The 144179-nt window shown below is 41.8% G+C and overlaps 2 protein-coding genes, 1 non-coding gene and 1 pseudogene across 3 annotated transcripts; 1 reads left to right on the top strand and 3 right to left on the bottom strand.

Annotated features, from left to right (window-relative positions):
* Positions 1-35557: 35557 nt before the first annotated feature.
* MOGAT1 (monoacylglycerol O-acyltransferase 1) lies at positions 35558-64807 on the bottom strand. The gene is made up of 6 exons (XM_036320910.1): positions 64185-64807; positions 52091-52269; positions 50690-50894; positions 47104-47278; positions 46421-46620; positions 35558-36042 (listed from the first exon to the last, which is right to left on the bottom strand). Exons 1-6 carry the CDS (start codon positions 64276-64278, stop codon positions 35888-35890), a joined length of 1008 nt encoding a protein of 335 aa, XP_036176803.1. The 5' UTR covers positions 64279-64807; the 3' UTR covers positions 35558-35887.
* A 14563-nt stretch (positions 64808-79370) lies between these two features.
* FARSB (phenylalanyl-tRNA synthetase subunit beta) lies at positions 79371-143926 on the top strand. Its single transcript, XM_036319852.1, has 17 exons — positions 79371-79469; positions 85878-85933; positions 87364-87518; positions 88131-88200; positions 88789-88904; positions 91081-91231; positions 92191-92299; positions 93401-93471; positions 99072-99133; positions 100439-100490; positions 106342-106403; positions 106647-106854; positions 107334-107414; positions 108222-108314; positions 113863-113980; positions 128002-128157; positions 143644-143926. The coding sequence occupies exons 1-17, from the start codon at positions 79412-79414 to the stop codon at positions 143793-143795; spliced, it is 1770 nt and encodes a 589-aa protein (XP_036175745.1). The 5' UTR covers positions 79371-79411; the 3' UTR covers positions 143796-143926.
* On the bottom strand, positions 98385-98510 carry LOC118662350. Its single transcript, XR_004969729.1, has one exon. It is a non-coding gene; the product is annotated as a U6atac minor spliceosomal RNA (small nuclear RNA).
* Positions 123466-124025, bottom strand: LOC118661632 (annotated as a pseudogene).
* Positions 143927-144179: the final 253 nt, after the last annotated feature.

Raw genomic sequence — 144179 nt, 5'->3', positions numbered from 1 at the left:
TTCTATGTTTGTTTTTACCTTGTTCCCAAACTCTGGTTCCTGTTCCTCATCCCCAGGGTACATGCATACACACATGTGTACAGATACACGCGTACGCGGACATACACACACACACACGTGAGAAATATTGGTGCAAATCTAATTCTAGACAAATTCTTCTCAAACTCTGTGTGTGTGTGTAGCCTGAGAGTTTGCATTTGCAATGAGCTTTCACAATGCTGCTGATGCCCTAGCCAGTTTGGCTCAGTGGATAGTGTCAGCCTGTGGACTGAAGGGTCCTGGGTTCGATTCCAGTCAAGGGCATGTACCTCAGTTGCAGGCTTGATCCTTGGCCTCACTAGGGGTGGGTACAGAAGGCAACCAATCAATTTGTCTCTCTCACATCAATGTTCCTCTCTCTCTGTCTCTCCCCCTCCCTTCCACTCACTCTAAAAATCAATGGAAAATATCCTCAGGTGAGGATTAACAAAGAGTAAAAACAAAGTGCTGCTGCTGCTGCTCGAGGAACAACGCTTTTGAGTAATACTTGAGTAATACGGCGCAAAACCCCTTATATTGTGGTAAGTGCTAAAGTGCTAATTCGTTTTTCCCAGCTTTCCATTAGTGCATCTGAGAATTGACCATGACCTCTGTGTATCTACAGGATCACTTTATACCATTTTACAGAATTCATAAACATGGGGACTCACAAATCCATTGAATGCCATAACCCTGGAGCCTGCCCCTTGCGAGACTTTATATATGTAATATTATTCACCTGGAATGCCTGTTTTTTAATGGCCCCATTGTTAATCCTCTCAACTGCAAGTGCAATTATAATTTGATCTTTAGTGGCAGCATATATTTCCATTCGGTCATGGGATACTGTTTTATTCTAATCACACTCCATTACCTAATCAAAGTCCATTTTTGGATCATGGGTAAAATGCTGTCCCTTTAGATAGCCTAGGATTCTCTCTTAGAGCTGACATATACTTAAATTGGCCACCCAGATGAGCCTCGTTTCACAGAACAGCTGTGACTCAGACGAGTGGAACTGCAAAATCCATCTCTCAATATTAAATCATATTTTCTCCAGCTTACATAATTGGAAGTATATTTCCCGTGCAATGATAACCTTAGAAGACAATATCAGGAGAAAGTCACTGTTAAGCATCCATTCAACAATAATTGAGTTCACAGATACTTACTGACCCCCTACTATGGGGCGGGGACCATTGCAGGAGCCTGACAGACAAGCTGTGAGGGGACGGTGACATGAGAGGTGCTGCAGGTGCTGAGGGCAGGCCTCGCTAGGGAAGTGTTGCATGGACGCTGAGGTCCACACCAGGAGCTGGCCCTGCGGAGATCTGCAGGAGGGACACTTCCCAGGAATGCAGAGTGATATGACCTAAGAAGAGTGGACTGGGAATGAAGGAAGAGGAAGTTTCAAAGTCAAGATCCAGGAAAAAAAAAAAAAAAAAAAAAAAAGCCTTGTCTCACCTCAGCCATTTGCTAGCTCTTGCAAGTTGAGCAAATTTCACTGATCTTTTCTGGGTCTCAGTGTCTGCAAAGTTAGTTGTTCTCAAACTTGGCTGCATTTTGGAATGCCCTGGAAACTATCCAAACATTGATGACTTCGTTGGCCTGTAGTGAAGCCCTAGGCATGGGGGCTTTTAACAATCCCCAGGTGATGCTAATGTACACAGCTGTTGGAGAGCTCCCCTCCTCCCACCCCAACATCTGCCCAGCCTCCCTGGGCCGCTGTGTCTCCAGCTGCTGAGTGTGTAAAGTTGACCTGGGTCTTACCTATCCCCTTTTGTGTTGTTATTATTCTATGACACGGGTAGATGGTTTGCTTGTTTAGCCACAGGGCTGAAATCCCATCTTGGGCCAGCCTCCTTTTTCCCAGCTGGAGGAGGCAACGTGATATGATAGTCCCCGCAGGGTTTCTTTCTGTCTCTCAGCCTCTCCAAAGCAAAGGTACTTTTCCATCCCTTTCAACTGCAGCACAAAAAAGAGAGACTTATAGTCTCTGCGGGCATTTCCTTCATGGCAGGAGGCAAACAATGAAATAGCTCTCAGCTTGCTCACCAGGTAAACTGAAGGCAGATTTAGAAACCTCAAACCTGAACCATCGTTGGATAAAACAGAATGAGAATATGTTTGTTTTGTTCCTTGACAATTTCACTCCCCCATGCTCTTTTAAGTTCCTTAAAATATAATCCAAAAAGACAGCGTTTTCAACAGCCAGAGCTCACTAAAAGGCTTAACTCCGTTCATGACCCAGGCCACTAAATTCCAGCTCAAGCGGATGAACCAGGTTAAGTCCTTTGCCTTAGGGTTTCCGGTAACATCCACATCCGGGCCCCTGAGCTGTCAGCCCTCCTCACAAACCCGCTCTCAGCTCCAGGTGATAGCAACTTAATCTAAGGAGAAAGCAACAAAGGAAGAGATCTAAGTACAGCCCCTGCCCTTTAGACACAGAATGTGAGCCACATGGCTAATTTACAATTCTCTAGTGGCCCTACTAAACAAGTCGAAAGAAAGAGCTGGAATTCATTTTAATTAATATTTTATTTTACCCCATCTAGCCATAATATTATTTTAATATACGTTTGACATAAAAACCTTATCAACGAGAGGTTTTACCTCATGTTTCCCATAACAAGTCTTTGGAACCCTATGTGTATTTTACAGCACGTGCCAAGTTGAACTAGATACATTTCAAGTGCTCAGTGGGCAATGTGGAGAGTGACAGCGGTGCCTCAAGGATCCTGTCCCCCCTGCAGGGCTGGGGGTGGAGTGGAGTGAAGTCCAACAAACATTTCTTGAACCAAGTGTGAAGCAGTGTGAACCCTACCTAGGAAAACATGTTGCCAAAGTAATTCTTTTATTAAAGAGGTGAGCTTGAATGAAAAAAGGTTTTGTGGTCAAATAGAGCTAGGTTCAAATTCTGCCTAAGTCCTTTGCTTTTAGACAAGCTGTTTACTTTCTGAGCCTCACTTTCCTCAACTGTGAAAAGGGGCTGGGGGAATTTGTCCTCATTGGCGTCTTATGAGAACTAAATGGGGAAACACGGAAAGGCACCCAGCAAAGCACTGACCTCGGACTGGTCACTGAAGAAATGTGGACAGCCACCCCTCTGACGGTGCGACCCTTAGTGCCGGCCTACAGCAGGTAGCCGGTGTTTGCTGAGTTCACTATAAAATGATGGCATTAACAATAGCAGCAGCACTGCACCTGATTCTTGTTGATAGAAGTTCAAGGGCCTTAAACTATACATGTTGAAATAAATCCAAATGCTGTTGATTTATTTATGTGTTCTCCTCTCATTTCTCTGACCTTTACACAGGAACTACTATTTGGAGAAAGTTGCCACATCACTTCTTAACATGGCTCCATGATTTGGTGAAAACTTAATTGTTGCCCGGCTGGTATGATTCAGTGGTTGAGCATCAGCCCATGAACCGGGAGGTCATGGTTCAATTCCCGGTCAGAGCACATGCCCAGGTTGCAGGCTCGATCCTCGGTAGGGACTGTGCAGGAGGCAGCTGATCAATGTTTCTCTCTCATCGATGTTTCTGTCTATCCCTCTCCCTTCCTCTCTCTAAAAAAACCACTATATATGTTTTTAAAACTTTAATTGTTCTTCAATTAAACTTTAATTTTTCTTTGAGATGACTTCTCTTTGCTAAAACAGATGGCTGTGATTTTCTTCTCTTCCAGACTCCCACTGTCGGGTGAAAATTGACTTTCTCTGCTCTCTGCTTTGGGAAAGTCCTCTGTGAATTGCTAGCTCAGTGCAAAGTGCCGTGAGTTTATCCGCGGGCCTTCATAGGAAGAGTACACGCTGAGAATGGAAAGCCATGAAGAAAAAAAATCAAAGACAGGGTTGGCAGTGTGAAGAGTATCATGATATCACCGCTTTAAAATCCATAAGGTGTTATCCATTTTTTCAAGTTTAAAAAAGACATAAAATATGTAATTTTAAAACAGTTTGGCATTGATAGTGGGGGAGGCCATGCATGAATGGGGGCCGGGGGTATATGGGAATTCCCTCTACTTTCTGCTTAATTTTTTTGTAAACCTAAAACTGCTCCAAAACATAGTCTTCCTAAAAGAAAAAAGGAAAAAAAAGGCCCAGCTGGTGTGGCTCAGTTGGTTGGGCATCAACCCATGCACCCAGAGGTCACCGGTTGGATTCCCAGTCAGGGCAAACGCCCAGGTTTCAGGCTCGATTCCCAGGAGGGGGCATGAAGGAGGCAGCTGAACTCTGTTTCTCTCTCTTACCTCTCCCTTCCTCTCTCTCTAAAAAAATCAATGAAAACATATTAAAAGGGAAAAAACAATTGGCTTAGGTAAAAACAACAACAACAGCAAATTATAAACATGTAAAACCATGGCTACTACGTTAGTGTGTGCGATTTAGTTCTTTCTTGTTTTTAGCTATAACGAGACCTAGAAAAAAAAGGGACTTCTAAAAATATCCAACAAGGTAAGTGAATAGACAGAGGCAAAACTCAAATTAAGAATTGCAACTAGCAAGTCAGCTTGTGTAGCTATTGTTTTGCCAGGCTTAGGGCTAGCAGGGTCAAGAACCAGCACAGAGTATGTGTGTGTGTGTGTGTGTGTGTGTGTGTGTGTGTGTGTGTGTGAACAAACCAGCCTGGGTATAAGTTCCATTGCCTGAATTCTAATATTAATATAGTATTTAATAAGGCTGAAAAGATACCAGTGAGTTAAATTGTACTAGTGTCTTAGTTTGGGTTCCTGCAATCCAGACCCTAAGACAATGTAGGACAAGACATTTTAGGGAGAGGTGATCTTAGTGAGTACCAGTGAGGGAGCAGGAAAGGAGAAGGGGTGCAGGGAACGACCAATAAAATAAGTGGAATGTAAGTGAACATTTTCTCTAGAGCAGTGGTTTTTAAAAAGATTCCCAGGTGATTCTAATGTGCAGCCAAGGTTGAGAGCCACTGCTTTAGCCAGTTTGACCCTCACGCTGGAAAATGAGCCGAAGTATCCAAACTTGCTCACCACCACCTGGTGGCAACTCCTGGCATTGCAGGCAAAGAGCTTTAGCAAATAACATCTTAGGTAGGAATTTTTCTATCCTTTTAATAGCTCCAGTTTCCTAATGTGTAAAATGATAACACACGGGAAATTTTTAAAAATGTAATAAATGCAGCATTTTTAGTTCTATATTGATGAATATTAGTTTTGATGACAATGAAGAGATAGTGCTGAAATGAAATGAAATATTTTATGGATCCAGAGCAAATGCCATAGGAACATACATGATTCTGAGCACTAGAAAAAAAATGAAAAGGTTTCTCTTTTATTACGGTACTTCTCAGAACCTTTACACTAGGGCCATATACTCAGAATTTCTAAGGAGAGGATTTAGTTTGCAGCTTTCTGATGATTAACAGTGGATCAATCAACAGTTCCATAAACCAGTGCTTTTTATATCACTCTTTGGGAATACTGGCCTATATAATGCCTAAAATTAATTTGAAGCAAACATTTTTTTGCTTTTTTTCTTTTTTCTTTTTTTTATTAAATCTTTATTGTTCAGATTATTACATTTGTTCCTCTTTTTTTTCCCCCCATAACTCCCCTCCTCCCAGCTCCCGCCCCACCCTCCGCCCTCACTCCCCACCCACTGTCCTCTTCCATAGGTACACGATTTTTGTCCAGTCTCTTCCCGCATCTCCCACACCCCTTTCCCCCCCAAGAATAGTCAGTCCATTCCCTTTCTATGTCCCTGATTCTATTATGATCACCAGATTATTTATTCACTTGATTCTTAGATTCACTTGTTGATAGATGCATATTTGTTGTTCATAATTTGTATCTTTACCTTTTTTTTTTCTTCTTCCTCTTCTTAAAGGATACCTTTCAGCATTTCATATAATACTGGTTTGGTGGTGATGAACTCCTTTAGCTTTTCCTTATCTGTGAAGCTCTTTATCTGACCTTCCGTTCTGAATGATAGCTTTGCTGGATAAAGTAATCTTGGTTGTAGGTTCTTGGTATTCATCACTTTGAATATTTCTTGCCATTCCCTTCTGGCCTGCAAAGTTTCTGTTGAGAAATCAGCTGACAGTCGTATGGGTATTCCCTTGTAGGTAACTGGGTTTCTTTCTCTTGCTGCTTTTAAGATTCTCTCTTTGTCTTTTGCTCTTGGCATTTTAATTATGATGTGTCTTGGTGTGGTCCTCTTTGGGTTCCTTTTGTTTGGGGTTCTCTGCGCTTCCTGGACCTGTAGGTCTATTTCTTTCACCAGGTGGGGGAAGTTTTCTGTCATTATTTCTTTAAATAGGTTTTCAATATCTTGCTCTCTCTCATCCTCTGGCACCCCTATAATTCTGATGTTGGTGCGCTTGAAGCTGTCCCAGAGGCTCCTTACACTATCTTCATATTTTCGGATTCTTTTTTCATTTTGCTTTTCCAGTTGGGTGTTTTTTGCTTCTTCGCATTTCGAATCTTTGACTTGATTCTTGCGCTCCTCTGGTCTGCTGTTGGGTGTCTGTATAATATTCTTTATTTCAGTCAGTGTATGCTTAATTTCTAGTTGGTTCTTTATCACAACATCGAGGGTCTCATTAGATTTCTTGAGGATCTCACTACATTTATCGGCGGTCTCACCAGTCTTTTCGAGGGCCTTACTAAGTTTATCGGCAGCTTCTAGACAGTTCTTAAGAGACCTTAAAAGTGTGGTTCTGAACTCAATATCCTCCATTGACAGTTTTGTCCTGTTTCTTTGTCTCCGCATTTTTTATGCTTTCTTGGTGCACCCCCTAGTGGTCTTTGTCCGCAGTCTTGTTGCCTTTAAGCCTTGATTGATGTCGGCAATACCGGGGTGATTTGACCTCCAGGCTAACTGGCTATGAGAGTCGGCTGTGTCTGTAGTGGGAGGGCTTCTGTGCTGGATCTCTAGGGCGGTGCTAATCTAGCGTTTGCCTGAGGCTATTCGGCAAATGGTTCTGTGCAGGGCTTGGGCGGGGCGGGTCCCCGGGGATCTGAGTAATTCACTTCAGCACTGCGCCTCCTCTGAGTCTGGGTATGATATTCTCTTTCCTCCTAGTTGTAGAATTTCCACTCAGCCAGCCTTCCCGTGGTTCTGGGTGATGTCCGTTCTGTCCTTTAGTTATATCTCTGAAGTGGTTGTTTGAGGCAGCGATCTCCGGCGTTAACCTATGCCGCCATCTTGGTTTCTCCTGAAGCAAACATTTTTTAAAAAATATATTTTATTGATTCTTCACAGAGAGGAAGGGAGAGGGACAGAGAGCTAGAAACATCGATGAGAGAGAAACATCGATCAGCTGCGTCCTGCACGCCCCCCACTGGGGATGTGCCCACAACCAAGGTACATGCCCCCGATCAGAATCGAACCTGGGACTCTTGAGTCCTCAGGCCGACACTCTATCCACCGAGCCAAACCAGTTAGGGCACAAACATTTTGTTTTATGTAAAGACTAGAGGCCTAATGCAAGAAATTCGTGTAAGGGGCTCGGCCCTCACAGCCCCGGCTTCATCCAGAAGGTTGTCTGGAAGGTTGTACGGTTATCTGATCTAATTAGCATATTATGCTTTTATTATCACAGATTTAAAAAGCTTCAAAGTTCAATAAATGCATTTGATCTCATTTTTAAAATTTTTAAAGTAAATAAAAACATTTGCTTACTCAAATTTTACTATTGCTTTACAAGTTTTGTTTTTTTAATGATTTTTAGAAAACATACAGATAAGATAAATAGACTGAATCTAGTCAACTAACAGTTGACAAACTGGTTTGGTGTGACTTCTTCACTTGAGGTTAACTAGCACTGTTCATAGCCATGAGAGTGACTAATTAATCACATTGGCTGGAGAAAATGGAAGTCCTGTTTCAGGAAATATCCAGCCTGGCCTAATTTTGTTTTGGACTGGAAGCTGTGAAAATTCACTCGGTACAATGCATTAGTGTTGTGCTTGGGGAATTCAAGGACCTGGTAGAGTCCCTAGAGGTGCAAAGAGAGAAGGGCTGTGGAACTCAAGGAGCCCAAATTAGATACATTGAGTGGCCTGTAGCTAACAACACTAAGATGTTCTTAATGATCCAGAAAGAAAGTACCAGAATTGAAGATCAAACTAAACCCTGGGAGACCTATTATCATCCAGATAGCCACCTGACTAAATAATAGTTATTATTATTATTATTCCTGTTTAAAAAAGAAAACTTTCTACCCATCCTCATGTACATACAGATATATGTGGCCGTAAGCTGGCTTGAGCCTTACGCAGCCCCTTGTGGTTCTCATCCAGCACTCTGGTCCTGCTCTTGGGCAATGACCAACTGCAAAGAGGAGGTTACAGCTCACCTCCTGTACCATCAGACTTACTGTACTCAGTATATATTGGATGTAGAGTGGACTCTTGGGCAACACAGTGGTTAGGACTGTGGACCCTTGCATAGTCAAAAATCCATGTGTAACTAAACTACTAACAGCCTACTCGTGACCCAAAGCCTTCTGATAACATAATCAGTCAATCAATACATAGCATTTTGGCCCTGGCTGGGTTGCTCAGTTAGAGTGTCTTCCTGATATGCCAAAGTTATGGGTTCAATCTCTAGCAGGGCACACACAAGAATCAACCAATGAATGCATAGATGGGTGAAACAAAAAAATCCATGTTTCCCCTCTCTCTCTCTGTTTTTCTCTCCCTCTTCTTTCCCCTCTATCTAAATCAATCAATAAAAATTTAACAAATACATAGTACTTTGTATGTTATATGTATTACATACTGTATTCTTAGAATAAAGTAAGCAAGAGAAAAGATGTTATTTTAAACATAAGGAAGGGAAAATACATTTTGAATATTTATTGAAAAAAAAAACTATATATAAGTGGACCCACACAGTTCAAACCCATGTTGTTCAGGGTCAACTCTACTATCTTTTCGACACATGTCTAACCCTTTAAATGTCTTTTCAGAAAGACTTGCTGACTTTGCACCTGAGTGATGCCGCTCTTCCTGGTCAGGCAAACAAAAAATTCAGCTTTGTTTCAGATTGCTATGTGGCTATCGTTCGTTCTTTCTTTTACACCATACAATATTAAGATACCTGAAGTGAAACCAAAGACCAATTTTGTAAACATTTTAGGGACACTTGTACCAGCCTTGAAAATTCACATACTTTCAGGCCCAGGCCAGTAACAAACAAGAGAAGGGGTGGCAGCAATACAAGAGGATGCAGGGAACTGTGCAAACTGGTGAGTAGGCACCTCTTCTGAAGAGGAAGCTGATTCTCGGCTCCAGGAAGGGTGGCCATGGGCAGTGCCAGTCTACTATTGAACCACTTTCTGATTCTTTCAGGAAAGCGGTCACTCTGCATTTAAGTGTGAATAGTCTCAATGTTTGAAAGGGATAAATAAAATATAACTGCAGGCCAAGTAAAACCTTTAGGCTTAGAATATTAAAGATGTTGTGTTGGGCAGCAGTAATAATAAAAAGAGCCTGCAGGCTACAAAAAAATAGATATATGCAAGTATTAAAGTATAAGGCAAAGTGCTATATAGTTAAGGAAGGTTCAATGTTGACAAGGGGCACAAAGGAACTAGGAATCCTGCTAAGATTGAACTCTGTCTCATCCTACATTTGCAATATGTATCAGACTGTTTAGTAGAAACTTGAATGTGTGCAGGCCCTGGCTCAGGTCTACAATGTTAATACAGGTGTAAAGTGTTCCAGAAAAGTAAGCCGAGAGTCACTTCCTCTTTTCTATTACAAGAACATTCATCTTAGGAGTAGACTTGGTCTATCCCCTCAGCCCCCTCCACTGCCTTCCCAAGCAAAGTAGGCTTTACTAAAGACATAACACCATCATTTTCAACCAGTGGTGATTTTTCTCCCAAGGGGACATTTGACAATATCTGGAGATATCTTTGGTTGTCAGACCTGCAGGAAGGAGGCAGATGCTACTGGCATCTAGTGGGTTAGTGGCCAGCAATGCTGCCAAACATCCTACAATGCACAGGACAGCTCCATGGACAAAGAATTATCTGGCCTAACCCTGGCCCACCCTAACCTATTGATGTGCTGAGGGTGGAAAATCTTGGCTTAGACTTTACAATCACACACCCTACAGCAAAATTAGATATTTATTTCTGTCTGCTTTTTGATGTAGTATGTCTAAGAATTGTTTTCCCTCTCTTGTTTTCCTTCAGCCTATCAGGGTCTTCTCTCAATTATGCAAAGATTCTGCTTTCCTCTTGCTTCCACTCTCAAAGTGGCACCACACAGCCAGTTCATAGATCAGCTGAACCAATGGCCTCCTGTTAACAGGACTCAAGGCTCCATAGAAAGCAGTTTACTATTGTTAATTACTATTATAATAATAATAATTATTACTACTACTACTAGTTAATCATGTCCTTGGGATCCCATCCTTCCAGCCCAAGTTACTTATCAAAATATTTCTTTCCCATAAATAAAGTGCTTTCCCAAGAGAAATTCTGATGAATAAAATTTCTTTAACCTTTTATTGTTTCAACTGATTATTATAATCTTTGAATTTGTATTTAACAGGGAATCTAGCCCATCTTTGTGGGCCTTTGTTATACGTGGTTATAAAATTCTGATCTTACTCTTTTAAGGTATAGAAATTTTAACACATTAAATAATTACAACAACAACACATGCAACTACACATCAAATTAATGAATGTGCTAGTTTTCCTGATTCCCAACACAATGCAGGGTTTTGTGAAGCTGCTCTAGTTTTTCTCACTGCTCTTTGTCAGTGTTAGACTGAGGGGAAGATGTGTTGAAGATGTGAGAGGAAAAGAGGAACATTGTGTGTGTGTGTGTATGCACACAAGTGTATGTGCATGTGTGTGTTTTTGTGTATGTGTGTGAATAGTCTGGCTGAGGAAAAGAGATGAGACCTATTACCTCCATTGCTAACAAGACTAAAAACATTGGGAAGCCTACACCTGGACATATATCAAAACATTCACAAGTTAGAATTCATGTACAGAGTCCAGAGATTCCACTTTATCTAAGTTCGGAGAACTGGCTTGAAGGACTGCAATTCCCCTCTGACTGCTCCTGAGGGGAGGAACTAGGTGGGTGGGTGGCTAAAAGTAAAGATGTTTTCACTGCGTAGCTTTTAATCCATAATAATAAAATGTAATATGCTAATTAGCCCAGACAGCTGAACAGCCTTCTGGACGACCTTCCGGACAAGCTGGGGCTGCGAGGGCTGAAGCAGCTGCCGTGGCTGCGAGGGCTGAGCCCCTTGCATGAAATTTGTGCATTGGGTCTCTAGTATTTAAAAATTTTTAATGTTAAAAATATAATACCTGCTCAAAATAATAAAATGAACACGTAAGTTCAGTAAGGTGTGGTACGTGTGGTTATCTGTATATATAAAAGGCTAAGTAGCCGTTGGACCAAGTGACTGTCCAACCAGTAGCTATGATGCACAATGACCACCAGAGGGCAGATGCTCAATGCAGGAGCTGCAGAGCTGTGGTGAACTGCCCTTTCACAATCCAGGACCCCTCAGGGAATGTCAGAGAGCCAGTTTCAGCCCAATCCCTCCAGTCCAGGCCAAGGGGCCCCACCTGCCGGAGGGACCCTGCTCACTCCACAGATGCCCTTTGAGCCTCGGAGCTGCCCCAGGTGTGGCTGGCTGGAGAGGGACCGGGAGGTTGGCTCCAGGGCGTGTCTGGCCCATCTTGCCCAGTCTTGCCCTGCAGGCCAACTTCTAATTAATTCCCTTTCAATATGCAGAAATCCATACACCAGGTCACTAGTTAGTTCATATTTTGTATTATGATCCCATAAAGAATGTATAGCTAAAAAATAAATTTCTGGAAAGGTAAAAATGAAAAACAGAGACAAATGTTTTATCTTTTTAATTTTGAGATAATTTTAGATTTACAGAAAAGTTACCCAAGCCCTAACCGGTTTGGCTCAGTGTTGGCTCAGTGTCGGCCTGCGGACTGAAGGGTCCCAGGTTCGATTCCGGTCAAGGACATGTACCTTGGTTGTGGGCACATCCCCAGTGGGAGATGTGCAGGGGGCAGCTGATCGATGTTTCTCTCTCATCGATGTTTCTAACTCTCTAACCCTCTCCCTTCCTCTCTGTAAAAAATCAATAAAATATATTCTTTTTAAAAAAAGAAAAGTTACCCCAAAAGTATAGAATTTCCTCGGCTCCTTTGCCCAGCTTCAACTTACATAAACATGGAACATAAACATAATACATTACCAACGTAGGACATTAATACTGGTACAATATCAGTAACTAAGCTAACCAGAACTTAGTTATTCTTGATGCCCATTTAGAAATTTCTTTGCTGACTTAAAAAAAAAAAACAAAAACAAGTTCAGAAGTGAAAAATAGACCAGAAAGTTTCCAAAATGTCTCTTTTTTTCAAAGTAGCACCCAGAGAAATTTCTTTAATTGCCTATCAGTGGTCAGCAAACTGCAGCTCGTGAGCCACATGCGGCTCTTTGGCCCCTTGAGTGTGGCTCTTCCACAAAATACCGACTTCTGTGCATGGGCCACAAAGTTTCAATCACACTGTACGTGCGTGCCCACACGTGGTATTTTGTGGAAGAGCCACACTCAAGGGGCCAAAGAGCCGCATGTGGCTCACGAGCCGCAGTTTACCGACCACTGGCCTAGATGAAGCATAGTTGGAGTTGCCAATTGCCCCGTCTTTCTTGCCACCCCCCTCCTTGCTAAGTGAGTCCCAGTTTCTCTGATTCCTCGTCCACTTCTCCACATAGGCTCATCCATACATGTAGGCTCATCCACACACGTAGGCTCATCCACACACGTAGGCTCATCCATACACGTAGGCTCATCCACACACATAGGCTCATCCACACACGTAGGCTCATCCACACACATAGGCTCATCCACACACGTAGGCTCATCCATACACATAGGCTCATCCATACACATAGGCTCATCCATACACGTAGGCTCATCCATACACGTAGGCTCATCCACACACATAGGCTCATCCACACACGTAGGCTCATCCACACACGTAGGCTCATCCATACACGTAGGCTCATCCATACACGTAGGCTCATCCATACACGTAGGCTCATCCACACACATAGGCTCATCCATACATGTAGGCTCATCCACACACATAGGCTCATCCATACACGTAGGCTCATCCACACACGTAGGCTCATCCATACACATAGGCTCATCCACACACGTAGGCTCATCCACACACGTAGGCTCATCCATACACGTAGGCTCATCCACACACATAGGCTCATCCATACACGTAGGCTCATCCACACACATAGGCTCATCCATACATGTAGGCTCATCCACACACATAGGCTCATCCATACACGTAGGCTCATCCACACACGTAGGCTCATCCACACACGTAGGCTCATCCATACACGTAGGCTCATCCACACACGTAGGCTCATCCATACATGTAGGCTCATCCACACACGTAGGCTCATCCATACACGTAGGCTCATCCATACACGTAGGCTCATCCACACACGTAGGCTCATCCACACACGTAGGCTCATCCATACACGTAGGCTCATCCACACACGTAGGCTCATCCATACACATAGGCTCATCCATACACGTAGGCTCATCCATACACATAGGCTCATCCACACACGTAGGCTCATCCACACACGTAGGCTCATCCATACACGTAGGCTCATCCACACACGTAGGCTCATCCATACACGTAGGCTCATCCATACACGTAGGCTCATCCATACACGTAGGCTCATCCATACACGTAGGCTCATCCACACACGTAGGCTCATCCATACACGTAGGCTCATCCACACACGTAGGCTCATCCATACACGTAGGCTCATCCATACACGTAGGCTCATCCATACACGTAGGCTCATCCATACACGTAGGCTCATCCATACACGTAGGCTCATCCACACACGTAGGCTCATCCATACACGTAGGCTCATCCATACACGTAGGCTCATCCACACACGTAGGCTCATCCATACACGTAGGCTCATCCACACACGTAGGCTCATCCATACACGTAGGCTCATCCATACACGTAGGCTCATCCACACACGTAGGCTCATCCATACACGTAGGCTCATCCACACACGTAGGCTCATCCATACACGTAGGCTCATCCATACACGTAGGCTCATCCACACACGTAGGCTCATCCATACACGTAGGCTCATCCACACACGTAGGCTCATCCATACACGTAGGCTCATCCACACACATAGGCTCATCCATACACGTAGGCTCATCCACACACATAGGCTCATCCATACACGTAGGCTCATCCACACACATAGGCTCATCCATACATGTAGGCTCATCCACACACATAGGCTCATCCATACACGTAGGCTCATCCACACACGTAGGCTCATCCACACACGTAGGCTCATCCATACACGTAGGCTCATCCACACACGTAGGCTCATCCACACATGTAGGCTCATCCACACACGTAGGCTCATCCATACACGTAGGCTCATCCACACACGTAGGCTCATCCACACATGTAGGCTCATCCACACACGTAGGCTCATCCATACACGTAGGCTCATCCACACACGTAGGCTCATCCACACACGTAGGCTCATCCACACGTAGGCTCATCCATACACGTAGGCTCATCCACACACGTAGGCTCATCCATACACATAGGCTCATCCATACACGTAGGCTCATCCATACACATAGGCTCATCCACACACGTAGGCTCATCCATACACATAGGCTCATCCATACACGTAGGCTCATCCATACACGTAGGCTCATCCACACACGTAGGCTCATCCACACACGTAGGCTCATCCATACACGTAGGCTCATCCACACACGTAGGCTCATCCACACACGTAGGCTCATCCACACATGTAGGCTCATCCACACACGTAGGCTCATCCATACACGTAGGCTCATCCACACACGTAGGCTCATCCACACACGTAGGCTCATCCATACACGTAGGCTCATCCACACACGTAGGCTCATCCATACACATAGGCTCATCCATACACGTAGGCTCATCCATACACATAGGCTCATCCACACACGTAGGCTCATCCATACACATAGGCTCATCCATACACGTAGGCTCATCCACACACGTAGGCTCATCCACACACGTAGGCTCATCCACACACGTAGGCTCATCCATACACGTAGGCTCATCCATACACGTAGGCTCATCCACACACGTAGGCTCATCCATACACATAGGCTCATCCATACACGTAGGCTCATCCACACACGTAGGCTCATCCACACATGTAGGCTCATCCACACACGTAGGCTCATCCATACACGTAGGCTCATCCATACACGTAGGCTCATCCACACACGTAGGCTCATCCACACACGTAGGCTCATCCACACACGTAGGCTCATCCACACACATAGGCTCATCCACACACGTAGGCTCATCCACACACGTAGGCTCATCCATACACGTAGGCTCATCCATACACATAGGCTCATCCATACACATAGGCTCATCCATACACGTAGGCTCATCCATACACGTAGGCTCATCCACACACGTAGGCTCATCCATACACGTAGGCTCATCCATACACGTAGGCTCATCCATACACGTAGGCTCATCCACACACGTAGGCTCATCCATACACGTAGGCTCATCCATACACGTAGGCTCATCCATACACGTAGGCTCATCCATACACGTAGGCTCATCCACACACGTAGGCTCATCCACACACGTAGGCTCATCCATGGTGTAAATCTCAGTTTGTTTGCAGGAGACCCAGGCAGAGTGGTGATGTAGCTTTTATCTTCACCACTCTCCTCCCTTCCATTCTGTGACTTTCCTCAGGGAGCCTCAGGACCGCTGCCTCTGCACCCCAACACCTGCCCTGTTCCCAACCACACACCCTTCCAGGTGTATCTTGTCTGGCCTTAGTCTCTGACCCAAAAAAGTTCTGATAAAATGTGAGTGCTGGATTAATATGCTGCTCCAAGAGGAGTTTACCTGCAATATGGAAATTCTATAGGCAACGTGGCACACTGGATAATGTTGATGGGGGAGGAGAGGGGGATAAGGAAATCTGAGTGTCTGTAGAACTGTCACTAATGAGCTGGGTGACCTTGGCCAAGTCACTCTGTTGTGGCAGAATGCACGGGAGAACGACCAGCCAGCACTCTGAGGGAGGAAAGTGTAACCTTTATTTCACAGACCTGCTAGTCCAGGGGAATTCCGGATCCAAAGCCTGAACTGGACTTGTGGGGAGGCTCTGACCTATATATCTCCTCCTGTGGCGGCCCCCGAGGGTCTCCGCAGCTCCGCCCAAGTCAGTCTTGGCAGGGCCTTGTGGGCATGCTCCGAAGCTCTGCCCAAGTCAGCTGTGGTGGGGCCCTGGGGTTAGGCTCTGCAGCTCCGCCTGACCAAGTCAGTCAGAGTGGGGACTTAAGACTACAGTTTTAACCAGATACTGAACTAGGTTGCAAGCCCCTCCATTTTCCTTTTCAACTCAGCAACTCTAGGTCATGTTTTCCTATAAAACAGAAGAATGAGGTAGTTGCATATTTCTTAATATTCTTGGCAAGAAAGATCTCTTTGAACATCTGATGAAGTAAATCTACAGACCCACACTCCCAGAAAAATGCACATGGTGCCTAAATATTTTTGTGCATCTGAAAGGGACAATGATATGAAAATACAGGAGTCACAGTCTTTCCTCCTCATTTCACATTCTAAAGAAGATATTGTTCTACTTTCTCAGAGCCTTTGTTATACAGATCAGGGTAATGTGCAGAAAGGAGAATTGGAAGTAACAAGAGAGGCTAGATTGATTTACCAAGGGTCAGGATGCTAATGTAGAAGGTAAGTAAGAATAGATCTGGGGTAGATAAAATGTACTTCATCAAAATTAAAAACTTTTGTGTTTCCAAGGACATCATCAGGAAAGTGAAAACCCAGAGTGGGAGAAAACATTTGCAAATCATATGTCTGACAAGGGACTTGTACAGATGACGAATAGATGAAGAACTCATACAATTCAACAATAAAAAGACAAATAAGCTGCCCTGGCCGGTTTGGCTCAGTGGATAGAGCATCGGCCTGCGGACTGAAGGGTCCCAGGTTCGATTCCGGCCAAGGGCATGTACCTTGGTTGTGGGCACATCTCTAACAGGAGGTGTACAGGAGGCAGCTGATTGATGTTTCTCTCTCATCGATGTTTCTAACTCTCTATCCCTTTCCTTTCCTCTCTGTAAAAAATCAATAAAATATATTTTTTAAAAAAAGACAAATAAGCCAATTTAATAAAGAGCAAAAGACTCAACTAGACAAATTTCCAACAAAGGTATAGAAATGATCAATTAGCTCAGTATCATTAGTCTTGTTAGTCATTAAGGAAATGCAAATAAAAAATGCAAAGAGATACCACTTTATACCCATCAGGATGGCTATAATAAAAAAGTTGGATACTAGCAACTGTTGGCAAGGATATGGAGAAAATAGAAGCCTCATATATTGATGGTAAATCTGTAAAAATGTTTCAGTAGCTGTGGCAAACAATTTGGAAGTTTTTCATAAAGTTAGACATAGAGTTATCATATGACTAGCAGTTCTACTCTTGGGTATATACCTAAGAGAACTAGAAACACATGTTCACAGAAAAATTTGTACATGAATATTTATAGAAACATTATTCATAATAGCCAAAAACTGGAAACAACCCAAATTTCCATCAACTCATGAATAGATAAACAAAATGTGGTACATCCATATGATGGGATATTATTCAGCCATTAAAAGGAATGAAGTAGTGATACTTGCTACAATATAAATGAACCTTGAAGACCTTGTGCTAAGTGGAAGACGCCAGACACAAAAGGCTGCATATCATATGATTCTATTTGTGTAAAATGTCCAGAAGAGGCAAATCCATGGAGATAGACAGTACATTAGTGGCTGCCAGAAAGTGACAAAAGGGACAATGGGGAGTGGCTGCTAATGGGTACCAGTTGCTTTATGGGTTGATGAAAATGTTCTGCAGTTAGTAGTGATGGTTGCACAGCCTTGTTAATGTGCTAAAACCCACTGAATTGTACCCTTTAAACAGTGAACTTTATAGTATGAAAATTATACCTCAATTTTTAAAAACATATTTTTATTTATTTCAGAGAGGAAGGGAGAGGGAGAGAAAGATAGAAACATCAATGATGAGAGAGAAGCATTGATTGGCTGCCTCCTACACACCCCACACTGGAGATCAAGCCTGCAACCTCAGCATGTGCCCTGACCAGGAATCAAATTGTGACCTCCAGGTTTATAAGCCAACGCTCAACCACTGAGCCATGCTGGCTGGGCTATACCGCAATTTTTAAAAAACAAGAATAGGTCTTGGGGCAGACGAGGAGAGAAGAAATGAGGAAGACAAGTGAGTTGTTACAGAAAGAATGAGAAAAGAAGGTTCAAGACACTTGCCTTGTATAAGATATGGGAGAGATGGATGAGCAAAGATGATTTTTAGGAAGTTTAATGTATATTTAGGATATATTTACACATCATTTTGCTACATATTCTAGAATCTTCAGGAATTACATATTTTTAATGCATTTTGGAATTGGATTTGTGGATTTGGGGGATGGGATATTGAATTGAGATTGGTTCCAAAATAACCCACTTACTTTGGTTTACACCTGTATTCAGTAAGCAAATGTTTATTGAGCAACTACTGAGTGCCAGACCCTCTTCTGAGGAAACTGGGATGCAGGGATGACTAAGACAAGGTGTGGTGCTGCCCTCCTGGAGCTTTATAGTCTAGTGGGGCCTGTATGTGTACATGTGCAGAAATGGAGAGCAAAGACACAGACTTGATAAAAATTTCAAGTAGTGATGGTGCTTTTAATAAAGAGAAGGTAGAGAAAAGCAATAAAGAGTGACAGGATTCTGAGGGCCTCGTTTTAGATGTACATGAAACCCTCAAAGCCCATCGTTTTAGAGACCCCAGATTCTGAATGCCTGAATAAAACTATCTCTAAATATCCCTTTTATCTAAAGAAAAACAAAACAAAACAAAAAAACTCTAATTCATGGAGTAGGTATGAGAGATGTAAAAATAACAAGCACTCCAAATTAAATATAATGTCAATAACTTGGAACCTGCCACCTTGAAATTTGAACTAATATAAAGAGGGGGTTGGCTGAGATTTAATTTATTATCCATAAAGAAAGAGTTTGCAAAATAAACAATGTTGAAGTCAAACCACTTCACTAACTCCCTCAATTTGAAACTCACAGGCATTTCCTGAGGTGCACGGGGCCCAAGGCAGTGAGGTGGCACAGAGAGGCCCACACTGGGTGGATGCTGAGGCTGGAAGGAACGTTGGTGATGACCTACTAGTGACTTCAATCCCTTCATTGTACAGGGGAGGAAACTGATATTCAGAGGCTCAAGGGACTTGGCCACATTGCCACAGTTTGCTAGTCACAGAGCTGGGATTACAGCCCAGGTGCCCTAATTCCAGGTTCAGTCAGAAGCATTCATGAAAAATAATTGATATGTTAATAGAAGATTGTTTATTTACTAAATGAAGGGCCTAAAGTTCCCTCAGAAACAATATATTGTTTCTTCGTTCTGCCTCTACCAGTTAACAATAATGAAACAGCATTTTGTGTGTTGATTTATCAGGTTCTGTATGAAACAATACATTGCTTCTTCAGTGTTTATCAGTTAACAAGAATGATTGACTGATGGTTTTCATTCATTCGGCACTATACTATGCGCCATTAGGAATGGGAACATCATTCAGATATAGTCCTTGACCTCAAAAAGATAAAAATCCAGAAAAAGAAATAGACATGTTAAATAATTATGATGAAGGGTAGATCTTGGTAACACCATTAGATGATACCATGTGTCATGAAGTTCCAGAGGCGTGAAGTCAACCTGCTGGGAGGAAGGAAAGCAGGAAAATACAGGGTGCGGGAAAAGTAGATTTACAGTTGCAAGGATGTGAAATAATTTATTCTATTATTATTTACTAGAGGCACAGTGCACGGATTCATGCACCGGTGGGGTCCCTCAGTCTGGCCTGAGCCCTCTCACAATCCAGGAGTCCTTGGGCATCCTCAGCACTGCCACGGAGGCAGGAGAGGCTCCCGCCACCACCACTGCACTCACCAGCTGTTAGCCCAGCTTCTGGCTAAGCTGCACGCCCCCTGTGGGAGCACACTGACCACCAGGGGGCAGCTCCTGAGTTGAGCGTCTGCCCCAGGTGGTCAGTGTGCATCATAGCAACTGGCTGTTCCACCATTTGGTTGATTTGCATATTAGCCTTTTATTATATAGGATAGATTAATTATTGCATTATTTCCCATATGAACAACTGTAATCCTACTTTTGTTGCATCCTGTATATTCTGACTTTACAAAGCTTCAGAAAATAACTTCTACAGTTTATGGAAACTGTTTAAGTCTTCAGGCAACAAAAAACAAATAAATTACAAGGAAAAACCAGCAATTTCCTTAAAAGCACCCAAACAATTTAACCACAGGGCATTTATTTTAATCTTTTTTTTTTTTTTTTTAGTGGAAATACAACGTCCTGACCAGCAGTAGTTTCAGACAATCGGTGGCGTTTCAGACAATCAGTCCAGAAGTTAAGGAAACAAGCAGAAATGCCACCAATGCCTGGGTCAAGCCCAGTCTGCTCCCAAGCAAATTCTCCCCCATTTTCTCACCATATGCCCTGGCACAGGGGACTAGCACAATGCCATCTAGTGGAGTTCAAGAGGCCAAAGAAACAAATGGTGAAGGAAGTACATTCGGGCCTCAGTCCAGCAGAACAATGCGGCCACTGTCTTCTGTTCTGGTTTCTCGGGTCTTGTCACATCTTCACAGACCACAAATAAAGAGATTTGAGTTGGCCGAGCCACCCTCATTCTCTCGGCTTTTAGTTCTGTGGTTGCCAAACCATCCTTCCCTCACATCACCCCACTGGCTTTCTCCTCCCATCTCCCTCAGCACTGAAAGTTCACCATTGTCCGGCAGGCGCAGAGGGAAGTGGAAAATGAGAAGGGTGAGCTGGGAATAATGAGCATGCCTTCCCTCTCACAGTGGGGTGAGTCTAGAGCCCGAGTTCCAAATTCTGACTCTGCCACCAAATGGCTATGCCAATTGGGGCACTCTATTATCTTCCCTTTAAAAAACAACAACACTGAGACTACAGTTAAGAAGTGAACGTTATTGCCTGTATAATAATTGGTTTGGGAGCATGCCAAAGCTAAAGGACCTGGGAGGAGGACAGCTTCTTTCTGACCATTCCATACCTCTGTATGTCACTGTCTTTTACACTTGAAATCAGCCTTTCTCCACGTAGACCAACAAAATATCATGTCATGGAGATGAGCCCCGTACTGGGAGAATTTAGGCACAACCTAACAGGTTTATCCCTTTTCTGAGTTTTGCCTAGCTGGGGCTTGCTTCTCCAGGATTTTCAGTTACCAGGGTTTTCTTTTAGGCCTGTAAGCACACAGTAGTAAAGGCTCTCTGATTTTATAAGGTGTCCCAAAATTCACGCAAGAAGTAATTTTGATAGAAAACACAGGTTTATAATTAAAAATTGTAAATTTTTTATTGATTCATAAAGTATACAGTATAAGGTTATGTATGGAATAGAACATCGGGTAAATGGCCTCCACGGCTTTGCTGGCACATACACAAAGCCGTGGTCTTCATTGGTCTTCATTGTCCCTGCTCCTGGGCCATAACTGGTACTTGGTAATGCTTATCAAATTGAAGGGATTGAAATAAAGGGGCAACAGATATTAGAATCTGATTCAATAAACCAAGTAAAATTAGGCTTTTATTTTTTTGCTGTTGTTGTTGTTAATGCTCATGCAAAATTCAAATCTTGCGTGAATTTGGGACACCCTATACTTTCCAGCCTCCCTTGCAGCCATGTGACTAAGTTCAGGCCAATAGAATGAAAGTGGAAGTGATGTGTGTACTTCTGAGCGTTGGCCTTAACATACAACTCAGTGCTTCTCAGCCCTTTTGTTTTTCCCATGGGCTGGAATGTGAATGTAGCCACAGGCAGCTCCAACTATGCATCCTCCTAGGGCAGCAGCTCTCAACCTTCCTAATGCCGCAACCCTTTAATACAGTTCTTCATGTTGTGGTGACCCCCAACCATAAAATTATTTTCGTTGCTACTTCATAACTGTAATTTTGCTACTGTTATGAATCGTAATGTAAATATCTGATATGCAGGATGTATTTAGGTGACCCCTGTGAAAGGGTCTTTCGACCCCCTAAGGGGTCGCGACCCACAGGTTGAGAACCGCTGTCCTAGGGGATGGTGGAGCAACAAGATAGAAGGGACATGGGTCTTTGAAAGAACACATCCACCACCTTGGGCAGTTTACCTCCAGACTATCATGTGAGGGGAAAAAAAATTAACTTCTTATTTAAGCCTCTATAATTTGAGATCTTTCCTATGCTTAGCTTAATGCACTGTAATGCAACCCAGTTTAGTGGTTTCCAAAGTAAGTCTATGGATAAACTGCATATCAATTGAGTGAGGTGATTTAAAAATATACAGAATCCTGGATACCACTCTCAGACTCTGAATCAGTTAATCTGGGGTCAGGTGCAGAAATCTGTTTTTTGTTGTTGTTGTTGTTGTTTGTTTTTAACTACCTAGATTTTTCAGATGCATTGCCAAATTATAAACTACTGACCATGCTCAGAATAAAACATATTCTTTATATTCCCCTGGTTTTTCCATCCCTCATTTATTTTCTCATTCCTTGGTTAAAAGTCAAATGTTAATGTTATTTTGGTAAATAACTGTTTGTGTTTTTCCAGAACCCATTCACCCTGTTTCTCCTTTGTTTTCTGTCCATGTGGTTCAGACAAACCAGCCAACCCAACAATATCCCCAGCTCTGGGAGGGGACATTCAGCCACACAACCCAGGCCAGGCCAGTCAGCATATTCCAACCTCTAGACCACAGTGATGTGTTCAGCGGTGGACACATGATCCAAGTCAGTTCAGTGAGACCCAAGCCCAGGAAAAAGAGCAGATCTTTTATGTCGGGCAGGGGGTCCCTTCTCCGCATCCCGCACAGAGAGAGAGCGCAAACCGATTCTTTCAAGTAGAGGCGCTTTGGGATTGAGAAATGAAAAGACAGATACAGAGATAGAAGAAGCTGGGTCTGGGTGGGCTTCTGTTCTCTTCTGGCGGAGAGGCAGAGACCCAGCACCAAAGCAGTGTGTTTAGAGCCCGAATTCCCCAAAATATCAGGAGGTTTCACCAAAACTCAAGATAAGGGAGGTATTCCCGGTGCTTGACTGGATTTACATAATAAAAACCCATTCTCCACACCTAGGCTTTGAAGAGTTGAGCTGAAGGCATTCTCACCTTTTGGTCAGAAATGCCCCCAAGGTAAGGCTATGCCCACACCTTGGGTCTAGTCAACATGACTTAAAGGAGAGCCATGGTGCCTTCCCTGGCAGGGGGCCTCCCACAATCTTTTTCCTCTGGGAAGTTGGCCTGATAGGATGTGTGTCTGCAGCTGCTGGTGCCCATTTTACTACCATGAAGGGGGTTGAAGAGTGAAGTCAACACAGTGGGGAGAAGATCGGAGAGAAGGAGTAGGACTGAGTTCTGAGAATATCATGTGAGCATCTGGACCAATGCCTGAATCCCTAGACCCTTCATCCACATAACTCAATACTTTTCTCTTTTTAAGAAGGAGAGTGTACTATTACATATATATATATATATATATATTGATATATTACATATGCACATATAACACATAATGTATATATTATTATATTAGAACTGTTATAATACTATCTAATAAAGAGGGAATATGCTAATTAACCCTCATGCCATCACAAAGATGGCGGTGCCCACGGCCAATAAGGAGGGAATATGATAATTGACTGCCATGCCCTCAAAGATGGTGGCTCCTAGAGCCACAAGATGGCTGCACCCAGTCTCCTCAGCTGTATGCCTGCCTCCAGAATCCCCCAGTCCCCTCAGCCCCCAAGCCACCCAGGGCTGCCCGAGGCTCAGGTAACCAGGGCCAGCCAAGGCTTGCACTGCTGGCAGTGGCAGCAGCAGAGGTGTGATGGGGCATTGCCTTCCCCTGATCACTGGGTCGCCTCCTGCCCCTGAGGGCTCCTGGACTGTGAGAGGGGGCAGGCCGGGCTGAGGGACACCCCCTCCAGTGCATGAATTTTCATGCACCAGGCCTCTAGTTATATTATGTTTATGGTACATGTGTATGCATGCATGTTTAAAAGTTTTATATTTATATACAAATACACATACATACAATATAATTATAAAATTAACTGTAAAGTTTAAAAGAGAACAAATGAAAATTTTCTAAGGGAACAAACATATCACTGTGCTGTTTTAACTAGCCACTAGGGTAGTGTTAGCTAGGAATTTTCATGAAGCTAAAGCAAACAGTCCTTTGAGCGATTATGCAAATGTCTGTGGTACAAGTGTCAATAATTTTCTGGTTACAGTTCTGGACTTTATTCTAAAGTTTTTTCATGTAGAGTTGGACCCAGTTTTACAGTCATTATAGAGCAGCGGTTCTCAACCTGTGGATCGCGACCCCTTTGGGGGTCGAACGACCCTTTCACAGGGGTCGCCTAAATACACCCTGCATATCAGATATTTACATTACGATTCATAACATTAGGAAGGTTGAGAACCACTGTTATAGAGCAACTTAAAACAAAACATATAAAGTCTGGCCCAGAATATCAGCAATACAGATTTTCAGTTTAAGATATCTGGTAAACTTTGACTTGTTCATGACAAAGAACATGATTTGGAAGCTTACTCTTCTTGTTGATCTCAGGAAAATTAAAGTTGGCTTGATAGTCTGAGCTTGTCATCACATTCCAATATTCTGTGTTCCAGGTACAGAGCCTGTCTGTGGCAGCAGTGGTGGCCTCCCAACACATTCTCCCCCTCCTCTCACCTGTGAACAGCCCACGACATTTTTAAATGGTTGAAGAAAGATCAAAAGAAAAATAACACTTCATGAGTAGTACATGAAATTCAAAATTCAGTGTCCATAAATAAACACAGCCACATTCATTCATTTACACATTATCTCTGGCTGCCTTTGCACCACATGGCAGAGTTGAGTAGTTGTGACAGAGAACAAATGGCCTGCAAAGCCTACTATATTTACTGCCTAGGTCTTTACTAAAAAAGTTTGCTGACCTCTGCTAAAGAGAATGGAAAGTCAGCCCGGCTGGCTAGCTCAGTGATTGAGCTTCTACCTATGAACCAGGAGGTCACAGTTTGATTCCTGGGTTGAGGGCTCAATCCCAATAGGGGGCATGCAGGAGGCAGGCAATCAATGATTCTCTCTCATCACTGATGTTTCTATCTCTCTCTCCCTCTTCCTTCCTCTCTGAAATCAATAATTTATTTTATTTTATTTTTTTAAAGAGAGAATGGAAAGTCAATCACTTTCCCACCATATTTGCAGCTGGGGGATAACCATGTGGCCCAGTCCTGACCAATGAGATGTCAAGGAAAGTTTGCAAGAGGGATTCTGGGAAAAATAATGTGGTTCTTAACAAAGTAAAAGAAGAAAGTAGACTTCTTTCTTCTTTGTGCCTTAAATACAGATGTGACAATCAGAGCTCTGGGGACATTTTCTGTCACCGTGACGAAATAAGCATGTGGTCGCCAGCATTTCTATCTGATATATTGCTTCACTGGTCAAAGATCTAATGCTTTCTTGAATTTCTGGATTTAATTTGAAGAAGTCTATCGTTTTTCTAAAACGAGTCTGCATAATGGTCCCTGGGGAAAGAATAATTTGGACAGATGCTTCCCAAGGGAAACATTCTGTTTCTTTAGGAATTTGATTGTGGTCACGTAAGCCCAGACTCCAATTGAGGGGAGTTTAACTTCAGCCCAAGGTCAATCTGCCAAGGTACTTGGAGTGGGAAGGACATAAAAACATTTAAAAAAAAAAACAAAACATTTAAGAAGCAGGCTTCCAACATTAAATGTGCTCATTTAACTGTGGCAAAGAGGTAAGAGCTTCAGTGATGACTTTTTCCTACTATGCAGTGAATTTCTGTCTAGGAGAGATAAGTTTATACTCAGCTGAAATTTGGTTTTCTTATGTTCTATTTAAGTATATACTCAGCTGATTTTCTTATGTTCTATTCCCATTTTTATTACATTTTGTGACAATGTAGATCATGAAATCTCTAACACATCTATTTCACCTATGGTCCTTTTGGGAACAAAGTATAAATCAATAAGTGACCTTTAAGTATACATATTTTTCAACAGATAAGAACAAAATAAAATAAAAACTTTGAGTAAATGCTATAAAAAGAGGAGGGTATTTCTTTTCATTTCAGACATGTTAAGTATATCTTGGGTTTCAAAAGTCCTAGGGTCTAAGCAATCTTTTATTAAAAACATTTTTGTCCTAGCTGGTTTTGCTCAGCCTGTGGACTGAAGGGTCCTGGGTTTGATTGCGGTCAAGGTCACATGCCTGGGTTGTGGGCTCAATCACCAGTAAGGGGTGTGCAGGAGGCAGCGATCAATGACTTTCTCATCATTGATGTTTCTATCTCTCTCTCCCTCTCCCTTCCTCTCTGAAATCAATAAAAAAAATTTAAAAATTTTTTTAACTCCATTATCAGAGAAAATAATTTCTTTTTATAGAGAGAAAAACCGAAGCCCAGAAAAGATGGTCACAGTCACTGAATAGCACTCTCCACAGGACCCTGTCCCTCAGAATATTCACTGCCGTTAGTGCAAGGGCACTGGGACAAAGTAATGCATCACCAGGAACTCCTGACAGAATCTCACTGAAACGTGTGGAAACCTTACCTTCCAGAGCCATAAGCCTGTCTGTCATTCACATTGAACTCCCAGTACCTGGGAAATTGCATAGCATCAAGGGGTATGTAATTACATATATAAAACAGCGTGTGCATAACTGTGTCATTTCAGAGCATCATAAGGAAATTATTTCCCCAAAATTATTTTAAAAGCTGCTCTCTGGGACATTAAAAAAACAAACAAACAAAAAACCCCCTTGCCATTCTTCCCAGAGGTGGAGAGAGCGACTAGCTCTGCCTTCACACCCAGGGTGGCCACCCGGCCCAGTGTGCGTGGGACCGATGGGAATCCCAGGACGGAGCTTTCACTGCTAAAATCAGGCAAGTCCCAGGCAAACCATGACGGGCCACCACATCCTGACTGCTCTGCCTGGTTCCATTCCCTGCATGGCTCCTACCAGACCCACAGGCAAGGATGCCCCTCTCCACACAGCCAGAGCTCTGGGCTGCTGCTGCTCTTGGGACACCTGCCTCCCTGCCTCCGATGAGATACTTTTCTGATTATGGGCCCCCGGAGGGCAGCACACAGGTCCCACCCCTTGGTCCTTTTCGCCCAGTGCTTGATCACATTCATCCACTTGATGGGAAGGCATTCGGAAGCACTGGGCCCCGCGTGTCCTCCTCCACCCTGTATCCCGAATGCTTGCATTTATGGGCAGAAACACACCTTGCAGCCGGGCTGCCGCCCCTTCACAAAAACCTTAGAATCGCTGGGAAATGCAGGAAATTCCAATTGAGCTTAGTAACCACAAATAAAGCTGGAAACAATTCTTCAGTGGATTTTTGCCAAACAGCTCCAACGGAGAAATAACCCTGACGGAACTCGGTGAATTTGCAGGAAACACATTATATAACCCAGACAGAGGATCTAAAGCCGCTGCATGCCTGGTTCACAAACACCAGCAGCCAGAGCACAGAGAAATCACAGGCAGGATGGAAAAGGAATGTCTCCTTTGAAATAAGGGCCCTGGGGCAGTTTCTAAGCCTACAGAGATGTGGAAAGGGAAATAACTTCTGCAACCAAGCAGGCCGAAAGGATGTGGTAACAGCTTCAGAGCCATTCTAGAGTTCAAGAGCAACAGTTCCTTATGAATAGCGTTTTATCTGGCCACTGATGACCATTGGGGCACGCTGCTTTCAGAAGCTCTGTCATCTAAACATCTAAGCTCAGCAATTGTAGCCCTATCATCTGATGGTTTGGTTCACAGAACTCTCAACAGTAACAGTGGAAATGTATAGTTCTAAAGGTCATGTTTCCTGTGCTGATTTGAGCAAACACGACTTTACTATGCTGTTTCTGATTTGAACAAACACAGCTTTACTATTCTGTTTTTACTTGACTTTGGACCAGTTGCTATAATATCACCTGTCAACTTGGCAGAGTACCAGGGGATGGGGGCGCTTTCAGGGTCTCCCATTAGATTTTCAAATGTGTGTCTAGACAGAGATTGGTAACAGTAACCAGTGTTACCCACAGCAGCCTTTTCAGAAAGTGTGAACTTCTGCAGGACTCACTCCTTCAGATTATCAGATTACCAGAAAAAGGCCAACGAGGGGACGGACCTTCCTCCAGGGGGCGCCATCTCTGAGACAACCTCACACAGGCAGCATCGGGTGCGCTCCTGTCCTATCGCTGAAATGAAGGTCCTCGGGACAAGGACACACCATGGAATGGAATGTGAGAGGTCCTTTAACATGTACTGCTGTCCTCAGGGTTGCCTCGGCAAAGTTCTTATCCCCTCTGAGGCCCAGTTTCCTATGGGATAAAAATAGTACCAAACTCATAGGGCTAATTTAAGAGGTAAATGTCATAAAGTATTTAGCTCTGTGTCTGGCACATTGTAGGAGGCCAATAAATATTGAGTGTTGTTTTTATACGGTAACATTTTAATTAGCATACGTTGCAGTATTAACAAAATACGGGGGGAAATTAAAGTCAAGCAGCATTTTACACAATAATAAAACAGCATGTTCTTTACCCAATAAGATACCAGAAAAGAGTATTAAAAACACTTATTTTGACAAAGAATACCAGAAATACCAACATTCTCAAAAAAATCAAGGGCTAAACTTTATTGTACAAAGTGCTGGCACCGAAGGGAGGCAACTTCACTTTTGACACATTTTAAAAAGGAATTTAGGTCTTAGCAGCTTCCATTATTTTGGCAAGTATATGACTGACTCGATTTTATAAAACAGCTTTATTGAGGTATAATTCACAGACCACAAAATTCACCCATTTGAAGTGCCAAGTTTAGAGGTTTTCAGTGTATATATTTGCAGAGTTGTGTAACCATCACTGCAATCTCATTTCAGAGCATTTTCATCACCCACTGGCAGTGCTTCACCGAATTCGTAATCTACACCGTTTGGACCAGTTTTTTGAAGATTTTGGATTCTGAGAGGTTTCACTCTCCTCCGACCCCATGAGACCACGGCAGTTTCCGGCTTGTTTTCTTTTTACTGTCCCCTGTTCTGGCTCCACCCTACACACCTGCAGTCTTCGGTTACCCTGCCCATGCTTTGTATACTGTCCTTTATCCCATCAAAAGAATTAAAAGACTGACTCTTCAGTATGAGAATTTACAATGCTCACAATTTCAATGTCGTTTCCTTGACAACATTCACCCATAAGTCCAAGGTAATTAAGCCTTACCAAGGTGTGTAAAAGTTAAACCGTTCCATCCAGGTGAAACAGCACACCCACACATTTATAACTCGGGCACAAAACACATTTATTGGTCAAAACTTTACAAACCAAGAGCTTGTGAAAAGCACACAGCAACACATAAAAATATAGAAAATATAAAAATTCACCACCTTGTATAAAGATTTTAACAAGTAATAAACCATTACTTCATAGTTTTGAAAGATATAAAGGAAGAATCCTTGTAGATCAATTTCTCCTCTCTTTATTTGGAGAATTAAATTACTTTTTAAAAACACCAGGTCTAAAGGTCATTGTGATGCTGGACAAACTGCAGTAGCAATTTATGTTTTATATACACCAAGAGAGCGGGGCATTCATTTGGACTCACTCTTGCAGGAAAAAAATCATCGAGATAAATCTACGTCTCTAACTCGTTGTCATTACAATGACAGGAAGAAAGTCAGCAGAGACCACAGAGATAGAACCAGAAGGGACCTTGACCCCTCCCTCTTCACTTGATTTACCCAGGAAAGAACTGAGCCCCGCTCACCCAGTTAGTGGGGGACCAGACGCCAAACGACTATTTGAAATAGAAGCCTGGAGAGCAGGAAAGTGGGAGGTAGATTCTCTGGTTGTCTTGCCATGACTGCACCCCCACACTGGAGGGTTTAGAATCCAACCAGGAAGTCCTAGGCTCTAAGTTGGCCTAGAAGTAAAGTTGGGGAGAATTATGCAGCCCTGGGAATACAAGGGAGGGAAGTCAGATTTATCTTTGTTCTCCAGAGAGCCTAGGATCATTCTCAACCAGAATCTACGAGCTATAAAAATAAATACATACATAAATACATAAATAAACAAACAAACAAACGCCGCTGTGGCGACCCAGCCGGATGAGACTGGAACTAGGATGGACGCGGGGCTTGAGGCGGTCATGCGGTGACAGCCTCTCCGCCCACCTCTGTGCGAATGACGAGGTTGCTTGTCCTGTGCAGGGCCTGTCACCACCCCGAGCACAGGCACCTCGCCTTCCCCGGCTGCTTCAATGCGAAAGGGCTCTGGTGGCTGAGCCTGAGGGTGAACACTTGGCCGTAGCCCAGACACATCACCAAAATAGCTCTTGCAAAAGGGGAAAGTCAACACTGCGGTGGACTGGTCTCAAAAGAAGAAAAATGTTCTCAGTCCCGGGAAGGCAGTGCTTGCTTGGGAGCTGTTAAATCCCTTGCTTTAAGTGTATTTTTAATCACACTCTACTTTTTGGCAACATCTGTTTTATAGGGGGATCCCTGGGTTTATTGACCAACAACCATGGAATAGCGGCACCTCCAGCTCCATCTAGAGCAGGGCGATAGGAACATGGAGTCGGCTCCAATCCGCATTCAACTTCACTGGGTTCGACTGCTGCATCTAGACAGGCTGTAAAGTCCCTTCTGGCTCTAAAACTTGGTCTCTGTGACATGATCCATCGAAGTGCCAGATTAGGGGCCCGGCATCCTTTCAGAGACTGCTCGGAGTCCAGATCTACATCAGAGAAGGCAGACTGTGCTGTGGGGGTTAACCATGGATTGGGGTACACTTGTACCTCCTCATTTAAGATAGTAAGGCACTAAGCTGAAAGTGTCTGGGGAGGATTACTCTCAAAAATCAAAATATAGCCCTAGCTGGTGTGGCTCAGTGGATAGAGTGTCGGCCTGTGGACTGAAGGGTCCTGGGTTCGATTCCAGTCAAGGGCACATGCCTGGGTTGTGGGCTTGATCCCCAGTAAAGGGCATGCAGGAGGCAGCAGATCAATGATTCTCTCTCATCATTGATGTTTCTATCTCTCTCTCCCTCTTCCTTCCTCTCTGAAATCAATAAAAACAAACAAAAAAAACCAAACAAAACATAAGGTATTAGAGAAAACCTTTTGGTTTTTTTTTTTTTTTTTTTAAACCTTTTGGGTTAATACAAGGATCTACTTCCTAAAGAAACTAGAGCCATTAGCTGGTTATTTCGAAGTTGCCTTGTTGTTCTTCTTTAAAAAGATATACATATTAACTGATGTCACCCCAATAAATATAACTTAAAAATAAAATTTAACTTAAAAATAAAATGAAAATGAAAAGAGATACAGGTTTTACCTGGAGGACCTCTCCCAGCACCACCAATAGATATTTAATCACTTAGTATGAAAAATGCATGAGAACGATGACAACTAGCAATCCTGGGCCATTTGGGGGAAAACGCAACCAGCAAATCCCATCCACATTGTCTCTTGTCCGAGGAAGAGAAGACAAACCCCAACCTGTTTACATGTCTACCCCAGACTTTGGTAGCTGGCACCACTGAGGTAGTGTGGAAGAAACGTCACGCTCCAGAAGTGTGGACATCACGTCCCACTGCCACCCCTCGTGCTTCCCATGACAGAAATGTGCCTCCTACCAACAGAGGGGGGTTTACTTTCAAACCTCTGCGTGCGATAAAGGCCCACCCATCATCCCCGAAGTACGTACACTTCGACATTCTCACAGTCGTGGAGAAGGGTTTACATAAATCATACACAGTGTCCCTTACCCTGGCTCCTCTTGGGCCAGAGCAAACTGGCTGGCCTTCATCACACTGAGGCCACAGCCTTCCGTGGACTTAGCCGGACACAGACCCCTTCAATACTCCTGGCAGCCAGACAAAGGAAATGACAGCCTGCACCCAGTGTGCGAGGGAAACAGGAAGAAGAGCCGTCCAAATCAAACAGCATAAGTGCACATTTTCTCAAGGCAGCTCACCCAGTTTCTCTTCCAGTGTCCTAGGTTATTGCTGTTACTGTTAATTGTTTTGCTTTGCTGCTTAAATTTTAGGTGCAAGTGTGTAATAGACGAGAGTCTTGAAAATACTAGTAGAGATCTCCATCAAACCACACTAGTGGATACAATAGATGACCCACGTGTGTGTTGCAGCAAAGATTCATATAAAAAGTTCCCTTGCAATTGGTAGGGCTCTATGGAACTCACCACTGTGCTTTGCATTTATGAAGGGAACTCTGGCCTGGCAGGATTAAGACCTCTGGAGACCCTAAGAAAGGAAGAGATAAATTCCCTAATATGCACCTATTGCTATAGGATTCTAGGGATGCCGAAAGTGAAGTTGCTGATGTCTAGATATTTTAACTGGCAAAATTCTAGATAAAGGCATCAGAGCAGAACTGTTCTCACTCCTCAGTGCCTCTGTGTTAATGCACATGAGCTGCAACTGCTTCCCAGACAATCAGCTGATGTTGGGTGGTCAGTGTGGCCCTCTGCCTCCCAGTGTGAGATTAAAATTCACAACTTTGTGAAACTGCAAAAGACTATGAGCATTTAATAAACTTCTCCAAAGAGAGGATATTCATGTGTTTCGTAGTAACTTAAAGACCTTTTTTAAAAAATATATATTTTATTGATTTTTCACAGAGAGGAAAGGAGAGGGATAGAGAGTTAGAAACATCGATCAGCTGCCTCCTGTACATCTCCCACCGGGGACGTGTCCACAACCAAGGTACATGCCCTTGGCCGGAATCGAACCCAGGACCCCTCAGTCCGCAGGCCGACGCTCCATCCACTGAGCCAAACCGGTTAGGGCTTAAAGACCTTTTGATCGATGTTTCTCTCCCGACTTCTCCCTTCCATTCTCTCTAAAAAATCAATTTTAAAAATATTTTTTAAAAATATCTTGCCCTGCCGAAACCGGTTTGGCTCAGTGGATAGAGCGTCGGCTTGCGGACTGAAAGGTCCCAGGTTCGATTCCGGTCAAGGGCATGTACCCTGGTTGCGGGCACATCCCCAGTAGGAGATGTGCAGGAGGCAGCTGATCGATGTTTCTCTCTCATCGATGTTTCTAACTCTCTATCTCTCCCCCTTCCTCTCTGTAAAAAATCAATAAAATATATTTTTTAAAAAAAATTAAAAAAAAACAACATTTTGCCCTAGCTGGTTGGCTCAGTGGATAGAGCGTCAGAACTGTGGACTGAATAGTCCCAGGTTCGATTCCGGTCAAGGGCACATGACCAGGTTGTGGGCTCGATCCCCAGTAGGGGGCATGCAGGAGGCGGCCAATCAATGATACTCTCTCATCATTGATGTTTCTATCTCTCTCTCCTTCTCCCTTCCTCTCTGAAATCAATAAATATATTTAAATATATATATATATATATATATATATATATATATATATATCCTAAAGGCCTTTGGTTGTGGTTACTCAGGCCTCACAGCTACATTCTGAAAGACTGAACCCTGATCAGCCAGAGTGTCATTTTATGTAAATGAGGCTCCTTTTACATTTTTTTTTGGTTTTGAGTAATACCAAAAAGGATTTATAGTCGAATTTTCTGCATCTAGTAAAGCAAGTGTGTCTTAATTCCTGCTTTGACCAGAAAAAAAGAAAGAAGAAAGGAAGGAAGGAAGAAAGAAAGAAAGAAAGAAAGAAAGAAAGAAAGAAAGAAAGAAAGAAAGAAGAAAGAAAGAAAGAAAGAAAGAGCCCCAATTTCAAGGCCATGATCAGTGGACTCTAGGATTGCTCAGTGTGAAGACAACAGGACGTTGGCCACAAAACCTTATGAAGAACAACCGAGAAGGTTCGCTTTCTCATGTGTGAAATGCTTCCCTAGTCAAGGCATCACCCAGCGCACTTCCATTCTGCTGCTGCTGAACCCAGTCCGGGCTCTGGCCCAGGGACTGATGTTTTAAAACTTAGAGGCCGGAAGACATTTCACCCATGAGTTAGAACAACTTAGTAAAGTTACCCTCAAACACTTAGGGTGGAGGAAGTACAGACACAACATCTAGCAATGGAGATCTTTTGGAAACTTGACATTCTTCTTACTTCCTGAATAATTACTTCACACTTAGAGACTAATGATCAGAAACTTCCTTCTGGCTTGCTCCTTCCAAGCCAGCATGCAGTACTGGCCGACGCAGGACAATCAGACACAGCCAGTCATCGCCTTCTGAGAGTGGGTCTTGTCTTATTATAGGTTTCATCCTACAGTAGAGCTTTCAAAATTCCTCGCCCTATGGTAAAGTTTGTCTCTGTGCTCATCTACAAGTACATTATTTTGAGCTGACGAAGTGTCATGAGCTGGCACAGGGAGACATCAATGCACATGGGGACAGGATCCTGCTCTCACAGACCTGACATTGTAGTTCAGAGGAGACTCATATAACCCAAGTCAACTGAGAACTGGCCACATCTCACCAGAGAGGGTGTTTTCTTTCACAGCTCCTCTTATTCAAAGAGGCCATTTGGGAAGAAAATTAAAACCATTTCTATTACATGAAAACCTTCCGCAATTTCAGTGTCCTAAAACATACCGGAAAGTGTGTCTTCCTCCTTTTTCTATAGAAAATGGACATATTTCTTAGCAGATGACAAGGATGAACATTTCGAAGCATGAATAGAAATGAGGAGACACGCTCTCATACACGTGGGTTTCCGTATGGTAGACTCATCCTACTCTGAAAACTGCATAACAATTCTGCCCCATTGTATAAAAATGTGTTGGTTGACATGACCTAATGGATCAAATGGTCTAAGTCTTAAAAGTAACATTATTCACTAAAAAATGGTCTGTTCAAGCAACAAAAGTTAATGATCTCTCCTAGCTCCGTATGGCAAATTATTTTACACACCGTCCCCTAAATGTTCCAGCTGCATGGAGTAACAGCTAACACACTTAGTGAAAACACCACCTTAAATGACTGTAATATTGAGCCTAAGGGTCTAATTATTTTTTGAAGCTGTTCATTTTTTTAGCACGTGAATAATTCTAAACCAGTGGTTCTCAACCTGTGGGTCGCAACCCCTATGGGGGTCGAACGACCCTTTCACAGGGGTTACCTAAGACCATCGGAAAACACATATATAATTACATATTGTATTTGTGATTAATCACTATGCTTTAATTATGTTCAATTTGTAACAATGAAAATACATCCTGCATATCAGATATTTACATTACGATTCGTAACAGTAGCAAAAATTACAGTTATGAAGTAGCAACAAAAATAATTTTATGGTTGGGGGTCACCACAACATGAGGAACTGTATTAAAGGGTTGCGGCATTAGGAAGGTTGAGAACCACTGTTCTAAACAATTTCTGAACCTGTAAGATGATTTCATCTTCCTCAATGAGGAAGTTATTAATAGACTTATAGTCATCTCTAACCTTGTCCTATCATCACACACTGTATTTTTATTTAACACAGTTCTACATCAACATCTGTCACCATAAATAATACTTTCCAGGTGCAAATTTAATTCCACAGTCAAGGAAAGAAATTCACGTATTTAACATATTTATTCTCCCGTCCTCCTGCGGCCTTCTAAGAGGACAGTTATCTAAAAACGAGAGTGTGGTGCTCTGGGATGCCATACTTCCCTTTGTGCTCCTCAAATAACTTCCTGAGCTCCTCCATGTAGGTCTGATGCAGCTCCTCGACCTGCTCCCGGGTTGGGTTCAGAGTCTGATGAACAGGGATTGGATGGCCAACTGCAAAAACAGAGAATACATCAGATGTAAGAAACCAAAACCACTCCACCCCAGACCACTGCCTCAATGAACAGCCCTGGAGAGATCTTCCAATCAGGACCCATCAGCCCCACGAGCTCCAAGCCCTCTCTCATTTTACTGGCTGCCCACAGTGGTCACCCCATCCCATTCAACAACAATTAAAGAACTTCCCTTCCCGGCAGACACTGGATTGTTAGTCCCCTGGTGGTTCAGACTTTGAGTCAAGTGAGCCACTGTGCTGCCCGCAGCTGTGAGGGAAGAGGCCACAGCTGCGCGCATACGTCACCGGCATTCCTCCTCTGGTACAGCTGACAGCCAGACCACAGTCCCCTATTGTGAGTGACTGTGAAGTCTTGAATCCTGAGGCATCAACCCTCTCCTCTGACTCTGTTTAATGTCATCCTAAAAAATTCAAAGAACATATATCTTCGCAGCTAAATATCTGTACTAAAAAACATACATAATCATAAGGATTCCATTGTTTGTACTAGTGGAGGAAAAAAAACAACCAAAAGTCTCAATAGAAAAATTATTATATAAACCATAGAACATTCATCCAATGGAATCCAAGGCAGCAACTTTTTCAAATAAAATAATATTTTTATAACTATGCATGATGACAAATGTTAACGAGATTTATTGTGGAGATCATTTTGCAATATATATAAATATCAAGTCAGTACATTGTACACCTAAAGCTACTAGAATGTCAATTATACTTTAATTTAAAAAATAAAACAATAAATATGTATGTAAACATAGAGATGTCTAAAATGTAATAAGTGGGGGGAAAGCAAAAAATATATGATCCCATTTATGAAAAAAATTTATATTTCTAGGTGCATTATAAACGTTTTTTGTACTTAAAAAGTCTGGAAAGAGAGACTGATAACCCAAGGAAGGAGAGATGAAGGAACTTTCACTTTATCTGTACTGTGTAAATTTTCTACATTTGTGTTTTACCTATGTAATTAAAGACGAACTAATTAATTTTTCTAAAAACCTGGAAACTACTATATGTATTTTAAAAGCCATTTATATAATAAATAACTTTTATCTCACCTGTCTCAGGCTTTAGAAAATATGGATAGGTACACATGGCTTTTGCTCTCCTGGGTCCTTTCTGCTACTCACTGCGCCCTCTGCTGGTCTGATGCTGCTACTGATGCCAAGAGTTTATAAAATGTGCAGGATGTTCTATGACCAGCTTGGGCAGCAAACTGCTTATTCCCTTTGATTAGCTTGGGCTTTCGGTAAGAGAATAGAACTCAAAGAGAAGGGTATTTCCTTTGGCCTATCCTGAGTCACCCCATGACACATATACGCGTTAATATTCTCAAACTGCTAACCGTTAAACCAGATATAGCCTCAAGAAGTTCATGTACAGCTTTCTTTGATAGTTTTTATGTCAAATTTCTATAAAGCAGACATCAGTCCTTTGCAATTCAACACGGAGAACTAGAAATATAACCGCCACGCTGTGAGTTGTGGCTGGGAATATGCACTGAGGCTAATGTGATCTTGGGCGAAGTGGGAGCTGGCGAGGCATAGAAAGCACCTGGCTGGACCAGGCCTAGTGCTAGCTCACCAGCAAGCACACTGAGCGAACAGGCAACTTCCGCCTGGCCTTGATTTTCACATGCATGGATATGAGTACAGTTAGGAAAAACCTGAAGCTTCCTTTGAGCTCTGAACTTTATTGTTGTTTGGGGGGTGGGGTTGGGGGGGCAAGGAGAAACCTACATGTCAACCTCCTAGCGAATTCCTGATCTTATAGAAAAAGCTTCTGTTTTCTTAGTGAAATTATCCCACGGACAGAGGTCAAGTGCAACTAACTATTCAGGATGGGAGTGGGGGGACACAAAAAGAGACACAGCCGCCTAAGGAGATGAGGTGTATTGTTCCCAGCTTGCTGTAATTAGGACTTGGGGATTCTGAAGTTGAGTCTTATTTTCTGTGCGCTATCTCACAGTTAACTTCAGTTCTGTCCTTTTCTTATTAGTGGTTTTAGTATATTTCAGAGAGTTGTTCCAGCAAGCCCAAACATGACCACTGTATTAAATTTATCATCATAAGACCTTTCCCTTTAAAGCGTGAGACAGACATAGTCATACTCGCCTCCTCCTCTTTATATATAGAGAAACAGCTGCTGAAAGTTCCTCAACTACACACAGAAAGGAAATAACTTAAAGCCAGTATTCCTGCCCCTCATTACAAAACTGACCCAAAACTGGATCAGAATAAGAAATCTTTCTCAATTATTTTTTAGGGATAAAAACAGAGATAACAAACAAAAATATGCAAATCTGAGAAGGGTCCCCTGATCAGAATTCTCTCTCTCCTCAAAAAAGGAGAGGTTGCCGAAACGGGTTTGGCTTAGTGGATAGAGCATCGGCCTGCGGACTGAGGGGTTCTAGGTTCGATTCCGGTCAAGGGCATGTACCTGGGCTGTGGGCACATCCCCGGTGGGAGATGTGCAGGAGGCAGCTGATCGATGTTTCTCTCTCATCGATGTTTCTAATTCTCTATCTCTCTCCCTTCCTCTCTGTAAAAAATCAATAAAATATGTTTAAAAAAAAAAAAAAAGGAGAGGTTTACCACTAAGGAGGAGAAAAAGATGTTTTCAACATAAAGCTAAGTGAGTGGCAAACTGCTGCATACTTCTCTTTTTATGACACAATGGAAAAAACAGCTGATCAGACTGCTCTTGGAAAGAGAACTCGTTGCCCTGGAACAAAATCACCCAACATCTACTTGCGGCAGAGTCAGGAATCAGAGCACTTGTTTATGTTTCGGTGCTTTTTATAGCTGGCATGCTGGCCTGTTCCGTGTTCCAAGTCCACCCAACAATTCGAGGTCAGTTATGCATCTGTTGCTGCCACAGCAGCCTCGCTCTAACGTCTGTGGTGCTGTGTTGTATTTATAAAGATGAAGAACAAGCAGCTTCATGAGCCACTGTATATACGGCTGGAGAAAAATTAGGAAGTGGGCATTATTTTCTTCTCGCTGAGGCAAAGAGATTTTTCACAAAAAGAAATCTCTGTTCTGCCCTAGTCGGTTTGGCTCAGTGGATAGAGCGTTGGCCTGCAGACTGAAGGATCCCAGGTTCGATTCCGGCCACGGGCACATGCCCGGTGCGGGGCGTGCAGGAGGCAGCCGATCATTCTCTCTCATCATTGATGTTTCTATCTTTCTCTTCCTCTCCCTGCCTCACTGAAATAAAAAAAAGGAAATATATTAAAATAAAAAAATAAAAAGAAATCTCTGTTCTGCTTTTCTGTGACTATGAAAACACCATAGAGTTTCTCTCCCTAAGGGTCTCCCACAGGAATCCCTCTCTCTAGAAGCGACACAGCTGCACACCAGAGAAAGGACTGGTGGGAGCTGCGTGGCAGAGCAGGGTTGTGAAGAGTCCAAACGTGGGTGCCAGATGAAACCTGGGTTCATGTCCAACCTCTGGCTTATGGTGAGGCTCAAAAGATGCTCAATGTAAGTGTGTGTATGCCCATGTACACATACACACACCACACACTCATGAACATTTATTGAGCACCTTATACATCATACTAGGCACACTACTGTCCCCTTAACATGATCTCTTTTAATCTCTACAATTAATATTTCAATTAAAGGTTTCCCTTCCTTTCCTTCTAGTTCAGAGAATCCCTTAGTGTGCTTTCCCCCCATCAGATATAAAAATGACTTGAAACGTAAGAGACTACTGCTGTCCTCATGTTGTTTCAAACCTGTTTTATTTATTTTTTTTTTAATTAAATCTTTATTGTTCAGATTATTACATTTGTTGCTCTTTTTTTCCCCCCATAACTCCCCTCCTCCCAGTTCCCGCCCCACCCTCCGCCCTCACTCCCCACCCACTGTCCTCATCCATAGGTGCACGATTTTTGTCCAGTCTCTTCCCGCATCTCCCACACCCCTTTCCCCCCCAGGAATAGTCAGTCCATTCCCTTTCTATGTCCCTGATTCTATTATAATCAACAGTTCATTCTGTTCATCAGATTATTTATTCACTTGATTCTTAGATTCACTTGTTGATAGACGCATATTTGTTGTTCATAATTTGTATCTTTACCTTTTTCTTCCTCTTCCTCTTCTTAAAGGATACCTTTCAGCATTTCATATAATCCTGGTTTGGTGGTGATGAACTCCTTTAGCTTTTCCTTATCTGTGAAGCTCTTTATCTGACCTTCAATTCTGAATGATAGCTTTGCTGGATAAAGTAATCTTGGTTGTAGGTTCTTGGTATTCATCACTTTGAATATTTCTTGCCACTCCCTTCTGGCCTGCAAAGTTTCTGTTGAGAAATCAGCTGACAGTCGTATGGGTATTCCCTTGTAGGTAACTGAGTTTCTTCCTCTTGCTGTTTTTAAGATTCTCTCTTTATCTTTTGCTCTTGGCATTTTAATGATGATGTGTCTTGGTGTGGTCCTCTTTGGATTCCTTTTGTTTGGGGTTCTCCGCGCTTCTTGGACCTGTAAGTCCATTTCTTTCACCAGGTGGGGGAAGTTTTCTGTCATTATTTCTTCAAATAGGTTTTCAATATCTTGGTCTCTCTCATCTTCTGGCACCCCTATAATTCTGATGTTGGTACGCTTGAAGCTGTCCCAGAGGCTCCTTACACTATCCTCGCATTTTTGGATTCTTTTTTCATTTTGCTTTTCCGGTTGGGTGTTTTTTGCTTCCTCGCATTTCAAATCATTGACTTGATTCTTGCGCTCCTCTGGTCTGCTGTCGGGAGTCTGTATAATATTCGTTATTTCAGTCCGTGTATGCTTAATTTCTAGTTGGTTCCCCAATATAAGATCGAGGGTCTCATTAGATTTCTTGAGGATCTCACTACATTTATCGGCGGCTTCTAGACAGTTCTTAAGAGACCTTAAAAGTGTGGTTCTGAACTCTATATCTTCCATTGACAATTTTGTCCTGTTTCTTTGTCTCCGCATTTTGTTATGCTTCCTTGGTGCACCTCCTAGTGGTCTTTGTTTGCAGTCTTATAGTTAAATCTTGATTGTTGTAGCTAATTCCAGGGAGGGTTTGACCTCTAGGCCAAGTGGCTATGAGAATCAGCTGTGTCAGCAGTGAGAGAACTTCTGTCCTCTAGGGAGGTGCTAATCTAGCCTTTGCCTGAGGCTATCCGGCAAATGCCTGTGTGCAGGGCTTGGGCGGGGCGGGTAGAACAGGATCAACAGGGTGGGCCGGAGAGAGCAGTTATGGCGGCTCTCAGTCCTGTCCCCAGGGGCTCTGCCTCTCTGAGTCCCAGCACCCGCTGCAAAGCTCAGAGAGAAAGCTGCACTCGCTCTGACCGAAGCCAGACAGTCCCGCTTCTCCCGTTTGAGTCTGGGTCCCTAAAGACTCGCCCGGATCTGGAGCTCAGAGTCTGCGACTCCCTCCCGATTGAAAACGCCAACCGCGCCCTCCGCCGCCAGCCCGCTCCGCGCACTCCGCACCTCAGAATTTGACTTCAGCACTGCGCCTCCTCTGAGTGTCCGTATGCGTTTCTCTTTCCTCCTAGTTGTAGGACTTCCACTCAGCCAGCGTTCCTGTGGTTCTGGGTGATGTCCCTTCCGTTTTTTGGTTTCACTTTTGAAGTAGTTGTTCAAAGCAGCAAACTCCGGCGTTAACCTATGCCGCCATCTTGGTTCTCCTCAAACCTGTTTTATTTAAAGTACCTCCCTTCCCTATCTTTTTCCCCCACCTGTTTTTATTTTAAAATATTTCAATCCTAGAGAAAAATGCAAAATCACTTGCACTCTTCCTCTAGACTCACCAATTTTGAACTTTTTGCAAACACACGTATATGAATCTGATATATGTATAGATATGATTATTATTTTTATTTTTGTAGGACCATTTGAAAGTTGTAGACAATAAGTATTCAATCATGTTAATCAACCCTGTATATTTCAGCATGTAAGAACAAAAACACTGTCCCACATAACAACACCATTATCACACCCAAGGAATTAAACCTCTGCACAATATTATTTTGTACTTAATCCACATTTGAACTTGACCAACTGTCTCAATAATACCCTTTATCCCTGTTCCCCCCAATCCACAACAGCCAGTGTGTCTCTCTGAGTACTCACTCTCTTTTTTCTGTCTTCCACAACATTGATACTTTTTAAGAGTCCAGACCAGCTGTTTTGTACAATGCCCCACAATCCAGATTTGCCTCATCATATCCTCATTATTTGATTCCGATTAACATTAACAAGAAAATTGAAAAACATTTGCTAGCTCCCAACAATCTAGTCAGGAAGCTTCTGCTCTGCATCAACCCACACTCCCCTAGCACCTGAGGGTACAGGTGCCTCCCCACAGATTACATCACCTACTCCCCAGGAACCATTAGAGAAGACAGACCATTCTAATCATCTCCTCTTTGGAGGTGTAAACTCTGAGGCTCGGAGAAGATAAATGAAACATTCTAAGTCTCTCCGAGTCAGACCTCAAGCCCACACCACCTCCTCGCACATCTGGCTGATGCATAATAACCAGCTTCGCGACGTCAGTATTGATTGTGCGTGTGGCCGGGGCTGAGCGTTAGCCACAGCCATCATGGTGCGCCTGCAGATAAAAAGGGCCAATGGCTTAATGGCACGGTTGTTTCCAATGCTGCCGTAAGGATCAAATGAAACAGCATTTCTAGGACACGCACATCGGAAGACAGGCTGAGGACTTAGCAGGAAGTCCGTGGAAGTCTATCAAACAGGGTCCTTGGTCCCTTTCTGTGCTGCACACAAACATTGATGGGAGGCCTGTAAGGGTGTCCATAATGCAAATAACCTAACACTGGGACCTCATGGTAAATTATCACTAATTAATATAGAAAAAGAAGTGAAAAAAGAAAAATATACAAACAACAAATAGCTATAACTGCATATCTATCAATAATCACTTTAAATGTAAATGGATTATATGCTCTAATCAAAAGACAAAGGGTGGCTGAATGGAAAAGAAAGCAAGACCCATACATACACTGCCTACAAAAGATCTACTTCAGATTGAAACATACACATAGACTGAAAGTAAAGGGATGGAAATGAGAAAAAAAAGCTGGTGTAGCAATCCTATATAATAAAGCGGTAATATGCAAATTGACCCTCACTCCCTCACAAGATGGCTGCCTATGACCAGGCAGGCAGGGGGGTTAGTGAGGGATGACCAAACAACTGAACAAGCAGGCTGCGTGGGGCGACCAGGCAGGCATGGGTGTTAGTGAGGGATGACCAAATGAATGAACAAGCAGGCTGCATGGGGTGACCAGCTTGGCAGGGGGGTTAGTGAGGGACAACCAAATGACTGAACAAGCAGGCTGTGTGGGGCGACCAGGCCAGCAGGGGGGGGCGGCAATTGGGGGCGACCAGGCTGGCAGGGGGGGCAGTAAGAGGTGACCAGGCTGGTGGAGGGGGCAGTTGGGGGCGACCAGGCCAGCAGGGGAGGGCAGTTGGGGGCAACAAGGCAGGCAGGGGAGGCAGTTGGGGGTGATTAGCCTGGCAGGGGAGGCAGTGAGGGGGGGTCAGGCTGGCAGGATGGGGCAGTTAGGAGTGACCAGGCAGGCAGGCAGGCAGGTGAGCAATTAGGAGCCAGTGGTTCAGGATTGTGAAAGGAAATGTCCGACTGCCGGTTTAGGCCCGATCCCGGATCCGGGATCGGGCCTAAACCGGCAGTCAGACATCCCTCCAGGGGTTCCGGATTGGAAAGGGTGCAGGCTGGGCTGAGGGGACCTCCCTCTCCGTGCACGAATTTCGTACACCAGGCCTCTAGTACTTATCTAAGACAAAATAGACTTTAAGGCAAAGGCTATAACAAGAGACAAAGAAGGACATTTCATATATAATAGCAAAGAAGCAATGTAAGTGTCCATTTATAAATGACTGGATAAAAAAGATATGGTACATATTTACAATGGAACATTACTTGTCCAAAAGAAAGAAGGAAATCTTACCATTTGCAACAACATGGATGGCCCTAGAGTGTATTATGCTAAGTGAAATAAGTCAGACAGAGAAAGAGAAAGACAAATACCATCTGATTTCACTTATATGTGGAATCTAAAAAACAAAATAAACAAATAATCAAAACAGAAACAAACTCATAGATACAGAGAACAAACTGATTGTTGCCAGAGGGGAAAGGGTTTGGGGAACTGGGTGAAAAAGGCAAGGGGATTAAAGAGTACAAATTAGCAGTTACAAAATAACCAGGGGATGTAAAGTACAGATAGGAAATATAGTCAATAATATTGTAATAATTATGTATGGTGCCAGGTGCATACTAGACTTGACAATGACAAGTCTTGACAACGTCTTGACAACGAATTTGAATTTGGTCATTTCCATTTGACCACTGATCAATTAATTACTTGTCAGTAAAGGTGTAACCAGTCTATATCGAATGACAAACTACTTTACTTTAAAAAAAAATGTTTACGGAGGGAATACATGGTGATAGAAGGAGACTTGATTTGGGATAGTGAACACACAATATGATCTACAGATGACATATATTATAGAATTGTACACCTGAAACCTATATAATTTTATTAATCAATATCACCCCAATAAATTCAATAAAAAAAATTTAAAAAGAAGAATAAAATTTTTTAAATGTTGAAGCCAACCAGGTGATAACTATGATCATTTAACTTGAAAAAATATACTTGCTTTGAACATTCACAACTTCTTTCATGGTGCATGTGTTACACACTTAAACTTCCAGTTCCTAAAAGCATGTCTTGCCATTTTCCTTATATCCCCCCCCCTCCCCAAATACCAACTACAGTATTTTTCACATAAAATATAAAAATGACTAATTAACAATATGCCAAAAAAATGTAACCAGTTTATCCTGAAAAACACAATTGCAGACTTAAACTTATCTCAGTATTTCTATTACACTAACGGATCAACATCTTCTAACATTCCATTTGAGTTAAATATAGCATTTAAAAATGTCCTGTGACTGCATGTGAAATGCTAAGCTCTTGTAAGCTAACAGTAATAAAATCCTATTCTAATGAAACAGACATAAAAAGAAAACATCCGTATTTTAGTTAATGGGCTATCCATGGTGAGACTCTTACTTCAGTTTCCTATGAAGTATATAATTTTGGTTAATTCTGATATTAGCACCTGACTCAGCTTTCTCATTTCCAACTCTCCAGTTCCTTTTCAACCTAAAGAGCTAATTACTTTCCTCCTCCTTTATCAACATGGTCTGTTGCCCTAGCCTGTTTGGCTCAGGGGATAGAGCGTCGACCTGCGTGTGGACTAAAGGGTCCCAGGTTTGATTCTGGCCAAGGGCACAAGCCCAGGTTGCAGGCTCAATCCCCAGTGGGGAGTGTGCAGGAGGCAGCCAATCAATGATTCTCTCTCAACACTGATGTTTCTATCTCTCTCTCCCTCTTCCTTCCTCTCTGAAATTAATTAAAATATATTTTTTTAAAAAAACATGATCTGTCGTCCTCCTCCCCCACCTCCATTTCCCTAAACATGCAACTTTGAAAAAAAAATATTTTTTTTAACTTCAGAGAGGAAAGGAGAGAAAGAAAGAAAGAAAGAAAGAAAGAAAGAAAGAAAGAAAGAAAGAAAGAAAGAAGGGAGGGAGGGAGGGAGGGAGGGAGGGAGGGAGGGAGGGAGGGGAGGGAGGAAGGAAGAAAGAGATAGAAACATCAATGATGAGAGAGAATCATTGATCCGCTGCCCCTTTCACCCCCCACACTGGGGATCTAGCCTGCAACTGGGCATGTTCCCTGACCAGGAATTGAACCGTGACCTCCTAGTTCATAGGGCGACACTCAACCACTGAGCCATGCTGGTCGGACTAAACATGCAACTTTAAAAAATAAAATCAGTCTATATTAAGATACACATAAATATAGCTAAGTTGCATAAAGAGAATGCATTTGCTATAGAAACTGATGCCTATGTATACTAACATGATGAAAGCATCTTTTATACAGAAACTTGTATATATTAATAGGTTCGATATAACTTCATCAAAGAATTGCTGTTACACTCTGCTGCTATAGAGAAATAGATTCATCATAGAGGACTAGAAATTTTATTTCTAAAATTGGATTCTACCTGTAGTTCAAGAGCAGTGATCTTGGAAGTCATCAATTCCCACTCAAATGCAAAATACAGTCATTTTATAAATTACAGGCATACTGGATGTAAAGCTCAAATAACATCTATAGAATTGTTATTTTAAGGAGTTCTTACTCAAAGCTACTTCCCTTGGATTAGCGCCTCAATCCATAATAATAAACAATGCTCAAAGTAAGATAATGTTTTTACTTGTTTTAACAAGTGTTAGTCTTCAATGTACATACCAACAGTGTGAATAGGTTTCCGATAGGGCACTAGGCCAAAACTGTACTGAAAAACTCCTCTGGCATGGAACAGTGGCAAAGCAAACCCCATGATCTTCTGTAGTTTATCCTGCACAGTTCGAAGCAATGAGCCTTCAGGGTTGCTAACTTGTTTAAATAGTTCATTTTCACCAAAAGAAAACACAGGGACCAAATAGGCGCTGCAAATAAAAAACAAACAAAAAAGGAAAGAATAAGAAGTTTCAATGAAAGGATGTAAAGATGTGATAATGTCCAACTGACTTTGCAACAGATTTCTAACAATTATTTAATGTCCCCGAGTCAACTTATACTAACTTCATGTTCCTTACATTGAAACTAACTTATTGTTGAAATTCTTTGGGGGGCACTTCAGCAGTCTAGTGATTGTGGAAATTATTCTATAGAAAATCAGGAAGATTTTCATCTGTTGTTTTGGCCATGGTTCCTTTGTTCATTTGGCTGGACATCTTGTATGTTTTTTGTTGACTTTACTTTTAAAGACATTTTAGTTGGTGGCTGCCATGGCTTTGAGCTACCATTGTGGGAAGGTCAATTAGGGGGAGGACTGTCTAAGGGCTACAAAAATTACCTTACTTTCTCGTGCTCATTTAATAATGTCTTACCTTCCCTGACCCAGTCACCCGAAATGAAAAGCCACTTACCCGTGGGTCAAAGCAATTTTCACAAATCCTTTCCGCCGGCGGATGAACAGAGTGAATTTCCCGGGATGGGCATCTAAGGATTCCTCTGCACCCCCAAGGACAATGACTGAAATGTTTCCACCTCCCTCCTTGCTCAGCACATGGGACACACTTTTCTTGGAAACTGAGACTGGCCCTTGGTGAATAAAACAAAAGGTGTAACTAATTATCCTTTTTAAAAATTGAAAACATTTTAATCACAATATTCTATGGCTTCAGTGCGCATCTAGTGGCTTAGATTTGGAACACGCTGTCTACCTCAACAGCTCAGAGACACCTCCGATTCCATGTTTCCAAACCCAGGGAATTCAATTATTCATCAGAATTGTTCCTTGTCCAACGTTACCTATCAAGGTGAATGGAACCATCATCTATCTAGTCACTCAAGTCAGAAACCAAGTCCCATATGTAGTCCCCTCTTCTTGGCCACCATGTTGGCCATATTCATTCATTCAAAAGCATTTACCGAGCACCTGCTACAAGCAAGACACCCTGCTAGAGGCTGATTATATGATGACAATATTACCATATGCTGCCTTCATTAGGTATTGCTGAATCTATCAACTACTTTTCATATTAACCCCCTCTTCTATATTTCCACTGCCGCGATCACACATGTGTTGCTGAGCCCTCATCACCTCTCCCTGATCACTGCAACAGGCCCCTTCTACCATCACAGTCTCCAGGCTCACCTCGCTAATGTATCTACTGTCTGAATGATCTTTCTAACATGCACAATCCAGTCAGGTCCTGCTTTTGCTCAAAATCCCTCACAAGTTCCCGTGGCTTACCTACAAGACAAAATCTAAAGTCCTCCTCATGGTATATAAGCCGGTTGTGATCTGCCCTCCGCTACCTGCCCAGCCTTAATAGGAGCCTTGAGACACAGAGTGTGCTCTGGCTGACACCTGCTGGGTGCTTATTCACCAAAATGAGCCAAAAGGAAGCATTTGGAGGCAGGACTGACAAGGACTTAAGCCACAGAAATCCCATGAGTAAGAGCAAAACAAACATCTGACAGCAAAGGATCTCTAAAACCCTATTGGTTCTTCGCTACCCGAGGTCTGGCGCATGTGTCTGTCTTTCGCACCCAGAGCAGCAGCTACTGAGGCAGGCACAGAGTAGATGGGCAGCCTCGGACCCAGGCCTGTCCTGGGAAGCAGGTTCTGGGAGGGATTGACTCTCTAACTTTGCACCTCCACTGGCTACAAGTTTGGGTGTTTTTATTTTAGTTTTTTAAAAATTTTTTATTGAATTTATTGGTTAATAAAATTATATATGTTTTAAATGCACAATTCTCTAATACATCAGCTGTATATTGTACTGTGCGTTCACCAGCCAAAGTCAGGTCTCCTTCCCTCTGGATATCATCATACTGTTGTCTCTTTTTTCTTTTCTTCTTAATCCCTTCACCTTTTCACCCAGCACCTGACAGCTGTTAGTCTGTTCTCTGTATCTATGAGTGTGTTGCTGTTTTGTTTGCTCGCTTATTTTTGTCATTAGATTCCACACATAAGTGAAACCATATGGTACTTGTCTTTCTATGACTGGCTTATTTCACTTAGCATAATGCTCTCCAGGTCCATCCATGCTGTCCCCCAAAATAAGACTTCCTTCTTTTTTTACAGCCGAGTAGTATTCCATTGTGCAAATGTACCATTTATTTCGTTTTTGGAATATTGTAGGTTATAGCAAAGGAAAAGGTCTCTCCAGTAAATGGCAGTGGCTGTGGGGGCACCACATGGAGAAAGACCCTATGGTTAATTATTTGTATCTGACGTGCAACAGACAGGGTGCACCTGCATCTGTTGTGGCATGAATTTGCCACACCAGCTCTCAATTACTCTATTCAAACTCACATACGGCTATACTTGAATCAGCAACTATATACTGTAAATATCTTTCTGAGCTTTTTTGAAATTTTTAAAGTTTCCCTTTAATTTTTTTTATGAAACTCTAATTTGTTAGTTTATTTTGTTCATTATATTACACATGTGAGTAAAATTATATGGTACTTCTCTTTCCCTGACTGGCTTATTTCACTTAGCATAATGCTCTCCAGGTCCACCCATGCTATCCCAAATGGAAATTAACAAACAAAATAGAAACAGACCCATAGATAGAGAACAGACTGACAACTGTCAAAGGGGAGGAGACAGGGGTGAGAAGGGGTGTGGATCGGGTGAAAAAGGTGAAGGGATTACGGGGGGGGGGGTACCCCTCATAGACACAGACAATAGTATGGTGATTACCAGAGGGAAAGGGAATGGGGGGAGGTAGAAGGAAGTAAAGGGGGGATAAATGGTGATGGAAGGAGACTTGACTTGGGTGGTAAACACTTAATACAATATACAGAAGATGTATTATAGAATTGTACACCTGAAACATATAATTTTATTAACTAATGTCACCCTAATAAATTCAATAAAAAAGAAAAAAAACACCTCTAACCCAATGTCTGCCCAACTCTGAAAAGAAGGGATATTTTTCCTCTACAGTAGTTTGGGGGTTTTAGTGCACCCCCTAGAGGCCACAGGCAGTGGCAGCCTAGACTGGACAGAAAGCCCAGGGCCATACAGGAGAAGGTCCATAAACAGAACCTAAAAATCCAGTCATTGATCCTGGTTCCTCAGTGCTTAGTGACTCCGACCCAGTAATATGACAACGGAGACTTGATAGATTAATAGGAAGTAATGAAAACCTGGAAGACCATGGAAAATTCTATCTCTGAATATGCCACTTATTGATCCTGAAATTGGAATTTTTCAAAAAAGAGTCTATCCACTTCCCTTTATATCCAAGAAATGCAAAGACAATAATAACCTATACAATGATCATAAACAGAAAGCACTTTCTCAGTTACTATAGCTTATGGTTAGTTAATAATTTGGTCAAATTGGAAACCCAAACAAAATGAGCCTCTGAAGTTGAAGTGAGAGCTACTGACACAAGTGAGAGCTATTGTACACAGTTATATCGTATCTCGATAGCATTTCAGCTTAATTTATTCTCAGAATTGGTAGAATTACAGCTTCACTAATCAAAGAATCTTCCACTAGTTCAGAGAAGCAAAGTAGAATGAACTCTTATTTCTGACCCATTATATTTAACCTGGGAAGGAAAAGATAGCAGATTATGTTTAGTTTAATACTGCTATTACTTCAAGACACATCAGAGGACATTTTTCATCTCTAATATTCATAAAAGTATATCAGGCACCTTTCCAACCCTGCCATTTATCACTTATTTGATTCTCTCTACCACATCTGGGTACATACATTGACTCATCAATTTACTCTTTCATTAAATTCACATCTATTGAACATCCCTATATTCCAGGCAGTATGCTAGATCTGTGGGTGGACAGACAAAAGGATAGTCTGTGTTGTGCTGGCATTTACAGTGCAGTGGGGGAGGCAAGAAATATCCAAAAAGGGCCAGATTGGGATAAAGACTCTAAAACTGGGTTGGGGGTGGGGGTGGGACCCATTCTGTGTGGTCCTGTCTCCCTAGAACATTGCAGGAACAGCAATCTGCCTTTACTTACCACTGCTCATCAGGTATTCTCGGAAGAGAGGGCACCGGAACCAAATCGGAAGCACATGGAGATACGCAGTAAAGTCGGGGAACAGCTTCTTGAAGTCTGAATAATTGGTACAAAAATTTCCAAAGGCTCCAGCCACGAGCACTCCATGGGGGTGAAACCCAAATATGTAGTTGTGACTTGGATCCAAATCACTAGTTTTGATGAGCTACAACACATTTACATTGAGATTAAAAAAAAAAAAGTTCCCTGATTAGTCCAGGAAGAAACTAAATGACTAACAATTACGTCAAGAGGATATGAGCCCTGGCTGGTTGCTTGTGGTTAGAGCATCCACCTGTGGACTGAGGGTCCGGGTTTGATTCCCAATCAAGGGCAGGTACCTGGGTTGTGGTTTGATCCCTGACTCCAGTCTGGGCCCATGCAACCAATCGATGTGTCTATCTCACATCGATGTTTCTTTCTCTTTCTCACCCTCCACCCTCCCCTCCACTCTCCCTAAAAAAAATTAATAGAATAAAATATCCTTGGTTGAGGATTTAAAAAAAAAAAAGAAATGAAAAAAAATAAAAAATGTAAAAAGGAAATGGAGAATGACTTGTTTTCATTCCCTGGGTTAAAACTGCTCCCCATATTTTTAACTATTTCCTGAGCCCACAGCCCCTCAGACAGCCTAAGTTTTAACTTAGGTTACAGTCTGCTTAGTAATTTGGGCTGATTTGTAGGCTTTCTCCCTCTAAAAGAGGAAAAGCTTAAGCTTGGTTCTCTCTCACCACTGATGTTTCTCTCTCTCTCCCTCTCCCTTCCGCTCTGAAATCAATAAAAATATATTTTTTAAAAAAAGGAATATAAGTAATAAAAAATTTTCATTCTTCTTCAAGCTCAAAATCATCTCTTATATAAAAGGCCCATGGCCGTCACACCATGTAATAGCTCTACCTGGTTTGGCTTAGTGGATAGAGCATCAGCCTGTGGACTGAAGGGCCCTGGGTTCAATTCTGATCAAAGGCACATGCCAGGGTTGTGGGCTCGATCCCCAGAGGGGGGCGTGCAGGAGGCAGCCAATCAATGGTTCTCTCTCACCACTGATGTTTCTCTCTCTCTCCCTCTCCCTTCCTCTCTGAAATCAATAAAAATATATTTTTTTAAAAAAGGAATATAAGTAATAAAAAATTTTCATTCTTCTTCAAGCTCAAAATCATCTCTTATATAAAAGGCCCATGGCCATCACACCATAACGCCATCATGACCAAACGAGCAGCAGCTCTCACCGCGGTGGGGTGGGGCAGCGAGCTAGGAGCAGCGATGGGCAGGGCAGCCAGCTGAGGCAAGCGGAAGCGAGCTACTCGCACACGATTTCGTGCGCACTGGGCCTCTAGTACTATATAAAACAAGTCTACTCACATGAATTGGAAAGTAGTCCTTAAAGTACTTCCAAACGGCCCAGCTTCTGACCCAGTTGGATCTCCTGCCTCCTTGCTCTGGAGTACGCCAGTCAAAGTAAAGCCATGTCAAGTAAGGGATGTACAGGAACCAGTAGTTGTATAAGATCAGTAGCAAGAGGATTCCAATGCACACCTCCGCTGTAAGAAAGGGAAGCCCTCAGGAATCAGGATCCGTTATCATCTGCTCACTCTTGGCCAATCACTGGCCCATGGTGAGAGATATAATACATACAAAGGGTATTAAACTGGACCTCAGTTCAAGTGGGTAATAAAACAAGATGGCGATGACATTGTATTATTTGACATTTATTGGATGTTTACTATACACCAAGTATTCCATTGTGTATTTGGCCAAAATATTTTCATTTAATCCTCATATATCCATGGTATCAATGAAGCAGCCATAGTATTCTTTTTTTTTTTTTTTTTGGCCATAGTATTCTTAATGTTCTTTCCATAGAAGAGACGCTGGGGCTTAGAGAGGTTCAGTGAATTGCAAAAGCCACATAGAATATAAGTGGTTGATCTGCCTAAATTCAAAGTTTGCACTGACATGAGATAAGGGATTGGGGGGAGAGAAGAAAAGGAGGAAGGACCGTCACTGACAGGAGGGACGCAGAGGGATACAACAGGTGTTCACCTGGACCGAGCAGCCATTACTCATGTGCCCACACAGGGGCACGTTCTAGTGACAAACTTCATTTTCAGGAACTCTATTGCCAGAGATAGAAATAGCATAGGAGGGACTCTTTCTATCTTAGCTCCTCTATCTCTACTTGAAACATTTCACAATGACAGAGCAAAATCCAAATTGTTCATGCACCTAATGATGCAAACACTGACCAATCTGGGCTTGGGTAGCAGTAACAAGAATGTACGCCTTAAAGGAATATATTAGGCTAAGCTAGCGATTTCCTTCTTATGTCTATGCTACATGTTACACTGGAAAATGTTTATAAAAAGAGAAATATATCAACGAGAGGGGCGGGAGCATAAAGACATAAGGTTTGGTGCGTAGTGAGTGCTCAATAAATGCCAGCTGTTACTATTACTTTAAGGAGTGCCATTGCCTCCTTCTTGCTATTATGTGCTGCAGTTGCTACTCCAGTGCTGACTTCAGTGCCCCAAACTCCTTTCCACTCTCTATCAGCTTTGTTAAAAGGAACTTTGTCCCTTCACTTCCATTCAGGGCACATGCCTGGGTCGTGTGCTCAATCCCCAGTAGGGGTGGTGCAGGAGGCAGCCAATCCATGATGTTTCTCTCCCACTTTTTGATTTACTTCCATAGGGATAGTAAGTCAAATACTGGAGCACTAAGCAGGACATCTTTGTCGCCTGACACTTTAATACCTTACTATCTAAAGGCGTTGTTCTCATTTAAACTCCCACTCCACACATTGCATGCATTTTTTTGTATTTCATACCGTATCAAAAAAGACTTTTAAATCCCTTGATCCTAAATTGGATCGAAAGCAGAAAACCCTACAAAAACTAGGTGAAGGGATCACCTCTATTTTCTATTTTTATCTCATCAAGCAATCCAAGGTAATATGAGTCTTCTAAATTGGAGGTCAAAGAGACAAGGAAGATACAAAGTGTATTCCAATATATTACACAGCTCTCAAGGCTGATGTTGATACCTGCTAGAATTATCTAGATTCACAAACCAAGCTACATTGAAGGCCAGCATTTCAGCTGCCTTGACTTAGGTACATCCTGGATGAAAAACACAGGTCAGCCTCTATCTCTTACACTCCCATAGACTTGACTTTCTCCCCACTGTTGAGGAACCTGCCACCCGCTACTTTTTACTGAGGTAAAATTCATATAACATCATTCCAAAATCAAACCCTGTATCCATTAAGCAGTCACTCCTTATTTTCCTCTCCCCTGACCCCGAAGACTAACAACCTGCATTCTGTACCTATGGATTTACCGCTTCCAGACATTTTATATAAACTGTATGATCCAATACGTAACCTTTTGAAGACATCAAGTTTTTTTACTTTAGAGCAAGCATGTGAAACTCACAGCCGGCAGGAGACATGCAGCCACGAGTTTGACATTCTTGCTTAGAGGAAGAGAGGGAGGGAGGGAGGGAGGGAGGGAGGGAGGGAAAGAGAGAGAGAGAAAGAGAGGGAGATTGATGGGCCTTCTGCACACACCCCAGCTGGGGATGGAACCCACAACCTGATTATGCATCCTGACTGGGAATTGAATCCTCCACCTTTCGGTGCACAGGTTGACACTCCAAATAACTGCGCCACTCCAGCCAAGGCTAGACATCAAGTTTCTGAGGTTCATCCATGTTGTAGCATGTCCCAGTACTTTATTCCTTTTTAAGGCTGAAGAATATTCCCCTGCGGGAATCCCCCACCCTGAAGGGACTGTGGGCAGCCTGAAAACGGCCCTCAGCCCCTCACCCAGGCTGGCCACACCCCCATGGGGTGAGGGTCCCCGCTGAGGGGCTTAGCCAGCCTGCAAACAGCCATCACCCCCTCACCCAGGCTGGCCAGGCACCCCAGCGGGATCCCCACACTGATCCGGGACACCCTTCAGGGCAAACCAGCTGGCCCCCACCCATGCACCAAGCCTCTATCCTATATATTAAAAGGGTAATATGCAAATTGACCCTAACAGCAGAATGACTGGGAATGACTAGTCACTATGACACACACTGACCACCAGGGGGCAGATGCTCAATGCAGGAGCTGCCCCCTGGTGGTCAGTGCGCTCCCACGGGGGATCTCTGCTCAGCCACAAGGCTGATGGCTGCCAGTACAGCAGTGGTGGCAGGAGCCTCTCCCCCCTCCTCAGCAGCGCTAAGGATGTCTGACTGCAGCTTAGGCCTGTTCCCCTCTGGCAAGTGGACATCCCCTGAGGGCTCCCAGGCTGCCAGATGGATATCTGACTGCCAGCTTAGACCCAGGGAGCGGGCCTAAGCCAGCAGGCGGACATCCCCCAAGGGGTTCCAGACTGCGAGAGGGCATAGGCTGGGCTGAGGGACACCCCCCCTCCCCCAGTGCACAAATTTTTGTGCACCGGGTCTCTAGTATTAAATAAGATCACTGATATATTTTTTAAAATATATTTTTATTGATTTTAGAGGAAAAGGAGAGAGAACTAGAAGCATCAATGATGAGAATTATTGATCAGCTGCTTCTTGCACACCCAACACAGGGGATCAAGCCTGCAACCCGTGCATGTGCCCTGACTGGGAATTGAACCATGACTTCCTGGTTCATATAAGTTGACGCTCAACCACTGAGCCACGCCAGCCGGGCAGATAAATTTCTTGAAGATGATAATGGGATTGTAATTCCGTACAAAATCCTTCTTTTCAAGAGACATACTCTATGGTATTTCATAGGGATAAAGGACAATGATTTCTATAACTTAATTTCTTATTTTCAGATGGTTCAACAGCAGCAGTCACAACAAAGTGTGTGTGTGTGTGTGTGTACAGACAGAGAAAAAGCAAATGTGGCAAAACACTAAGAGCTGGTGAATCTAAGTACAAACAATCTTTACTGAACTATCTTTTTTAGTACTTCTGTAGGTTTGAAAATTTCTAAAATTAAAAGATGGGGGAAATTATGAATCACACCTATAAGCAATAGTAATGCATCGTAGATTAGGCAGTGCTGCCTGGCTGGGAACGAGTTAGAATCTACCATGTAGACCTCCATTTGCAGGAAAGTCTGGACTTCTAATCTCATACAAGTAGACATAGTGACTGATCCAGTGACCCACTTTCAGCTTCATAGTGGCTTTTAGCTATCCCTAGCTTTATAGAAAAGAAGTATTCTAGCAAAATCACATCCCGACTGAGGAATGAAGTTTCTCTCTCTCTCCTCCCTTCCTCTCTCTCTAAAATCAACAACAAAATAAAAACATTTATTTTAAAAAAAGCAATCCTGCTGAAACCGGTTTGGCTCAGTGGATAGAGCATCGGCCTGTGGACTGAAGGGTCCTGGGTTCGATTCCGGTCAAGGACATGTACCTGGGTTGTGGGCACATTCCCGATGGGAGATGTGCAGGAGGCAGCTGATCGATGTTTCTAACTCTCTATCTCTCTCCCTTCCTCTCTGTAAAAAATCAATAAAATATAAAAAAAATAAAAATAAAAATAAATAAATAAATAAATAAAGCAATCCCCTGCCCTGACCGGTTTGGCTCAGCGGAGAGAGCGTTGGACTGCAGACTGAAAGGTCCCAGGTTCGATTCCGGTCGAGGGCATGTACCTTGGTTGCGGGCACATCCCCAGTAGGGAGTGTGCAGGAGGCAGCTGATCGATGTTTCTCTCTCGTCAATGTTTCTAACTCTTTATCCCTCTCCCTTCCTCTCTGTAAAAAAATCAATAAAATATATATATATATATATATATATTTTTTTTTTAAAAAAAAAAGCAATCCCAATGAAAATCTCAGCAGGCTTTTTTGTGGAAATTGACAGGCTGACTCTAAAATGCATATGGATCCCTGGTCAGTGTGCTCAGTGGTTAGAACATCAGCCCTTGCACAGAAGGGTCTCAGGTTCAATTCCCATACTTGGGCACATATCTGGGCTGCAGGTTCAATCCCAGCTCCAGTTGGGGGACATGCAGGAGGCAACCAATCGATGTGTCTCTCTCACATCAATGTTTCTCTCTCTCCCTCCCTTCCCCTACCTACCTCTAAAAACCAATGGAAAAAAATATCTTTAGGTGAGGATTAACAAAGAAATTAAAAAATAAAATGCATATGGAAATGCAAAGGAACTACAATAGTCAAAACAACCCTGGAAAAGAAAAAGTCTGAGGGCTAATACTATTTGACTATTTGATTTCATGAATTATTATAAAGCCACAATAATCGAAACAGTATGGTCCTGGCATCAAGACAGACAAACAGATCACTGGAACAGAATTGAGTCCAGAAATAAACCACACATATATGGACAACTGACTTTTGACAAGGGCAGAATGGCAATGCAATAGAGAAAGAAAAAAAAAAGCTTCTTTTTTTTTTTTTTAAACAAATGGAGCTGGAAAAATTGGATTATATATATGCCAAGAAATGAATTGAAACCTTACACGATAGGCAAAAATTAACCCAAAATGTATCATTAACCTCTATGTAAAACCTAAAACTACAAAACTTGTAGAAGAAAGCATAAAAAACTGTTACCTTGGAGTAAGCAAAAATTTCTTAGCTATACTACCTAGACCCATATTTTTAACATCCAGATTTTAAAATATGGATAAATTGGACTTCATGCAAATTAAAATTTTGTATTTCAAAATATACCCTGTAGAGAATAAAAAGATAATCCACAGGTTGGAAGAAAAACCGATATAACAACACACAGAACTCTCAAAATTCATTAATAGGAAAATATGCAACTCAATTAAAGATAGATAAAAGATTTAAAAAGGTACTTCAACAAAGAAGACATACAAATGGCAAATAAGCACATGAAAACATGCTCATCATTAATCATTAGAGAAATGCAAACTAAAGTTACAATAAGACAACACTACACACTTATTAAAATTGCAAAAAATTATAAAGATTGACTATATCAACTGATGGCAAAGATGGAGTGACTGGAACTCTCACAGACTGCTGGTGGAAATGCACAAAAATACAACCACTTGAGAAGAAAGTTTTGCAATTTCTTTATAAAGAATTTTTTAAAATATGCTTTATTGCCAAAACCGGTTTGGCTCAGTGGATAGTCAGCTTGCGGACTGAAAGGTCCCAGGTTCGATTCCGGTCAAGGGCATGTTCCTGGGTTGCGGGCACATCCCCAGTGGGAGATGTGCAGGAGGCAGCTGATTGATGTTTCTCTCTCATCGATGTTTCTAACTCTCTATCTCTCTCCCTTCCTCTCTGTAAAAAAATCAATAAAATATATTTTAAAACAATATGCTTTATTGATTTTAGAGAAAGAGGAAGGGAGGGGAGAGAGAGAAATATCCATCAACTGCCTCCTGCACACCCACTACTGGGCATCAAGCTCGCAACCTGGACAAGTAACCTCTTGATGCATGGGATGATGCTCAGACAACTGAGTCACACCCGCCAGGGCTTGGCAAGTTTCTTTAAAAGTTAAACCTTTCAGGAGGCTGGGTGAAAAAAGGTGACAGGATTAGCAAAAAACAAACAAAAAAACATAGGCACAGACAACAGTATGGTGATTACCAGAAAGAGGGGTGGGGGAGGTAGAAAAGGGTAAAGGGGGAATAAATGGTGATGGAAAGCGACTTGACTTGGGGTGATGAACACACAATACAATATACAGGTGATGTGTTATAGAACTGTACATCTGAAACCTATAGAATTTTATTAACAAACGTCACCCCAATAAATTCCATTAAAAAAAAAAGTTAACTCTGAACCTAACATACCATGATCAGCCATTCCATATTTAGGTTTAGTGAAGTGTAAAGAAAGCCTGTGTTTATACAACGATTTGTATTATTCACAATGGCTATCACCCAAATATTCATCAACAGATGAATAGACAAATTGCAATACACTCAATCACTAGAATACCACTTCAAAACAAAAAGGCAATGAACTACTTATACACACAACAATAAAAATGATCTCACAATAATTACATTGGGTGAAAGAAGCCAATCAAAAAAGAATACATATGATCTGACTCCATTTTTAGATAAAACACTGGAAAATGCAAACTAATCTGTATGACAGAAAGCATATCAGTGGATGCTTGGAGAGATTACAAAAAGGATATGAGAAACCTTTAGAGATGATGGCTATATTCACTATCTTAACTGTGGTGATAGCTTCTTATATCACAACTTGTCAAATTGTACACTTTAAATATGTGCAGTTTACTGTACCTTTGTATCTCAGTAAGGGTGCTTAAATAAATACATAAATAAATAGACCAATTCAATAAAACATCATGGTCCCACCCATGTAGTCTTAGGCAAGATATTTAACCTATTGAGCTTCAGTTTTCCTCATCTAAAATAATAAACCTAATAATCTGTGACATGTGGGGGCCATAGGTAAAAGATGGTCAATAAATGTTGGCTCTCTTTCAGTTTGCTACTTTTCAGTCAGCAGGTTGGTAGCCCGCAAGTTAGTTAGTAATATTTTTATTTTTGGAATATTAAGATTGGATCACAGGTGATCCAGCAATCCCATTTCTGGGTATTTATCTGAAGGAAATGAAATCACTATCTTGAAAAGATATCTGTAACCCAATAGCCAAACATGGAAACAACCCAAATGTCCATTGACGGATGAACAGATAAAGAAAATGTGATACACACACACACACACACACACACACACACACTGGACTATTATTCAGCCATAAAAAAGGAAAGCCTGCCATTTGTGACAACATAAGTAGACCCTGAGGGTATTAGGCTAGTGGAATAAGCCCCATAGAGAAAGACAAATAGTGTATGATCTCTTTGATATGTGAAATCTAAAAAAAAAATCTTACTCAGAGATACAGAGAATGGATTGGTGCTTGCCAGAGGCAGGGATGGGTGGGATTGGCAGTAGGGATGAAGGAATCAAAAGGTACATACTACTAGTTATGAGATAAATAACTCCTGGAGATGTAACGTACAGCAAGATGACTATAGTTAACAATACTATAGTATTACATAGTTGAAAGTTGCTAAAAGTAAATCTTAAAAGTTCTCATCACAAGGAAAAAATTGTAACTATGTGTGGTGACTGATGTTAACTAAATTTATTGTGGTAATCATTTTTCAATATATACACATATTCAATCATTATATTGCATACCTAAAACTAATACAATATCATAAGATTGGATGACCCATACTTAACATTGATCTCAAGGAAACAATGTTTGGTTTCATGACTAAATGAAACATTTTACTATTTGTTAAGAAAACCCAATGGCGAATAACTTAGACTCACTTCCTGATAGTGGAAGAAAAGTGCATTCCAAGATTTTGATTTAGAGATCTTAATATATATAATTAATAAGATCCCTCTTTTCACCATTAGAAGTAGCTATTACATCAACTTCTTACTTTAAAACTGATAACTGCCCTGGTGGTATAGCTCAGTTGGTTGAACATCGTCCAAGCACCAAAAGGTCACCAGTTCAATTCTCAGTCAGGACACATGCCCAGATTGTGGGTTTGACCTCCCAGCTAGGGTCCATGTGGGAGGCAACGAATTGATGTTTCTCTCTTACATCAATGTTTTTTCTCACTCTCCCTTCCTCTCTCTCTAAAAATCAATAAAAACATAGTTTTAACAATTTGATAGTTAAGTAGAAAGAAATAAGCCAGCTTTTATCCTACTTTTCCTAGAAGAATTAAATTGTAGGGTAGTCAACTGACTCTAAAAGATGGAGGGAAAGTCTTGTATACATTCTAGTTAATATGTGAAGAATGAAAGAAAGAATAAGTAAGCTACCATTTTTTGCAGTCCAAATAAATAGGCAAGAATCATTAAATAGGGACTTAAATCAGTAGGTAAAGGGGGAACTTTTGTTTGCAACAAGCCAATTACCATCTCTCAGATCACATCTTACCTGATCACTCTTGACACTGATAATAGAACTAGGCTTTATGTGCATCCTAATATAATGCAACGCGAAGCACAAAGCATAACCTAGGAAGAGGTCATGTCAAAAAGGTTTCACCTAGCCCTAGCCGGTTTGGCTCACTGGCCTGCAGACTAAAGGGTCCAGGGTTCAATTCCGGTCAAGGGCACATGCCCAGGTTGCAGGCTCGATCTCCAGTAGCGGGTATGCAGGAAGCAGCCAATCGAACTCACATCTATGTTTCGCTCTCTCTCCTTCCCTCCCCTTCCGCTCTCTCTAAAAACCAATTTAAAAATCTTAAAAAAAAAAGGAACCTGTGAGCTTAATAGCTTCCCTTCTGGGTGACAAAGTGGAGGCAGTCATTCAACGCATATTCATTTCTTACCTCCCATGGGTGAGGCATGTACTAGGGGCTCCCTCACTGAGCTTGTGGACAAGGATGGCAAGACAGGCCTTTCTAAAGTAACCACAGACATTCATAAATACAAGCAATGACAAGCGTCATGAAAGAAAAGGACAGTGCACTATCAGAGATGTGATGATTGATCAGCAAGCAAGTCAAGCTCCAAGTTCAAGCCACTACAGTGGAAGCACAGGGGTTAAAGCAAGGACTTGGGGTAGAATACTTGGGTTTGCATCCAGCTCCTCCTACCTCTGACTAACTATGTGACCCTGAACAACTGATTTCACCTTTTAGTTCCCTCATCTGTACAAGTGCTATAAAACAAGTGTGGGGCCTGGCCAGTGTGGCTCAGTGTTTGAGCATTGACCTATGAACCAGGAGGTCACAGTTTGATTCCCAGTCAGGGAATATGCCTGAGTTGTGGGATGGATCCCCAGTGTGGGGCATACAGGAGACAGCCGATCAATGATTCTCTGTCATCACTGATGTTTCTCTCTCTCTCCCAATCTCTCCCTCTCTGAAATTAATAAATAAAAATACCCTATATAATAAAGAGGGGATATGCAAATTGACCGTCACTCTGCCACAAAGATGGCAGCACCCACAGCGGAGTGGGGTTTCAGTAACACAAGATGGCTGCACCCACAGCAGAGGCCGAATTCCCATAACGAGCCTTAATGAGCAATCAGCAGGGACCTCAGGCTGTGCCCCCCGCCTGGCAGGGCTTGACGGGGGACCTCAAGGTGCGTGCCCTGCCCCAGTGCTGGGCTGGGAGACCTCAGATTGCTCCCCCGCCCTGGTGCCAGGCTGGAGGGCCTCAGGCTGTGCCCCCCGCCCAGAGGGGCTTGACAGGGGACCTGAGGCTGTGCCCCTCACCTGGCGGGGCTTGACAGGGAACCTCAGGCCATGCTCCCTGCCCGGCGGGGCTTGACAGGGGATCTCAGGCCACGCCCCCCACTCGGTGGGGTTTGACGGGGGACCTCAAGGCGTGCCCCCTGCCCTGGCTCGGGCTGGGGAACCTCAGGCCGCGCCCCTGTCCCGGCACTGGGACAGGGGACCTGAGGCTGCGGCCCCCGCCCAGTGGGGCTTGACAAGTTTGGGACTGGCTGGGTCTGGATTTAGCCCAATGGCGGGGGGGGGGGGGGGGGGGGGGGCAGCCGGGTCTGGGTCTCATGCGATTTTGAGGCACAAGTGGGTGGGCGGGGACTTGACTCTGGGTCCCATGGTGCACCCCAGACTCTGACAGGAGAAAGATTTTCATATACATTTTACTAATTTTCTTTCATCTCTGACACTTCTATTATAGAGAAAGGGCAAAAAGCAATATTAAAATATTTCCTCTAATTAATCCCATTTTACTGTGCACAAATTTCATGCACCAGGCCAATAGTATTAAAATAAAAAACAAGTGCAGATATGAACAGTCCTTACATCATAGGGTTGCTGTGAAGATGACATGGTCAATACTATATGGTGCCAGAATAGGGCCTGACACACACTAAGCCCCCCAAGTGTGTCTGTTATTATCTCCATGGTCCTTTGGCCCAGAGCAAAAGGGAATGTAATGGTATCAACCCTCTCCATTTGGCCTGTGAGGACTTAATGAGTTAATGTTTTGAATATCTTTTTTTTTTTTTTTTCAGTAAACCCTAGCTGCACACTAAAGTCACTCAGAGAGTTTGTTAATATTTTATTTTTTAAAATTTTATATATATACACATATATGTACATACATATTGCATAATAGTTTTATAGTTGTGAGTACATGAGTTTATTTTTGCATTATTATTTATTTATTTATTTATTTATTTTTAATATATTTTATTGATTTTTTTTTACAGAGAGAAAGGGAGAGAGATAGAGAGTTAGAAACATCGATGAGAGAGAAACATCAATCAGCTGCCTCCTGCACACCCTCCACTGAGGATGTGAAAGCAACCAAGGTACATGCCCTTGACCGGAATCGAACCTGGGACCCTTGAGTCCGCAGGCCGACGCTCTGTCCACTGAGCCAAACCGGTTAGGGCGCATTATTATTTATTAATTATTGTGTTATTTATTTGTGTTATACCTGTAAGCCTACTTCTGCCCACTCCTGTATATGATGCATGGGCTCAGTTCTGAAACAAAAGCATTAGAAATTCTAGGGATAGAGCCTGGGTGTCCATATGTTTGAAGCTCCTCCGACTGGGAACCACTGATCTGGGTGATCACATTCTAATCTAAAGTGACTCAAAAGTGTAAACTTCTCTGGTGCAATGAGTTTACTAGTGCTGTTACTATTATTGCAGCCTCAACAGTGTGCAACCCATGATCTGATCTTACAGCGTATAAATGATGTCAACCTTGAGAGAGTTGAAGTTCCTACTAATTTCTTTCTCCTCTCATACCATCCCCCATTTCTCCAAAAGCAGAACAAATATGCAGACAAAAAGCGCCCGGGTAAGCCCCAACAGCCCCCCACCCCCGTCCCCTCAGCCCCACTCCTTGTCCTCTGTGACTGGCTCCAGTGCGTTTCCACGCGGGCTTAACTTGGGAACCGGTCAGAACACGCTCCTGGGTGGAATTATTGACAGACAGAGGCCACCCAACCCAACCCATTTGTGGAGCAGTCCTTTTTGCATCCGGAAGGTCTCAAACACGGAAAAGCCAGCACGACTATTTGTCATGAGGGTGGGGAGAGGAAGATATTAGGTGTGAAAGGCTTTTCCATTTATGAGAGGCTAAAGTGCAATGTTCTACAGCTCCACTGGGTCGTGGTTACACCTGAGTGTATACATTTGCCAACATTCGTTGGCCCGTACACTTATAACCTATGTCTTTTATTGTAGGTAAAGTACACCTCAGTTTAAAAAAAAAATAGCACAGGGAAAAATAAAGTTGGCAGTCATTCACTAAGAGGTTCACGTGGGGAGAGACAGCGAAGAGGAGTTCCAAGAAGCTCCAAACGCCCTCTTTGACCTGTTCGCTCTGGCTCACAGGGGAAGAAGGGCTGGAGGGTCTATGCCAGTCCTTAGACAAGGAGTGTCGTGGAGGGAGGAGACCGCGGTGTTCTGCCTGGATCTGGCCAGCCCGGAGCGTGCGGGGTTCTTACCGAGTAGCAGGAAGGACAGGACCCACTGAAACACCGCCGCCGTCTGCAGCCGCCGCTCCAGCGGGATATTGAGCGGCGCAAACTCCAGCTTCATGGCCCGGCCCCGGCGAGGACTGCGGCGCAGACTGCGGCCACCTGGAAGCTCGCTGCTCTGCAGCGCCTGCGGGAAGTGCGCGGTCTGAGCAGGGTCCCGCGCGGGATACCCGCGGGGCGGAGAGGAGGAGGCGGTGGCGGCGCCGGAGCCCGCGGGGGCTGGACTTTGTCTTGGGTGGGAGGGCGCGCAGGGGCCGAGGCTGGGGGCTGCCAATCAAGCGCGCCCGGGCCCCGGAGCAGCTGGCGCGCCCGGGGCGCATTGGCTGGCGCGCCCGGGCGCCGGCCACAGCGCTCCGCGTTGGGCACCCGGGACGCCGAGAAGGATCAGCTGGCTGCCCGCCACAGCCCGGCCGCGTGAGCTCCTGCAGCCTAGCAGAGGCCCTGGGGTCTCCACCGGGATCTGTTGATCGATCATCGAGCGCTCCGCTTCAGCATCCGCCTTTAAACCCACCCCTTCCTCTGAATCACCCACCAGCTGGAGGAAAACGCGGGACTTGGCTTCTTAGGGAGCAGGGTACTCATCTATTTATTGGTCTGTGCCCCCCACACCACCCCAAAACTGGAGAGGGGCGGGAACATGGCCTCCTCACTTTTGTGTCCTCAGTGTCCTGGAAATCTTTTACTCATTCACTCATTCAGCAGACACTTAGTGCTTACCGCATGCCAGGCACCATTCTGGACATGGGGGATACATCCAGTAAACCAGTCATTCATCGATTCTGCTCTCAGAGTACAAATTGGGGGGGGGGGGCGTGCAAAATAACCACACGTAGCTGCCAAGTGGAAGCCTGCTCTGAATGACTGGAAGAAGGTTCTAAGATAGATTGGAGAGTCAGGGAAGTCTCTGAAGAAGTGACCTTGACTTGAACTATAACTATGAATCTGGTCCAGGCAAAGGGAAGCACATGTCCTATGGCTGAAATCCGAAGAAGACCAATAGAGAACAGGAGGAGATTGGGGTGAAATGAGGCAAAAATGGGGTCCAAGGGTCAGATCCTTTACCCTAAGACTTGTCACTGAAAGGTTTCAATTATGATGTGTTAAACAGATGGATGGATTCCAAATAGTGCCCCATGCTTTTTCACCTACTATCGTTTTCTGTACAAATGGAAGCTGCCGTGCCTCCAAAACGGAAACCATCCCCACACTCCACGATATTTTGAACTTAATTTAAAAAATCAATTTGCAATGAATATTATAAAAATAAATATATTACTCATAATTCGGGTGTTCTTGATTATTTTCAGCTGAAAATTCTCACGAAAAATGATTTGAAAGTTGGTCAGGGCTGCCACTAAGGGAAAACTTTTTTTTTTTTTTTTTTTTTTTTTTATAGACGCGCGGCGTGTGGGGAAGGTCTGCCGCTTGCCTCTATAGACGCTTATAGCGGACAATGTTAATACTGTAGAGTTGAAAACCTCCAAGTGGCATGGGGCCGTCAAGGCATTTCTAGAAGGGACTGGGAACACAGCAAAGCACAGTCGTGTGTCTCTGAAGGAGGGAGATACATCTAAGAGATGCATCATTAGGGAATGTTGTCTTGTTTGAACATCATAAAGTGCTCTTATACAAACCTAAATGATAGGGCTACTACACATCTAGACTATATAATATAGCCTCTTGCTCTGAGACATCCCTATAATAAAAGACAGATTAACAGGAGAAAAACAAAAGATTAACAGCATGGATACCTTCTGTGGACAGAAAGAAAGGAGGGGTGTATGGTAAGTAACATCACAGGGTGATCTGATCGTAAGTTCCTAACTTAGGGGGTCTTGGTGGATAGTTATGACACAGGCATTTAATTTCCTCAGTGAAAGGTGTTAAGCCAGCCCTGTCCATTGTTCTTGTGCATCTAGGCTAACACGCCTTAAAAATACCAGAAGTAAGCCCTAGCTGGTTTGGCTCAGTGGACAGAGCGTCAGCCTTCGGATTGAAGGGTCCCTGGTTCGATTCTGGTTGGGTTGTGGCTCCTCCCAAGTAGGGGATGGATGTGTAGGAGGCAGCTGATCAATGATTCTCTCTCATCATTGATGTTTCTATCTCTATCTCTCTTCCTTCCTCTCTTGAAATCAATTAACATATATATATATATATGAAATACCAGAAGTAATACCTGTTGAAGGGGGGTGTTAACCCTGGAGAGAGCACATAATTTTATTAATTATTCTGTAATCTAATCACCACCTTGCTTTTTCTTATCTCCACATAATCTTCTTTACATTCCCTCCTTAATTTTAGTTGCATCAAATAAGTTGTGAAATTGTTATTTTGGGAACATTTGAGAGCATATGCCATCAGTTTGATTCAAACTCTTATATAAAAATTCTCTGCAGTTTTGGACATTTCTTATCTTGACACCTGCTTTGCATCAAGCATTACCCTTGGTGCTGATGACACGGAAGTGAATTAAGACATGATCTCTCAGTCTTTGAGCATTCACTTGCATTCATTCCTTGACTATTTGTGGAAAGGTTCTATATGTTGGCCTTGGTGGTGAGTAGAGATGGGCTACAATAGTGAATAACAAAGGTTTCTGTTTTCATGAAACAGAAAATAGCTATACAGCCAAATGTGTGATAGTGCCCTGACAGAAACATATAGGTTCCAGTGATTGAGAATGATTAGCACCTATATAAAGCAAATTGGAGGCAAGAAGAATGAAATTAGACTATTGTAGGGTAAGTATAGAGGGCGGGGACTTAGTCTACTGTGGTACAAAGGAGACTAGAGATGGATTTGGGAACTGCATGAGAGATATAAATGGTAGGCCTACTTGATAAATTGGATTCATAATCTGTTGGTAAATAATTAAAGCAAGATACCCAACTCCTACTCCTAATCACTTGGAGTTTACTGGACTAAATCATGCTTTTCTCACTTCCCCAGAGCCCTTAGCTGGTAGAAAAAAACTGTCATCGCCCATTACAGCCCATTGAAGCAAAGCATGGACCCAAGAGGGCTCAGGCAATGCAACAGCCCATCACCATTTTAATCAACAATTAACTCATTCACTGGTTTGTTGTTCAACACATATTTATTTGTGTACATGTTGCCCCAGGTTATTAGAGTTAAGTGACTATTGTAATTAAAAAGAGAGAGAGCTTTAATTTATCAAGCTACTCAAAATAGCTCATTTGCAGATGTTTCGTTTATAGGGAAACATGAGCCTTAAAATTATCTTTTCAAATTACACATTTCAAAGATAGGGAGCCAAGAGCAGAGAAGTCAGGTGATTTGCTCAAGTTAACCCAGCCAGTTTCTGACAGGAAGTACCGTGGACCTAGATCTCTTTACAGCTGTACTACAACAGATAAGGTGAAGCAACCTGGTGTGGGATAATGGTTTCAAACTTTGATTTAAGCAGGGGAATTTTTTAAAAATCTCCAAAGAACTCCAATTTATAAAAGAAATTCAAGTGAAATTTCTGTTGTTGAAAAGGAATGGGGATCCTGGCTCCCACCTTCTCAGTATCCTCCTCCTTACAAGGTGACTGTATTTTTAGCAACATTAAATTGACATCAAACAGGCATAGAAAAACTCAGGTTGGAAATCACAGCTTATTTGCCTGCCTCCCTCCCTCCCTCTCTCCCTCCCTCCTTTCCTTTTCTTTTATGTGTGTGTGTGGGGGGGGGGGCAGCCTGATATTTGGAAAAATAATTGAATGGGGTTGCGGCTGAAAAACTGTGATATATCAGCATTACTGAGTTCTTAGTACCTCACAGGCACTGTGCTGCTTGCTCTGCATGCCGTGTCTGATTTAAACCTCACAACTCTCCCGGGTAGGTACTATTATTCTTTTTACTAATAGGGAAAGTAAGAATAAAGGTCAACCTAGTGGTTCACCTACTAGGTAGAAGAACCAGTTTCTGTTGTTTAAAAATAGGTTTGTCTGTTTCCAGGGCCTGAGCAAGTAACTGCCATACCACACTGTCTCTCAATCGATGTGACAAGGAAGGAAGGAAATGTTGTTGAAACGGAGGAACAAGCCCAGGAACAGCAGGTAGAGGAATGCAGAGGACCAAACTTGTTGCTGTTTGGTTTGGGGTTAGTTACCCATTCAATCAACAAATATATACTAATCACATACTATGTGCTTGGCATTGGGTATATATGAGTAATAAACATACTTAAATTTTCAATAGAGTAGTTCAACCAAAATGTATCAAGCACCTCTGCTGTGGCCAGTCCTGGGGAGTGCATGGCGATGGGAAACCAATATTGTCTTGCTTGAGATTCCACTGACCGAGTGTGGTTCCTCTTTCTACTGCTCAACTCTGAGGAATAGAAGGTAACAGTTGAAATTGCCCCATAGATTACAAAAGCTAAGCTAGCTCTGGGATATAAGTAATTTAAAATTACGTCCTTGTTGTATTTTATCATAGCTAATTTCTACCAGCAAAAAGATGTTTTTCTATTACATGACATTTTACTGTAACTTACATTAAAACATTCCTGCTGTTGCCGAAACCGGTTTGGCTCAGTGGATGGAGCGTCGGCCTGCGGACTGAAGGGTCCCGGGTTCGATTCCGGTCAAGGGCATGTACCTGGGTTGCGGGCACATCCCCGGTGGGGGGTGTGCAGGAGGCGGCTGGTCGATGTTTCTCTCTCATCGATGCTTCTGACTCTCTATCTCTCTCCCTTCCTCTCTGTAAAAAATCAATAAAATATATTTAAAAAAAAAAAAACAAAAACATTCCTGCTGTTAAGTGAAAAAGGAAATAGTATTCTTTCTAGATTGAGAGTCCATAAAGTGGGCAGTTGAAGACAAAGGTCAGTGTTCTGATTTTCATAAGTGTTCTGGCAGTCATAATCATAAAGGTAAATATTCTTTCTCTCTCTCTCTCTCTCTCTCTCTCTCTCTCTCTCTCTCTCACACACACACACACACACACACACACACACATATGTGGAACCCAAATGTCATGGTTGCTCTAATTCATTGAGAGTGACCAGCTCTGGTAAAACTCAAATAGAAGGGCATCACTGTGGTAGTTTCAAAGGAATGTCTATCAAGAAGTTCTGTTTTCAAGGCTCTTTTTAAAAAAATATACAGTGGGGCCTTGACTTACGAGTGTCCCGACTAACGAGTTTTTTGAGATACCAGCTGTCTCTTGGCCAATTTTTTGCATTGAGTTGATAGAGTAATTTGAGTTAATGAGCTCCTTAACGAGCTTGGTCTCCGAACGAATTAAGCTCGTAAGTCAAGGCCCCACTGTATTTTTTATTGATTTCAGAAAGGAAGGGAGAGGAAGAGAGAGGTAGAAACATCAACATGAGAGAGAATCATTGATTGGCTGCCTCCTACATGTCTTATACTAGTGATCAAGCCCACAACCCAGGCATTTGCCCTGACAGAATCGAACTGTGACCTCATGATTCATAGGTTGACACTCAACCATTGAGCCATGCTGGCCGGGCTTCAGGGCTCTTTTGAACCAAATTCAAGAGATTTGCTCTGGCCCCTCTGTTTTCTTACTGTCTTCTTGATGAACTGTTTCATCAATCTGACAGGGCTCAAATCTGCTTGCTCTGGGCAAAGTTGCAGGAGTCTTACCTGAGATAATGAGGCTTTATAGCTACCATGATTATTGTTCAAGATTTCCTTTCCCCATATTTTCTTGTTGCTATAGGCACATTACAAAGTCTCAGACTCTATACACCATTCCTGCCTTTCTGTCTTTCACATTCTCCTTTGAAAGCTCCGTTGAAATATATGTTCAACTGTTGCTTTTCCTTTAGCTCATGTAAGTATATGTTTTCTCTATAGAATAGGTGCTCTTTAAGTTATAACACTATGAGCAACTACTCTTAGAAATTATTATGGTAATTACTAGTATTTATTAAATGTCCTTTCTCTTCGTATGACCTTCACCCCCACTTTTGTTTGCACTTGGCCTGAGAACCTAAGGTAAGGGAGGAATGAGGAAAAAAGACTGAGAAGGTTTACTGCGGCCAATCTGGTTGAGGGCAGGCTCTTAAAAGAGGCGTCAGCAACTCAGACAGCAGTGTCCTTGGAGGTGTGGTAAGCAGCCTCCATCACTTCCAGTTTCCAAGAAAGTCCAATCCAGGTTATGGGCTTGCACTCATGTTGGTATTATTTTAAATGTTTATGGCTACTTAGTATATGACCTATTGATTCCTCTGGTCTACTTTTTTTTTTTTTCTTTACACATGCCACTTTCTCAGTTCTGGCTGCTATCATTTCTCCCCTGGATTACTGCCACCTTCTAACTGGTCTCTGTGCCTGAGTTTTGCCTTCCACGGTACCACTTCTAATCCCACTTCCACAATGTACCCAATGTGATCTTTCCAAAACCATGTTGATTGTGTCATTTCTCTGCTTAAAATCTTTGATTTTCTTCCCATTGCTCTTAAAGTCCAAACTCTATAATTTAGCTTTAGACCCTGCTTACCTTTGAGCATCTACTGATCTTTTGAGTCTCAGCTGTAACCCTCCAACTCACACACTCTAAGGCTTAAGCTACCTGAACTTCATTCAGTAGGAGAAAAAGGTTCAGGAAAAGGAGGGAACACCTGGGTTTTAAGAACAACCAGGGAATTAAATACTTACAGGGCTCTTTACAGTATCTTTTTTCTTGGGGTCAGTATCATTTTATCTCACTGCAGATGTTTTCTTCATAGGGCAGGAAACATGGCCACTAATGGCTTCAGACTGACACCTTACAGCTTCTGTCATCAAATAAAATGAACCTCAAGTTCCCTGTGGCCCCAAGTGCAAAATCCAGCTTAGGTCAGGTGTATACCCTGGACCAATTCACTGACATGAGATATAGGGTCCCCTTGCTTTAATATGGTGACCAAAAGGGTTGCCCTGTGCTGAGAAAAAAAAAAAAAAAAAAAGCATGCTGGGCAGACGATCTCAATGTTCCTCAATCATAACCAGTTAGAAGAGAGAAATGATGGAGGAGGAATTAGGTCGACATCAGTATTTCTGGCTTGGATCGCCTAGTGGATGGTGGTGACATTGAAAAGGTTGGGGTGTGCATGGGGAAGAACAAGTGTAGGGGTAAGGGATAAATTCAGTTTTTGACATGTTGAGTATGAGATGCTAGCCTGTTGAACATCTAGGTGCAGATGTTCAGAAGCTGGTAAGAAATATACACAGATGAGATATATGAAAGACATTAGCGTGGGGGCCATTTATGCTTAGGTAGTAGTGGGAGCTGAGATCTTTTGGGGAGAAGATCACCAAAGACATAACACTGGAGGGTACCCCACACTGAAGGTAGGGAAAGGGTAGTACAGGATGTAGAAGAGGCTGTGAGAGAATTAATAGTTATAAAGTCTTCCCAATGTGTCAAACCCAAACATGAATTACTTCTTTTAAAATTTTCACAATTGCCGGAAGCCAGTCCATCCTTGCTGCTTGACACAGTCGCTGCAGGAAAGAAACATCTGCACAGCATATGTTTCAAGGGACCTGGCGTATATAGCATACTGTTCTTAATATGTTTGCTCCCCTTAGCGCTGTGTGTTTTAACCAAGGTCACCTCTCCGAGAAAGGTTGTTTCCCCAGGTAGGGATTTTTCCCTGAAGTTAGGGAGGGGATGAAACTCCTTAACTAAGTGCCAGGCGGGTAGTTAATCACTTTAACTACAAACAATCATGCTTAAGCTACCTAATCTTTACTCCCTGGAATGGAGATAAGAAACGCCCTAACCTTTGTAATAGAAATTGACAGGATTAAAATCAACTGGTATAAATACGGATGTAACAAGACAATAAACAGAAGAACCTCTCTGGAGATCCAGACCAGAACTTGGCTGGAGATCCTGGCTAGGCTGCTGATCAACTGAACGCTGTCTCCGTGTCATTCCTTCTTCGCCGACTCCGTCCACACCTTTGGGGACCCCTGGACCTGCTGGGGTTGGACCCCAGCACACAATCATCCTATAGCATACCTATGAGGTAGGTCTTATTATTATCTTCTCTTTATAAGAAACCAAGGTTTATCAGTATTTGATAATTGGTCCAAGGTCTCAGTTAGTAAGCAGTAGGTATAGGATTTTAATCTATGACTAATTCACAGATCTCTTAACATTACATTGTGTTATCTTTCACATAGTGACAGTAGACAAATCTAAAGAGCTAAATAGAGGAGTCTGGAGTCAAGAAAACCAAGAAAGAGAATTTCAAGAATGAGGGAATGGTCAATAATATAAAATGTCTAACAAGTTTATTAACCAAAGAACTTGTATGCATATATGCATAATCCATGGACACAGACAACATTATGGTGTAGGCCTGGGGTGGGGTGGGAACTGGTGGCGGGGTGGGGGGGGGGGGAATGAGGGAAAAATGGGGGACATCTGAAATACTCTCAACAATAAAGATTTAAAAAACCCACTAAGAAGGTTTGTCATGTATTTTTTAAAAAATACAATGAAAAACAACCATTGGTTTGACAATTAGAAAGTCAGTACTAATCAGCCTGATTCTTGGTGAGTCTAGCAGACTTTCTTGGTTCCAGATAGATCTATCAATAGAAATCCAAGAAGATAAATGGTCTTTGGTCACCTTCCTGGAGAGAGCCTGCCAAGTTTGACTAAGCTTAATACCAGAGAGAATTTATAGTCTTAGATCACATGGGTTGTTACCTTGAGTATAAATCCAATATTCAGAGGACACTTTGTAGGTTCCAAGTTGTTTCCACCTACCTTACCCTCATAGCCATCTGATAAGGTCTTCATTTCATAAAGGAGAAACTGGGGCTAGAAGCGGACAATATTTGTTTTGGAAAGGAAAACACTATACAAAACATCAGCACACCATGTTTAACTATCTCCTGCTCCAGTAGGAAATGTCATCAGACACAGTAGTGCATTTTTAGGAACTGAAATATGTGGGAAGGATTTCAGACTTGACAATGTCTCTTTCACAAGCATTAGAGGAAGGTGGCACAAACATTTCAGAACCTTTCTCCATGTTACATGTTTAACAGGCAAAACTGATCATAATTGCACAGATCTCTGTGGGCTCTGATCATATGTGGATGAAAGGGTTGGATTATCTTCCAATGTCTGATTAAGTAAGCAGAAATGAACATGACTGGGTTTTTCTCAGAGCCACTATTAATGCTTTGGTTTATAACATACCAGCTGCTTTATTTTTGCTCACACTCACATACATTAAAAAAGTTGATCAGGAACCAAGATGGCAGCATAGGTACACACCTGTACTTGCTGCCTCGCACAACTACATCAAAACTACAACTAAAAGACAAAATAGATATCATCCAGAACCACGGGAAGGCTGGCTGAGTGGAAGTTAGACAACTAGAAGGAAAGAGAAAAGCACATTGAGACTGGTGGGAGGTGCGGAGGTGCAGAAGTGCGGAGGTACAGAGGCTCGCGTGGAAACAGGCTGGCAATTGGGTATGCTGTTGTCTTTTTCAATCAGGAGGAAGATACAAGCTCCTGACTGCTCTGAACTCCAGTTCTGGGCGAGACTCAGGGGACCCAGATTCATACGGGAGGAAACTGGACTGTCTGGCATTGGGACAGGACCACGAGGGCAGCTTTCTTGCAGAGGTGCTTGCAGCAATAATTATTCTTGCACAGGGCCGTGGGACACAGAGCCCCGGGACCTCTCTGAGGCAGGGCTGACTGACAGCCATTGCTGTTTGCTCCTCCCTGGAGATTCCCTGAGACCCCACTCAAGCTGTGAGCAGAGACTTTGGCATATGAATGGCCTGGCCTTTTGCAATCTAAAACCTAACAAACTGCAGCTGGGTCAAAGAACCCCAGAGCTTCCAAAAGAAGGCCTAAGGCTCATCAGTAGCCTGCATTGCTTCACAGCTGTGCCTCATCTGGGCACCTCCAAACAAAGAGGAGGAATCTGCAGCTCTCTCTGTAGCTCCTGCTGAGTGGCCTCAGGCAGTGGCTGACTTTGCACCTCCTTGGAGATCCAAGAGCCAGCGTACCCAGTGGTCAGAGTGAGACAACACCAGATTACAACACTTCAGATCCATAAGAGACACACTCAAGGGGCAGACTCGGTGAGCATCAAAGCCCCACTGAAGCGAGTCCTGCCCCATAAGGGTGTTTTCAGCATAGCAGTTCTCCCATTGTAGACACAACTGGTCCTCACAGTCAATTGGTCTGGAGGTCAATTCCTCCCAGTGATACCAACAGCAATCAAGGCTTAACTACAACAAGACTGTGCACACCGCCCACAAAGGGGTGCACCAAGAGTGTCCACCTCAGGTAATTAAGGAGGCTGAGCCACTGGGTCCTATAGGACACTTAGCACAGAAAGCCACTCTATCGACATAGCAAAGCATAAAAAATGCCGAGACAAAGAAACAGGACACAAATGACAGAAATGGAGGAAAGCAAACTACTAGATATAGAGTTCAAAACCACACTTTTAAGGTTTTTCAAGAATTTTCTAGAAACCACCGATAAATGTAGTGAGATCCTCAAGAAAACTAATGAGATCCTCAATGTTGTGATAAAGGACCAACTAGAAATTAAGCATACACTGACTGAAATAAAGAATATTATACAGAGTCCCAACAGCAGACCAGAGGATCGCAAGAATCAAGTCAAAGATTTGAAATACGAAGAAGCAAAAACACCCAACCGGAAAGGCAAAATGAAAAAAGAATATGAAAATAGTGTAAGGAGCCTCTGAGCCAGCTTTAAGTGTACCAACATCCGTATTATAGGGGTGCCAGAAGATGAGAGAGAGCAAGATATTGAAAACCTATTTGAAGAAATAATGACAGAAAACTTCCCCTACCTGGTGAAAGAAATAGACTTACAAGTCCAGGAAGCGCAGAGAACCCCAAACAAAAGGAATCCAAAGAGGACCACACCAAGACACATCATAATTAAAATGCCAAGAGCAAAAGACAAAGAGAGAATCTTAAAAGCAGCAAGAGAAAGAAACTCAGTTACCTACAAGGGAATACCCATACGACTGTCAGCTGATTTCTCAACAGAAACTATGCAGGCCCGAAGGGAGTGGCAAGAAATATTCAAAGTGATGTATAGCAAGGACCTACAACCAAGATTACTCTACCCAGCAAAGCTATCATTTAGAATTAAAGGTCAGATAAAGAGCTTCACAGATAAGAAAAAGCTAAAGGAGTTCATCACCACCAAACCAGTATTATATGCAATGCTGAAGGGTATTCTTTAAGAAGAGGAAGAAGAAGAAAAAGGTAAAGATAAAAATTATGAACAGCAAAGTGACAACAAATACATATCTATCAACATGTGAATCTAAAAATCAAGTGAATAAATAACTGATGAACAGAATAAACTGGTGAATATAATAGAATCAGGGGCATAGAATGGGAATGGACTGACAATTCTTGGGGGGAAGGGGGTGTGGGGTGTGAGAAGAGACTGGACAAAAATCGTACACCTATGGACGAGGACAGTGGGGGGGCGGTAAAAGCATGGGGTGGGGTGGGAACTGGGTGGGGGGAGCTATGGGGGGAAAAAAGAGGAACAACTGTAATAATCTGAGCAATAAAGATTTATTTTTAAAAGAAACAAAAAAAAATTGAAAAGTAAATCATGTTTCTCTCTCTCTCTAAAATCAATCAATAAATTTTAAAAAACCCATAACCTATACTTGGGATAATAATAAAATAAAACCATTTTTGAACCTTCAAAAGAAAAACCATAACCTAAAATGCAGAATCCCTAAAGGAAATTAATTATAAATTAGACTAAAACTTTGAAAAAAAAGTACTTTATGAAAAAAATAACTTAAAACAAAATCAAATATTAAGTATTCCTATTGTGTTTCTACTCATCTATAGGCCACCAAGCTTTTGTCTCCCTCACCCCCAAAAAGAGTGCCACAGTCATCTCTTGTTTCTCACCTTCATGTTTACTTTCTTACTACACATACATGGAGGTATACCAGGATAAACAGAACATTACTTATATTTTTGAAACTCTTTGGTATCCCAACCTCCCCAGGCTGTCCTTTACATCCCATTCAGAACTAATTAGCCTCAGATTTTATGTTTATCATCCCTCCCCCTTTTTTTAAAAGAGAGAAGGGGGGAGGGAGGGAGGGAGGGAGAGAGAGAGAGAGAGAGAGAGAGAGAGAGAGAGAGACATTGATTTGTGTGTGTTTTTTTTTCACTTTTTTAAAAAAATGCATTCATTGGTTGCTTCCTGTATGTGTCCCAACCAGAGATCGAACCCGCAACCTGCCACAACCTTGGCTTGTTGGGATGACACACTAACCAACTCAGCTACTCAGCCCTTGCTCGTCTCTTTTCCTTTTAGTTGTGATGTCTATTTATATATCCCTAGACGATATCCTCTTTAAATTCTTTATTGATTGAGTGATTGATTGATTAGTTTTAGAGAGAGGAGGGGGGGGGGAAGAGAGAGATATTTGTTGTCCCACTTATTTATGTATTCATTGGTTATTTCTCATATGTGCCCTGACTGGGGATCAAACCTGCAACCTTGGCATCTCTGGACAATGCTCTAACCAACTGAGCTACCCAGCCAGGGCTATTTCATTATAATTTTAATTTGCACCCCTCTACTTTCTAATGCATGGAGATTTTTTGGGTGTTTATTAGCTAGCCTATCTTTCATTTCCAGGAAATGCTGCCATTTCATTCTTGCTCTCAGGCTGGCCTTAAAATTAGATGAAAGAAGCACCTACCTACATTTTGTGATAGTCTATCTCAACATTTTCCAAGTATCTTTCCTATCAGTCAGCCAGTTCTCTTTGTGATGAGCACTGGTGGCCTAGTTTTTCCTTTTCCACTAGAATAGCTAGTTATAGAGAAGGTACAGAGCACCTGTGCGTGTTCAAGGATGAAAAGCAGGAAGGATGAGATGAGGCATGTAGGGGATTAGAACAGAATGCCTCTGGGTAGTCTCAGAATACCAGGAAACTGACTAGGAGAACAGATAATAATAATAATGACAGCTGCCCAATTTCTAGGAGCTATGGCATAAGAACTATATTAGACATTTATGAGTATTATTTCTAACCCTTACAATAATCCTTTAAGGTGTGTATTATTATCCCTACATTATAGAGAAGGAAACTGAGTTTCAGCAGCTATAGAACACTTTGGAGTGCTCAGAGGAGAGCAGGTTAGCATGCAATAATTCCAAAAGTCCTTTATTAATTAATTGAGCACCGAGTACCAATTTGGGGGCATAGAGTTTTATTTAGCATTGGAAATGTATGTCATTAATGGGGACTTCACCACTCTGTTATTCTGGGCACTGGGAAGAGCCTGCCTGCAGCCATGGAGGGAAGCTACTAATATAGTGGAAAGCTACTTGACTGGCCATCAGGGAGGCCTAAATCCAATCCAGCTGCTGCCCCCTCACATGAATGGCCTTGAAGGCCAATTCACTGTACAGTAGAGAAAAGGGCAAGACCTCCCCCCCCCCCCCCCCAATGGAACTGCCTCAGCTCTGCCTCGAGAGTTGGGTGGTTCAGATAGCATGTGCCCCGGGTTCATTATCTGTGAAATGGGGATAGTGGTGAGACGGAATTTTTGGACTGGAACCCGGATTCTTTGTCCGCTGGAGTCGAAGAATGAATCCAGGGGCAGAAGGTGGTATAGCAAAGGTGGAAATTTATTAAAGAACAAATACAGACTCCCATGTGGGGAAAGGGAAAGAATCTCACAGCACAGACTCCCACGTGAGGAGTGGGAAAGGGTCCTACCGACTTCCTATTTCCAGGGTCTATAAAGGCTGCAGTTCCGGTTCCCTGATATCCCCTCTGATTGGTCAATATTCCCGTTCAAATTGGTTACTATAGTAACTCCTGAGGCCCTCCTCCCTCATTGTCCTCCTATTCCCTCTGGGCTTTCTTTCCCCTTCTTTATTTTGTAAATATAGACCTATTTTGGCTACTTCCAGTTCCCTTGTCTTACGGAAATGTAACTGCGCCTGGCTTCCTTGTGTAATGGAAATGGACCTTCTCTCAGTCTGTAGCCCTGTTTTTCTTTTTTTCCATGGACCCCAATTCTAAAAATTCCCTAAGCCTGCCTCTACGCCCCTAAAATTCCTGTTTCAGCGGTAGTACCTACTCAGTGTGTAAGTTCCCCAGGGCTGCTGTAACAACTTACCACAGACTTGGTGGCTTAAAACAAATTTATTCTTACAGTTCTGCAGACCAGACGTTCAAAATCAGTTTCTCTGGGCCAGAATCCGTGTCTAGAGACACCGCAGGCCGGTTGCAGAGGGCTCGGGGAGAATCCCCTCGCCTTTTCGGCTTCTGGGGCCTCCTGGCACCACTGGCCTTGCGGCTGCACCGCTCCGCGCGCTGCCTTCTGGGTGCATGGTCTGCCTCTCTTCTGTTTGTCAGATTTCCCACTGCCTCCTTCTTATAAGGGCCCGTTCCCATCATCCAGGATACTCGCACCATTTTGCAATTCTTCACCTGCAAAAAGACTTTTTCCACTTAAAGCAGCATTTACAGGTTCTAGGGTTTATTTAGGGCCTGATATCTTTGGGGCGGGGTGTGCTTATTCAGCCCATTCCACTCAGAGTTGTTATGAGGAAATCTGCTAAGGCCGGTAGAGAACTGAGCATAGCATTGGCCCGTGGGCATCACGGAGTAAATATGAGGCCTCCGTTATAGGGCCGCTGCAAGGCTGAAACAAAGCACAGCGACAGTACTGAGAAGTCTACAAGGGAGACTGTAACAATCACCTAAAGGCTGAGGTCTGTTGATAGACTCTCCCGCTGCCTCACACACCGCCCAGTCACGTGCTCCCCACCTCCCCGCCCGGATTCTCCGAGTAGAGGCCCCGCCCCCTGCTAGGCACCCACCCCTCTTGCACCGCCCATCTAGTTTGCGGAGTATTAGAGGCGTGAGGGCTTTTGCAGTCTGTCTGGAGTATTGCCCACCAAATCGTAGCCTATTTTATCCAATTATGTCTCCTTCACCAGCCTTTAGGTTATTTAGCCAAAGCTTCTAGTTGTAATTAGCTTAATAGTGGCAATTTATTTGCTTTCAGATGAAAAAGAAAAGCAGAAGCTGTTAGAAGAAGACAGGCAATATTTAAGACAGCCCGTATGGGAGGGGCTGGGTTCTGCATACCTGGGTCCCTGAGGCCTGGCCCGCTCGCCGCGCAGGCGCAGTGGACCTTACTCACCATGCCGACTGTCAGCGTGAAGCGCGATTTGCTCTTTCAAGCCCTCGGCCGGACCTACAGTGAGTGCCGTCCCATAGCTTGTGCCTCCCCTCGGAGGCTGAGACCCTTCTCCAAAAGGGCTTCGTGGCCGTGGTCATACAGTTTGACACATTCTGGCATTCGGGGGTCGGTGGGGCTGCCGGCCGGAGTGGCGGCCTGGACTGATGTAACCTCAGAAGCGGTCTTGCCTGGGCTGCCTTTGCCTCACCCACACGTGCCCGGCTCGCCGTGTCATTCATTCAGCCTTCTCGGCTGGAGCGCCTACTCCCTGGTGCCAGGGGACGCATGGGAGTGCAGCCCGGGTTGCATCCCGAGTGTAGCTAGCTGAGCGCACTAAGAAGGGAAACATGGGGACGTTCATAAGGGGTAGTAGAAGGGGTAGTAGAAGTTTGAGCAGCGGGGCTGACGGCACCTGTTTTTGTTTTATGTTGTTAGTATTTACTGAGTGACTGGTTGGATTCTAGGCACTCTTCTAAGCGCTTTGAGAATACAGCGGTGCAGATGACCCATAAGGCCCACTCACGCTTTCTGACAAGGGAGGCAAACAGTAATTAAGTAGCACATAAGTAAAATGGTTTTCGGAGAATATTAAATGCTAGCAAGGAAACAAAAGAAGATACTGTGCATAGAATAGCATTAGACAAGGTGGTAATATTTGAGCTGAGACCTGAACGACTAGGAGTCTATTCGATGGGCTTAGTCTTCATGCTATTCTTCATCTCTTTTCATTCTAAAGATAATACCATTTCTTTTTAAAGGGGGGAAATATTAAGTACAATTATCAGCCACCATAGATGTAGCAGTTGAAATTACATCTGTCCGCCCCATCATTATCAGCTCGTATAAAGGTTGTATGTAGCAACTTGATTGTCGTTATCTTTGGTTTTAGAGCTCAATATGTTAACATAGCCCTAGTCGGTTTAACAGGTACTCCTTCCTAGAAGAATATGCTACTCTGAAAATAAAGTTAATAAAAATGTTTTTATTGATTTTTATAGAGAGAGTATAGAAAAAGAGCGAGAGAAACATCGATGTGAGAAACATCAATAGTTTGTCTCCCGTATGCACCCCCACCGGGGATGGAACCTGCAGCCTGGGAATGTGCCCTGTCTGGGAATCAAACAGCAACCTCTCCGTGCACAGGACAATGCCCCAACCCACTGAGCCACACTGGCCAGGGCAAAATAAAGTTAGCTTTTATTTTTTTTATTTATTTTTTTGTTTTTTGTTTTTATTTTTTTAATTAAATCTTTATTGTTCAGATTATTACATTTGTTCCTCTTTTTCCCCCCCATAACTCCCCTCCTCCCAGTTCCCGCCCCACCCTCCGCCCTCACTCCCCACCCACTGTCCTCATCCATAGGTGCACGATTTTTGTCCAGTCTCTTCCCGCATCTCCCACACCCCTTTCCCCCCCAAGAATAGTCAGTCCATTCCCTTTCTATATCCCTGATTCTATTATAATCAACAGTTCATTCTGTTCATCAGATTATTTACTCACTTGATTCTTAGATTCACTTGTTGATAGATGCATATTTGTTGTTCATAATTTGTATCTTTACCTTTTTCTTCCTCTTCCTCTTCTTAAAGGATACCTTTCAGCATTTCATATAATCCTGGTTTGGTGGTGATGAACTCCTTTAGCTTTTCCTTATCTGTGAAGCTCTTTATCTGACCTTCAATTCTGAATGATAGCTTTGCTGGATAAAGTAATCTTGGTTGTAGGTTCTTGGTATTCATCACTTTGAATATTTCTTGCCACTCCCTTCTGGCCTGCAAAGTTTCTGCTGAGAAATCAGCTGACAGTCGTATGGGTATTCCCTTGTAGGTAACTGAGTTTCTTTCTCTTGCTGTTTTTAAGATTCTCTCTTTATCTTTTGCTCTTGGCATTTTAATTATGATGTGTCTTGGTGTGGTCCTCTTTGGATTCCTTTTGTTTGGGGTTCTCCGCGCTTCTTGGACCTGTAAGTCCATTTCTTTCACCAGGTGGGGGAAGTTTTCTGTCATTATTTCTTCAAATAGGTTTTCAATATCTTGCTCTCTCTCATCTTCTGGCACCCCTATAATTCTGATATTGGTACGCTTGAAGCTGTCCCAGAGGCTCCTTACACTATGCTCGCATTTTTGGATTCTTTTTTCATTTTGCTTTTCCGGTTGGGTGTTTTTTGCTTCCTCGCATTTCAAATCATTGACTTGATTCTTGCGCTCCTCTGGTCTGCTGTCGGGAGTCTGTATAATATTCGTTATTTCAGTCCGTGTATGCTTAATTTCTAGTTGGTTCCCCAATATAACATCGAGGGTCTCATTAGTTTTCTTGTAGATCTCATTAAGTTTATCGGCGGCTTCTAAACAGTTCTTGAGAGACCTTAAAAGTGTGGTTCTGAACTCTATATCTTCCATTGACAATTTTGTCCTGTTTCTTTGTCTCTGCATTTTGTTATTCTTCCTTGGTGCACCCCCTAGTGGTCTTTGTTCGCAGTCTTATAGTTAAACCTTGATTGTTGTAGCTGATACCAGGGAGGGTTTGACCTCCAGGCCAAGTGGCTATGAGAATCAGCTGTGTCAGCAGTGAGAGAACTTCTGTCCTCTAGGGAGGTGCTAATCTGGCGTTTGCCTGAGGCTATCCGGCAAATGCCTCTGTGCAGGGCTTGGGCGGGGTGGGTCGCACAGGATCAACAGGGTGGGCCGGAGAGAGCAGTTATGGCGGCTCTCAGTCCTGTCCCCAGGGGCTCCGCCTCTCTGAGTCCCAGCACCCGCTGCAAAGCTCAGAGAGAAAGCTGCACTCGCTCTGACCGAAGCCAGACAGTCCCGCTTCTCCGGTTTGAGTCTGGGTCACTAAAGACTCTCCCGGATCTGGAGCTCAGAGTCTGCGACTCCCTCCCGATTGAAAACGCCAACCTCGCCCTCCGCCGCCAGCCCGCTCCGCGCACTCCGCACCTCAGAATTTGACTTCAGCACTGCGCCTCCTCTGAGTGTCCGTATGCGTTTCTCTTTCCTCCTAGTTGTAGGACTTCCACTCAGCCAGCGTTCCTGTGGTTCTGGGTGATGTCCGTTCCGTCTTTTAGTTTCACTTTTGAAGTAGTTGTTCAAAGCAGCAAACTCCGGCGTTAACCTATGCCGCCATCTTGGTTCTCTAAAGTTAGCTTTTAAAAACGGTTTTAAAGGTGCGCTTGTGGGTAGTGTGTAGTCTTGAAGTGTTATTCTCCCTAGAGTTCTGCCATGAGTCCCTAAAAATAGAGGTAATACTACCCCTGCCCTCTGAACTTGGCTCTATCTCCCTATACTTTTTATTTTCTAATTTGCTTCTTTATATTTTTCACCCATCCTTTTAAATCATATTCACACTAATGGTATATAGTATACCAGATTTGCATAAGGTGGTATGTGGGCAAATACTTGTTCAAGACATCGATCAGTTCTCACCAGGTATTCATCTCTGGAAAAGAAATAAATAATCCAGGTTTCAAACATTGGTGAGATTATTTATTGTCACTTGATGTTTTAATATACTCTCTAGCTGCCCTCTCCCGTTCGTTTCATATTGAGAGAGGTTGGGTAAGCTTGATTTTCCACAAATTTCAGTCAGAAAGATGTTGTTGAGATATACTTCAGACAAGACAGAAATTATAGTCTTTTATCATTAGTTTATATTTCGTGTGTTTTCCCTTGTAATTTTTTTAACTATTAATTTGGTTGAGGTTAAAATCGGGAAAGCAGCTCTGGCTGGTGTGGCTCAGTTGGTTGGGTGTTGCCTCTCCGACTGGGTCCCCAAAAGGGGGCGTGCAGGGGCAGCTAATTGATGTTTTGCACTCATATCAATGTTTTTCGCTCTGTCTCCCTTCCCCTTTCTCTAAAAATCAATAAGAAAGTCCTAAAAAAAAAAAAAAAAAAGGAGAAGCATGTGTGGCAAGCACCTGGTTTTCAAGTAACATGGATCCATTTTGTTTCTTACCCTTTTTTTCTTTTTTAGGCTGGCTTTTTCCTTGTTTTCAGATAATGCCTCGTTCACTCTTTTCTGTTCCCATGCCCTTTTTTTTTTCAGTCCCTCCAAGGGTTGCTTTTTGTCCTAAATCCCACTGTTTCTACTTACTGCTTTTCTTTTTACCCCCTCTTTGCTGGTCAAGGTCGGGTCTAAAGCTGCTTTTCTTGCTCATCATTTGGGCCTTCTGGGGCAGTTTCGTCTCCTTAGTCTACCTTTTTCTATTGCCTTTTTGTTCAGATGTTTTCCTCTTGCCATTCACTTTCTTGCTAATGGATTTATTGTCACTTTTCACTTCTAGTTCTGTTCTGCTTTGCTGTAGTTGCTGGCAATACTGTCAGCTACCTGTGTATATCATACAAACCTCTAAGATGTATTTACTTAGGTGTGTCAGTTTCTTACAGGGAATTATTAATCACGATTTTATTGCTGGTTTTTTCTTGTGAAGTACAGCTGGAAGTATTACAGATATACTTTGCTTTATTGCAGTTCACAGATTTTTTTTTACAAATTGCTGCTTTAATCAAGTTCTCACTGTCTCACCTGTACTATTGTGGTAGCATCGCTGCTCCAATCCCTCTGCCACCCTTCCACCATTCTTTAAAATGCAGATCTAATGAAGCTTTTGCTCAGCTGAAAATCCGTCAGTGTAACTCCCCATTGCCAGCAGGCAGGACGGAAGGCAAGTCCCTGGGGGTGTTATGACATGACTTCTGTCTACTTGTTCCGTCCTATCTCTTCTTGACATGAACCTTATGCTTCATCTATATTGAACTTTCCAAATTTGCCATGCTGTTGTCTCCCTACAATCTGCCTAATGAACGCATCCTTTTTTTTAAGCCTTACCTGACCCTAAGTGGAGCTGATTACTTCCTTTGGGTCATCCCTGTACCTTGCACTTAACTATATGTACATATCTGGTGTTTTTACTAGAGTAGGAGATAGTTAACATAGGAATTGTGTTTTCATTATCTTTGTAGCCCTGACACTTGGTACAGTGCCTGGTATATAGTAAGTGCTCAATAAATGTTTGTTAAATTGATTTAATATTGGGATCTGGAATCTTAAGGCCAGCTTTTCATTAGAATATACTGGTAATGATGCTTTGTGTTCAATTTTTGGTAATGAGCAAACCCTAGAAATGCTGTATCAGGTAGTGTCGTAAATGTTTCTCTCCACGTCCCGCGTGGTTCAGGGTTCAGTATCTGGAAGCGGAGCCGCACACAAATGAAATAGAAAAGACAAGAGATAATTTAGAAATATTGGGGGACCGGGCGGGCAAGTCCAACTCAAGAGGAAGGACTTCCACCCTTGCTCAGGCGGGCACTGACCTTTTATAGACAGAGGTAAACAAGGCAGTGGTTACCATAGTTACACAGTTCTTGTGAGTTTCACCTGTTTTGATCATGTTTACACTCCCTGCACTTCCCTCAGCCCATTAGCTTCCCAGGTAAGATCTGGGGAGTGTTATAGGTCAAGCCTAATTATGCTAAGAGGACTGAGCCCTCTAAGCTGGGACTTGTTTGTGACTTTGCCAGCAGGTCAGTCCCAGGCTCAACCCTATATCGTTTCCCACAGGTAGCAGAGTAAAGTAGAAGATAACTTAAAATAAGAGAACAATTAGTTGTTGCAGAGTTACTGCATTTCAGGGCACTGAGACAGGCCCATTATTTTCATGAACTTAATTAAAATTTTTCCAATAGTTGCATGCTATACATAAATGCCTGCAAAATGCTATCGTGTGGATGAGGCATTTTGATCCACTTTATGGAGGAGGCATAGGAATTAGAAAGTTTATGTAAGGCTCCAAACTCCAGAACTAGTAAGTGGGATAGTCAGAATTCAAACTCTGTTAGGCTTGCCTCCAAAGCCAACTGTCAGGCTGCCTCAGAGAATTTTGAATGATAGGATTTATATGACATTTCAATGTATTGGGTCTGTAATTTGGAGCCTACCCATTGATCCCTATTTAATGGGTTTTTCTTCTAAGTAAATGTAAACTTCCCAGTTCAGGTAACCTAATTCCATAGTTGATGTTCAGCCGTGGGCAAACTACAGCCCGCGGGCCTTGAAATGAATAAAACTATTGAAAAAAAAGACCGTACCCTTTTATGCAATGATGTTTACTTTGAATTTATATTAGTTCACACAAACACTGCATCCATGCTTTTGTTCCGGTCCTCCGGTCCAGTTTAAGAACCCATTGTGGCCCTCGAGTCAAAAAGTTTGCCCACCCCTGTGTTAGATGAATCAGCCCTTTAATAAAAGTTTGTGTGTTTTTTCTTATTTTTAAATTTTTTGTTCAAGCATTTTTTGTTGTTAAGTGGTGACATTTGATGACTGATACTTAGTATGCTTGGTGTAAGGCAATTAATAAGAAAAATGCAGTTTCTACACAGTTCATTTATGCTGACCAGATTAAAGCAATATCCTTTTTTTTACCCCCTAGCTGACGAAGAATTTGATGAACTATGCTTTGAATTTGGTCTGGAACTTGATGAAATTGTATGTATTGGATGTTTATTTTTCTAATATTCTGTGTTTAAGCCCATTTTTCAGATGTTTACTATAGTTTATTTTTGTTACACTTGGGAGCCATGGTGATTACTGTGTTCTCTGTGTTAAGAGGCTAAGCTCTGGTTCTGAGAGTGTTGCTTTGCTTAAAATCTCAAAAGGGGTTCATGTCTTTTTCTGTGTGCAGTCACCGCACGTTATCTGGCTAGTGCTGTGGAGATGGGCAGACCATCTCAGGTAACCCTAGAATCAGAGTGAGCTCTGGCAGTGAGGTGCCTTACTGCAGATTAACCATATGGAGAGGGACCTGGGAAGCGGTGGAAATGAATGCTGCTTCAGCCGGAGTTGCTGTCTCCTTGGCCTCTGGCTCCCCCTCCTTCACTTCTCCGATCCCCAGCCCCACCTTCCTCCATGCGTACTCAACCAATGTTAATTCATCCCTAGGTCATTACTGTATATACCAGTGATGGCGAACCTTTTGAGCTCGGCGTGTCAGCATTTTGAAAAACCCTAACTTAACTCTGGTGCTGTGTCACATATAGAATTTTTTGATATTTGCAACCATAGTAAAACAAAGATTTATATTTTTGATATTTATTTTATATATTTAAATGCCATTTAACAAAGAAAAACCAACCAAAAATATGAGTTCGCGTGTCACCTCTGACACGTATGTCATAGGTTCGCCATCACTAGTATATACATTGATCTTCTAAAATGATATATTTTTGAAGAATGGCTTATAGAAATGATTATGAAGCATTTTCCTAGTTTTTTAAATTATATAATGATTGAAATATTTTTAAAATAGCTTAATTTACAAAATATATCCACTAATATTGATTATGTGGTAAAGACTTATTTTTTAAGCCTTTTATCTTATTGATCTATTCAGTATTTTATAACACTATAAAGTTAAAAAATTGTCAGGCTGACAAAAATGTTCATTGTCTTGCCTTGTTTTTCCTGCTGTGCCTTTACTAATATTACAGGAAGATTTTTTACATTAATAAGCATCTCTATGCTTGAGAAGTTGGCTAAGATTTCTCTAGTTTATATTAAGTTGCTATCCATAATTTAATTAGACCTCAAAATTAAGTTTGAGGTTGTACAGTAAGAACTTTGGACTAGATATCAGAAAATTTGAGTAGCAGTTGGAGGTCCCACGATCACTAGCTGTGTAACCAGTGACAGTTACATTGCCTGTCTGGGCCTCACATATTAGTCTCTTTGAGAGAGAGAATATGAATGAGAATGCTAGATGTGTGAGCTCAGTAAAAGTCATTTTTATGTTTGTTGCAGATTATAGTAAACCTATGTTTTGTTGCAGAAAATAATATATGTAATGTAGTTACTGCTTTATAGTGCTGACAACTACTTTTGCCAAAGAATTTCATTTTATTTTATTGTGCTTGTTTTAGACTTCTGAGAAGGAAATTATAAGTAAGGAACAAGGTAATGAAAAGGCAGAGGGGGCATCTGATGTTATTCTTTACAAAATTGACGTCCCAGCCAATAGATATGATCTCCTATGTCTGGAGGGATTGGTCCGAGGACTTCAAGTCTTTAAAGAAAGGTAAGGGTATATATTCATTAAATACTTTGCCAAATTGGATGTTTTTTCTTTGCCTGTCATTGTTTTAAGTTTCTAGCAAAAACCTGTTGCACAGGCACACAGCTCTAGGTCTGGCAGTGATTCTCAACCTTCATAATGCCGCGACCCTTTAATACAGTTCCTCATGTTGTGGTGACCCCCAACCATAAAATTATTTTCATTGCTACTTCATAACTGTAATTTTGCTACTGTTATAAATTGTAATGTAAATATCTGATATGCAGGATGTATTTTCATTATTCACGACCCACAGGTTGAGAACCGCTGGATAGAGGGATGATTAGTGGGTGAGATTCATGTAGATTGTAGCCATTTGAAACTTTATCTGAGTATTGAGTCATAGCCTTTCATTTTGGGAACATATTTTAACAGTGAAGTGGTTAATGGTTTTATGGAGAACTTTATATGTTAGAAAGTTTGTTAGTTTGTGTGTTGTTGTTTTTTATATTCAGTTCAAATTTGATTTGCTGTAACTTAAGCCTATTGTTCATTTTGTTTACACAGCAGAGAATATACTTAAGTTATCAAATGGTTTGGTTAACAATGAGCAAGTTTGTTTTAATATTATTTTAGGATAAAGGCTCCAGTATATAAACGGGTAATGCCTAATGGAGAAATCCAGAAATTGATCATCACAGAAGAGGTAATAAGGATAAAATTTTATTTTCCTTTAAAAACAGTTTCTTTTGTGTATATATTAGTAATGTGGGATGGAAAAAAAGAACAAAGCTGAATCTTTTGCCAAATATAATTTCTTTGATCATTTGCTAAAATGAATGTATATTTAACCTTCTAGTTTTTAAAAACTGTCAATTTGTTTGTATCAAGTAATGAAAGGGACAAAGCATCTGTTTTGGAAAATAACATCCAAATATTTATTTAAAATACATTTGAGATGTAATTGTTTAAATTGTGGTACAGTGATAAAATTAAAAAATTAACTTTTGAGGGAGGTTATTTTGGTAAAAAAATATCAACTAGAGCAAACTACCTAAAAGTTAACTTTTTCTCATTTAGTAAATTTTCAGAATTCTTACTGAATGGAAATTCCATGAGGACAATGACTTTGTCTCTTGTCACCACTATGTTTTATTACTTGAATGAATGACTATATACTTTTTGAATGAAAATGTGTGATAATGTCAAGAGTGCCGCTAACTTTCTATTACAAAATGTTATTACAAAGAAAAGCCTTCATACTTACCATCTCTAATGACATGATTAATTTCAGACAGCTAAAATACGCCCTTACGCTGTAGCAGCAGTTCTCCGAAATATAAAGTTTACTAAAGATCGCTATGACAGCTTCATTGAACTTCAAGAGAAGTTGCATCAGAACATTTGCAGGTTTGTGGTTGCATTTTCTTTTCTCCCTGCCTTCCCTTCTCCTTGTGTCACTTTATCTCTCCATTCTTCCTCTCTCCCCTTCTTCCTGCCTTTTCTATTTCCCTTCCTTTTTCCTTCTTCTTCATATACAGATTTTTTCAAAGCATTTCTAAAGTAATAAAATGTGAGAGTGACGAGGTTAAATTTCCTTTGCCAGACAACTAATTATTATTGCTTGTAAATAGTGTGTGCATGGGAAAATAAGATATATTTTGATTACTGTATAGGACCAATATCTAGTCCTAGAAATTTACTTGGTTTTTGTGTTTTGGTTCAAATCATTAGTAGTGGATTATACTTTTAAATAATCAACCATGGTAATTTGAAGTATGATCTTCATTTTTAAAGTGGGAAATTTTTGGCTTGAATGCACTTTTTGAGTGAGCTTAATTATAAATTGACAGATAAAACTGGAAACTTTTAAATGACCAAATTTTCCTATTGTATCTTTAACATTACTATACATCGTTTCCCATCAGTATAGTGATCTTCAAACCTAAATATTTCCTGAACTGCTGAAGGTCAAGGAACGTAATGATGAGAGTCCTTGAAATAATTTCAGTATTTCAAAACTAATGGAAATTGCATATTTATTGATTATAACAAATATCAGGCTTTAGCTAATATGTCAAATTTGTTTGTGTTGGTTCTGAAATCTATATATATAAAAGCCAAGCGACCAGAACAACCTGTCTATGAGACCAGTCGTTATGACGTGCACTGCGGCCCCTCCCCCTGCCAGCCCCGCCCCCATCAAGGGCGGGGCCAGCCAGCCAACTTCCCACGGCCCCTCACCCAGGCCAGCCTGTCCAGCCCAGCCCCCAATTGGCCCGATTGGGGCCAGGCCGGCAACACTCCACCTGTACACGAATTCATGCACCAGGCCTCTAGTAAGCATATAACTCATTAAGTAAAGTAACACTTCCTTTTTGCTTGTCAACAATTCTGTTCAATTCATGATATTAATGTTTTAGTCACTGGTCTTAGAGGTTGACCAAAATTTGGTTTCTTGCAAATCTTAAAAACTATTTCAGCGTTAATGTAATATGGACTTCAGTAAAATCCTTAATTACTAATGTATTTTAATCCTTGATTACTAATGTATATGTGGTTATGCATAAATATGCAAATATATGCATATATATCTAAAACCAGGTTTAAGAAATCTTAAGAACACCATACATTCTGTCCAAGTTTCTCTTGAGGAATTGTCTGTTAGAAAGCTTAGAGCCAGCCCTGTCCTGTGTGGCTCAGTTGGTTAGGTGTTTTCCTGTGCTCTGAGAGGTCACTGGTTTGATTCCTGGTCAGGCCACATGCCCAGGTGTGGGTTCAGTGCCCAGTTGGGGTGTATACAGGAGGCAACCAATTGATGCTTCTCTTTCACATCGATGTTTCTCTCTTTCTCCCTCTCCCTTCTCTTAAAAAAAAAAAATCAATAAAAACATAAAAAAAGAAGAAGAAGAAAAGAAAGAGCCAAATTTGTGACCCTCGGTAAGATGGTGGGCCTTTAGATTCTAATTTAATATTTACATTGTTCTGGATCTATTTGATATCCTACTTCTATTTCTTTTCTCATTTGTAACTTATTATAAGTTCCTAAAATTACCTTAAGTTCTTTGTAGATAAACTGTAGAACAAAGGAAATTAGTAGCTTTTGAACTTACCCTACACATTAAACTTTAAATGTAAATTCAGTCTTTTAAATTAAATTTTCTCCATTATTAATGTAGAATGTATTAATGTACAATGTATTTACATAGAAAAGTAAAAAATACAGCAATTTGGTAGTTTAACTTAATAAAACATGTTTACTTGAGGAAATGAGATTCAGAGAAGACAGAGGGAATGTTGATTTGGAAAATGTCCTATAACATAGCACTTGGGAAAGCGTAGTGGCAAGGAATTTACTTCAGTTACTGAAATCATGTTTTGTTAGTAGCTTTATAATTTCTCATTACTTTTAATAGTTGAATTTGTTCCTTATCCTCCTTTAAAGTTGCATAGAGCAACAGGCAGTTTTTAGGGAAGTGTCTAAAAATAATTTAAAAACACATATAGCCTATGTTACCTTTAGAATTTCTGCTTTGGAATATTCAAATCTCTTTTTCCTTCTCTCTTTCCCTCTTTCAACATTTAGGAAAAGAGCATTGGTTGCTATTGGTACCCATGATTTGGACACTTTGTCAGGCCCATTTACTTACACTGCGAAGCGACCTTCAGATATCAAATTCAAACCTCTAAATAAGACAAAGGAGTATACAGCCTGTGAACTGATGAATATATACAAGGTAAATTTTCTTCTATATTATGTAATAGCTCTGCATAAATCTTGAAATTCCTTCAAAGTCAAATCTTGGAATTCAAAAAATGTACTGAGTGCTTAAAAAAAAAATAGCAGTGTGTGGGCCCCAACACAGAGATATTGATTATTTGATCTAGAGGAGGGGTACTGGGTATAGTGTTGTTTTATTATTACACTTTTATCCACTTGGATGATTTTAATTTGCACCTAGAGAATCACTGAAGTAAACCATACCACAATGTAATATTCATATTTGGGTATAATTAAACTCATGTAAGTAGAAGGAACAAATAGATTTAGTTAGTGTTTTTTGTTGTTGTTTTTTTATGTGTGTGGGAAATACTATTACAAAATGTTTGTCTCCCATTATTATCATTTTATCGTATAATAGTGACAAGGAATTCAGTAGTCACTTTAAGAGTAGTAGTGGATATTGTTAGAAAAAAAGCAACTATTATCCTTGGCCTGATTGGCTAGTGATTTCTCCGATTTATTTAAATAATTTTTGTTTGTTTTTTCCTTTTTATTAAATTTATTAGGGTGACACTGCTTAACAAAATTATACAGGTTTCAGGTGCACAGTTCTACAATACATCATCTGTACACTGTATTGAGTGTTCACCACCCCAAGTCAAGTCAGGTAGTTTTGTGATGGTGTGTGTTTTATTTTAGATGACTCAGGCTTACCAGTGCAAATTTGTTCTCACTGTTGAAAATGGCTCAATTGTGTTTTCGTCTCTTCCCAGTGGGAGATGAGGCTGTATTAGGATGTTGAGACACTAATTTATATTAGCACCTTTAAAAACTTAGAACTTTCTGTAACCTAGGGCACTTTTATTGTTTTTTTTTCTGACTTTTCACCTTCTTTTTACACTAGGTAGGTATATAAACGAATTACATTGATAGAAATAAAAAACTAATTTTGTTTGACTTAATTTTTTTCAGACTGACAACCATCTTAAACATTACTTACATATTATTGAAAATAAGCCCCTGTACCCAGTTATCTATGATAGCAATGGTGTTGTCCTATCAATGCCTCCAATCATCAATGGTGAGCTATTTCTTAAGCATCATCGATTTTTACTGTCTTATTCTTCAGTATTTCTGTAGAATTCTCAATAGAGTTGGCTGAATCAAATCAAATTAACTCTTAATCTGAGAATCTCATGTCTTGGGTAGATTTTTCTTGTAATAGTTCTTTCCATTCATTATTCAACAACATCTTACTTGGGATTTTTATAAAATTTATAAATGTGTAAGTATTCTTTTAAAAAACTATTTCTTTTTGATTTTAGAGAGGTAGGGGGAGGGAGAGAGAGATAGAAACATCAATGATGAGAGAGAATCGTTGATTGGCTGCCTCCTGCATGCCCCACACTGGGGATGAGCCCACAACCTGGGCATGTACCCTGATTGGGAATGGAACCGTGACTTCCTGGTTCATAGGTCTGTGCTCAACTACTGAGCCACGCTGGCTGGACTAGAAATATTTTTGAATGCTTTTCATATTTGAATGCTTTTGAATATTTTTTTTGGTTTTAAGTAATTTACTTGGTTAAACTTAAAGTTGAATTCTGCTTTGTCTGTTTTGTAGTTAAACTAAAACTTTTAAACTGAATTTTACCCTCTTAACTCTTCTGAAGGCTTTTTTGATGAGACAACTTGAATGTAACTACAAAATTTAATGATGTTGAAGCCATAGATGTTTGCTTTTCTTTTCCAATTTACATTGGCTCCAAAGCTTGGACTTTAGTAGTTATAGGGGTTAAGAATCTGGGCTCCGGAGGTAGCCAGATCCAGACCCAAATCTTAGCCTTGCTGCTTACTACTTTGTGATCATGGTCAGTGAGCTTTATCTCTCAATCTTAGTTGTCTCTCTGCAACTCTGTCATAGAGTTGTGGTGAAGATGAGATGAGATAACCTCTGCTAAGTGCTTGGCATAGCTCCTGACACATTGAATACACTCAGTAAGGCCTGTTATTATTTTGTCTTTATTCTGCAATGGAGCTTAAAATAAAAGTTGTATATCCCCTTACTTTGAGATGTTAGTTTATATTGTGTTCTAAATTAAAATGTAGTTTCTGTTTTGTAGAGCTTTTTGTGCACTTATATTTCTGAAACTGTTTTGCTATTATTTTGTGTTCATTGTAGGAAACCATACCAAAATAACAGTAAATACTAGAAATGTATTTATTGAATGCACAGGAACTGACTTTACTAAGGTAAAAAAAACTTTTTTCTGTTTTTGTACTGTCAGGATAGATTTTTACTTCTGGGTCAAGACTATATGGCTAAATTTAAAAATATGTTTATTTTGAAGGTGGGAACATATTTTAGAAAATTAGAAAGATATATTCTATACTTCAGTTATGGTGCTTTCATTCAATCGACAAATGTTTAGTGAGCACCTGTATTGTCTTTTCAGTGCTGAGAATTTAATAATGAGTTACATATTCCTTGACTTGAAGGAACTTGTTGTCGTGGGAGAATTAACCACGTAACTGTAAAACAGAACAGGATAAGTATTGTAATATGATCTGTATAAGTTGTTTATCTAAATTAAAATGCGGGGTAATTTGGTAACTTTGTGTATTTGATAAAAATTCTTTAAAAACAAACTGGCTATAAAGAAATTCTGTTTAGCCTGGGCCAGTTTGGCTCAGTGGATAGAGTGTTGGCCTGCAGTCTGAAAGGTCCTGGGTTCGATTCTGGTCAAGGGCATAAACCTTGGTTGCGGGCATATCCCCAGTAGGAGGTGTGCAGGAAGCAGCTGATTGATGTTTCTCTCTCATCGATGTTTCTAACTCTCTATCCCTCTCTCTTCCTCTCTGTAAAAAATCAAAAAAATATGTTAAAAAAAAGAAAAAAAAGAAATTCTGTTTAACAATTAGTAAAGTGTTTATGCACATAATGCCATCCAGAATATGTAGAATACTAGTTGTGTACTCACTTTCAACCACTACATATATTGGATTAGATTGTTATGAAAGCTTTTTGCTATGGCCTATGATTTCTTTATTCATGTTAAGTAAGGCATAGAGTAAGATGGCAGTTAAGCAACTTAAGAAAGGAAAACTTGAAAGGCAGGAGAAGGCTGGGGTGTAGAAGGCAGGTAAATGGCATTCATATACATTTACAGAGTTGGAGATCATTGTAAGGTATTTCATTTATAACTTTCATATACCATATTTGCCTTGAGAAATAGTGTAGTAATATATTAAAAAACATTTTTAAATTCATACATTAGCAGACCTTGGATATCTTTCTTGAAGCTTGTTTATAAGAGTGAAGTATATATAAAAGCAAGGTATATATCCTAATAAGGTTACTGTATTTTTTCTTTTTTCTTTTTTTATTTTATTTTATTTAATTTATTTTTTTATTTTTATTTTTATTTTTTTTTAAATATATTTTTTATTGATTAAGATATTACATATGTGTCCTTGTCCCCACGTTACCCTCTACCCCCCCCCCCCCCCCCCGCTCATGCCCTCACCCCCCCGTTGTCCATGTCCATTGATTAGGCCTATATGCTTGCATATAAGTCCTTTGGTTGATCTTTCCCCCTTACCCCCACCCTCCCCTACCTTCCCTCCAAGTCCCGACAGTCCAATCAATGCCTCTCCGTCTCTGGATCAGTCCTTGTTCATCAGCTTATGTTGTTCATTATATTCCACAAATGAGTGAGATCATGTGGTATTTATCTGCTCTCCAGTTCCATCCATGCTGTGGCAAATGGTAAGAGTTCCTTTTTCTTCTTCCTCTTCTTAAAGAATACCTTTCAGCATTTCAGATAATGCTGGTTTGGTGGTGATGAACTCCTTTAGCTTTTTCTTATCCGTGAAGCTCTTTATCTGACCTTCTATTCTGAATGATAGCTTTGCTGGATAAAGTAATCTTGGTTGCAGGTTCTTGCTATTCATCACTTTGAATATTTCTTGCCAGTCTCTTCTGGCCTGCATGGTTTCTGTTGAGAAATCAGCTGACAGTCGTATGGGTACTCCCTTGTAGATAACTGAGTTTCTTTCTCTTGCTGCTTTTAAGATTCTCTCTTTATCTTTTGCTCTTGGCATTTTAATTATGATGTGTCTTGGTGTGGTCCTCCTTGGATTCCTTTTGTTTGGGGTTCTCTGCGCTTCCTGGACTTGTAAGTCCATTTCTTTCACCAGGTAGGGGAAGTTTTCTGTCATTATTTCTTCAAAAAGGTTTTCAATATCTTGCCCTCTCTCTCCTTCTGGTACCCCTATAATTCTGATGTTGGTACGCTTGAAGTTGTCCCAGAGGTTCCTTACACTATCTTCATATTTTTGGAATCTCTTTTCTTTTTTCTTTTTCGGTTGGGTATTTTTTGTTTCTTTGTATTTCGAATCTTTGACTTGATTCTTGGGATCCTCTTGTCTACTGCTGGATCTCTGTAAATTATTCTTTATTTCAGTCAGTGTATGCTTAATTTCTAGTTGGTCCTTTTTCATGTCCTCCATGGTCTCACTATACTTATTGAGGGATTCATTAAATTTATCGGCGGTTTCCATAAAATTCTTGAAAAACCTTATAAACGTGGCCTTGAACTCTATATCCAATCGTTTGCTTTCCTCCATTTCTGCCATTTGTGACCTGTTTCTTTGTCTCCGCATTTTGGCAGCTTCCCTGTGTTGATAGAGTGGCCCTGCGCGCCAGGTGTCCTGTAGGGCCCAGTAGCTCAGCCTCCCCAGTTACCTGGGGTGGACACTCTTGGTGCACTCTTGGTGCCTTGGTTGTTGTAGAATCACTGGGAGGAATTGACCTCCAGGCCAATTGGCTGTGAGAATCAGCTGTGTCTGGAGTGGGAGAACTTCTGTGCTGAAGACACCCTTCTGGGGCAAGACTTGCTTCAGTGGGGCTTTGGTGCTCACTGAGTCTGCTCCCTGAGTCTGTCCCTTATGGATCTGAGGAGTAGCAGTCTGGATGGTCCCCCTCTGACCACTGGGTACAGTGGCTCCTGGATCTAAGGAGGTGCTAATTCAGCCTCTGCCTGAGACCACACAGTAGGAGCCACGAAGAGGCTCTGCTGTGAAGCAATGCAAGCCGCTGCGGGGCCTTGGGCCTTCTCTTGGAAGTTCCGGGTCTGCCTGGCTAGGCTGCAGTTAGGTACATTCACATGCAAAAGCCTCTGCCGCAGCCTGGGTGGGGCGGGGTCTCAGGGAATCAAAGGGCGGAGAAAGCAGCTATGGCCGATTCTCCGCCCGGAGTCGCGCGTCTAAGTGTCCCGGTAACGGCTGCAAGCACCTCTGAGGGAAAGCCGCCCTCAAGTTCGCCCGCTGCCGGACAGACCAGCTTCTCCCCGTATGAGACCTGGGTCCCCAGAGACTTCCCGGAACCGGAGTTCAGAGCAGTTGGGAGTTTGTGATTCAAAAAGACAGCCGCGTCCTCAGGCGCCACCCCCTTTCCTCGCGCGCGCGAGCCGCCGTACCTCTGCACTTCACCTCCGCAGCGCCTCTGGCTCTCAGCGTGCTTTTCTTTCCTTCTAGTTGTAGAATTTACACTCAGCCAGCCTTCCTGTTGTTCTGGATGATGTTTGCTCAGTCCTTTGCGGTAATTTTCAATTGTTGTGTGAGGCGACAATTTCCCGGTGTTTACCTATGCCGCCATCTTAGTTTTCCCTCTCTTTTTTCTTTTTTTAAATTTTGTTTTATTGCTTGAAGTATTACAAAGAGTATTACATATGTCTCCTTTTTTTTTTTCTCCCCTTGACCTTCCCCTGGCCTCCCCTACCCACCAGTGTCTTGTGTCCATTGGTTATGCTTATATGCATGCATTCAAGTCCTTTGGTTGATCTCTTACTCCCCCTACCCAACCCTCCCCGGACTTTCTGCTGTAGTCTGACAGTCTGTTCGATGTTGCTATGCCTCTTTACCTATTTTTGTTCATCAGTTCATAATGGCCTTAATTATCCATAAATGAGTGAGATCATGTGGTATTTTTCCTTCATTGACTGGCTTATTTCACTTAGCATAATGCTCTCCAGTTCCATCCATGCTGTTGCAAATGGTAAGAGTACCTTCTTTTTTTACAGCAGCGTAGTATTCCATTGTGTAGATGTACCACAGTTTTCTAATCCATTCATCTGCTGATGGGCACTTAGGCTGTTTCCAGATCTTAGCTATGGTGAATTGTGCTGCTATGAACATAGGGGTGCATATATCCTTTCTGATTGGTGTTTTTGGTTCCTGGGATATATTCCTAGAAGTGGGATCACTGGGTCAAATGGGAGTTCCATTTTTAACTTTTTGAGGAAACTCCATACTGTTCTCCACAGTGGCTGCACTAGTCTGCATTCCCACCAGCAGTGCACGAGTGTACCTTTTTCTCCACATCCTCTCCAGCACTTGTCATTTGTTGATTTGTTGATGATAGCCATTCTGACAGGTGTGAGATGGTACCTCATTGTTGTTTTGATTTGCATCTCTTGGATGATTAGTGACTTCAAGCATGTTTTCATATGTTTCTTGGCTTTCTGAATGTCCTCTTTTGAAAAGTGTCTATTTAGGTCCTTTGCCCATTTTTTGATTGGATTGTTTATCTTCCTTTTGTTAAATTGTATGAGTTCCCTATAAATGTTGGAGATTAAACCCTTATCGGTGATATCATTGGCAAATATGTTCTCCCATGCTGTGGGCTTTCTTGTTGTTTTGTTGATGGTTTCTTTTGCTGTGCAGCAGCTTTTTATTTTGATGTAGTCCCATTTGTTCATTTTCTCCTTAGTTTCAAGTGCCCTAGGAGCTGTATTGGTGAAGAAATTGCTTCTGCATATGTCTGAGATTTTGTTGCCTTTGGATTCCTCTAGTATTTTTATGGTTTCCCGTCTTACATTTAAGTCCTTTATCCATTTTGAGTTTGTTTTTGTGTATGGTGTAAGTTGGTGGTCTAGTTTCATTTTTTTGCATGTATCTGTCCAATTTTCCCAATACCATTTATTGAAGAGACTTTCTTGACTCCATTGTATGTTCTTGCCTCCTTTGTCAAATACTAATTGAGCATATTGGTTCCGGTTGATTTCTGGGTTTTCTATTCTATTCCATTGATCTATATGTCTGTTCTTGTGCCAGTACCAGGCAGTTTTGAGAACAGTGGCTTTGTAATACAGTTTGATATCTGGTAAAAACAGTGGTTAGATGCCATGAAGTAGGTGGCAATGCCTTAACCGTATGCGTGTTGTTAGGCCCGAGAGCCTCTTCCATCCTTGTCAAGGGGAGTGCTAACCTTCTCTCCTTTCATACAACACACTGTATTTTTTCTAAGCATATTTTTTCAGTTAAAAAAAATTAAATCGCTATGGCATTCACTATATCAGGCATTGCTTTCTGTGTAATACACACACACACACTCCTCATAATAACCAAATGAGGTAGGGACTTTAATTATCTCCATTTAGCAGATGACGAAACTAAGGTACAAAGACAGTAAGTAACTTGCCCAGACTACTACTAAGTGGTGGTGGCGGGAGTCAGGCATCTGGCTGCAGAGACTTACGGTATTGGTCTGTAGTTAACCATTTGTCACTGTCAAAATGTGGTGAATCCAAGGAAGGGGCGGGGGAAGTAAATGCTTTGTCCCAGTCATGGATTGTACCTTTCAGAAAACAGCATAAATGCTAAACACTTGAAGATAAGGACAGGCCTAATTTAGTTCATAAGTGTTTATTCCATTCCCCCTTTTACAATGTGTGTATAGAGGTTCATTTTTAGATATTTGGGAACTAAATTATATTAAATATTCATTTCTGAGTGAAGAGAAAATACATATATTTATAGATTACCATAATATTTGTCTTTTTTCTTTGCAGGCAAAAATAGTTCTTGATATTATTGTCACCATGTTCAGTGAATATTGTGAGAATCAATTTACGTAAGTTCACTTGGTGCCCTATTGTTTCTTCTGACGGCAAAGCACGAAGGCCTGTGCTAAATATAAAGCTGAAAATGTGTTCCTGTAACTAGAACATGTAATCTCTTTGGGAGCTAAGGCATATGCATAAATAATCTACACTAATAAAAGACAAACATGCAAATTGACCGTATCTTTGCTATGCCTTAAGCCACGCCCACCAGCCAATCAGAGCAACTATATGCAAGTTAACCCAACCAAGATAGCGGCTGGCAGCCACAGGGGGAGCTCTGCTCAGCCACAAGCCAGGCTGATGGCTGCCAGTACAGGGCTGGATGTCCGACTGCAGTTTAGGCCTGCTCCTCTCTGGCAAGTGGACATCCCCTGAGGGCTGTTGGGCTGCCAGAAGGATGTCTGACTGCCAGCTTGGGCCCGATCCCCCAGGGAGCAGGCCTAAGCCAGCAGGTAGACATCCCCCAAGGGGTCCCAGACTGGGAGAGGGCACAGGCCGGGCTAAGGGACCCCCCACCGAGTGCACAAATTTTTGTGCACCGGGCCTCTAGTGTATAAAATAAAAAGTGATAAGTACTTTAAAAATTTTCAGTGATGTTTTGGCTGTTTGTAAGTGCAAGTTACTCCTAGCTGAGGCAATCTGGGCAGGCCTCATGGAGGCAATGAAATTTAAGCTGTGTTAAGGATCATTGAATTTGAGAATGTAAACATGAAGGAATAGCAAGAGGAAGAGCCAGACAAAAGTAGAGAAGTATATATCAGAGCATCCTATGTCCCATGTATATAGCAATAAGATTACTGTAATTTTTTCAAAGCTATTTTTTATTTAAAAAATATTTAATAAACTTATATGGCCCTTACTGTGTACCAAATCATAGCTTATTCTAGACTATTGATTATAATTCAAAATGTATAACTGTAGAAAGTAGGACTGAAATTGTATGAGCAGTATCAGTTGCTTTGTTTAAAAATTGATTTTAGTGGTTGTGTCAGTCAGCTTTTGTTGTGTAACACACCACCCTGGTAAAGCCTGGACTGTGTGTGTCAGTACTGGCAAGGAGTCCATAGAGAGTGCATGCTCTACAGGACTGGGAAACATATCAAGTGGGTGCTGCCTGGAGAGACATGGGAGCCATAGGAGAGAGAATGGTAGAGTAAGTTTGTATTTAGGAGGATTAATCCAAAAAAGTGTTGGAATACGAACAGTTTCAATATATGGAGGCTACAGTTGTAGACCAAGTGAAAGATTTGTCAACCATGCACATTTCTAGAATTTATGGATCTTCATTTTCTTAAGTATTTTATTTTTTTCAGGGTTGAAGCAGCTGAGGTAGTTTTTCCTAATGGAAAATCATCTACTTTTCCAGTAAGTACTTAAGAAGTGACTTGATGATGATGTGATAATGATAATGGTAATGGCTGTGGAGTGCTGTTTGTTTATCTGTCCATCCACCCACATGCCAGGAACTACACTATGTGCACTACATGGATATAATCCTCACATTGACCCTCTAAGAGTGGGTGCTGTTTTCATGCCCTTTTCTAGATGGAGATCCAGAAACCTTGAGATATTAAATAGTTTGCCTGTTACTGTTACAGGTGGGCCAGGATTTAAGCCTGGACAGTCCCACTTAACTCCTAACACACTATATTATACCTCAGCATTATTTGGCCATAATTTCTGTGATTTATTCTCTTATTAACTAGTTAAGTGGGTAATTTACAGTCTCACCCCTTTTAAGATTACTCATCCCTCCAAACCTTATTAGTCTCTTCACACTTGTTCATCACTGTAACTAAAAATAATGTAAGCTAGCATTATTTTTAATTTGGGGCTTTTTCCCCCCAAGAGGGCTTTATAAATATAAAGTTGTCATGTCTAATACATGCTGTTCTTCATGTCTAAATGTGTCTCAGTCATTTTGTTAAGTGAGGACATTCTTTGATGAGCTGGGTTTTTTTTTGTTTGTGTGTTTTGTTTTTGTTTTTTTCATTATTCCTCTTGTCATTTATGATGTGTATCTTTCTAGAGTAGTTTCTACTATTAAAATAGCTTTTAAAGTAGATCAAACCTGCCAAGATTAAAACCTCCCCCTTCCTGATAGTATATAGAATCATCTTTTTTTCTAGAGTATTAGTTATAATTCAAAATAAATGTATAATTGTAGAAAGCATGACTGAAATTATAGGCAGTGTCTTTTTTTTTCTTTTTAAATTATTTTAGTAGTTGTTACCAGTTAGCTTTTGTTATGTGACAAACCATCCCAAGAGTTAGTGACTTAAAATAACAAGGATTTGTTTATGTCATGATTCTGTTGGTCAACTTGGTAGTTCTGGTCTGGCCCAGTTTGGCTCACCTCTGCTGGGCTCGCTCCTGTGTAGCCCCTGGTTGGTAGGCTAACAGCTGGATGACCTGGGATGGCCTCTCACATGTCTGTTCTGGCTGTGGGGTCAGTAGGTCAAGTGTCTCTCATCATCCAGCTGATGGTGGTGCCGGATTCCCAGCAGCAAGAGAGCATGTCCGGTGCTCAGGTGCCTTTAAGCAGAACCAGTAATTCTGCTAGATTGAAAGGGGGTGAAGTAGACTCCAAGGCCATGGAGACTGTAAGAATGTGGCCATTTATACAATCTACCACAGTAGTATTTGGGATTAGCTAGAGGTGCCTTTTCTGTCTGTTTTAAAATAATGTCTTATTTGAAAAAGTTCTTTTTCTTTTTAATATGAAGAATTGTCAAGTATTAATAAAAGTGAAATATAGGAGAAAACCAAGATGGCAGCATAGGTAAACACCGGAGTTTGCTGCCTCGAACAACCACTTTAAAAATACAACTAAAAGATGGAACGGACATTATCCAGAACCACAGGAAGGCTGGCTGAGTGGAAGTTCTACAACTAGGAGGAAAGAGAAAGCATACCGAGACTCAGAGGAGGCGCAGTGCTGAAGTAAAATACTAAGGTGCAGAGTGCATGCGGAGCGGGCTGGCGGCTGAGGGCGCGGCTGTCGTTTTCAGTCGGGAGGGAGTCTCAGGCTCTGAGCTCCAGTTCCGGGCGAGTCTCTAGGGACCCAGACTCATACAGGAGAAGCTGGACTGTCTGGCATCGCTCAGAACCCTAGGGCAGCTTTCTCTCCGTGGGGCTTGCAGCGATTACTGGGACACTGAGAAGCAGAGCCTCTGAGGGCAAGACTGAGAGCAGCCATAATTGCTAACCCCGCCCTGTTGATCCTGTGGGACCTGCCCCGCCCAAGCCCTGCAGGGAGACTTTTGCTGGATAGCCTCAGGCAAAGGCTAGATTAGCACCTCCCTAGAGATCCAGGAGCCAGGAAGCCCAGAGATCAGAGTGGGACCATCCAGTTTGCAGCTCCATGGAACCATAAAAGACACACTCAGGGGGCAGACTTAGTGAGCACCAGAGCCCCACTGAAGCAAGTCTAGCCCCAGAGGGGTGTCTCCAGCACAGAAGTTCTCCCACTGCAGACACAGCTGATTCTCACAGCCAATTGGCCAGGAGGTCAATTCCTCCCAGTGATAACTACAACAATCAAGGCTTAACTACAATAAGACTGTGCACAAAGCCCACAAGGGGGTGCACCAAGAGTGTCTACCTCAGGTAATTGGGACACTTAGCACAGAAAGGCACTCTATCGACACAGCGAAGCATAAAAAATGCCGAGGCAAAGAAACAGGACACAAACAACAGAATTGGAGGAAAGCAAACTGTTGGATATAGAGTTCAAAACCACACTTTTAAGGTCTTTAAAGAACTGTCTAGAAGCCGCCGATAAATTTAATAAGGCCCTCGAAAAGACTGGTGAGACCGCCGATAAATGTAGTGAGATCCTCAAGAAATCTAATGAGACCCTCAATGTTGTGATAAAGAACCAACTAGAAATTAAGCATACACTGACTGAAATAAAGAATAATATACAGACTCCCAACAGCAGACCAGAGGGTCGCAGGAATCAAGTCAAAGATTTGAAATATGAAGAAGTAAAAAACACCCAACCGGAAAAGCAAAATGAAAAAAGAATCCGAAAATATGAAGATAGTGTAAGGAGCCTCTGGGACAGCTTCAAGCGCACCAACGTAGAATTATAGGGGTGCCAGAAGATGAGAGAGAGCAAGATATTGAAAACCTATTTGAAGAAATAATGACAGAAAACTTCCCTCACCTGATGAAAGAAATAGACTTACAGGTCCAAGAAGTGCAGAGAACCCCAAACAAAAGGAATCCAAAGAGGACCACACCAAGACACATCATAATTAAAATGCCAAGAGCAAAAGACAAAGAGAGAATCCTAAAAGCAGCAAGAGAAAGAAACTCAGTTATCTACAAGGGAATACCCATACGACTGTCAGCTGATTTCTCAACAGAAACTTTGCAGGCCAGAAGGGAGTGGCAAGAAATATTCAAAGTGATGAATACCAAGAACCTACCACCAAGACTACTTTATCCAGCAAAGCTATCATTCAGAATTGAAGGCCAGATAAAGAGCTTCACAGATAAGAAAAAGCTAAAGCAGTTCATCACCACCAAACCAGTATTATATGAAATGCTGAAAGGTATCCTTTAAGAAGAGGAAGAAAAAGAAAAAGGTAAAGATACAAATTATGGACAACAAATACACATCTATCAACAAGTGAATCTAAAAATCAAGGGAATAAATAATCTGATGAACAGTATGAACTGGTGATTGTAATAGAATCAGGGACATAGAAGGGGAATGGAGTGACTATTCTTGGGGGGGGAAAGGGGTGTGGGGGTGAGGGAAGAGATTGGACAATAATCGTGCACCTATGGATGAGGACAGTGGGTGGAGAGTGAGGGCGGAGGGTGGGGTGGGAACTGGGTGGAGGGGAGTTATGGTGGGAAAAAAGAGTAATGTAATAATCTGAACAATAAAGATTTAATTGAAAAAAAAAAACCATAAAAAAAAAAAGTGAAATATATACTTTCGGGAGGAAAAAGAAATATATCTTAAAATTTTGTTCACTTTTCTCCTCATGTAGCTAATTCCTTGAAATCATTTATTTTTATTATAAAGAGCTTTCATAAATGTGAAATGGTGGACTTTTTGAAAAGGAGTGCTATACCGGTGTTTCATTATTTATTCACTTCTTTGTAAACTTAGACTAGGATAGATTGTCTTCCCAATAAAGAATGAGCTTCTTGGGGAAACTAATTCTTCCTCACATGAAATAGCAGAGTTTCCCAAACACTTTGAAAATGTTTCCTAGTCTTCTGTTATCCTATATAATGAAAGCCTAATAAGCTAAGTGTCCAGTTGACCGGTCGACCGTTCAACCAATCAAAGCGTAATATGCTAATGATATGCTAAGGCTGCTCAACTGCTCGCTGTCATGCACTGACCAATAGGGGGCAGACGCTCCAAGTGGTAGGTTAGCTTGATGCTGGGGTCCGGCCAATTGGGACTGAGTGAGATGGGCCATACACACCCTGGAGCCCTCCCATGGTCCCTCCCCTGCTGGCCAACCTTCTGCATCTCTCCCCGGCCCCAATCGTGCACCAGTGGGGTCCTTTAGCCTGGCCTGCGCCCTCTCGAAATCTAGGACACCTCAGGGGATGTTGGAGAGCCGGTTTTGGCCTGATCCCACAGGGGGAGTGCCACTCAGCCAGAAGCCGGGCTCATGTCTGGCGAGCACAGCGGCAGTGGCAGGATCCTCTCCTGCCTCCGTGGTAGTGCTAAGGATGTCCAATTGTTGGTTTAGGCCCAGGGAGTGGGCCTAAGCCATCAGTCAGACATCCCCCGAGGGCTTCCGGGACTGCGAGAGGATGCAGGCTGGGCTGAGGGACCCTCCACCCCCACCCCCAGTGCACGAATTTTGTGCACCAGGCCTCTAGTTTCATATAAAAGAATAGAGTTTGGAATAAGAGAACTAGAGGAGAAAAAGAGAACAGAGAGAGACTAATTAATGGTTAATGCTGTGAGCTTTGGAATGAAGCTACCTGAATTTGTTTCTTAATTTCTTCATTTGTTACTTCATACATACATTTTTTAACTGTATACTGAGTGCTTATTATCTAAAAAGCATTTTTCTAAGCACTGGGAATATAGCCAGTGCTCGGATTAAGCAGCTTAACATTGTTATGACCTGGAACTAGTTATTAATATCGAACTTATATTCCTTATCTGTAAAATGAGTATACTAATAGTGTCTGTTATGAGGGTTAAGATTATCTTAAAAGATATCTTGTCCTGTTAGCTCTTAGTAACTGTTCAGTAAAGGTTAGTTACTTTTATGCAGTCAATAGCATCCAGTCCAGTGGTTCTCAAACTCTAATGTGCACTCAGCTAGGGATTTTAAGAACATTCCAACTCTGGCTCATGGGGTCTGGTGTGCCTGCCCTTCGTGCCTGCTCTGACTCTAAGGACCCGGGAGTCTCGCTCTGACGAGCGCTCAGGTGGTGCTGATGCTCCTGCCCGAGAACTGTATTTGGAATAGCAAGGCTCTGGCTCATTGTCCTGACCTGAGTCCAAACAGGTCTTAAAATTTATGGCCTTTTTGCCAATGGCAGTTACACTCTTGAGAGTAATTTAGTGATAAGAAATATTCATAGATGTGTTTTCTAAAGTTGCTGAAAAGCCTGGATTTTATGTGTGTTTGTTCCTGCCTACCATGTAGAGTTATGTACAATTTGAAGACAACGAAGTACCAGTTCGTGAGATGCTCTGGTAGTGCTGGCTCTTGGAGCAGCTTGAGAGCTAGCACTAGGGCAGGGCTGCATTTCCCCACCTGGAAGATGATAGGGAAGCAATGTCTCCTAACACTGCTGGACTAAGGAAGGGAGAGAACATTGTGGTACATGAGTTACTCTTTCTTGGTCATAAACACCTACTTGCCTGAGATGAGACTGAAGATCTTCAGCAGGATTCATAGCATGTTAGCAATGATAAATACACCAGTGTTCTGTTGAAGAAAATGGTGACTGACCCTCTAAAAGAGAATACGGTTTGGTATTTGATGTTCTTTGTGAGCAGTTCCAGTAGTCGAGCAGGTAGAATGTTCTGACATGAACATGATGTAGCAGGTTTGTTCCTCCATAGTGTTTTCAAACACCAAGTATTTTCAGCATGTGGCTCTAGTGACAGTTTCTTGGAAGGGAAAGGAAACTAACAACAGCAAGTTGAAATAGAAAATGGCTAAGGCTGCATCTTATGGGGATGATTTAAGCTTCTTGAACTCTTTCTCTTAAGGAACTGGCTTACCGAAAGGAGATGGTGAGAGCTGACCTAATTAACAAAAAAGTTGGAATCAGGTATGCTCTGAAAATTTCATCTATTTATTTATGGTTGGAGAGAATTCAAGAGTGAAGTGCACACAACACTATTTAATTTTTCCTGAAAGAATGCTGGGAGAGGGTTTTGATACCCTTTCAGAGTAAATGAAGTGATGATAGGACGTCTGTTAGAATTGAGAAAGAAGTAGGATTTTTAAAACAAAAAAGAAACATGTTTTAAATAATGCAGTGAAGTTTATGGTTTGTACATTCCTATTTCAGAGAAACACCAGAAAATATTGCTAAGCTTTTGACTAGGATGTACTTAAAGTCAGAAGTCATTGGCGATGGGAATCAGATTGAGATTGAAATCCCTCCGACCAGAGCTGACGTTATCCATGCATGTGATATTGTAGAAGATGCAGCTATTGCCTATGGATATAACAACATTCAGATGGCTCTCCCGAAAACATACACCATAGCTAATCAAGTAAGATTGCACCCGTAAATAAACACTCCTTATAGTTAGAATCTGATTGTTGAATGCCAGAACATAGGAATTAAGCAGTATTTGGATGTGCTGTGCTATGAGGCATTTGCTATGGAGAGGATACAAAACAGATGCCCAGTTGATTAGAGTAAGTTGGAAACCTGTGATGACTAGTTCTTTGAAGAAAGACAGGTTTTGAGTGTACTAGTAGAGCCCTTGTTGAATCTCTAACTGGGAGATTCATTTTCTTAGCCTGGGCCTGGAGGCAGCAGCTCTGTGTGAGAGAGGTAAAGTGGGGTTTTGTATGTCTGTGTAGGTATATTGGGGTGGTGAGGGGGTGGAGGAGGGGTGGCACCAGCAGTATATTAGTAAGGATGGAAGGGTGGTTTCCTTTTATCACATGTTCTATATAAATCTCTTTTTTAAAAATACAAATTTTATTGAGGTGAATTAAACTCCCCCCCCCCCCCCCCCCCCAGTTTCCCCTTAATAAGCTCACGGAACTTCTAAGATACGACATGGCAGCTGCTGGCTTCACCGAAGCACTTACGTTTGCTCTGGTATGTTTACATTTCTCTGCTCAGCTGACTGTTGACTTTGAAACTGAAGTGTTGATTCCAGGATTCCTTATATAAATTTATAAAATCTAGACTACTAAAATTTCCAGGCTTTAAAAGAGTAACTTTGTTATTTGCGATGGTACAACTTTCTCATAAAGAAATGTTGGGAGATTTCTGTTTCTAATCACAGAAAAACACGAAGGACTAAAGTCTTCAATAACAGATCATAATGTATTTTATAGTTTCATGTGAGTGTTGATGGTTCACAATATATTTCATAATCAAATTTATTGGGTTAGAATTATTAGTCTTAATTTGGCTGTGCCTATGTCCACTAGATGCTGCCCTGGTTAAGGACTTGGGGACTTTTCCACATTAAACGTATTCTTTGTCTTTGAACATGTTCCCAAGCATTTGCTTTGAGTTGAAAAGCTGACATAAAGGGCCAAAATCAGTAAATTAATTTTATTATAAAGAAGGAAATCCCCATCCTCTGGTAAGGCAAATGGGAGCCTAGCTTAGGAACAGCCCAAGTACAGACTATACTACCACCCTCATGTGAAAATTACTGTAGCTCTGTATCACCGCTAGAACTCATTGTAGGAGAACTATTGATGTTAAATTGCATCTGCTGTGGGCCTCAGTTATTTGCTAAATGTTTATTCTTAGCTTAATCTTAACTCACTGATTTATATAGAGAAGCAACATTGTTATAAGACAGTAAGTTGACTTACAGCATTTGATACTTCTTATATTAAATTTGTTGGTCACTTTTCCATATTGATCTATTTTGTATGCATTTCTTAGTGCTCCCAGGAAGATATTGCTGATAAACTTGGTTTGGATATCTCTGCAACTAATGCAGTCCATATAAGTAATCCTAAAACAGCTGAATTTCAGGTAAGAATTTTCAGTAAAGAAAGCACATAAGTTATGAAAAGTTTTTTCAGATATTATTATACCTCATCTAATACTGAAAAAAATCTCTTGGATAAGTTATAGTTCAGGGGTGGGCAACCCCTGGCATGCATGCCAAACATGGCACGCCAGTAACTTTTGCTGGCACATGAAACCCTCTCATAATCTTCCATTTACAATTTTTTTCTTTTTTTTTTTTTTTTTTTTTTTTTTTCATTTTTTTTTTAATATATTTTTATTGATTAAGATATTACATATGTGTCCTTGTCCCCACATTACCCTCTACCCCCCACGCCCCCCACCCCCGCTCATGCCCTCACCCCCCCGTTGTCCATGTCCATTGGTTAGGCCTATATGCTTGCATATAAGTCCTTTGGTTGATCTTTCCCCCTTACCCCCACCCTCCCCTACCTTCCCTCCAAGTCCCGACAGTCCAATCAATGCCTCTCCGTCTCTGGATCAGTCCTTGTTCATCAGCTTATGTTGTTCATTATATTCCACAAATGAGTGAGATCCTGTGGTATTTATCCGCTCTCAAGTTCCATCCATGCTGTGGCAAATGGTAAGAGTTCCTTTTTCTTCTTCCTCTTCTTAAAGAATACCTTTCAGCATTTCATATAATGCTGGTTTGGTGGTGATGAACTCCTTTAGCTTTTTCTTATCCGTGAAGCTCTTTATCTGACCTTCTATTCTGAATGATAGCTTTGCTGGATAAAGTAATCTTGGTTGCAGGTTCTTGCTATTCATCACTTTGAATATTTCTTGCCACTCTCTTCTGGCCTGCATGGTTTCTGTTGAGAAATCAGCTGACAGTCGTATGGGTACTCCCTTGTAGGTAACTGACTGTCTTTCTCTTGCTGCTTTTAAGATTCTCTCTTTATCTTTTGCTCTTGGCATTTTAATTATGATGTGTCTTGGTGTGGTCCTCCTTGGATTCCTTTTGTTTGGGGTTCTCTGCGCTTCCTGGACTTGTAAGTCCATTTCTTTCACCAGGTGGGGGAAGTTTTCTGTCATTATTTCTTCAAAAAGGTTTTCAATATCTTGCCCTCTCTCTCCTTCTGGTACCCCTATAATTCTGATGTTGGTACGCTTGAAGTTGTCCCAGAGGTTCCTTACACTATCTTCATATTTTTGGAATCTCTTTTCTTTTTTCTTTTTCGGTTGGGTATTTTTTGTTTCTTTGTATTTCAAATCTTTGACTTGATTCTTGGGATCCTCTTTTCTGCTGCTGGATCTCTGTAAATTATTCTTTATTTCAGTCAGTGTATGCTTAATTTCTAGTTGGTCCTTTTTCATGTCCTCCATGGTCTCCCTATACTTATTGAGGGATTCATTAAATTTATCGGCGGTTTCCATAAAATTCTTGAAAAACCTTATAACCGTGGCCTTAAACTCTATATCCAATCGTTTGCTTTCCTCCATTTCTGCCATTTGTGACCTGTTTCTTTGTCTCCGCATTTTGGTTGCTTCCCTGTGTTGATAGAGTGGCTTTGTGTGCTAGGTGTCCTGTAGGGCCCAGTAGCTCAGCCTCCCCAGTTACCTGAGGTGGACACTCTTGGTGCACCCCCTCGTGGGCTTTGTGCACAGTCTTGTTGTAGCTATGCCTTGGTTGTTGTAGGATCACTGGGAGGAATTGACCTCCAGGGCAATTGGCAGCGAGAATCAGCTGCCCTGATGATGCTCAGCTGTGTAGCAATGCAAGCCGCTGTGGGGCCTGGGCCTTCTCTTGGAAGCTCTGAGTCTATCTGGCCCGGGCTGCGGTTAGGTAATTACAGGTTGCAAATGGCCGGGGCATTCATATGCAAAAGCCTCTGCCGCAGCCTGGGTGGGGCAGGGTCTCAAGGAATCAAAGGGCTGAGAAAGCAGCTATGGCGGAGCCTCAGCCCTGCCCTAAGGAGTCGCGAGTCCCAGTGTCCCGGCAACGGCTGCAAGCACCTCTGAGGGAAAGCCGCTCTCAAGCTCGCCCGCTGCCAGACAGTCCAGTATCTCCCCGTATGAGCCCTGGGTCCCCAGAGACTTCCCGGAACCGGATTTCAGAGCCGTTGGGAGCTTGTGTCTCCCTCCGGATTCAAAAAGACAGCCGCGTCCTCAGGTGCCAGACCCTTTCCGCGCGCGCGAGCCCCCGTACCTCTGCACGCCACCTCCGCAGCTCCTCCCGCTCGCAGTGTGCTTTTCTCTCCTTCTAGTTGTAGAATTTACACTCAGCCAGCCCTCCTGTAGCTCTGGATGATGTCCACCTTGTGTTTTTGATGCATTTATCGATTGTTGTGGGAAGCAGAAATTTCCCGGTGTTTATCTATGCCGCCATCTTAGTTTCTCCTACAATTTTTTTCTTAATATCGGCTTTTTTATTTTTCAGATAAATTCAGTGTAGATGCATCTTAGATAAATAAATAATTTTACATAACAAGTTATCTTAAAAACCATAGACATGGATTGACGAGAGAGGGGATGAGCAGTTTCTATGCCTCTGCCTTAACTCTCCCTGCTTTCCTAGATCCGACCAGTGTTTTGGTTTCATCCACATACACTTGTGAATCTTTGTTCTCAGTGATGAATGTTGTTAAGTCTCGTAATAGGAGTAGCCTGACGGATGAAAGTAGTAGTTCATGCATATCTCTGAAGGTCACGAAATATAAACCTGATGTAAAATCTCTGTCATCAGTCATCAGCAACAAAAGTCCTGCTGATAATATCAAATGGAGTCATAAAGTTTTCTGTTGGGACTATCAGTGTACATGTATACATTAAAAAATGCCCATGGTGTTCTTTTTAATAAGAGATTTTAAAATTCATTTGGATAGGGTGATATTTCAGTTAATCTTAATGGATTTTTATTTGAGGTTATTGCAAATTTTTCTTTTCTCACAGTTTCATTTATCAAACTTAATAGTTTTCTTTCTTTTTTTTAAATATTTTTCTTAAGACGTGGTAATGTGTTTTTAGGGTTTACATCCTGTCTTAATCCTCTAATAGGTGGGAGGAAAACAGAAACACATTAAATGTCACTATAGGAAGCTGTGGCTTTGCACACTTAAGAGTCAATATTTCTGTATCAAATACATTAGAGATGAAACTGAGTCTGCTTTTTAGACTTGACAGATTCTATATTTTACTCCTGCCTTACCAACACAGATATGCCCTACCATTACTAATGTGGCTAACAGGTTTATGTTTATTTATGGTTAAATTGAAGTTGTTTATGGTCTTGTAACTCAGTTTATTGTCTAAGCCCATTCTTTTTCCTGTGTAATTTTTAATTTTGGACTATTTTCTGATAATAGATATGTTAGAAAATGAATAAAAGAAATGATATTTAGTTAAAATATGTGAAGTTTTATTATAATTATTGTCAATAAAATTACAGAATTTTCCCACATTCCCCCAAATTAGCAATAATATTCCTTAATATCTTCAAATATCCACTCATTGTTCAAATTTTCCCAGTTGACTCAATTTTTCAGTTTGATTTGGGACTCAGATGAAATTGTACATCAAAGTTGACTAATGTGCTTCTTACATCTCTTTTAATCTGCAGGTTGTTCCCTTCTCTCTCTTTCTCTCTCTGTTGAAGGAACTGGGTCATTTGCCCTTCAGAGTTCTTACATTTAGGATTTTGCTAACTACATTCCAGTGTTCCCTATCCTATATAATTAAAGGGTAATATGCAAATTGACCCTAATGGCAGAACAACTGGGAAGCACCAGTCGCTATGATGTGCACTGATCACCAGGGAGCAGACGCTTAATGTAGAAGCTGCCCCATGATGGTCAGTGCACTTCCATAGGGGGAGTGCTGCTCAGCCAGAAGCCAGCTCATGGCTGGCCAGCACAGCGTCAATGGTGTTAGTCAGACATCCCCCAAGGCTGCCAGAGGGATGTTTGACTGCCAACTTAGGCCCGATCCCCCCGGGGAGTGGGCCTAAGCCAGCAGGTGGACATCCCCCGAGGGCTCCCAGGCTGTCAGAGGGATCCTGGACTACGTGCATGAATTTTTGTGCACTGGGTCTCTAGTAATTTCAATAAGTTGGTAGTTAGGTCTAGAAGCTTGATCATATTCAGGTTTGTTTGTGTGTGGGTTTTTTTTAATATTAGTGTGGGTTTTTAAATAAGCAAATAAGGTTTATATATAAAATAAAATGAGAAACACTAAGAAAAGTTATCTATGAAGTAGCTTGTTTCTATTCCAATAAGTTAAGCTTTCTTTTAACATTGTAATTTTGTTTGTATGGTTTGGGGAAGTGAAGGATATTTAAGAAAGTAGCAAGTTGCAGGTGAATTACCAGCTTGCTGATTGAATGTGATAGGAAAGATGTTCTCTTTCTCCCACCTCACAATCTAGCAAGTCCTTTTAGTGGCTTATACTTCCTTGTGCAGGATCTAGGAGAGGCTCCTATTTTAGCTAGGTGGTCAGGACAGGCCTCTGTGGGAGAGGACCTCTGCACAGAGATTTGGAGACAGTAAGGTAGCCACATGTGGTTCTATGGGAAGAATGTACCAGGCAGAGGAAAGAGCAAGTGGGGAGGTCTGAGATGGAAACCTGCTTGTGGTGTGTGGGTGTATGGTTGGAGCGCAGGAAGCCAGAGGACAGCAGGCGCTGAGGTGGGAGAGAGGCTCCATGTAGGACATGGGTTTTATTCAAAATTTGATGGAAACCTATTGGAGATTTTTGAGCAGGGTAGTTTCGTGATGTAATTTAGATTTTAAAGGATCACTCTGTGGAGAATAGACCATAAGGTGGCAGGAGTGGAAGCAGAGAAACCCAGCTTAAGAAGCTCATGCAAGAGTCTGGGCCAAAAATAATGGTGTTGGAGTCTGCAGAGCCCAGATTCTCAATCATGCTGTCATACCACTGCGCGTAAAACCCTGCCAGGAACGTGATGTCTTGACAGCTGACATACTTCATATCTTAGAGTGAGAAATTTATTTCACAGACAAAAGCAGGGAAGTTTTGCGGGTTTATGTATGTTTGTTTTAAAGAACTGGGATGTTTATTTGTACTTCTTTGGCTACTCAGCCGGAAACTAGTCGTAGCCTGCCCATAGCAGCTGCATAGTTTTTTTAGCGCCTACATATTTGTGTTGTTTTTCTCATTGTCCTGGTGTTTTAATTACATTTACATTTTCCCTGGTCCTGGTTTTTAAAATTTTGATTAATTCATATTTAATCTAGTTAAATATAGGGTGGAGCAAAGGTAGGTTTACAGTTGTATGTGAAACATAAAGCTTATTCTTGTATTACTTATTAATTATTGTATTTTCATATGAACTGTAAACCTACTTTTGCCTCATCCTGTATTTCTATTTCTTATAATCTACTTCAATTTTCAAAATAAGGCAGGATATGAACATTTACATATTTGAAATCTTCAAGATTTTAATTTTAAAAATCATAGTATGTATGTATATACCACCTGTGGTTTCAGGCATCCACTGAAGTTCTTGCAGCATATCTCCTGAGGATAAGGGGGAAGTACTGGATGTATGTTTGGTTCCTATTTGGTCAGTGCAGTTTTGCATCTTCTCCTGTAGGTGGCGCGCACTACCCTTCTTCCTGGCCTCCTAAAGACCATAGCAGCGAATCGGAAGATGCCTCTTCCTCTGAAACTGTTTGAAATCTCTGATATTGTAATAAAAGATTCTAGCAGAGGTAAGAATGAGCCACCTTTCATTTGTATACTTAAAGCATTTTTTATTATGAAAATTTCAACTGTATATAAAAGTAGAGAAAATAGTATAATTACCCTCATGAATACAACACCCAGCTTCAACAATTATCAACACATGGCTAAGCTTCTTTCATTTATACTCCAACCCACTTCCCCATATAATTTTAATGTAATTCCTAGACATCATATCATTTCGTCCATCAGCAAACACTGTAGTATCTATTTCTAAAAGGTAAGGACTACCATTTTTGTCTTTTAAAAATAACCTATATAGCAATTATCATATCTCATTATCAGATATCTAGATAGTGTTTACATTTTCAGAATTGTTACATAAATTTAATTTTCACGATTGATTTGAATCAATCCAAGTATGGTCCAGATATTTGGTTACTGTATCGCTTACTTCTTTTACTAGAAAGCAATTTTAACAAATAATTTAATAACATTTTGGAAGAGCCCTATTAAAACCTCAACTTGAAAAGCACTGTGGAATCTTTCTTTATTTCTTGTATCATATGAGTTAAGGTGCTTGATTTCTTGTCATTTTGGTTTAGCAGTGACTGTTCACCACCACTAGTGACTGTTTGCCAGTTAGTAACTGTGGATGTGTTTACCAGTTTTTGTCGCTTTTGAGTATGGTCTGGACTTGTTAGTGCAGCAAATTGCTTGGTTCAACATTTGGAATGGGGTGGTTATTTAATAAATATATATTTAGTAAGTACCTACACCTGATTGCTAAGGAAGTCTCTTATTCAAGCTTCCTATGTCTCATTCAAACTTCTGTGTCTATAAACTTATATGAGTCTGACTGTTTGGAGCTATATATGAGGTCATCTCTTGTTGAGCAGTGCCCTCAAATGACTAAATTGCTGGCGTTTTTCCTTAGTTCCCTAAAATTAATAGTTCAAGTCCTAGCAGTGTTTATTCAGTGAGTCTTCTCCAGACTACAGGCCTCAGAATGTGTTCTTTTCAATCAGTTAACAAAAGCAGAGTCCTTTTTCTCGACCTCCTGTATGTGGACCGTCCATAGCAAACTTTTCAGCCAAAGCTGGTGCCATCTGCTCCCCATTGTGCAGCCTGTTTTCAGTCAACAGCATCACCTCATATTTGTGTGGTGCCTTTTACTTTCCAAAACAAATTTTTAAAAATATATATATATATATATTGATTTCAGAGAGGAAAAGAGCGATAGAAACATTAATGATGAGAGAGAATCATTGATTGGCTGCCTCCTGCACACCCCCCCTGGGATGGAACCCACAACCTGGGCATGTGCCCCTGACTGGAATCGAGCCTGGGACCCTTTAGTCCTCAGGCCAATGCTCTATCCACTGAGCCAAACCAGCTAGAGCCAAAATAATTTTTAAGCATACGTTTTTCTCTTTTGATTGTTACACCAGCTCTTTGAAGTAGAAGGGACAAAAATTTTTTCTAGCCTTCATAAATATTGCCCTTAAAGCTAAGTTCAGGATTTTTATCTCAGTGCATATATCCTTAGAGAATAAACGTTCATTTAAATATCAGTCTATGGAGAGTGTTCTTTGGGTAATAAATCTGCTATAATAGAAATCTGAAACCATTTTCAGTGCCGGCTATAAATAGTTGTAAGGGTTCTTGTGCTTCAAGTCCTCCATTGGTACAACAACTAAGAATGTGTTGTAATTCCAATGTCAAATTTTTCTGTTAACTTTGACTTGTTTTCTTTCTTCTTAGTTCTTTGAGTTTTACATTGTTTTGATCCTTGGTGATTCAAACATATTTATAAATAGAGAATTGGGTTAATTATACTAGGTTTCCTCAAAAGTATTGTAATTTATTTTAGCAGTAGGCCTCTTCCCTAATTGAAAGGGCTCCCTATAGGGCTATGCAGAGCTGGGCATGCTCACAGGCAAGCTGCTCAGAGTCTGGAGGGTGAGGGTGAGGAGCAGGCTGGGATCCTCACAATTGCCACAGGAGGGTTTGCTGTTGGCAAGGAGCACATGGGGGCACTCACAGTGTTGCAGCCTGGGTAGAGGTGCATTTACTGATTTTTCCTTCTGTGTTTCTTGGGAAGGCCTAGACATAGACTCCACTCTGCCCCAAGGCCCAGGCTTGGAGATTATCTCTCCTATTGAGAGCTAGTCTTAGGTACTAGTGCTGTAAGCAGTGCTGATAATAACCCCAGAAGCCAGTCCATATGCTTTTTAACTCAAAGATTTGCATTTCTGCTGCACTTGATTTCATTAGGAGGAATAATTCTCATCTTTGTAGCAGACCTCTTTTATTCCTGTTTTCAGTTGTGATTATTCTGCTCTGTTTTCTCCATCCAGCCATTTCCATCTGATAGTTACTTCTGCCTGTTGTCTTGCACCATTATGGTTTATTCTCTTTAAAAATTTCTATCATATCAGTAGGATTTGAGGAATTAGAGGAGGTACATCTTCTTGGTAAGTTTACCATCTTGAAAACATAGGTTTGCTTTCATTTATTTGGAGTGTGCTTCCTCTTTAGATAGGCCTGGATTTTATTTTATAACAAAAGTAGCTTTTCTGATGGATTACTTTATTTATTTATTTATTTATTTATTTATTTATTTATTTATTTATGTATTTTAAATACATTTTATTGATTTTTTAGAGAGGAAGGTAGAGGGATAGAGAGTTGGAAACATCAGATGAGAGAGAAACATCAATCAGCTGCCTCCTGTACAACCCCCACTGGGAATGTGCCCGCAACCAAGGCACATGCCCTTGACCGGAATCGAACCTGGGACCCTTTAGTCCCCAGGCCGACGCTCTATCCACTGAGCCAAACCGGTTAGGGCTCTGATGGATTATTTTAAATATGTACTTGTGGATTCCCTGCTTGTCATCTGGTGCACACAGAGGACTCTCTAGGTGAGGCAGCCCAGTGCTGTGGTTCCGAAGAGAGTGCAGCCCAGGTTTCAGTCATGGTTCTGCCACTCAACAGCTATTACCTTTGGACAATTTATTTAATCTCTCTCTGCCGTAGTTTCCTCATCTGTTCCATGGGGATAATGACAGCATTTATTTCAGAGAAGCGTTATAAGGATTACAGGAAAAATTTCAGCCACATAATAAGCACTTTTTGATGTCTGCTTTTACTATTAGGGCAGTGATGGCGAACCTATGACACGCGTGTCAGAGGTGACATGCGAACTCATTTTTTTGGTTGATTTTTCTTTGTTAAATGGCATTTAAATATATAAAATAAATATCAAAAATATAAATCTTTGTTTTACTATGGTCGCAAATATCAAAAAATTTCTATATGTGACACAGCACCATAGTTAAGTTAGGGTTTTTCAAAATGCTGACACGCTGAGCTCAAAAGGTTCGCCATCACTGTATTAGGGTATTAGCAACCCCTAACGCCAGATACCTAGCATCCCAGTTTGGTCAGTTTCTGTGAGAATGACGTGAAAACCTTGACTGGCCATTCAAGGATTGATGTCACCTTGCTGTGCACTTGGGGCTCATTTTTATCCTAACTTTTGCTTAATTGGTTTTTTTTCTGTTGTGCACTTTTTCGGGGGGTGGAATGGGGTAAGAAAACCAAAATGTACTACTGTGGGAATTTACTTAAGAAAAATAAGAATCTTGTTTTTTCAGTAATTCATCACTCACTTCTTTTTAGTGAATTGAGCACATATGTTTTTACTATCTTTCAAATCAGTAAGCATTTCTCTGTTGGATTTACATTGGCCATTTCCTCCTAAAGAAAAAACTATTTTGAAGAAAAAAAATCTCTAGTCCATCAAAAGGGAAATGATAAAAGAGGTTTCCAGTTAATATGAAAGTGTCTCAAACATGAGGGCAAACCCAAACTAGTGATTCAAAGGGGCAGAAATATGTGGTAAGAGTGAGCAAGGCCGTCTCATTCATCACTCATTGCTAGGAACTGCTCAGAAAATAGGAGGCAGAGTTGCCAGTCTTGAGGAAGATAGAGCAGGGAACAGATTTTTAGATAGATAGTGCTCAGAGGGAATGTGCAAGGTGCCCTGATGGCACAGACAAGGAAGTGGCTAACTTGTTTGGTAAGATTTAGGAAATACCCAACATTACCAGCCTCACGTCAGTTTGTGTAGGCAAGCATATCTTCCCAGATGGAAATGAAAAAGGAATCTGTACTGGATTTCAGTGCCTCCCACAGGTTTGCCTGGCCTGCATTTCTGTAAGAGTAAATGGAAGACTACTAGCCCCATTTTCATGCTTGACCTCATTGGCCAGTTTCCTGTGCTGAAGTGGACTTTTTGACTGACTGTCATGTTGTGATGCAGGCTGGCTGCCCATTTATGGCTGAGTCAGGCGCACTGCTCAAGTATTAAGACTTCCCCTCAGACTCAGACACATTCCAGTTCTTTGAGGCTGAGCCAACCACTGCATTTATTGAGTCTTAAGATCTGAAGTTGCTGCAACATTTAAAAAAATTAGACATCCCTTTTGTTGGGCAGAGTGGCATGTATCTTTGGAATGAGAAGTTAATGCAGACTGCTGAGGGGTAAATTTTTAGCTTTATAAAGGGGAAATCAGTTGAGGCAGCCCTGAAGCTGTCAAATCAGGCTGCTGTGTGAGGTACTGATTGGTTCCAGTTGTTAATACTTTTGTTTTTTCTGTTTGGTGTCAAGGCTAACTAAACTGTAAACAAAATAGTAAAAAACTAGTTTAGAGGAACAGAGGACCTAATTGTGAACTGCTAATCTTTATGCTCAGAAAAGGAACTGTATTTTACAAAGCCAACATTCTGGCATTTTATTAAATGCAGATTGAAATCTACCATCACAGCCCTAGCTGGTTTGGCCCAGTGGATAGAGCGTCAGCCTGTGGACTGAAGGGTCCCAGTTTCGATTCCGGTCAAGGGCACATGCCCGGGTTGCAGGCTCGATCCCCGTAGGGGGTGTGCAGGAGGCAGCCAATCAGTGATACTCTCTCATCATTGATGTTTCTCTCTCTTCCTCTCCCTTCCTCTCTGAAATCAATAATCTACACTAATAAAAGAGAAAAATGGTAATTGGCGTACGACCGATACCCTTTTCATTGGCTAATCAGCGAGATATGCAAATTAACTGCCAACTAAGATGGCAGTTAACCACCAACAAAGATGGCGGCTAATTTGCATATTGCAGGCAGGATGGTACAGTGCCATCCGAGAGCGGGTTGGGGGTGTGAGTGCCAGCAGTCGCCCGAGACCCGATCCCGCCGGCAGACCCGGACGCAGGCCGGCGGGGCGGCTGCGGCGTCCGCCCGCAGTCACGCCCCCAATTGGGGCAGTCGCCCGGGACCTGAGGTCAGAGGTGTCAGGCCTGGGCAAGGGGCCGATCCTGCGATTGGAGGGTGATGGGGGTCAACGCCTGAGGGCTCCCAGTATGTGAGAGGGGGCAGGCTGGGCTGAGGGACACCACCCTCCCCCCCCCCCCCCCAGTGCACGAATTTCGTGCACCGGGCCCCTAGTTAAAAAAAAAATATATATATATATATATATATATATATATATATATATATATATATATATATATATATATATATATATATATAAATCTACCATCACAGTTTATTCCATGATGGTCTCTGAAACTGCCAGTATGCCTAGAAGCTCACTGAAAGGGCAGGAAAAAATGCATCGCTGGGTTGAATTTAAGTTTAAAAGGAGCCACAGCCTAAGAAAGATGACAGCTTTGTAACGTACAGAGGGTGATGTAGAGTTAGCACTAAACAGCCATCTTGTCAATTTGACATATATCTGTGGAGAAGCCTGATAATCAAATTGCCATGCACTTTAGTTTCAACTACTGCATTTAAAGAATTTGGGGTGTTAATTATCCTAGTAGATGGAATAGGTTAGAGGCCCTTGACCACTCAAAGGGCCGCGGTACTCTCACTTGCCTTAGCAGGCACCCCTACTCCAAGCCTTCACTTCCTGCTCAGACCGGTCCTGTCTCCAGAGCATTGCTGCAGTCCTGAACAAGCTGCATTTCCTCTGCTTCCCACGTCCCTGTTTAAATAGCTTCTAAAATTTCATGTTCTCCCTGAAGCTGATTTTCTAAATCAGAGAATGATCTACTTCTTACCTTGACTAGTTTGATATGAGCCCCAGAATTTACTTTTTAAACTTTAGTCACAATATACATTTAAGATTCTTGTTCCTTTCTCCTCTCTGGGCCACCATGGCTACAGGGAACATAACTAATTCACTGTTCTTTTATGATTTGGGTTGTTCTTTCAATTTGTTCTTGGCTTTTACCATTCATCAATCTGTCTTATACTGTGTAATCTACTAAAATATAGGGTCCAGGTCTTTATAGTTTTTTCTGTAACTCTTTGCTTCATAAAGAGCTCAATAAAAGTGTTTAATTATGAGCTTGTGAAATACTTCAGCTCTGAGGAATTGTCCATTAATTCTGCAGCCATCAAATAATGGAAGATTATCTAGCATCCACATGTGGAATGTGGTTATCTGAAGAGAGCTTATGTCATCAGTCTGGATTAATTTAATTTTACTACTTCATATTTTTGGCATGTAGAATTTCCTAACTAATAATTTAAAAAATATGGGTGTAAGGTACATTGACATTAACAATATTTGAAGTAGCATCATTCATATATATGATAGCATCTTAATTGTGTAAATAACATCATTTTTAATAGAGACTGTTATTTTAGTATGTTTGGCACCACATAGTTAAGATCTGCTAACGTGAGTATAATGTGCTCTGTCATGCATTGCGTATTTTTTAATAGATAAAAATCCATTCCAGGTTTATGTTAACTAAATAAAAGCCAACCCACAAGGATACAACTTTTTCCTTCATGCATTGAGAAGATCATAGGTTTTCCTCACATTTGTTTCTTGGCTTTCAGCATTATTTAAAAATGAAATCTGTATTTTGGTGCTATAATATAGATATGTCTTAAGGAAAGTTATTTTTTATTATGTTTGTTTTTAAAATTGAAAATATTTGTAATATCCTTAAGAACTTTTATTAATATATATTTCTAACTTAAAAGTAATTTTATTATCTTGGTATTTAAAACAAACACATATCCAGCTTCTCTGTAATCCTACTCTTAGAATTAGTTGCCAGACATTTTCTATGCACGTGCAGTCATTTTACACATTTCTATATATAGACTATATGTGGATAAGTACTCTTGAGTTCATACCAGTGGAATTATGCTTTACCTATCCAGTTTTTTCCTGTGGACACATTCTGTTCATCTCATTCTTTTTAATGGCTGCACAGTATTCCATTGTGTGGATATGCTATAATTTATTTACTCAGACTGTTGATGAATATTTAGATTGTTACCAGGGTTTTGCTAAAATATGTACTTCTAAAAATTTTTAGAAATAGAATTGGTCGGTCCATAGGTATGCCTGTTAAATGTTTGCTATCTTGTCAACTTTTTTTTCCAAAAAGGTTTTTTACAAATTTGCAGTCCTGTTTTTTCATATTAGGTGTAATTTTTTAAGGTATATGTCTTCAGGAGATTCTTTTAGCTTTTGTGAATCATTTAATACTACACTGAAATTTTTCAGGAGATAATGTATAAACTCCAATCTCTTGGGGACCAATATTAAAGCAATTTATTGGATGGAAAAGACTAAAAATCAAGGTGCTTTGTTTTATTTTCTGAGTTTGGCCAAACTATTAATCTCAAGCTCAGTACAAGCCAGTGATTACCCTGGAAGCCTTTTTGATTTTGCAGTAGGCTTTCTCTTGACATCTATATTGGCTTCTGGGTGAATGTGGAAGTAGAGATGGGAAGGTTGAAGACTGCCCTTTTCCAGTCTGTGCCATCGATGGTAACACAACCTAACACCCCTGATTTGCTCTTAATCGTTGGTACTTTTGTAAAGGAGGATCTACACCAAGCAAGAGCCTATTCTAAATATTTGAGTTGTAGTAGTCATCTAATAAGGGACATCTTCTACCATTCTTTTTTCCTTTCTCTTTAAAAAGAAATAATTTGGCATGATCTTTCAGCTTACAGAAGCGTAGCCAGCCGCCCCTCCTCTGGGTGGGTAGATCAGCCTCTCCAGGCAGTACTTTGAAGTCTGTGAAATACATTGGTAATTTAGGCTGACACACTTGGCAGACCCGTCTAAAAAGCAGAATTGTTTGATGGCATGACACAAGAGGTCTGTTAACTGAGTTATAAAGAACTGAGTCAGTTATAAAGAACTGAGTCATTTGCAACAAACCCTAATTTTGGCATGAAATTTAAATGGTTCTTGTTTTGTGGCATGCAGTCAGTGAGCTCTGTGATGTAGCATGGTCCCTGGGTGCAGAATCCTAGGAAATGGGGAGTGTACCACACCTCACAGTTCTCCAGGGAGGAGTGGGAGGAATGGGGTATGTGGTTATTGTTCTCTTTTTTCAGTTCAGCCGCAGTAGGACTATCTTAGCAAGATGTGAGGAAGCCAGTCTAGAGGGAGTGGGGGTTCTTAGGAAATGTGGAAAACCAGCCAGTCATTGGTGGGAGTTGGGAGGGGCTGCCTAAATAAAGAGTTTAATTTAATTCTTATGGTGGGTTAATAAGTACAATGCCCTAAAAGTTAGTGGCCTATCTTAAAAATATTGCAAAGTTGAATCTAAAAAATCTATAATTCATTAGAGTGTGTGTGTGTGTGTGTGTGTGTGTGTGTGTGTAAAATGTGTGTGCTATAAACACCCTGAAACTTTTCTTGGAGTATAATTTTTGAAAAGTCCTGTATTTTTTATTATATTTTTATTATTCTGATTATCAAAATCACTTAATTTGTTTTGCTCTTTTTAAAAATACATTTTATTGATTTTTTACAGAGAGGAAGGGAGAGAGACAGAGAGCCAGAAACATCGATGAGAGAGAAACATCGATCAGCCGCCTTCCGCACACCCCCCACTGGGGACGTGCCCGCAACTCAGGCACATGCCCCCGACCGGAATCGAACCCGGGACCCCCCAGTCCGCAGGCCGATGCTCTATCCACTGAGCCAAACCGGTTTCGGCTTAATTTTTTTTTTTTAATATTCTAAGTCTTTAAACCAGATGTTGTTCCTCTTTAGGTAAGTTTTACATAAATTGAAGATCAGGAAAGAAGTATCTCAAGGCAAAGGTTACTAAAACAAAGCTTCCAGTTTATGTTGCCAAGCTCTCTGAGTGGTGGCATTACTGTTGGGCTGTTCTCTCACAGCAAAATGGAACAACAAAGTAGTTTCAGTACGTGTCTGTGTGTTCAAGTGGAAGCATGTGACACCAACAAATGGGTACCACATGGCAAGAGATGCCCAGGAGCAACTCAGTGTTATGAAAGGGATAATTTAGTTCTGTTTCGTTTCATTTTTCCCCCTTCAGAATGGAGAGTGGAGTGGAAAGAGGGAGAGGGAAAGAGAGAGGGAGGGAGAGATTGAAATTTCCTACAGAGGAATCAGGCCCCTCAGTTTATGCGCATGGTTGGTTTATTGAGGTTTTTTTTTATTATTTATTTTATTTTTTTTATTAATCCTCTCATGAAAAATCTGCACAACCATCACAGATAAAGTCACCGAAGAATCTTTACTCCTTCTGTAGTTCAATCTCCAGCTCACTGCAAGACATTTCATTTCTTTTTGCCAGCACCAACATTGGCCTGTGCAGTCTCCCTGACTTTCTTCTTCTGTTCTTCTGTTCCTTTCTCTGTTTTCTTGAGGTCGTCTTCTTCTCATATAGGCCATGTCTTGCAAGTCTGTGTTTGTGTTCGTTTTTCTTTGCGTAATCCAAGGAATCATAAATCATGCTAAAGCCAGTGGTCTTGCCACCACCAAAGTGTGTTCTGAATCCAAACACAAAGATGACATCAGGTGTGGTCTTATACATTTTGGCTAGTTTTTCCCAGATTTCTGTCTTGGGTACTATTGCCTTCGCAGGATGAAGGACATCAATGACCATTTGCTTCCACTGAAGTAGTCTGTTGGTCATGAACTTCCTGGTCCGGATGGTTACTGTGTCATTCATGATGAAGGCTGGTCTTCAGGCAGCCAGGGAGGAAAACAGTTTTTGAGGTTTTATAGCTGCCTGATTTTAATATTAATCTGTATTCTTACACCTTCAGGTAAAGCTTTTAGATACCAAATGTCTTTATCTTTGCAAATGGAAATGATAGAGAGAGTACTCACTTTCCTGCATCCGCTGACTCTTGTGCTGACATAGAATGTGGCCAGTTGTCTGGTCTTGGCCTTGTTAAATAGTTACTTGTATGTGCTTACCTCCCTTTCCAGGTTTTATTCATTTATTCAGAAAATGATTGTTAGGGTTTAGTTTGTGCAGGCCCTGTGCTGACTCTGACTGTTATCCTCCAGGGATATCTACAGAAGAGTGCCTTGACCATGATAGGTACTGAGAAATGTTACATGCCAAGAACAGTTATTTCTCCATGTGTGGTCAATCAGTGTTTAACTTAGAATACACTTTCCATGAGTGACAATATTGTTGATAGCTAGAAACTTTAGTTAACTAACTTGTAAAAATAATTTACTCCAGTTGCTTACCTAGAATTCTTAGAAAACTTTAGAACAAACATCTGTTTATCATATAAAAAACATTTCAGGAATGGATATCTTTGACTATATTAGGTAGATATATAGCCATATATAAGTTTACCCTTATATTATTTGTTGTCATTCAAGTCCGTTAGAGATTGCCACTGTATCATGGAAAGACCATGGGTTTAGAGTCAGATGATTCTGGTCAAATCCTGGTTTTGTCATTTATTAGCTATGTAATTAAATATAGTTCGCTCCAGCCAGTTGGCTTGGCTTTGTGCAAAATCTTTCTGGACTTGTGTTTCTCCATTCTGTTTTATAGGGCAAATAAAACCTAGCTTACATGATTGTCTTGAAAATTAAATAAGATTATAGATACATTGATAGACAGGTAGATAGTTAACATTAGTTTCCCTTTTCTTTTTACCCCATTTATGTGCTTACTTTTATATAAATTGCTTTAGTAGGTGAGAACAGTGTCTTGAAATACCCATTTTATTTGGACATCTGGAAGGTAAAAGGCATTCAGTATTTTGTGTCAGTTATGCAATGGGAGTTGTTAATCAAAAACCTTCGAGGCTAACGTGTTTCTTAAAGAAAGATTTTGTTGAGTTACATGCTAGCCAGAGAAAGAACCAGCTCCTGGGCATGCAGTCTGAGCCACCAGTAGCAGGGCTGGATGGAGAAGACACCATGTCCACGGTCCTGGGCTTACAGGGCTCTTTTATACAATGAGTTTGTAGAAGAAAGATGTAAGTTGTTTTGAAAGAATTTACATTGGCTATAGATAAGGGGGGCTGGAAAAGGAGAAGTCGGGGACAGTTCTGGGATAGGTGCACAGTCCACAGGAAATACTTGATGTTTTGGATTGGTTGTGGGCAGCAGTCTGGAAAGTGAGTGTGTAACCAGGATGCAGTGCCTTCTGGTGGTGTCTTTTGGTGATTGGCTATTCTTTCTAGATAATTGAGGAAATTGCCACCTGAAAGTTAATGCAGTTTCAGCATATATTCAGGAATGTAAGCAGTCATTTGCTGGTTCTGGCCCTCCTGCTGTTAACTGATCAACCCCTTCTTGTCTCTTCCTTGCACCCTACAGCCTATTATAATTTAATTTAGGATGTCTCAGAATTTTTCCTTCTCAGAATAAATCTGTGGAAGAACTTTTGCTCAGTACATCTCTCTATATAAAAGCCTAAGTGACCAGCCCACTGGCCGGTAGCTATGGCGCACACTGACCACCAGGGGCAGACGCTCAATGCAGGAGCTACCGAGCTGCGGTGACTTGGCAGCTGCGGTTTTTGGGTGATGCAACTGGAACCAGAGAGGAGGGAGCCCGATTCTGGGGTGCGTCACCCGCGAACCACCCTCTAGCAATCTGTGACCCCTCAGGGGATGTTGTAGAGCCAGTTTTGACCTGATCCCTGCAAGCAGGCCGAGGGACCCCACCGGTTCATGAATCTGTGCACCAGGCCTCGAGTGTTAATTTAAAGCAGCTTTTTTATTTTCAGTTTGTTCCCTAATAGACATTAGTTTTCTCTTTTCCTAATTTGAAAAGCAAAATGAAGCTAACATTCATTATCTGTGTTAGAATTGTGGTTTCCTCTAGAATTAATTAAAGGGCCACAAGTGTATATACCCATTATAAAGTAAATGATCACCATTGAATTTGAGTCTACCTTTATATGCTATATGCTTCTTTTAAAAAAATAAAGCTTTAATATAGGTTTCTATTTTTGTAACCATCACTACAAGATATAAAACAGTTCTATCACCCTGAAAACCCTTCATGTTTTCTATTATAGTCAAATTTTTTCCTCCATATCTAACCTCAGTCAGACACTACCTCTTATTGGTTGCTATAATTTTACCTTTTCCAGAATATCATACAAATAGACTCATGTTGCCCTAGCCGGTTTTGCTCAGTGATTAGATCATCAGCCCCCAGACTAAAAGGTTTTGGGTTCGATTCTGGTCAAGGGCATGGACCTCAGTTGCAGGCTTGATCCCGGCCTCTATCGAGTACAGGAAGCAACCAATTTCTCTGTCACACCCATGTTTCTCTCTCTCTCTCCCCCTCTCCCTCTCCCTCTCTCTCCCCCCTTCCCCCCCTCTTCCCCCTCTCCCCTTCTCCCTCTCCCTTCCCCTCTCCCTCTCCCTCTCCCTTTCTCTTTCTCTTTCCTTCCCTCCCTCCCTCCCTCCCTCTATCCCTCCCTCCCTCCCTCCCTCCCCCCCTCCACTCTTCAAAAATCAATGGAAAAAATATCCTTGCGTGAGGATTCACACAGAAAACACAAACAACAAAAATCAAATAGACTCATGTTATATGTAACCTTTTGAGACTGACCTCTTTCATTCAGCATAGCACCCTTGAGATTAATCTAAATTGTCAACTCTATCAATAGGTTTGTTCCTTTTTCTTGATGAGTAGTATTCTATTGTATGTATCCAGTTACCCATCAGGGTTCATTTGGACTGTTGCAAGTAAACGATATTACCTTTTTGAAAATATAACCACTTTTAAGTTCAGTATTTCAAAGTAGAATAACATATATTAATCAAGGAAAATATGGAAAAATAGATGAAACTTGAAAAAATTATCTCTGCCCAAACATAACCTCTGTTAACATGTAAGTGTATTTGTTTTATCTTTTTCCTGTGTATGGAGTTTTCTGGCTTATGGTTATATTTACATAGTTGTAATTCTTCATTTATTGCTTTTTTCCTGTTTTAATTGTAAAAAGTATATATAACATATAGTTCAATAAGATTATTATCAAGCAAACGCTAGTGTAGCCATCCAACATAAGAAATGGAATATTGCCACTATCTTAAGCTTCTTTAAGACCCTTCCCATCATATCACTTTCCCTTTACCCACAGTAATCACTGTCCTAACTTTTGTGACAGATTCCCTTCTTTGCTTCATAGTTTTTGAACCTATTGTATATTTTTCCCTTTTCTTTCATTTACTGTTTCATTTACTATTTCTAGCTGTATTATACATCTTAATAAGGATGCTTTTTAGCTATAGTATTCTGATGAATGATTGAACTATTTTATGTAGCCATTCCCCAATTTAGTGGTTTCTAGTTTCACTATTGGAAATAATGTTTTGTGAAGAAATATCTTTCAACATGAAGCCTTTTCTTGTATTTAGGATTATTTTCTTTGTATAGTACTGTGAATAAAAGATGATGAAGTTTTAAGGCTCTTATGTTTGTTGCTAAATTGTTTACAAAGAGTTTTACCAGTTTATACCACTGTAGAGCCTTATTTTTCCTGGGCCAGCATTCAAGGTTTCTTATACTTCCCCAAATCAAAACACCTCAGGGAATTTGATGGTTGAAAACCATATTATTTTGCATTTGATGTTGAATGGTTGTCTGTGTATTTACTAATAGGTTTTCTTTTTTGTTTGCTGCCCAAGTTTGTGTTGGTGTAAATCAGATTCTTAAGTAATGGTCAATGTGACCTTGTTACTAATTCTTTTATTTTTTTCAGATGTAGGTGCAAGAAACTACAGGCACCTTTGTGCTGTTTATTATAACAAGAATCCTGGGTTTGAGATAATCCACGGGCTATTGGACAGAATTATGCAGCTGCTTGATGTGCCTCCCGGTGAAAAGAAGAGGGGATATGTGATCAAAGCATCAGAAGGTAGGACAGATCGGCTGAATGTAGTTTGTGATAACATAATGAAGTGGCCGTGCCCTAGTTTTGATAGTTTTTTTTTAAATTTGGGGGGAAATAGAGCCTCATTTCAATTATTTGTTAATATTTTCTAGAAAATACCCTTTTCCACCTACATTTAAAGAAAATGCTTTTCAAAGCTCTTGTGCTGTGCAATGTACTTTCATTCCAGCTGAGTGTGGGTAACTCCTAGTTATTGGCACTGTTAAGCACCAGCACCATAGTGAACCCAGAAGACCAAACTGGAAGCTGAGAGAATCTAAACTGCTGATTTGTACTCAAAGACACCTGTCTAAGGCCTTTAAGGCAAAAAAACAAAAACAAAACCCTCAAAAGTTATTCTAAAAGACTTCATGTATGTTAATCAAATCATAAAGTTGACTGAGGAAAGGTGGGAATCCTGCATAAAAGCCCAAGCAGAGTAAAATCTGCTGGAGAGTTTAGATTAGTTTAGAATGGGGTGTGAATACTTCCTAATGTGCTAGTTTCTGATTGTCCAAGGACTTCTGAAATTTTTTTGCTTCTCATGTATAGCTGAATCTGAGTTTATTTTGTTCGGCAAGAGATCCAGAAACAACTGGAAACAAATATTTTACTACTGGTTTCTACTGTTCTGCCTGATAATTTTTTATAACTATATTTGGCTTCTTAAATTTTTAACAAAGTATTCATTTTTAAAAAGTGCTATTTAGCAGGTACTTGGTTTTGTTTTTCCCTTAGATTTATTTGTCTTAGTCCTCTGAGATTTTTGTTGTTGGTTTGTTTTAATGTGGTTTTTTTTTTTTTGAGACTTCTTTGAAAATGTAATAAACCGGAAATATATGGGCCCTTTTATGTTAAGGTTATGGGGTTGCCTGTTTCTAATAATTGCAGTTGAGAAGTTAAATATTGTTTTCTACCACATCTCTCATTAGAAATAGCAGTGAAGTTGTATTATGCTTATAGAATTCTAGAGTGTTAGCACTAAATCTTGGGGGTCATCAAATCCAATTTCCTGGGTTGACAAGTGAAGGAACCAAAGCAAAGCAAGTTAAATGAGTCAGGCTGGGTCACACATGTAGGACCTGAGGTGTTTGTAGACCTTTCTGTTCAGTTTGTTAGGCCAAGTTGTTACTAAGGTTTTTAATTACATATGAGGACAGAGTCAAGTTTTGTTTCCTTTGGAACTCACTTTGACTCTCATAATATTGTAATGTTTTAAAGTTTTTATGTCTATGAGATGCCCAAGATTTATGAATTTGAGAAGCTTTGGTACAACTTCTTTATACTTGTGTAGCCTGGAATAGTACATATTTCGGTATATCTAACTAGCTTTCTTTGAGAAAAGAGGTATTTTCTTTCAGTATCACCAGCACTGGCCACATCATTTTTCTCAGTATGCTTTCTGTAAGAGCCATCAAGCCAAAAACAATTAGTGTCATTATAATTAATAGTTCCTCATTTCTCATAGGGATTTCTAAGTTTAAATTTATCTAATGACAAATATGATTATCTACACTAATAAAAGAGAAAAATGGTAATTGGCGTACGACGCTACCCTTTTCATTGGCTAATCAGGGCTATATGCAAATTAACTGCCAACTAAGATTGGCAGTTAACTGCCAACTAAGATTGGCAGTTAACTGCCAACAAGATGGTGGTTAATTTGCATATGTAGGCACAATGCAGGGAGGCGAAAGGGAAAGCAGGAAGAAGCCCCCTGCCACTGACAGTGATCGGAAACCCAGGGGGGAGCTAAGAGCTGGGGGGCAGGGCAAAGGCGGCCCCAGGGCCGCCTTTGCCCTGCCCCCCAGCCATGATCGGAGAATCAGGCGCCTTTTCTGCCCTGGCCAGTGATAGCAGGAAGTAGGGGTGGAGCCAGCGATGGGAGCTGGGCACGGTCGAAGCTGGCAGTCCCAGGAGCTAGGGGTCCCTTGCCTGGGCCTAAAGCGGAGCCCACAATCGCGGGGCCGCTGCAGCTGCGGGTCCCCGCTGCCCGGGCCGGACGCCTAGGCCAGAGGCGCTAGGCCTGGGCAGGGGCGGAGCCTGTAACTGCGGGGAGCTGGGGGTCCCCTGCCCAGGCCTGACACCTCTGCCGGAGGCCTCAGGCCTGGTCAAGGGGCCGATCCGGTGATTGGTGATCGGAGGGTGATGAGGGTCAACTCCTCTGGCCGAGGCATCAGGCCTGGGTGGGGGGCGGAGCCGGGGATTGGGGGGATATGATGGTCCCCTTGCCCAGGCCTGAAGCCTGGGTCAGAGGCGTCAGGCTTGGGCGGGGGGTGGAGCAAGCGATCAGAGGGAGATGGGGGTCCCCTGCCCAGGCATGATTCCTGGGCCAGAGGCCTCAGGCCTGGGCAGGGGCCAGAGCCAGTGATCTGGGGGAGATGGGGGGTCCCCTGTCCAAGCCTGACACCTCTGGCGGAGGTGTCAGGCCTGGGCAAGGGGCTGATCAGGCGATCGGAGGGTGATGGGGGTCAACGCCTCTGGCCGAGGCACCAGGCCTGGGCAAGGGGCAGAGCCAGCAATCGGAGGGGTCTGGGGGTCCCCTGCCCAGGCCTGATGCCTGGGCCAGAGGCATCAGGCCTGGGCTGGGGGCAGAACCAGTGATGGGGGGAAATGAGGGTCCCTTGTCCAGGCCTGACGCCTCTGTCAGAGGCGTCAGGCCTGGGCAAGGGGCTGATCCTGCGATTGGAGGGTGATGGGCTCCCAGTATGTGAGAGAGGGCAGGCTGGGCTGGGGGACCCCCCCCCCCCCCACACCCAGTGCACGAATTTCGTGCACCGGGCCCCTAGTATGATTATATAAATACGATTATCTTTTTATGGTTAAAGAAATTAAGACCTAAAGACGTGGCTTATTAAAATGAATCAGCGTTAGTTCTTCATCTAAAATTTCATATGCATATGAACCATATATATATATATATGTACATATACATATATATATCACATATATGTCTTGAGCAAAATCTGTAAACACAAAGATTTGGTTGCTGGGATGTGTTTAGCCAAATCATTATTTCAAATTTATGTTTTGTATGTAGTTTTTTCCTGCTAAGAAAAGATCTTCTAAGTATCAAAAAGTAGAGTAGAAAGAGATTAAGAAGGACTGTGTCCTGAGTTGTCTTCTGTTACTCTGGCATATGGTTTACCTTTTAATAATTAAAAATCCCTGGTGGCTTTGCAGTTATAATTGAGCTAAGTCTGTTCACCAGAGATTCCTGCTAATGTCAATCAACTGGCAGTTATACCTCCTTTCTTTCTGTCCTTCTAATGCACACCACCCGTTTCCTTTTGTACGGTTTTGTTTGGAGGTAGGGATGAGTAGAATGGAACTTGATTCCCCCTGAGGAACTTAGCCCTGGCCATTATGAGAGAAATCTGGAAACTCCTTTGATTGATCATCATATTGATCCTGAGGAGTTCTGTTGACATTGGCGTGTGACCTTGCTTATTACGCAGGTGACAGTGCTGTGCAGCATGCATAGCCTCTGCTGTGCTCGCTTAGCTTTACATAGTTTTCATTTGCTGAGCCCCCCTGCAATTAAAAGTGAGTATTCTGAGTTAATGATAGAATAAGGTCAGTTGTTGAGTGGAAACAGAGAAAGAAGAACCTTTAACTTTTTAGCAGATCCTAGAGCATCTTGAAGGTCTCACAAGTGTGAGCTCAGAATGTTTTAGTGGCACTAGATCAGATTCTTAGAGCATATATATGTATTCTTTTCCAGGCTTCTTCCCTTTTGTTTTTGTGGCTTGTTGCAAGCTAAATTATGTATGTTAAAATGCATTTATCCTTTCAAAAACCACGTCTGGGCAGGGAAAATTCTCCATATTTTTGTGTTTAGAACAGTTATGTGGTTCCTGGGCAAATCAGTGGCAACAGCCATTTCTTACAGAAGGCAGTGGCTTTGTGTGGGATTGGCTGCAGTGACTTGAGGGTGTATTTTTCCCCTTTAATTTGTTACCTATTTCAGTTTTGTTTATATACAATTCTACAGAAAACTTCAACTTAACCTGAGACAAGATCTCTCAATTCTAGTTTTCATGCTGCTCAGAATTCATTTTGTGAAATGAAAAGTAACCTTGTAAGTAATGTGCACATAATCCTGCACCATATGTACCCACAGCAGCTATCCAGATACCTTCTGTTACAGTAACACCTAATGATTATTGACGTGACCTGTAGGTCATGACCTTTTTCCTCTCTCAGGACACCTGTGAAAGATTTCAGATGCTAAAAACTTCGGGTGAAATTGTGATGTTTCCCTGGTTTTTAATGTAATATGAGCTTGAGAATATGTGCTGACACCTTGTTGAAGTAAAGGTGTGTTCCATTTATGATTTGATTTACAGAAAACGTTCTGGACTAGACTAAAGGGGATCCGCATGACATATCCATGTTTAGTTATCACCAACAAAGACATTATTCTGTTAAGGCACCAGGTTTACTCGCAAAAGAAAAAGGTTTGAAAGTTTTTAAGCTTCCTGGCCTTATTCCTCTGGTTCCCTATTTTTGTGTGTTTGAGAGATTTCAAATACATTCAAAGATGGGATTAAAAGACAGCAATATGAAACTCATTAGCAGTAATCAGTACACCGTGGACACAGCCCTGTAACACAGGCACAATGTTTATAAATTATGGCTTCTGCAGTTATCACGTGAGTCATTTAGCTCTGTATTGTTTTTGAGTGTGTTTGTTACTCTTGCCCACTTTTTCTTAAATGTACAAGACAAAGTTCTCATGACTCATGTTCATCCTCTTTGGGGGGTGGTATGCTTTGGTTCTTATTTAACACTAGTGACCTGGTGCATGGATTCGTGCACATTGGAAGGAAATTAATTAGAAGGTGGCCAGCGGGGCGGGGCAGGACTGGGAGAGATGGACCAGACACACCCTGGAGCCAACCTGCCATGGTCCGTCCCCAGCGTCTGCGGAGTGAATGGGGTCCCTCTGGCAGGTGGGGTCCCTCGGCCTGGCTTGTGGGGATCTGGCTGAAACCAGCTCTCCAACATCCCCCGAGGGGTCCCAGAGTGCAAGAGGGAACTCTGCAAAGTTGCTGTCATACAGGGTGTGGAACACAAACAGATGTTCAGTAAACCAGATTCAGGGCAGACAGTGCCCCAGCAACAACATAACCCATGGCCAAAGGTGGAATAACATGCCCTGCGAGGAATTGGGCTCCCTCCTCTCTGGTTTCAGGGTGCATCACCTGAGAACTGCTGCCGCCAAATCACTGCAGCTCGGCAGCTCCTGCATTGAGTGTCTGCCCCCTGGTGGTCAGTGTGAATCTTGGTGACCTGTCCGATGGGTGGAGGGACACTTAGCATATTAGCCTTTGATATGTATAGACTAGTGGCCCGGTGCATGAAATTCGTGCCGGGGGGGGGGGATAGTGGGGGTGTCCCCCAGCCCAGCCTGCACCCTCTCCAATCTGGGACATCCCTCTCGCAATCCAGGATCGCTGGCTCCTAACTGCTCACCTGCCTGCCTGCCTAACCGCTCCTAACCACTTTGTCTGCCTGCCTTCTTGCCCCCAACTGCCCCTCCTTGTCAGCCTGCTCACCCCCACCAGCCTGCTTGCCCCCAACTGGCCCCCCCTGCCAGCCTGCTCACCCCCCACTGTCCCCCTTCCCCCCCCCCCGCCCCGCCGGCCTGATCACCCTCAACTGCCCTTCCCTCCTGGCCTGATCACCCCTAACAGCCTCTGCCTCTGCCCCACTACCATGGCTTTGTCTGGAAGGATGTCCTGAAGGTCTCTCGGAAGGTCTCCCAATCTAATTAGCATATTACCCTTTATTAGTATAGATCAGCCGTGGGCAGACTACGGCCCGTGGGCGGATCCGGCCCGTTTGAAATGAAGAAAACTAAAAAAAAAAAAAGACCGTACCCTTTTATGTAATGATGTTTACTTTGAATTTATATTAGTTCACACAAACACTCCATCCATGCTTTTGTTCCGGCCCTCCGGTCCAGTTTAAGAACCCATTGTGGCCCTCGACTCAAAAAGTTTGCCCACCGCTGGTATAGATGTTAGTACTCTGAATTAAGAGTGAGTGCTCCACACCAGGTCTCACTGGAATGACCTGGTCAGCTCAGATTCCCATCTCATAGATGTTGTTGTAACCCATTGTTTCTAACTTAAAAAAAAAAGTTCTCAAACCCCTAAGAAACCTTTTTATATTTTTTCTTAATAATCCCACCATCAAATTTTAATACCACAAATATACTGCATTTTATCATGCACTATATGTAAAATTGTGCTTTATACTTAAAAAAGAATAAGTGTAAACCCTACTTTTAAAAATTCAATTCAGGGTTAAGAATAAATTAAAAATCTTAAAAGTTAAATTAGCCCTGACCGGTTTGGCTCAGTGGATAGAGCGTTGGCCTGCGGACTCAAGGGTCCCGGGTTCAATTTGGGTCAGGGGTGTGCGCCTTGGTTGCGGGCACATCCCCAGTGGGGGGAGTGCAGGAGGCAGCTGATTGATGTTTCTCTCTCATCGATGTTTCTCTCTCCCTCTCCCTCTCTGTAAAAAATCAATAAAATATATTTTAAAAAATAAATAAAGCAAAAGTATTATTTAAAAAAAGTTAAATTAAAAAACTACATTTAACTTTATCTGCTTAATAACTTTTAATGTTATTTATTTACTTAAATTATAGTGTATGAAATTATGTATACCAATTAGCAGTTAATTTAAATGCTTAATAACCATAACTAAAACATTTTAAAAATCATTCAGAACTTTTTTTTTCCAGCAAAAGTTAAACAATTGAAAAAGTAATTTTTTAGAAATGATTGTAAGTGAATTTAACTTTTTCCTTGATGAGAGAAAATAACTAGCTGGTAGTTCATACTGTCAGTGCTTTCCCCTCTGGCACCTGATGTAATCAATGATGTGTTGAATAACTTTTTGAATTATAAACTTTTTTTTTTTTTTTGAATTATGGATATTTTCATTATTTTTTACTTTTCAATTACAATTGACATATAATATATAAACTCTTTATTTAAATCTCACAGCCTGAGCTACACACAGTTCTCAGAATCAAACATAAACATCATCACCAAGGCAGCCAATGGCAGTCCCTAGGCCACCTCTCAACATGACTTCACAGTCAATAGAAAGTTTCCCAATCACACAATCACAGCCATCTATTGCCATAGTTTTATAGCACTGATCTCATATATTTGCTGTCTCCCATGTCAGTACTGCTCCCGTGGTGTCCAGACAACCATTGAGAGGAACTGAATACAAGGAGTAAAGTTTTGTTAGGTAGGGTTCGGCTGTGGAGGACCACAAGCCATTATAATCTGTGAGGCTTTTTTATACTTTCCATTGTCACCCTGTTGAGAATGTATACTGTAACTGAATGCATTTTTTGGAGTTATTGAATTTATAGGTACTAGGGGTGAAACAAAGAGAGATAAAGATACTTTTAGTTACCATCTTGTACTCCTTGTTTCCCTGTTTCCAAATTGGACCTTGGCTTCCACTATTCTGTAGAAAAGACCCAAATACAAAGGGATGCAAAAGAAGTTCATTTTTAGCTTGTTTCATAGGACCCAGATTCTGAAAGTTTAGTTTTTATCTTACAAGTGAAAGGTGGATGTACCTTCTTTATGTACTAGCAGGTGTACACATGGGTCACACTTTGTTAGCACCCTGGTTTTGGACTTGGTATGCTGCAGTGTGTTGGTTATGAACCACTATCCTGTGAATTCTTCACGTATGATGTGTTCTGTTAACCTAATATCAGACCTCTAAGTGGCCAATCCAGCTTAATCCAGAAGGATTAAAGGGATGGATGGGTGGATAGAAAACTAGATAAACATACTGAGTGAATCTCTAGGTGGGCTGATAAATGTGGTGGACTCAGCAGGGCTCACAGCCACTCATAATGAAGGCCTTATTTCCTGGAGCATTTACTCTGACTTTGACCTGAGAGAGAAACAAACTTGTCTTTTTCAGCCATTGATATTTGGGGTTTTCTTTCTCAGAGATGAAACTTTCTCAGAGATGCAAATGGAAGAATTTGGGGAAGTATTTTGGAATGGGTAATCATTCACTAGAGCAGTGGTTCTCAACCTTGGCTGCACATTAGAATCACCTGGGAATCTTTAAAATCCTGATTTCTGGGCCTCGTCCTCCGGAAATTCTGTTTCTTTGTTACTAATGTTGTGGCCCCACCCCATAACAAAGAAACAGAATTTCTGGAGGACGAGGCCCAGAAATCAGGATTTTAAAAAGATTCCCAGGTGATTCTAATGTGCAGCCAAGGTTGAGAACCACTGCGCTAGAGTATACTCAAGGTGGCTATTAGGTGTGCCCTTCAGAAAATTGCCATTGGATAAAAGTGACAGATAGGGAGGGGTTCAGGAAGAACCAGGTTCCAATTTCAGCTCTGGTGGTGTGTGGTTGTGTGGTTTTCTTAACCTCCTTGGTCTCTGTTTTCTCATGTCTAACATAAAGGAACGGACAAGATCACCTCCAAGGTCATTTTCAGTTTTAAGATTTTTCAGTTTAAATGCTTCAGAAGCAGTGTCCGCCATAGGTGCTAACACGTCAGCTCTTTTTCTTCACTTTCTTTTTCTTAAGTTTTGTTTAATTTGAAACCAGAAGAAGTTTGCAAACATAAAATGGACAGTTTGACCAACCTTTGGCAAACCTTCTCCTGTAGGCCTTCCATGCCTCCGGGCCACATACAAAGAGGTGCCACTATCAGTGGCCATCCTCACCTTCACTTAGCCCAGGGGTGGGCAAACTTTTTGAGTCGAGGGCCACAATGGGTTCTTAAACTGGACCGGAGGGCCGGAACAAAAGCATGGATGGAGTGTTTGTGTGAACTAATATAAATTCAAAGTAAACATCATTACATAAAAGGGTACGGTCTTTTTTTTCAATAGTTTTCTTCATTTCAAACGGGCAGGCCGGCTGTAGTTTGCCCACGGCTGAGTTAGCCTGTACTACTGCTTGCCTTGGGCAAGTCCCCTAATCTCCTTGTGCTTCCCTTTTCCCATCTGTGACATGCCTGTCCTTGGGGGTTTGGCCAGGACTGGGACTGAGTCACTGCCTTGACTGTAGATGAAGGAATAGGTAGAAAGCAGGTTGTTTTAACAATCTTCATTCTTTTCTTTTTTCTGTACTTGCCCTACTTTTCAGCTGAAATCTAATCCTGAACTAGAGCGTATCTGTCATAATCAATGTTTGAAGTTATGTTTACTCTAAGTTGGCCAAAGGTTTCGAATGAGTTAACTAATTGGGAAATTATAGATACAATCTCCTTTGCTCATTATTGCCATTCTTCCTTAATTAGCTCTAAAATATTCCCATTATTGTTATTTTTTTCACTCTGTGGAGAAAATAGTAAATTGCTCATATTTGGTTTGAGAAAGAAGCAATTTATTGATCCAGGAAGGCAGGGTGATCCATACCTTTTATTTTCAAAATTATTATTCTAAATCTGTCCTGTGAATGCATGGTTAAGAAATGTGAAAATCTGCGGGGGAATGATGTGTCAGACAATTGTGGGATGATGGCATTATTTTGGAATAGGAGTTTTCAAAAACAAACCCATTGGTAGATAGGGTACTTTTAACTTAGAGGTTTTATACAAGTTAATTTGAGACTGATTAAAGTTGCCATTAGATGGATCACATTTAAATTCTTCTAATATTCCTGACCTCCTTCAGGTTTTGAAATACGAATATGTGTAGAGTATGTGTTATATGAGAGACACATAATTAAGATTAGACTTTAAAACTGATCTTAAGGAGTGTTAAAAAGGGATAGCCATGGAAATAAGCTATGAATTTTTTTATACAAAGTAAAACTGGGGTATTTTTGGAGTTATGGTTTTAAATATTTAGTCATAAGGCCGTTGTGGTGATCTATATTAAAAAGGTTCTTTGTTGAAGATGTTTTTCCATTAGTTGGAAGACGAGGTAGCCTGCGCTTTGCTGATGACTTTTTAAGAAGAAAGCCGCAGGACCCAGCCCTATGTGCAGTGCCGGCTTCCCAGGCTGCCTTGATGGAGTGTTGCTGAGCACAGGCTCCTCTCCGGGGCCCGGCAGTGGGGTTAAGTAGGCACCAGTGCTCTCGCGTCAGTTTCCTTTGCTTTAAGAGGTTAATGATGTCTGCAGGTGTGTTGGGATTAGCACTGTAAAGTTGTGTAAGGGGTTTTTTCTTTCTTTTGATCTTCAGAAGGGGATGAAAGATAGCCATTAAACTCAAGGGATTAGATCCCCTTTCTTTAAGGATTTTAGGTGCCATAAATATTTCACTTCAGATGCAAGGTGAAGAATTGTATACATCTGGGGGGAAATGGGTGTTTTATATTACCAGTTAGAAATTATTCAGTCTCCACTTACACGTTAAATGATCTTTGCAGAGACATTTTCTTCCAACCTAGAGTGTACTAAGATCTGAAAAAATGTGTGTGCTTATATCTTGGTAGTTATGCCAGTTTTTCCTCCACATACTTTTAAACCCTTTTATTTTTTATAAGTTAGCATCTTACCCACATGGCTTTTCCCCCTTTGGGTTCCCCCTCATTGTATATAATTCATTGGTGTACTCAAGAAACTCTTTAAAAAAGAATACACGTTTGGTGCAGTGTGCCTTCAGTTCTTTTTAAAGCCTTATATTTTGTCTTTTTCTTTGAATTAACATTATTTAGAAAAGGAAAGTGAGGTTAAAGTGTTGGCAGCAGCATTAGTTATGGTTATTACATTCTCAGAAAACTGCAGGGGAACCAGGAGAAAGTCCTAGGTAGGAAATTGTGGCTTCAGCCCCAACTGCTCTGCCACTCTGTCAGTTTCTTTCCAGAATGGAACCATGGGAAATTTTGTGTGTGTATGTCCTCTGTGTGATTTCCGAGGATGGGTTGTTGAAACATGGAATTGCACTATTTTATAGATATCTAATTGTATTAGAATTAGGGTTGGGGGGCGGAAAGGGTAGGGTTTGGGTAGGTGCCAGACCTAGAGTCAGCCTGTTAGAGGATTACTCCTTCCTCCCACCCCATCCTATCCTATATAATAAAAGCCTAATATGCAAATCAACCAAACAGCAGAATGAGCTGTCATTAGATGTGCACTGACCACCAGGGGGCAGGCGCTCAATGCAGGAGTTGCCCCCTGATGGTCAATGCACTCCCATAGGGGGAGTGTCACTCAGCCAGAAGCTGGGCTCACGCTGGTGAGTGCAGTGGTGGTGGTGGGAGCCTCTCCTGCTTTCGAGGCAGCACTAAGAAGCCGAGAGCTGAGTGGTAAAGGAGCAGTGAGCAGGTGGGCAGTAAGGAGCAAGGGGTCCCGGACTGCGAGAGGATGCAGGCCAGGCTGAGGGATTCCTCCCCCCGCTGAGTGCACGAATTTCATGCACTGGGCCTGTAGTATTATATATGGTCAGTATTTAGAACAGAGGTAAAATATATCCAGTTGACCCAATGGCTTAACTAAATCTATATAATCCTGCATTTTGTATTTTGTCCCTGGATTTGGGGACCTATATGGTTGTTGGTACTAAAGTTTGTGATTGTATTTTCTATTATTTGTTGTAACATATGTGACATGTAAACATTCCTTTTCCAGTGTGCTCTGCCCTCTTTATTATATTCTTATTTTATTACAGAAAATTTGGTTGACAAAGCACCAGGTTGCAGATAGTTACAGTATTCTACACATTAGTGATGTGCAGAAAGGGAAAAGTGAAATTGTATTAGTAGATAAGTTTTAGAGATGGGCTAAATAAGGAATTAAGAGTCTCCTGCTTGATAACACCCTTGACCTTTCAGACTAGGGTCTGCTCAGTTACCATTTTAAGTTTCTGCTTCCAATGCTTCATACAGTGGTAGGAATGAGTCTCTGTGGAAAGTTTATCCAAACTTTGGTCCTAGAATATTACTCTAGAAGAAAGAGGCAAAATGAAACTGTGGAAGGTGCTTGGCAGCTAGCAAGAGAGGGGGCTCACAAACTCTTTGAAGGTCAATTAGCCAGAAAATGTGCTAAAGACGGGATGCTGTGCTGGATTACCGGCCCAAGAATTACCCCCAAGGTCCTCAAAGTGGTCCCGCTGCTTGAGCACAGAGAGACAATTACAGACCTTGAGGAGGTGCGACAAAAGCTTTAATTAAGGGACTTACTTACACCCCACTAAGTTTTGGAAATTAAATTCTTGTTTGTGCTTAACTGATGTTTCTTTTGTCTGGGCTTCCCATGTATTTCAACAGAAACACAGTTTTCCCCAAACCTGTTTCATGCTGGAAACTTTTCCTGGGATGTGTACTAGCAAAGCTGAGTTTAATCTGTGAGGAACTAGAGGCTGTTTGCTGGGGAGCATTTGGGCTCAGGTTGAAATGGTTTTTATGCATCTTGGTACCCCAGTATCCCAGGACTCTATTTGGGCTTAAACACATGTAAAATAGAAAACAAATGTACTTTGTAGAATTTGAATTTTAGAATTCCCATTCCCAGGGGCAACATGATTTTCCTTGAATTGGCAACTTGATGTCTCTAGACACAACATTTGTTTGTTCATGAGATAAAGGTAGCCCTTGGCCATTATCCACATTTAGATTCCATTTAGATGTGACTTCTCTTACTTCTGGAAAGACTCTGATATAAGTTGCTAGATCAGGTGATCACATCGATGTGCCTGCATCTGAGCTCAACCACCTGCCTGCTGAACTGGGGCCTAATCCCTGTCTTACATGGTATGTTCTCTTTGTTGGTTAGTGAAGCAGTTCTCTTGTCTGCCCTTCTTTGAAGCACTTCACTTCTTCCTGCAAAGTTTGGTTTGAACCATAAAGGTTTTTAAAAAGCACTAAGAAATGCTGGTGTTTTGGTAATTTTAAATTTTCTTTCTGTATTTCTGGTTCACATACAACATCAGTTAAGTGCTACATTTTTGGGGTCTCTCTGTACCCCTAACAAACTGGAAGGTGCTTTTGTGGGAATTTCAGCCTTGTCTAACTGAACAGAGGAATCACAAAGAAAATCATAAGAAGTGTTCCTATCCAATTTGACCTTGTTAGAAATGAAAAATGCAAGAAAAGTTTAAATTGTCATCACAGGTTAATGTCTAGTGTTCTATAAAATGGAGTTTCTACAGAGATCCAATTATTGGGCTCTATTTTCCCATGTAGGTGGGAAGGAGAGGATTAGCATTGGGCGAGAGGGCCCTTGGTGTCCATTCCATTTGAAGTGGCTCCTCTGTGGTGAAGGCGGCTGGCCCTGGCAGTCTGGGATGCTGCAGTGACTCAGTGGGCCCAGGGCTGGGCTGAGAGTTTGATGTTTGTCATTTAGAATATCCTCATACTTGGATATGTTTCAAATAATGCATAATATGAATTTTAGTTTTCTTTTCTTTGTAAAGAGGAAAATTAGTGATACGAATACAGTATTTTTGTTTAACTGAATACCTAGCTGGTTAATGAACTAAAGCAAAGTTTCTCATGCTTGCTAACTAAAGAAGAATATAACTGAACTTTGCTAAAAAGTGCTGACTCAAAAAGTTGTTTTATGAAATAAAAATTCTAAGTTCTTTTCTCTTAGGCTTTATTTTGCTAACACTGTCAGAACTAGCACATCTGGCTTAGATTCTGAAATAGCCTGGTTTTATGCTTTAGTTAAAATGAGTCCAATCACATTGGAATTTGAAGATAGATAAAAGGGAGGATTTGGGTACAGTGAGGATTCTTGAACATTGCAGCGTTCTCAGGGAAGGTCTTGAACATTTCCTTTCTGAATGGCCTTTAGGAATAGGCTGCTGTCCTTTTCAGCTAGCATAGGTCATGCAGACAGTTCTGTACACAGGGTGCCGGGTGGTGGAGTAAACGCTTCTCAGTAGCCCTTCTCGTGACTCTTGGTTATACTACTTACCGTCAGTAACTTTATCCAAACTGCACTTATTTGTCGACTTTTTTTATTTAGAGGGGGAATGGTATTGTCTTTTCAGTTAGACCTTCATTTTTTTTTTTTTTTTTTGGCTCTGACATTGAATTTATTAATTCAGTCTACTTTGGTGGTTATAAAGAGCTAGACCTTGATTTTGATAGAATTAAAATATGCCATCTTTATCAGGATTAGCTACTCATGTCTTACTGAGGCTCTGCATTACCAATCCACTTTGGTTTCTGCCCCTGTCCCACGTGTGGGCTAGTAGCCAAATAATTATGACCTTCAGATGCAGCTCACTGGAATTCTTGCTTTAATAGACAGTGAAGCAGAATTGTTTAGTTTGGGGGGTAATATGAAAAACAGACCACCTTATATTTCAACCAGGTTGCTTTGGGATTATTTAAGGATGATAATTTAATTTTTTTCAGGAAGATAAACAAACATCCTGTGCTGATCGGGAAATATGTGTCACCATCCTGTGTTTTTGTGGTACAGCTGGTACTGACCTGACAGTAGCTCCTCCCTCCCCCCATTTCTGAATTTCTTCATTATGTTGACCTTGGAGCCAAGAGTGGAGACTCAGCATTTTACTCTTTCATAAATAATGCACTCAGTCTGGAGTGGCAGCTGGAGGCTTGTGGCCCAGGTCTGCTGGGTATTTATAGTTTATGCCAGTAAACGTTTCGGTCGGATCAGCCGGGAGCTGTGGGCCCGCTCCTTTTTCAAGGTGGTGGTGAGAGAAATGACTCGGCATTTTTAACTTCAGTGGGTAGAATGTTGATAAACTTCTCTGGCGCTGGTCATTCAGGGAACGTGGAGTGGGCCTGTATGCTTGCTTGCTTGTTTTTAGCTGTTTAAACCTCAAGAACTATTGCTGGTTTGGTCAGACATAGCTGTGCACTGGCACCCAAGTGAAGGGAGAATTTTCTGTCTGCCTTGGAAAAAATCAGGGGTCAACCCATACTCGTTTTACAACAGAGGGTGGTTTTACAGTCGATGCTCCAAACTGCCTGGAAAGCTCCTTTTCTGACGGGAATATGGGTCGAGTTGTGGGAGCAAGGTCCTTGTCTGCCGGTGATGTACAGCTTGTGTTTCTCTATGTAGAAGAGAGTGTTGTTTTGAGTAGTAAATAAATTCAATGCAGACTTTTTATCCAGCAAGAATTACTTTGGAAAAACCATTTCAAAACAGGTTTTCCCATGCAAGGTCGTCAGTTTTACATTTCATTTTTTCCCCTTTATCCTTTTAGGGCCAGTTCTGTGTCAGGGCACAGTTCCCCTACGCCTTCACCGGACTGTGGCCCTTCAGCCTCCCCGTCTTCATCCTCCTGCCTGGAGCCCGTGATAAAAAACACAGGGCCCTGGCTTTTCTGTGTGCCCCAGCCTTTTCCTCAGGAGAGTCCCGTGGTGTAACATCAAATACTTCTTTTCCAGACTAGAAAGTGTAACAAGCACTCTCATTTCATAGCCAGTGGTTTAAAGAAGAATCGTTATTTTTAGTGAGCTTTTAGTGTTAAATGTCTATTGACATGTTTGCCGGGAGAAACATTGATTTTCCTCTTTCTGTCTTGCAGGCCCTGCTTTCTTCCCTGGGCGATGTGCTGAGGTCTTTGCCAGAGGTCAGAGCATTGGCAAGCTGGGTGTCCTTCATCCTGACGTTATCACCAAATTTGAGCTGAACATGCCCTGCTCCACCCTGGAAATCAACATTGAGCCCTTTCTGTGAAGATGGGTCCCTGGGGTGTGGTTCTCTCCCTGAGTGTCCCTTTCTCCTCCCCTGGTGTCCTTTAGTCGTCCCCACCAGGAAGGTTGAATAAAGCAGAAAGCACTGTCTACTCTGTGGGTAGATACCACCCATTCTCCGCATCCGGCCACTCGTGCAAACACCAGCGTGGTGTTTGGGTGAAGCTTCACTGTTTGGTAAAAGCCCGGTGATGCCAGAGGAATTCCCGAGCAGAGGGTGGGATCCGTTCTGGGAAACCAAAGGCGTTCCTCAGACATGAGAGCGAGGCTCCATGGGCAGGGACTGCTGCTGCGGAGCAAGGCCCGTCTCCCCAGCGATGGGGCAGATGGTTGATTAGAACGCACCTTGAATGAGTGCGATGTAGCA

This window comes from Myotis myotis, unplaced genomic scaffold (genome assembly GCF_014108235.1).
Source record: "Myotis myotis isolate mMyoMyo1 unplaced genomic scaffold, mMyoMyo1.p scaffold_m19_p_8, whole genome shotgun sequence".
NCBI lineage: Eukaryota > Metazoa > Chordata > Mammalia > Chiroptera > Vespertilionidae > Myotis > Myotis myotis.
The sequence above is the reverse complement of the archived record's forward strand: the minus strand, read 5'-3'. Positions and strand labels throughout refer to the sequence as shown.

Coding starts and splice junctions, on each gene's coding strand:
- MOGAT1 (XM_036320910.1), bottom strand. CDS start 64,278: ATGAAGCTGGAGTTTGCGCCGCTCAATATCCCGCTGGAGCGGCGGCTG. Junction 50,895..52,090: donor AGGACTACTTTCCAATTCAT/GTGAGTAGACTT, acceptor AATGTGTTGTAG/CTCATCAAAACTAGTGATTT. Junction 36,043..46,420: donor GAAACCTATTCACACTGTTG/GTATGTACATTG, acceptor CTGTTTTTGCAG/TTGGCCATCCAATCCCTGTT.
- FARSB (XM_036319852.1), top strand. CDS start 79,412: ATGCCGACTGTCAGCGTGAAGCGCGATTTGCTCTTTCAAGCCCTCGGC. Junction 79,470..85,877: donor AGCCCTCGGCCGGACCTACA/GTGAGTGCCGTC, acceptor TTTACCCCCTAG/CTGACGAAGAATTTGATGAA. Junction 92,300..93,400: donor AATGCCTCCAATCATCAATG/GTGAGCTATTTC, acceptor TGTTCATTGTAG/GAAACCATACCAAAATAACA.